Genomic DNA, 122,397 nt, shown 5'->3' on the forward strand with positions numbered 1-122,397 from the left:
CTTTGCATTGAGATTAAGCTTGGCAGGCTCTGTGTCTGCTCAACATGGCTGTATACTCTATGGCACACAGTAGCTGACATCCTCAAAGAATTTGTCCCCATTACTGATCTATAACCTTAAATCCACATTAACAGGGGAGTCCCTTGGATGTTTGCATAGGAATAGCATGTGGCAGAGTATTTGTTATACAAGGTCACCCTGTTTCTGTGACTTATGAACAATTTTTGCCCTGGAAAATTAAATTTACTGCCCAACCTTGTCATAATTAACTCAGTAACTTTGCCATGATGATCTTTGGTGAATACTGTTACCCTTATAAAAACTGAATAGATTCTATTTTGTAAAACATCTTTTTTTTTTTAATTTTACATGTTGATCCCAGTTCTCTCTCCCTCCCTCCCTCTTACCCCCTCTACCCCCTCACATGCACCCTGACCACCCTCCCCTCCCATCCCCCACCCCGATTCCACATGTAGGGCAATGCCTTCCAGGTGGGGTCATATAAATCTGTCAAGTCATTTGAAGTAGGGACTAGGACTTCTCTCCTGTCTCTAGGTTAAGGCAGTATCCCTCCATGGGGGATGTGTCTGCAAGGTCCATTTGTACACCAGGGATACATCCTGGTTCCACTGTCTGAGGTCCCTTAGACTGCTCAGTCCTTCTAGCTGAGACCCATATTCAGGGGGGCCTGAGTAAGTCCCATGCTGGATTCCCAGCTATCAGTCTGGGGGCCCATTAGCTCCTCCTTGTTCAGGTCAGCTGTCTCTATGTGTTTCTGCAACCTGCTCTTGTCCTCTCCCTCTGCATCTGGATTCCAGTTCGACTCAGTGTTTAGTTATAGGTGTTTGCTTCTGTTTCCAACAGGTACTAGATGAGGGCTCCATGATGGTGGATAAGTTAGTTGTTGATCTCACTATCAGGAAAGGGTATTTATGGTAGCCTTTCCACAGTTGCGCAAATTGTTAGTTGGCGGCAGTCTTGTAGGTCTCTAGACCTTTCTTTAGGTTCAGTTTTCTCTTCAACCAACATCTTTAAGTCTAAATCATCTTGCTGCTAACATAACAAGTGAGGTTTGGGTATTTATTTCAGAAGGCCATGTGAAACTCCCACCCCTGGTAGCCTGCCCCCCCCCACATCTTGATGATGTCATCACTATACCTTGATGATATCATCACCCTCCACTGCTTCTATTCTTCCCTTTCTCTGTGAATTCTTTTCTGTCATCACCATGGATCATCATCCATCTTCAGCACAGTCTCTATAGACCTGTCCTCCTGCAGGAGGCTGCTGTCTTAGTTAGAGTTTCTATTGCTTCAGTGAAACACCATGCCCAAAAAGCAAGCTGGGGAGAAAAGGGTTTGTTTGGCTTACACTTTCATATTGCTGTTCAGTATTGAAGGAAGTTAGGACAGAATGATGAAGGCAGGAGCTGATGCAGAAGTAATGGAGGGAAGCTGCTTACTGGCTTATTTCCCCTGGCTTTCTCAGTCTGCTTTCTTATAGAATACAGAACCACCAGCCAAGGCTGGCACCTGACTCAGCATGGGCTGGACCTTCCCCACTAATTGAAAAAATGCTTTACAGCTGGATATCATGGAGGCATTTCCTCAACTGAGGCTCCTTTCTCTCAGATGGCTCTAGCTTGCGTCACAATGACACACAAAAGCAGCCAGGACAACTGCACATGTATTTCTCACATCTTCTTAAAGGAAATGATGTAAGTTGCCATTAAGCATTTGCAATGAGCTGGGTCCTATTAACATATGGACTCATTTCACTCCATGGCCTTATGGCGTCCATGATACCATGCTAATCTCCACCCAGGGTAAGAGAGAGTAATGTACAAAGAGGGTGAAGTTGGGACTTGATCTCGGGCTTTCTCCAGAATGTTCATTCAGCCCTCACACAGTGGGTTATATATTTCCATTGTTGTTTTAATGTACATTATGACTGCATCTGATGGCTGAACTACTATTTATGGATGTGTCTAATCAGGCCTTGTCTGCATTACTTTTCATGGGAGGGACAGACACACAGCTGTCCAGGGACACATCTATCATGTGAAAGCAGAACTGTCTACAAGGCCAGTGAGTCCTGCCGCCAGGCTGCAGGGGAGACCTGCCATGTGGTCACAGCTCCGGGCTGCCATTCTACAGGTGTGAGCAATACCGCCATCAAAAGACCATTTAGTCGTTGACAATGCAGGGTATGAAGGATAACCAAAGCTCTGAGGCAGGGCTGACCGGCAAAGGTCACCTGTCCTGTCAGTTACAACAACAGCCTCAGGAGGTCAGGTCTGTCTGTCCGCTGTTGCTAGGCTCACTACCCACTAATGAGAGTTGGACAGGTGACGAACAGGTGTGAGGAAGGCAGCGGTGAACAAGCCAAGCTCAGTGGCAGGGCCAGCACATGCCTGACATGCAAGGTCTGAGGTCCCAGCTCAGCCTGGAGCCTTGACACTTGTCATGTCATTCCTGTTGGAACAGAGATTCTGATTGCTTCATTACAACCCAAATTGGCCTTATCTGTGGACTTTGTTTTGGAGTAGTAGACACCGTCTCCTGAGATACACCAACACTGTGTGTAAGACACACTGACTGGTCCTACACCAACTCTGTTCTGAGGAGCCAGCAAGCCGAACACAGGGATTCCACAAGGACCAACCTAGGGAATCTGCTTTCCACCACAATGCCCATCAGGAGCCCCACCACACCCCTACAGTCCATCCTCCCAACCCCTCACCATATCCACACATTCCATCTCACTCCCCCAAGCTGGGCATGTGGCTTTCCAGCCACCTCCCATCAATAAGAAAGAGCGCGCACACACACACATACACACACACAGAGCCCGCTTGCTCCCCAGGCCCTCACCATCCTCTACTCCCCCCACTATTCCTCAAACTGACCCCATGTCCTACAGCCACCCAGAACCTTCATACTCTGTGAGTCCAGACCGGTGGCCACAATGAGCCCCAACATTACTTGCACACCTGTCATCACACTTTCAAGGCCCACAGAACATCCCTTCCCTGTCCCCACACCTTTTTACCTCTCCTAAGAGCAGAAGTAAATAAAGTGGTCGAGAACCAGGGAACCTTATGGCCATCTTTAGGAACGCAGTTGGGTAACAAACTGAGATTAGTGGTGCAGTCCTGTCATGCCAGCTACTCAGAAAGCTGAAGGAGAAATATTGCAAGTTCCAGGCCTGCCTGGGCTACAGAGCAAATTCAAAGGCAGCATGGACAACTTAATGATGCCGTATCAAAAAGGGCTGAGGCTACAGCCCAGTAGCAGAGAAGCCCTGGGTTTGAGCCTAGCACAAATAAACAAATATCAAGCACAGAGAGAAGCCTGGAGAAGACACTGTAAGGTGGATTTGAGATGTCTCAGATGCTTCCGTCCAATAAGGCTCAGGGAGAAGATGCCCAAAGGAACAGTGCTCTTAACCCAGTGAACACAGCAGATACTTCCAACTTCACAGTGAGGTCCCTTGGGCTGAGAGACTATTTTGTTTGTTCTGGAAACCTCTCCAGAGCTTTCCAACAACAAAAATCCTCTAGAAGCTTGTAACTCTTCAAGGGAGTTTGGAGCTCTCTAGTTTAGGAGCCAGGAGCTGGGTAGCAACTCAGGTCCTATGAGCATTTCTGATGATGCAATGAGGAGCTGGAGCCTGGAGCACCAGAAGATGAGAAATGTGAGCCGGGAAACTGTGAAAATAGGGCACTGGGGGTCAAGGCCCCAGAGCACAGAACACTGAAGACTGGGCGGCAGAGCCCAGGGCAGCAGAACTCGGGGCTGGGCTGTAAGGCACAGGAGCATGCTGGGGCACAGCTGGTGTTGGTCTTATGTGGTTCAGGCCTACCCCATGCGGACACAGCTGCTTCCTATGAACTCAGTTCTAAGTAAGTCATTGAGGTAGCAACCCAAGTACTGTCTGTACCTCTAAACTGGAATGTCTGGACAGGTGATCCAATTCCAAATAAAAATGCCAGATGTGCCAGGGCTCCACAGAGAAACTCTGTCTCAAAAAAGCAAAACAACAACAACAACAACAACAACACACACACACACACACAAAGTCTGCTAGATGACTTCCAAACTGCTAATGCATTCCTAAAGCCACATAGTCTCCCTTTCCACACTGAAGTCCCAGGAAGACACCACATCCTCACCAGATACTTGCTGAACTGTATTAGGGTTCCCCAGGAGCAACAGAACCAGCAGGATGAATATTATATAATTTATTAAATCAACTTGCCTTAAGATGTCAGCAACAGCTAAATCACTGAGGTCCTGGGATTGGCTAGTCCCTGATACTTAGGCTTTGCTGCTGGAGGCTTCCCACAGTGGCTGTCTCTCACCAGGGGAGCTGACAAAGGGCTCAGCTCAGCTCTCATTCCTAAACCCTCAAGGCTGGGAGCGTCAGTAATCCCAATCTGGCACCAAAAGCCTGTAAAGTTTCTGGAGAGTCACTGATCATTAGTCAAGGATGGAATTAGCCAGTGAAGGAAGAAGCAGCAGCCATAAAGAGAAGATAGAAGATAAACCAGCTAAGCACGGGAACTCCTCCCTCCACCAAGCTCCTTTCACCTCTGGTGCTTCAAGAAGGTACCGCCCACATTTGTGGGGGGGCCTTCCTACTTCAACTAACAAATAAGGAAAAGCCTCACAGACTCACCAAAGGCCAAACTGATAGGGGCAACTCTTCAGTCAAGTCCCCTCTTCTAGGTTCCTGTCACCTTGACAGCTGAAGCTAACTATGACAGGTGGGCTAGTCTGGAGACAGGCACTCTTGGCACTCAGATTTAACCCATCTCAGAAGGCAAGATCAGGTGGACTCTGTGCTTTCCCACCTGACGGGGCACAGCACGTGGCCTAGAGCAGCTCCAGCTCAACAACCACTACAGGTTGATGGGGGTAAGGTGGGAGGAGATGACACGATGGAAGGGCACGATGGGCGGAGGGGGCAAGGTGGAAAGAGAAGGCATGATGGGAGGGCATGGTGGGAGAGGGGTCTGATGGGAGCAGCACAGAAGGAGGGGTACAGTGAGGGTCATGATGGGAGGAGGGGAACAATGGGACAGGGACCACAGTAAGAAGGGGGTCAGAACATAAAGGGGTTCACAATAGGGTGATCACAATGGAAGAGGGGGGGAGGAGCATGCAATTCTAGGACCAATGACATTCTTCCAAGAGATGCCCCCACATCCGTGTCTTAACACGACTTTCTTCCTTTCTTTTTGTTTTGGGATATTTTTGAAACAGGGTGTCTTGTAGCCCAGGCTGGCCACAAACTCACTATGTAGCTAAGGCTGGTCTTGAAGTCCAGATCTTTCCCCCTTTACCTCTTGTGTATAGGAATTACAGAGGTGTACCTGTACTTACCCAGCTAACATGCCCTGTCATTTTTAAAACCCCAAGTCTAATCATGGCCCCTAGAACTCAGGCAGCCCTGGACATCCCATGACCAAGGAACCTGCAGGGGCAGATGGTGCACAGGCAGAGGAGTGGGAAACCTGTGGTCTGCACATCTGGAAGCTGAGGATGGAGGACGCTATGCAAAGGAGATCCTGCCCTGGCATCTCCTGGGGCCTGGGAGCATTCCAGTAGCCAGAAAGAACTAAGACTCACACCCTCTGGGGATCTGCTCCTCCACACACAGACTGGGCTGACTACCATAGCTATTCACTTAGAATGGCCATGCCTCTCCACTGTGAAATCCATCAGTGACCCTGGTAGCTATGCAGTGAAATTAGACCCAGCAGGAGGGCCACGTGCTCTCTCTCCAGCACTGCCACTGGCTGTAGAACTACCTCTCTCTGACATAATCTATGTATCTTTGCCTCTTCTGAGACTACCTTAGAGAGCCCTGCAGTTCTGGAGGTCCCCAGTGATGACTCCCACGCCCCGAAGCTCCTGCTGATGGCCTGTGGCAGGAGTGAGCAGCCCAAGATCTCTACTCCCTCCTTTGAAAACACAGTGAGATGGATAGTGCCCCTGTTGAGACTGTGGGGGGAAGGAGGGGCCACATGTTAGGGTCAATGACACATCTGAATGGAGCCCTCCATGGCCCTAGAAGGTGGTCTGAACGAGGGGCCAATGCCCCTGAAGTTCGTCCCAATCCACTCTGTACCCTTGGTATTCTCCTAAATTGAGGCAAGAGGCTGACCACGGAGCCAGGGTGAAGGCTGTGGCCTTGGGGATGCTTCCAGTGGCCAAGGCATCCTGCAGAGGAGTGACAGCTCTGAACCCTCTGCTGGGTGACGAGTTCTTCACTACTGGGGTCCAAGCAGCACACCAGAGCACCCCCACTCTCCCCTGAGGGGAGACTCTCTTACTTTTGAATTCCCATGACCAGAGCACATGTCTTTAAAAGACAAATACAACAGGTGTTTCTTCTCCTGAACTAAACATCTGCAGTCAGGGATTTCTTCCCCTGGCATCTTCAGGAAGTGGAGCTTCTCTTCACTCTTTGTGCAGCCATTGTGACTACCAGGTCAGCTGTCTCTGAAAGAAAGCTGAGGATTTCCTGGGCCACCTGCAGCCTTCTCTCTGGGAGCCTGCTGGAAGGAGAGGATCCCAGTGTCTCTCAGGTCTCTGGGGACACAGCTACAGAGCTGACAGTGGCCGGCAAGAGACACACACATCTCAGAAGCCACTGCTTCTGCCTTATAGGAATCTGGGACATCAAAGTCCTGAGCACATGCACACATACACACATACATACCATACATACATATAAACTCCCACACATATCACATGCATACACACACATATAACACACTCATATACACATACCACCAACATACACAGGCATACATATATACACACACACATACCATTCACATAACATACACACACACACATACACAAAACACACACATGTACAAAGGCATGCATACATACACACAAACACATACCACACACACACACACACACACACACACACACACACAGCCATATTTCCTGACTCTAGTGCTCAGCACCCTATCCAGATTCAGACCTTTTGCTCGTTTGAGAAGGAATTCCATCAAACCTATAGCCCCCAGAGTGACATGGTAGGTGGTGTCACAGGCTGATACTTGGCCATCAGTGAACATCAGAGGAGATGTGTGCTAACCCTGGAGTTACAGAGAAATGAGCTACATCTGGGACCCGGACTGGGAAAAGGCAGTCAAGGCAGGCCACTGTATCTGTTACTCCATCTCAATGACCTATGTAAATCTTCATACAGACTGCAGGGACTATTCAGTATGGGTCATGCAGTCCTGAGAGTTGGCTGCAGCCTCAATGCCCCTGGAGTCCGCTCTCAACTAACTAACATGCACATGCATGTGTGTGTCTGACAGGGGACACACACATACCTAAGAGGTCTGTTTCTCAGCAGTTCTGATGGGTGACGGGGGGGGGGGCAGGAGGGACACTCATATTCTATATTAGAAAGGCATATTTTCACTACATATTACAGTAGAAATCTACCCATACAGTGGATTCTTTTCTGCCACCAGGTTCCTTGCCCTCTCCAGGAATGAGATGGGCAGGCAGTAAGGGAGGAGAATAACACAGGGCCAGCATGTTGGTAGTGGAGAGTACTTGTGCTATCTAGTAAGTGTGGAGCATCTAGAAGCCAGGAGTACACACTGCCGTGCAAGGGTGCTGTCAGAGATGCAGGGCAAACCGGGCTGGGGCTGGCGCTACAGTTTCTCTGCATGAAACCTTAACCTGGGGCTGGCACACTACAGTTTCTCTGGGTGAAGCCTTGTCTTGTTCGGAAGGAAGGAAAGATGGAAGGAAGGAAGGAAGGAAGGAAGGAAGGAAGGAAGGAAGGAAGGAAGAAAAGGAAAGAAAGAAGTGCATGCAAACAGCAGAGAAGTTCAGAAGCAAAATCAAAGTGCAGGCCAGACACGCGCACTGTGAGAGCAGGCTGCCTGAGCTAGAATGCTCTGGCTTTAGTCACTGCCTGGGAGGAGGGGTGTGTGTTCAGGGCAGAAGTCTGACTTTCTGCTTTGACTGGCTTGGGTTGTATAAGCCTTGTTCACTGTACAAATTCTTTCCCATGATGCATCTGACTTTAATCATATGCATGCCCAATTACAGACATAAGATAGTTAATAGGAGTTTTTCCTAAACATTGATTTTGAGGACACAGTTTACCTCACTGCTGATGTACTCCAAACCAGTCTAGGTTTGACTCACCATTCCTAAGCTCAGGGCATTTCAGGATGTGTTCGAACACACACACACACACACACACACACACACACACACACACACACACACACATAGAAAGAGAGACAGAGACAGAGAAGAGAGAGATGCTATGGAGCTGTATGTCAGAGTGACCCAATTGCCTTTGCTTGCAGAGACTGTGTTGCTGAGTCTCCGATTGCTAAGTACATTGATAGGAAGGAACTACACATGCCAGGTAGGCTCCTGGGTTCTAAACTATCCCTAGGTTTTCCTGCTTCAGAGCAACTGAACTGGAGGCCTTGCTAGCCAAGGGGAGTCTCCAGGAGTGAAAATACCAAGTCACAGCCTGTGAGCCAGCTGAGCTCAGAGACTCAGCAAGGCCAGTGGCCTGCCCTGGCTTCCCCAGCTCACTTCCTCCCCTTCTGCATTGTGTACATGAGACACAGCCCAGGGCGCCCGCCCAGGTTGAGACAGCCGGGAGCTGAATGCTAGGAGGATCCGGCATGGTGCAATGTTTTCATCCTGTGTGCTGGGGTGGGTACTGAGCAGTGGTGTAACTTTACATTAAGGCAGGGTGGGAATATAGCAGTTGCAATTAAAGTTTTCCCAAATCGCTGACTACCCTGAGGCTCCATAGTAGGTGGAGTCATGATGTCAGAAAGGCAAGGCCAAGGGTGGTCCACGCACCTGCCAGGGCACTGGGAAGCTCTGCCCAGTGGGGTGGATCCTTCATAGACATGGACGATGCTGGTATATTGGGCCACTGATAGCCACAGCAGAAGCAAGAGGCTGAAGGGGTGTTTTACCATGGAACAGTCAGCCCTGGAGACTTCCCTTAGCCATCAAGGGTCACCCTCAGATGGGTATGGTGCCACAGTGCCCAGTTTGCCCTCATTATCAGATCTTAGCTCTTGAGTTGGTGGAAGCTAGTGGTCTGCTAAGAATACCTCTCCAAAATTTACCTGATATCTGAAGGGACATAAGTCAGACAGAGATGGGCAGTCCCTGCTATTAAAGAAACTGAAGGTAGCCCGAGATAACCTAGCTCTGGTAACATCTGTAACATCCGACTATCCACAGTCACGAAGTTCTACTTAGGCAAGTAGAATCTTCTACCAGACCTTTATTCTGGGAAGGCTAGTTTACAGAGGTAGTCACAGAATAACTTCTGTCACCCAAGTCCCATTCATTAGTCACTGTTCCATACATGAGATTCTAAAATAACCTTAGGAGTCTGTGTGGGGTCTCTCCCTCCGTCTCTGTCTCCCTCCCTCCCTTCTTCTCTTCTTCCCTCCTTCCCTTCCTCCCTCCCCATTCATTCATTCATTCATTCATTCATTCATTCATTCATTCATTCATTCATCCATTCTTTAGAATTTCAGCTCAAAATTGACCTCTGGGGGCTGGACTCAGCACTTTCAAATCAAAAAACATTCTGCCCAGGAAAAATCCAGCCAGCCTGGGCAGGCTGCGGTGCCAGGCGCCCTCTGGTGTCCACATCTGGGATAGTCAGCCGGGACACTTGCCTCCTAAGTCAGAAAGGGCCGACCCTGCAAAGCTGGAAGTCACACAGCCCAGACAGATGACACCAGCAAAGTGCCAGCTTAGGACCTTCACTCCTATCCTCCTTCCCCCCCTACCAATCCTCACAGCTCAATTCACAGAGCCCTTTGGCTTTGCCATTAAACCATAAACAGATTAACATTCCTGATCAGTAGTTTACTAGACACACACAAGAATTCCCTTGGAACTACTAACAGGGTCCATCTTTTCAAATACAGTCACATATAAATAGTTGAAAATTTAGCAAGAGAAATATGAAACACCCATTGAGTTTGAATTTCAGATAAATTCTGAACACTTTTTTATAATCAGCATGTCTTGTGAAAAACTTAGACTGCATAAATACCACAGGGGAACAATTAACTAAAACACAGGTCATTGTCTACCCAAAATCCTGTTCAACTGGGTGTCCTGTATTTGACATGACAAACAAATTTACAAGCTAAGGCAACCTTCTAGCACGTGAGGTCCTGGGCACATGAGGGAGAAAGATCACGTGGGTTCTGGAAGGTGGAAGGTGCCCAGAGAGACACATGAGGTTATGTCCCAGGAGGTGCAACAGGTACCCTTGAGCGAGTCATCAGAGTGCATGTGGCAACAGGTGAAGAAGAAATGATTTATTGTTCATGAGCAGCTGTGGTTTGTTTATAGTCAGACAAAGCACTCATGAAGTGCCCTGAGCACTGTTTGGAACGGTGGGTGACTGATTTTCCCAGGAATCTAGCCCAGCATGGATGATTTCCTTGTGAGTGAGCACGGGAAAGCAGAGCAATAGTCATGTCTCCATGTAACCCACATACTATCCGAACAGTCCATGGACAGGCTAGTGTGGCTCTTGGGGAAGACAAGGCGAAGGACATGAACAAAACAGTGGACTCTGACAGACCCTCAATTCATGGTCCCCATCTGCCTCTCTTCTATCTTCATCACTCCTCTAGAAATAAGCGAAACCAAGTGTGCTGGGCACACCTGTAATTGCAGCACTTGGGCCTGAGGCAGAGAGATTGTGAGTTCTAGACCAGCCTGAGCTAGGTAGAAAAACTGGCAAAACAACTTCTCTCTTCTATTCTCCTCTCTCTGTGTCTCTCTCTGTGTCTCTCTCTGTGTCTCTCTCCCTCTCTCTCTCCCCCTCTCTCTGTCTCTCTGTCTCTCTCTGTCTCTGTCTCTCTCTGTCTCTGTCTCTCTCTGTCTCTGTCTCTCTCTGTCTCTCTCCCCCTCTCTCTGTCTCTGTCTCTCTCTCCCTCTCTCTCCCCCTCTCTGTCTCTCTCTGTCTCTGTCTCTCTCTCTCCCTCTCTCTCCTCCCTCTCTCTTCATCTCTCTCCCCCCTCTCTCTCTCTCTGTCTCTCTCTGTCTCTGTCTCTCTCTGTCTCTCTGTGTCTCTGTCTCTCTCTGTCTCTCTCCCCCTCTCTCTCTGTCTCTCTCTGTCTCTGTCTCTGTCTCTCTCTGTCTCTCTCTCTCCCCCTCCCTCCTTCTCTGACCCCTTTGGTTTTCTCACTTGCACAGAAGATTGGTTAATTATTTTGTGTCTGGATGTATGTTTGTACACCATGTGTGTGCTGGTGCCATCAGGGGCCAGAAGAGAGCACCAGATCCCCTGAGCCTAGAGTGCAGACAGTGGGGAGCAGCCATATGGGTGTAAGAATCAAATCCGTGTCCTCTGGAAGAGCAGCCAGTGTTAACCACTGAGCCATCTCTCAAACCCACAAAACCACAAAATATTAGGGATCTCTCTGCCCCCACATAATAGAGCCAGAAGCCACAATTATTTTGTTATAATAAATGAAAAAGAATCAAAACATTAGTCCTTAAGGCTTTCAGGCATAAATAAGTCAACACTGTTTATTAAGCACACAGGGCAAATACCTCCCTGTGCCTCAGTTTCTCCATGAGTAAGAAGGAATGATAACTGTCTGACAGTTTTGTTCACAAAACTGTGGCAGCTGGTACACAGGAAGCATGTTGGGGGGCTGCCTTGGCAGAGGAAATGCTTGCATAGCCAGGACCATAGTTTACAGAGATATTTTTCAGGGTCAGTGGCCCCAAAAACAGACACACAGAGCAGTCAGGCAGGACGGGGCCCAGAAAGAACCGCTTTCCTCCCACAGCCCAGTTGCAGAGGTCAACACACCACGGTCAGGTTGGTCAGCAGAAAGGGCCGCTCTTACACCAGTACATAATCACTTACGTCTCTCATTGTTCTGACCAAAATGTCTGGAAGAAACAACCTAAGGGAGAAAGGGCTTTGCTTGGGCTCCCAGTTTGAGGCTTCAGAGTATCATGGCAGCGGCTGGAAAGGCAGGGCAGCAGGGACAGGAGGCAGCTGTTGTCTGCGGTCAGGAAGCCCAGGAGACAGAGGGATGCTAATGTCCACATCTGCCTTTATTGCAGCCCGGGACCCCGGCCTACCTGGCAGGGCCTCCCACAGTTCCTGCCCACCCCAGTTAATCTGATCTAGAAACACCTCCGCGGACCTGCCCAGAGGCTTGTCTTCTAGGTGACTCTAGGTCCTGCAAACTGGCATTCTGTACTAACCTTCACATTGGCCAAAGGACAAGGAATTCCTGCAGGAAGGAGAAGTTCAAGAGGTCTGGACTTGACTGTGGCCGAAAGCAGTGGCTCCTGTGCATTTGAAAATCACTAAGTGTGGGCCTCAGAGGTTCCCACCAGGAAATTATAACTGTGTAGCCAAAGGCAGTGACAACCCAGAGGGTGGAAGGTGGGGGCAGGGATGCCGAGAGTGTGAGGCCATCCTTGGCTACCTTATGAGTTTTGGGCCAGCCTGAGCTATATGAGAGCATGTCTCATAAGTAAATACTAATCATCACTTTTAGACTGGTGCACAGGTCTTATCCTTGCCGTTCTACTCTCTCCACACCCTAGACATTGCTGCTGACTTGCCTGAAGGTGGAGAATCCCACATCCTGATATCTCAAGTTCCCAGATGCACAACAGGACTGAGAACCCCTGGAGGGAAAGTGGAAGTTCTGTTATCCTAGCCAATGAGCACCTCAGGCAGGCCACATGACTTTAATTTTAATATAAATACATGTCCAGGGCAACCAGAAGTTCAGCCCTAAGCAGCAACTACAGCAATGGATCCTGAGCCCTGGTCCATCTCTTCCAGCCAAGCACTTGTTAAACAGGCATGGAGGAACACGTGCTGGCCTCCAGCTGGGATGTCATTCACCACACACTCACACAGGACACTTGGCCTAGAGCACCGTGCTTTTACACACTCAAAGTTTGTGTGAGGAATCAGGTCACAAAATGAAACTCATTTTCTGACCTGTTCAGATCTCTGCATTCTGTATGCATTCATTGAGCCCTTGTACATGTGACTCTTTGCCTGTGCTTGAGCAGTGTGACCTTTAGAGCCAGCCTCTGTTCCTACAATCTGCACAGTTGGCCTGCCTAAGTTGCTGAGTTTTCTGTTTCAATCTCCTTATCTGTGAACACTGAGAGGGTTCCTGATTGCACCTGGCTTCTTGTAAATATTATAAATGTGTTAACTGTGATTATTACAATTGCCATTAGCTTTTTCAAACTAAAATACAAGACAAAAGCAACCATGGGGTATTTACTGTATCCAGAGAAATGGGCAATAAAATGTGAGGTGATGAGCCAGGACTAAAAGCAGATGGGAAAAGGTGCTGTAGGTTGAATAGCTACTGTCAGCACTCCAAGGCCTGATACTGAACAAGGACCTGAGGTTCAAGTGGCTTTCTGGAATTGACTGTCAGAAGGGGGTGCCCATAGGTCTTTGCCTTAGACACAAACACTTACAGAGCCAGCAGTGCAGTTCCAACAGTCCTGGTGTGCGGGGCTCAGCTCACCTCACACCTGTCCTCTCTTTCCATCTGCAGGTGAAACCCCCATTTTCCAGACCCGATGTCTTCTCCTCCCTTCCACCTTGCCAGCCGCACACTCAAGTGTCCCAATGGTCACCAGTCAGTATCCATAGGGGCAACAGGTAGACACAGACCTTGACACCCATCAGGGCATGATGAGGCTGGACTTGGACGAGTCACAAGGTCTGGTTGGGAAGCTGGCACAATAGTGACTCCTCAGCTCCATTGCCTTCCTTGACACATCCTTGGAGACATTTCAGAGATGACTACTTGGGTTCAGAAAGAGAACACGCCAATTCCCTTAATGCTTGAAGATGCATGTTTCCCAGCCCACCGATTTACATTTGTGCAGAGCTATCAAGAATTCCCTTATCTGCCTCTGGCAAGACGCCATCCCTGCAAGGTCTTCATTACTTCCCAATTGTCACAATTTATTCGCTTCATTTTTCTTGTTAGGAAACATTTAAAAAATTAATCTCCAATCCTGAGCTGCTGTTAATTTAAAAGTCTCTCCTCATTTATTAACGGCATTTTCATTTCAGTGGTACCCCACCACCACCTAGAGATGCACACACACACTGCCATGCATACATGTACAGATACTGACATGCACACACTGTCACACAAACATGCCCATACTGTCATGTACTCACTGTCATGCACACACATGAACATATCCATTTCCTTTCAAAGCAGAGAGTCGAGTGTGTTCAAGTGGAGTATTGTGCATGTACACACATGTACACATGCTGCCATGAACATGCACTTTCAATCACACACATATCCACAGGTTATCATGCACATAGCATGTGCACAGACGCCCTGATGCTATCATGCACACACATGCATACACAGCATATGCAACTGATTATAGGGCCACAGAGTCCTTTCTTTTCTCTCTTTTCCTAGATAAAACTGGATTCGTTCATTTATTCAGGTGCCACTGTCACCATAACATGCACTTGACTTCCACAAAGGGAGGTAAACTTCCAGGAAAGGTTGCAGATGAACAGGTACCTCCTTGTGAGCTCATTCAGAAGACTCAGCATGGACCTGGAGAGATGGCTCAGGGGTTAAGAGCACTTACTGCTCTTACAGAGGACCCAGGTTTGGTTCCCAGCACCCACATGACCATTCACAACTCGTAACTCCAGCTCCAGGAGATCCAGTGCCCTCTTCTGGTCTCCATGGCTCCTGTATGCATGTGGTGCACACACATACATATAAAATAATCCATACATGTAAAATAAAAATAAATCTTTAAAAAACAAAGACTCAGTGTAAGGAACTCACAGAGGTGGTGATGGAATAGCTAGGAAATGCAGAGGAAAAGACAAGTCCAGCTCTGACCACATTCCAGCAAATGGGAGGAGGGGGTGGACACTCAGCAAAGAGGAATCACGTGGCCCTAGTGCAGCGAGGCTGGCAGCCCCCCACCCAGGACGAACCACAGCGCTTGCTCACAAACCTCAAACCCAGCTGTAGGTTCTTTCCGTGAGCAGGTCAGCAATAAAGAGCTCCCTGTGACTGGGAGGACTATGGCCAGGCTCTGTCCTCAGAAGGAATCTTCCATTTGATGCAGAGCTATGCCAAGCATCTGAAACTAGGAAATAACCAAACATAAGGCAGGGAGTCTGAAGGAAACCTGCCTGCTCCAGAGAAAGAGAGAGAGAGAGAGAGAGAGAGAGAGAGAGAGAGAGAGAGAGAGAGAGAGAGAGAGATGGTCCAAGGGAGCTGCCATGGAGAGTGGAAGGGCTGGGTGCCTAGGAGCCAAAGAAGGCCCCTGGCAAGCCTCGGCTCAGGGGGTGGAATGCGTAGGAAAGGGAGCGCCATCCTCAGTGGCACAGACCTTCCCCTACTGTGCGTCCATCTCATTAGCTCCTAAGCACTCCACACTGCTCACTGGCATCAGGAGGCCCCAAGTGTTCATTGCAAAATTAATTAGATGATACTTAAGAGGCCAAAACAACGTGCTTCATTAACCGGCGTCCGCAAAGAGCCTTCCTGGAAGCTGCAGAGCAAACAGGTTTCCTCTCCAGAGCCTGCTCTAAACAATCACAGCCATGGCCTCTTTCAAGTCCTTCTGCAGCTGAGTCTGCACTCTGAAGGAAACCGAATCGGCCAGGCCTCCGTGGGGGGAGGAAGGGTGGAGGTTCAGGTTCTGCCACTCAGAGTCCTCCTTAGGACAGAGCCCGAAGGTCTATCTATGGAGAAACAGAGTCAGGGGGCTTTTAAGGAACTGGTCCATGAGGTGGCCTCAAGGATGGGCAAGCCTGAAGCTTGCAGGGAGAGTCAGTCACAGGCTGGGAACTCCCACGGGTTAGGCAGAAGCCAGGGCTCCCTCCCAGATAACAGGATTGCTGCTGCCTAGACAAGGCCCACCCATGCAGTGGGGGGTGGTCTTCTATGCTGAAGGCCTCCTGATTACATCCACAAAACACCTTCCCAGCAACAACGCGCAAAGCACCTGCATTAGTTTTCTGTTGATGTGATGAAACTCCTTGACCAAGGCAACTGAAGGAAGGGAAAGTTGATTCTGGCCGATGGTTCAGGGGGTATGAGTCCATGATGAAGAAGCAGAGTGACAAGTGGCTGAATGGCAGCAGGAACAGAAACCTAGAGCTCACATCTGAACCACAAGCATGAAGGAGAAGAGAAAACTGGAAACTCAAAGCCAGCCCCGAGTGACATACTTCCTCCAGCAAGTCCACGCTTCCTAAATCTCACTCACAGCTCTGCCAACAGGAGACCAAATACATGAGGCTTTGGGGGACATTTTCATTCAAATTACCATCATGTGACCAAGTAGTCTTCCACTCAAGTTCAGCCAAGACAGCACAAGAAGCAGCCACCACGGTGCTGTGAGTATTGCCTCCTCTCCTGAGCCATGCTCTGAGTTAACACCCACCCCAAGCCAGCCCCTCAGCAGCCAGAGGCCACAAGAGAATGCAGCATGCACAAAGCTGTGCTCTGTCACAGAGTGCAGAGGACCCAGTGTGCTCCAAGACTGAGAACCAGAGAAATGTCCATTGAGCAGCAGCTTACTATCACTCTCTGGGAGGCCTCTAATTTCCTGAGTCAGGAGTCTCCTCCCCAAGCTGAGGTGGGAGAGGATTTAGAGGGAAAAAAAGGGGTTAATACCCAATGGGCACTAAAATAAATTGATTTTCCACTAAAAGGCAGCTGCTACAGTAAATAAGCTTCCTCCTACTCGTGGCCTCTGCTCGTGGCCTCTGTCCACAGCAATGCAAAGAAGTAATTGGTTTCATTATAAGTGCACCACTAATTAGAGTTTTCCAGAGTTCCATTTTAAACACCAATCACCCTCTCCCACCATCCTTTTCTATCCTCCTTGACCAAGTGCCAGTCCCAACCCTCTGTCAGACCTAATGCATGTACCAGTCCCCCTGCAGACAGCCACAAGTCACCTGTCACTGGGAGCCTGTTAGCAACCAAGCATGTCCATTTACTTAGTTTTGTCCCTAGTAACAAATGTTGCCTTCCATCCCTCATCCTCCACAAAGCCCTGCCAGCAGACAGAGATCACATGGCTTCACCTGGCTCTTGCCTAAGGTTCCCTATTCACAGTACCATGTGATACCTGCATATTATCCACCACCTGCAACTCCAGCTCCAGGGGATCTGACACCCTCATTTAGCCCTCTTCTGTGCGCGCACACACACACACACACACACACACACACACAGCATATACAGACATACGTAAATAAAAATAAAATATAATGAGACCTTCCTATAACTTGCTAGTGAGGTATGGAAAATTTCCATTAATAAAAATAAAAAGGGCTGAAGAGATGGCCCAGCGGCTGAGTGTTGGGGGGGGGGGACCTTGACTGTGTAACCCATCACCTCCCCCACCCTGTAGGGTTGATCGTGACTAGAAGACCTCAAAGTGGGTCTCACCCATTTACTCACCTGCTAGACAGAAGTCAGCATTCACCAGGAGTCTCCAAGGAGCTGCTGTGGCAGGAATGACTTGCTGTCACCCTAGGTGTATAACATTTTCTGTTGTTTCCACAGCACAAACTTTGAGCCTGTGTCTGGTAGGTTGTGCTCAGCTCCTGTGGCTCAGTCACTGGAGGGCACTTGGACTTCTACAAGGGCTGAGTTTGGTAGCATAGAAGTATAGAAGTACAGCTTAAGGACATCTGGAGCAAGAATTTGTGTCTTCGGATATCTCCTAACAAAGAAGGTAGGCAGCTGCTGCCCTCCACAGGCCATTTTCCTTTCTCTCTATTCAGTTCTTTCTCTCCACCTGCCTCTTTCCCTCTCTCTCTCTCTTTCTCCCTCCCCCCTCTGTCTCTGTCTCTCTCTCCCTTCCTCCGTGTGTGTGTGTGTGTGTGTGTGTGTGTGTGTGTGTGTGCTTGCACAAATGCACACACATGTGTATTTGTAGGTTGGGTGAGACAGGGTCTCACATAGCCCAGGCTAATCTAAAATTATGTAGCCCAGGATAACCTGACCTCCTGATCTTCCTGCCTAGGTCTCCCTAGTACTAGGATTGTGGGCATGCACCACAGCAACAAGTGGCTGCCCTCCCCATGATGCATTATTCTGGCAGTCCCAGAGTGGCTTCTTTCCACTGCTTCCTGGGAGCAACTCATTTTACACCTAACTTCTTTAAACACTGCCCAGGTGTATGGACACTGACACAGTAGCATATCTAGGGTCAGTGGTGACAAAGGTAGGAAAGGAGCCAGGAATAATGCAACTAGCAGGAACTTAAGTATGTAAGTTAGATAACAAACTTAGAAGAGAGCCTTACTCAGGAGGACCATTTCTCACTGTCCCACCCAGGACAGCCACCTGCACAGGAAGGCACCATCTTTCCAAGAGTGTAAATGTCTCCCTGAGGTCTTCATAACCTCAGGCTGAAGCACAATCAAATACTTATTTTCTTTTTATTTTTATACAGGGTCTATTTATATAGCCCAGGCAGGCCTCATCATCCCAACCACTGGAATTACAAGCATGTGCCACCATGTTCAGCTATAATCAAACACTTTACACTGACACATGGACAAGATGTGAACTACTTTCACCAGCACTCTTGGGAGCTTCTCCCAACAAGAGTAAAACCATATAGGCATGAGGTTGTACTGCCCAGGGCTGTGGGAAATCCTGCACAGGGAGCCTCCTGTCTGAAGAGGAAGAGAATGAGCATGGCATGACCCTAATGTGGGACATGCAGATAAGGCAGCAGTCAGGTGAAGCAGGCGACAAGACAGAATCCTTATCTGTGGAACCTTCCATTCCAGGAACAGCAAGGACAGTAGAAGCTGGAGTCCCACCTCCCAGGTGGCTTTGCAGTCAGTCTTCCATATGTGACCAGGGTGTGCCAAAGCAGGAAGTAGCAGCCACACACAGGACACCAGTCAACTGTCCGGAGCCAGTGGCTAAGGGAAGAGCTGGGACAGAACATGCTTCCCCAACCCCGCTCCCTGACCCCTCACTGTTTTGCTCCTTGCTGAGTGGCACCATCCAAGCTCCTCCTGGTAGTGTGAAGCTAGCTCACATTCTTTGGTTCTGCGTGGATTCTGAGACAATCCTTACCCCACAGCAAGGCACAGCATTTAGAGTCTGTAGCTTGTAAACACAAATACACACCATTTCTCAGAGATTCTATACTGAACCTCTACAGTCATACTGTAGAGATGAAAAACACAAGCTAGTGTCCATGCAAGCGTTTGTTAAAATCCAGAGTGACCATTGGATTAACCATTGTGTTTTCAAAGTGCCAAGGAAATTTGCAAATGGACAATAAAGAGCCACCTTGGACCCTGCCAAAGCAGCATGAGAACAACATACTTTGTCATTGGCAAGCTCTGAAGAAAAATGAAAACAAGACTTGACAAAGGGTGGGTAACTGTTGCCTGATTTCTCAATAGCTCTTTGTTAATTCTAGCCTAAAATCTGTGGGCACAGTCTTGCTTTGTTCTGTTTGTTTGTTGAGACAAAGCTCTGCCCCCATGTAGTCCAAACTAACTGAACTCTGATCTTCCTTCCTCAGCCTCCCAAGTGCTCTTATAAGAAACCCTCTACCGCCCCCATTGTGGAGGCAGATGGCTCCCTGAGTGAAAGATGCCATCCTCGACACCCCTAAACTCCATGCCTGAACTTCACAGACTTAGATACTTCCTTACTTATCTGACCCAACCACAGGCTTAGGCTGGGCAGCTGATTTGTACTAGGCCAGAATGAAAATGAAGCTAAATGAGTTGCTTGGGGCCTGCTGTGGGCAGCTGAGGCCTTCAAAGACAGACATGCCATGGAGTCTGTCAGCTGTTTCGGCATTGTTAAAATAGGTGTAATTAGGAGCAAAAGGGAACTGGGAATTTCACAGTCATGTCTTCTCCCTACAGGAAGAGGGTACTGTGATGGGAGAGTAAATGTGGGGTGAGGTCTATGCAGCTCAATTCATGTAGCATCTCCCTCCATACTCACTCATCTGCATCCAAGGACGCCAAGGATATTTGGAACAATGTGTTGCTGACAGACACTGACTTTGGTGACCTCAGCTGAGTCCAGTTTCATGGGCATCCAACAAAAGATCCCAGATGAAGCTACCTGCTCTCTGAACCCTGAACTGTTCTAACAAGGGCCTTGTTTCATCCCTCACAGGGTCTACAAAGGAAGTTTCTGTTGGCCACCAGTCAACAACAGTGGCTTCAAGACCCTATCCCCGAGGAACAGGAAACTTGGGGAAGAAGAGATGGAGGTGTGAAGCATTATCTGATGGTGAGTCTGCATGCCAATAAGCACAGATGCTGTAAGGACTGGACCAGGGAGAAGCATGACATATGCATCCTGTCTCCCACAACCAAGCTTCCAAGAGGCCAGAGTGGCTGGGCCTCCCTAGAGACTCTTAGGAAGGGATCGCCTCCCATGAGGCACAACACCCAACCCCTGGCCATGCCATTTTCCACCAAGGGGTCAGAGCTTACTTTAGTAGCCAGAGGCAGAGGCAAAAACAGAGGCAGGTGAATCTCTGAGTTAGAGGCCAGCCAGGTCTACAGAGCAAGTTCCAGGACAGCCAGGGCTGTTACACAGAGAAACTCTGGCTCAAAACAAAACAAAACAAACCCACAGATGACTCAGTCACATGACTCCACAGCATGTGTGCATGTCTGTGTGGTATGTGTGGTACACAGGGTATATGCACACAAATGTGTACCAGTTCGTGCATCTGAACACACGCGAGGGGGCCAGAAGAGGGCACAAATGGCTTCGCGATCACACCCTGCCTTGTTGCTTTCAGGCAGATCCCTCCACGAATCTAGACTCATGCTTTTGATTTCAGGCTGGCAGCCAGCAAGGCCCAGCAACCCTCCTGTCTCTGTCCTGCTACTGCTGGCATTACAGACATGTGCAGTCACAGCTGGTTTGACATGTGGGTACTGGGATCCAAACTCAGGTCTTCATGTACAAACAACAAGTTCTTTTGCCCCCTGAGCCATCTGCTCAGCCCAGAAAGCAGCTTTAACTTATCCTCTTTCTTCACATTCTCCAGAGAGGAAGCCTCAGGCCACCCTAAAGTCCCGCAGCCAAGGGCAGGGACAAAGGTAGAAATGGCAGAGCCCACAAAGCTGGGAACAGACCATGGTCCAGTTTATAAGTGACACCAGAAACTTTGAACCCCAAATACAGTATCACTAATATTCCCCAAATGAATGAAAATTATTTTCCTCTTTCAAAATACTTCCTCAAGCGCACTCCTTTTAGACAGGCAGCATGAAAACAGAGCGTAGGCTCCCCAATCCCTCCAAGAGCAAGCTCCATGTGATACCATGCCCTTCTCACTCCCTCTCACTCATGACCAAAGGCTAAGGGACAGAAATCTGAAGTCACTGTGACCCTGGCCCACACTGCAATTCCCACCTGTCAGCACTGCTGAGATCCCCAGGTGTCTGATTCTCTCCCCTGGGATTTTTGTGTTTACACTGCAAGTACAATCCCAGTTAAAGAGCTCGGCTTCTTTAAACACAGCCTGAGGAGAGCTCAGCCCAGATGAGGATGAGCACAAGAATGAGAAGAAAGATACAGCAAGAGCCAAGAGCCCCATTCTGCTACTCTTGCTGCAAATTGCCCAGGAACTGAAATTCTCCTTAATTATTTATTGCCAATGGTCACCAAAAGCACATTATCTTTTCTCATCGGCTCACAATAAAAGTAATACCCTGGGAGGCTGGAAAAATGGCTCAGATGTTAAGCACACTGGCTATTCTTCCAGAGAACCCACATAGCAGCTCACACCTGTCTGTAACTCCAAGCTCACATAGACATACATGCAGGCAAAATACCAATGCAAATGAAATAAAAGAAAATTATTAAAATAAAAAAGTAATACCCTGAAGTTTAAATCTTTTCCTTTCTAGAACCCTTGGCATATTCAAATGCAGTCTTCGAGGAACAGTGGTGAAGGCGTCCTCCTGTTAGCCGACCCATCCAAGGACAGGTAGACCCATTTAGGGTAGCTGTTCTAGGGTGTCTGGCCAAGACTGTCTCCCACACCCTGACCCTTGATTTGTAGTTGGGTGTCAGATGATAGCCTAGAATCAGAAGTATATCTCTAAAGCTGTGAACATGATTAGTACAAGAGGCTTCCAGCACCCTAAAATCTCTCACAGGCCCCCAGCTAGCATTCATGTTCCACCGTAAAACCAAAGCTCCCTAAACTTTGGAACTTGCCCATGCTCCACCCTCCCGTGCTGAGAATGAAGCCCAGGTTACCTGGGAGCTGTCTCAGTTAGGGTTCTATTGCTGTGAGGAGACACCATGACCACGGCAACTCTTATAAAGGAAAGCACTTAATTGGGGCTCCTTACACTTTCAGAGCTTTAGTCAGTTATCACCACAGTGCTCCATGGTGGTGTGCAGGCAGACATGGTGCTGGAGAAAAAGCTGAGAGTCCTACATCTTGACCCACAAGCAACAGAAAGTGGTCTGAGACATTGGGTGTGGCTTGGACATATATGAGACCTCAAAGCCTGCCTCCACAGTGACACAATTCCTCCAATAAGACCACACGTACTCCAAGAAGGCCACACCTAATAGTGCCCATTCCCTTTGGGGGCCATTTTCTTTCAAACCACCACAGAAGTCAGCTGAGTCGCCTTTATTGGACCTTTCTGAAAGGCTCACTAGTGACTCCGTGTGGTCCTGTGAAGTGATACTAGCCCATGGGACACAGCTTGTCACATCACCAATTGCCTCCTTGGTACATAGGGAGGGTGGAAGAGGTGAGCTGTCCATCTCCAATAGTGGGGAATAGACATCACATCCGCTCCCTGGTCACATGGAGACGGGGACTTGGAAGGAGTAATTTCAGTATTCATGGGTGACAGCTTTGCAGACAGTCCACTGACTGTAAGAGTATATGACACTTAAGAACACCGTGTCAGTGGGTTTTCTCTGTTTGCAAAGGGGGGAGGGAGGAAGAGGAGGAGGAAGAAGAGGTGGCTCAATGTTTGCTGCAAAGCCTAATGCCCCGAGTTCTATCCCTGGGTCCCACATAGTGAAAGCATAGAACCAGCTCCCAGAAGCTGCCCTCTGACCTCCACATGCATGTTGTGACATGTGTACATGCCTTTATACAAACACAAAAACTAATAAATAAGTGCAAATTACCCAGCAGGTTGGTAATAAGAGATGGAAATGAATACCTGCAAAGCTGTCCTGGGGCATGGCTACTACACCCTATGACTATGTATGCCAGCCACTTCTGTGTGAAACCAAGTACCACGTCACTATATCGTAAACATAACAACTTCCCAGGGCACCATCATAGGAAATGAAGCGCCCTGTTGTTAGTGACTAGCTCTAAATCAGAGGACACTCCTACTGGGGTTGCTGCTGCTGGGCCTAAAGTCCCTGCTCAGAGCTACCAGCTCCGTAGAAGTCACCCATCTGTAAATCAACCTAGACCTAAACTGCACACCACTAGAAATTTTATAATGCTATTAATACTTGCCGGTAGGGGACACTGAGGTCACATAGAGTATGGCAGTAACTTGCTTAAACTCTAATTCAGAAAGCTGTAATTACATCAGGCAGCCATGTTTTGATTACCTATAAAGTTGAATTTATTGTGGACATAAGACCTAATGAATAAATATGTTAAAACATGCTAATTCAGCTCAAGAAAATGCTGCATAATCAGAATGGCAAGTTGAGTCTACTCCCCTAATGAAGATAAAAGATGTCATAGAAAGGCTTCAGTTAGTCATCTATGCCCGCACATTGCACAGGTTTACTCTGCTAGCTAGTTTATTTCTAATTATCATTGATATCAGACTCCTGGAGGCTATTGAACCTGAAGATGACAATGATCTTTTTCTTTTTCTTTACAAAATCAACAAGCACAGAGAGAGAGAGAGAGAGGGAGAGAGAGAGAGAGAGAGAGAGAGAGAGAGAGAGAGAGAGAGAGAGAGAGAGAGAGAGAGGAGAGAGAACAAGCAAATACTTCTAAATTTGGCCATAAAATGATCTTATTGGTAGCTCCAGTTTTAAAATTAAAAACCGGGGACTAGAGAGATGGTCCAGTGGCTAAGAGCACTGACTGCTCTACCAGAACCAGAAGACTGTGGTTCAATTCCCAGCACCCACATGGCAGCTCACTCTATCTATAACTTCATTTCCAGAGGATCTGATGCTCTCTTCTAGCCTTCATGGGCACCAGGCATGCATATGGTTCCCAGACATACAAGCAAGCAGAACACCCATACACAAAATTAAAATTAAAACTACCTTTTCCCACTAACCCTGTATTTTATAGTACTGAAGTGTGACTATCTATGTTACACATCTTTAGGTGACTGTGTCCAGCCATTCTGACTTCTCATTCCCTTCTCAAATCCCTTGCAGCCTTCACCCACAGCTCTCTAGCGAGGCATGCACATGTCACCATCCCTTCCCCACTTTGTCTAGCCTGGCTGCATTTACAGGGCTTCCGCATTTAACACTGGTCAGCAGAGGTCATCTGTCATATGCAGCCACTGTCTCCTCTCTTCCCCAGGTCTGCTCAGTGACTAGAAAAAAAGCCCTTGGCTAAAACTTGGGATGTCTGCTCTACCACTCCTGGGTATTTATCCAGGCCAGTGCTGGGAAACCTTCAGACTCACTCAGTAGGTGCTAATGTAGCCAAGAGAACTCTTAGCGGAATTCACTGGCCTTACTTATCTGACCCCCAAATGTTGGGATTACAGGGAAAGCCATGTCATTAAATTTATAATTATTCACTTTTAATAATTTAAAACTATATTTCATCAATTTTTTAAAAAATTCCCAGTACTTATATATTAACTGAGGAATATATATGTGATTATGCAGAAATGCACACACACACATACCCAGCAAGAGCAATGCATAGTATCCCAAAATAAAAAAGAAAGTAGAAAATACACAGCTGCTTCCTTAACTGAGAACAATATGGGGGTTTGTAAAAAGCTACTATTTTATTTTTATTTTTTGGTTTGTTTATTTATTTATTTATTTATTTATTTATTTTGAGACAGGGTCTCTCTGTATTGCCTTGGAGCCTGTCCTGGAACTAGCTCTGTAGACCAGGTCACAGAGATCAGCCTGTCTCTGTCCCCAAGTGCTGGGATTAAAGGTGTGCGCCACCAACACCCGGCAAAAGCTACTATTTTTAAACCTCAACCTTATATAATACTAAGATGAAGCTATAGCTTCTTTTTAAATAATTACTTTAAATTTTTATTTATATGTATGTGTCTGTGTACAAGTATCCAGTGTGCATGCAGTACCTGTGGAGTCCAGAAGAGGGCATCAGATCCCCTGCAGCTGGAACTACAGGCAGTTGTGAGCCGCCCTGCAGGTGGGGGGGGATGGTAGCCAAACTCAAATTCTCTAGAAAAACACCAAACACCTTAACCACAAAGCCACCTATCTCTGCAGCCCTGCTTCTCTTTTTAAAAACATTTATTTCCATGTGACCAAGTAAATTTGAAAATAAGCCAATCAGCATCCCGTGCAATTGCCTGCAATTATATTTATTTGCCAATCCATTTATATTTCTATTTAGTTCGACAGTTACTTTAAAAAGAAACATTATGAAATACTCTTTAGTTAAGTAAAGAATTATTTAACAAATAAATGTTCTAAACAGGGCATTCTTACAATTCGAAATCGGCAGTGCACTTGATTGAGCTGAGAGGGGCTGACACAAACCATAGTCTGCATATGAGATGAAAAGGGAGGTGCATAAAGAATGAACGAATCACAGAAGGTCTGCACTTGAGTCACGTGAGAGCCTACTACTCGCATTAGGAAGTGGTGGGATCAACTCTCACCACCCTGAAACAAGCAACTTCAGCCTTCAGTGGATGACTTCTCCTGCCTCTTGCTGAGGAATATTTCTCACGGCCACCCTCCAGTCATAACCAGTCTGGAGGGACACACAGGAGAGTAGAGGTCATCTACTCTCCAAGTGCATGAGCCATCTGCCAGATTGGAAATTCAACTTGGATTTTATGATACCATTAAAATAATTAAGATGGGGGGGTCATTCATATCCCAGCCCTCAAACCCAGCCTCCTCTATGGGTAGCTGCCCGATGATACACCTCAGTAGCAGAGCACACATCGCCTGGAACCCCAGCTCCGGCAACGTCTATTTCCTCCTGCATTTGTTTTTCCTTTAAACCCAGCCTGTACAGTAACAATTCATTAAAATCAAAAGTTCTCAGTCCTCATTTAGAAAATTAAACCATAAGGAGCAGCTTGCGGATGTCTGCATTTTTTAAAATGGAAAGCTTTCCCTGCGAATATACAGTAAACAACTCTGAGCTAGCCATTGCAACTTGTCTGGAAAACGAGTTCATAATCCAAGAGGAAGAGGGTAGAACAGGGATGAGCAGGAGGAATTCCAGGTCATGAGGGGTGGGGTGTATGTGGAAGGGAGGGAGCAGAGGAAGGGGGGAGAGAGGGAGGGCGGGAGGGAGGGACTGAGAGATTCCCATACCAGTTATCAGTGGGGTTTTTGTTTTGTTTTGTTTTTTGACAGATAAAGCTGTTTGCATTAATCTTATACAACATGAGGTTTTAAAGTCCATATCCATTATGGGACAGTAAAATCATATAAGTTTTTTTCTAAATTAAAGCCATACAATTTATAATACTTTTTTATTCAACATAGAGGTGAGTTCATGTCTCAACCTGTTAAACAGAGTGAAGCAACTTAATATACTATCAAAGCACTTTAACAAGCCTAAAGATTGCTGACTGATAATTTTAGGGTATTTTCTTAAAAACTATATTGATTGACATGTTAGATTACATGTCCTGGTTAGGTTTTTGTCAGCTTGACACAAACTGGAATTACCTGGGAAAAGGAACCTCAGTTGAGAGCCTCACTGCCTGTAGACAAGGACGTTTTCTTGACTCATGATTGCTGTGGGAGGGCCTTGGGATAGTGCCACCCCTGGCAGGTGGTTTAAGAAAGCAGGCTGAGCAAGCCATGGGGAGCAGGCCAGTAGCAGCATCCTCCACGGCCGCTGCTTTAGCTCCTGCCTCCAGGAATTTCATGATACTATAATCAGGACATGTAAGCCTGATAAACCCTTTCCTTCCTAGTTGCTTTTGGCCATGGTCTTGATCACAGCAATAGAAAGCAAACTGAAACACAAATAGTCTATAGGACACATCACTCAGAGACATAGATCTTTTTCTTACAGAAGCATGACTTCGCCATCAATTCTACATATCATGATCTAGGCTAAGTCAACTTAAACAAAAGGTGTGTGGGGATTTTCTTTAAATTAGCAATGTAATTCTAAATATTTTCCTTCCTTACAAAGTGACCAATGCACATTACCAAATCATATTTTGGTTTGCTATACAGTATTCAGTAACTGTAATCAATATACAAAAAAAAAAAAACTTTTAACTCAAACCTATTGACATCAACTGGGCCCTTTGGGAAACTGAGGAAGAGGGGACTAGGTATCATTCACTTAAGGAACAGCCAAAATGCATACTTACATGTCTGAGTCTCAAAAGGTCTTTTTGTCAAGATTCATAGACAGGCACCACGTAGGAGTCTGAAAATGGAACCACCCTCCTTGTTCATCCCTACCCCCAACCCCAACTTCTGACACTTCATCTACGATGTGCTTGGTCAGGATTGCAGAGTACAGCACTTTCCAGTCATGTCGGCAATGGAACAGACTGCTTGGCTCCCTCTTCCCAGATGATTCCAGCTTGTGTCAAAGTGACCAAAAACAAACTAATTAATTAATTACAAAGGGCACCCTGTGTAACAATTGGGATGAAAATGGTGAACGGTGAGAAGGAAGTACTCTTGGTCCATGCATAGGATGCTGAGAGTGTGACTGAGACAGACAGACCAGACAGGGGTTTATTGCAATGAAACAGCTGGAAGGTGACGAGAAACCCAAGAGAACACAGAGAAATGTGTGTCCGGATGAAAGCACTAAGAGCCCCAAACCCTTGAGTGGGAAAATGTGGTTGAGCATTCTTGCAACCCAGGAAACAGCTTGGGATACCATAGGCTTCTTCACCGATGGGGAATATGGTCCATGCTTCCCCTTTCCTCCAGCATATGTCTGAAATGACAAGTAGAGCCACCCCTACACTCTGTCCTATCTTACACATAAATACCTGCAGCTATGGTCTGGATTACTTTGTGTGTGTGGGGGGGACTCAGTTCTCTCCTTTCATAATGGGTGCTGGAGATCAAATTCAAGTTGTCAGGCTTGTACAACAGAGCTTTGACTCAGTGACCATCTGTCAGAGTAGAGCCCATTATGTAGAGGGCCTTTGGGTCATGTAGGAGAAACTGCCCAGGCCAGCCTGCATGAGCATGCGTGACAGGCATTACCTCCCTAAGCCAAGCTTGTCTCTATGCCCAGAGACTGCTAAGGACAAGACACCTGACCAGAGACACCGGTGACGAAAGGCCAACACAGCAGAGCCAGCCGCCTGAACTCAGTGAGCTGTCTCACAAGCCAAGTGAGGGTCTGCTATTTATGTACCCTGGCTGCCCTAAAACCCACTGTGTGGATCAGGCAGACCTCAAACTTGTAGTGACCCTCCTCCCTCTGCCTTATAAATGCTGAGACTGTAAGCCTTCAAGGACTTCCATGCTGGTGTGTGTGTGTGTGTGTGTGTGTGTGTGTGTGTGTGTGTGTAAGGAGTAGGGTTTTTCCTCCCACTGCTGGTCTTGTCCAGCTGCCACGCCAGCCCCAATTAACACACTGAGACTCTGTATTTGATATAATGCTGTTGGCCAGGTACTAGTTTCTTATCGGCTAGCTCTGTCTTAAGTATTAACCCATTTTTATTAATTTCCACGTTGTCTTATCTTACCGGAGAGAGAGCCCACCAGCGTTCTGCTCTCTCTGTCTTCCATCTTGACTCCTCCTTCTTCTTTTCTCCTTGTCTCCTAGTCCCTCCTATCTTCCTTTCCTATTGGCCAACAGTGCTTTATTCATTAGCCAGTATGAGAAACATATTTACAGAATGACATCTCCCATCGTGTGTGTGTGCACGCGTGCTGGAAAGCAAAGTGGATGAAGTGTATATTCACTTAATAAATATTCATTGAGTATTTAAAAAATAATAAAGTTCAATTTAGACTAAATATAATTACACTATAATAAAAGTTGCATGAGAGGCCAGTGAGATGGCTCTACAAGTAAAAGCACTTGCTTTGGAAACCCAGAGACCTGAGTTCAATCCCTGGACCCACGCAGGAGAGGACTGACTCCAAAAAGTTGTCCTCTGCCCTCTCCATGTGAACCTTGGCACTTGTACCCACTTGTACACACCATGCACACATACAGTAATAATAAATGTTTAACATTATTTGCAGCTACCTGAATGTAGTCTCTGCTTATCAGAATTTTCTACTGAATATTCTCAGACTTGGATGGCTGCAAAGCCCCCAATGTAAATAGTAAAACCAAATGGCTATAAAGGGAAGTCTTCTGGGAGTAAAACATATCACACAACTTGGAGGATTATAGTGACAATTTTTAAGGTAACAAGAATTACGGGAAAAGGGAGCATGCTGGATCTCCTATCCTACATCTGAGTGGGGGGCGACTCAGCAGATGCCACAGAAACCCTGAAAGCTTCCCCAGAAAGGGAGCCTGGGCAGCCCAAGGACATCCTCACCCCATCCAAAGACATCAAGCAGGTCTTCCACCCCTCTAGGAAACAGTGTCATCACTTATAAAACATTCTACACATACACACACACACACACACACACAGTCATCACTTATAAAACATTCTACACACACACACACACAAACACACACACACAGTATTGATCATCAAATCCTCTGCAGCCCAAGGATCTCTGAACAGATGGGGAAGTCAGAAGACACTACAAGGAGCAGCTGTAAAGATTCTAGCAGCTTTTATTACAACAGTGCAGATAGTATTTCATCCAATGCTCAGCAACATCAACCCGTCATCTTCTACAAAACAGCCCAGAGAGGTCAGACTTCACATCACCTCAATAACATGTGGTCATTTCCCAGCAGACGTGTGGCATAAAGCCTGCTGTTTTGTTTGCCTATACACACATCAGAACATGCCTCACAATTAAACACTTTATTACAGAATTCTGTGACATCCAGATTTATTCATGCTTAGTATCAGCCGGTTATACCAAATACCATAAAATACAAAATGATAGGAAATATAAACATCAATTTGTAGTTCAAGTTTATAACATTTTATTTACAAAAATAGGCTGGGATCCGTCCCACACTCTTTCCTGGAGAAACCACTTTGCATCATGTGTTCCTTTAGTAGTTTCTAAGGTTGCAATGAACTCCTTCAGAGCTGTCCTTGTCAACTAGAAGCTCGGATGGAGAGGAGAGAACGTGGGAGGGGGAGAAGGGAAGGACAACGGGACGAGGAGGGCCACAAACAGTCACAGGATAAATGGCTTTACTGGAAAGACTGCTCCCGGCCCCACACACTGGTGATGAAAGCAGGCTGCTCACTCACCAATACCACACCGCTATTTACAGGAGCCGGGGCTGCTCTGGGTTCTGAAGGACACTTATTCCCAATGTGACACTGTCAGACAGCTGCTCCACTAGGACATCACTCCAAAGACAGGGTTGTGGCGGCAGATGCTGGGGCCGTATTCCTCATAGTCCTTCTTGGTGTGACAGACCTGAAAGAACTCGGGCTGCAGGAAAGCAGTGGGAGGGAGATGATGAGCAGGAGGGAAGAGGAAGCCACTGAGCAAAGGGGATGGACTATCCCCATCCAGAGGCCCCCAACCCTGACCTGGGTGACATACCAGGCAGACGCTCACTTTTTTTTTTTTTTTCACTTTTTAAAATTTACTCAGCATTTCCCAGCACTGGAAAACAATAAATTTACTCAGTTCCCACTCATTAGGATCAAATATTTGTTAGCCTGGGCTAAAAATAGCTGTTAACAAAAACTCAAGGGGGAAATATTAATAAATAAATAATCACTTGGAAAGGACCCAAGGAGGTGCTGGGGAGATGGCTAAGTTGGTACAAGCTTGTCACATAAACATGAAACCCTGAGCTCATGCACTCACTCTAGAGAAAGTGAGGTGTGGCAATGTACACCTTTAGTCCTAGTGCTGGGAAACAGACAGGTGGAGCCTTGGAGGTCCCAGGTCAAGCCAGTCTAACTAATTGGTGAGCCAGATCCTAGTAAGAACCCTGTCTCAAAAAAAAAAAAAAAAAAGTGCGGTGATTGAAAAGTGGTTTCCTCACACAGTTTGCACACTCTGCCTGTACACACACATACACACAGAAGAAGGCCAGGGTGCTCTGAATTACACACCCATGTTTATCTGTAACCCACAATTAGAAGGCTGATTGGGAATGAAATGTACAATTTAAATGATAACTAAAATATTTTTACATTAGACAGAATTTATTTGGTATGTTTAAAGCCATGCAAACAGAACACATGCTATTTAATTTTCATAGACAGTATTTATCTAAACTCAACAGAGACACACAGATGACAATAGAACACTCTAGAAAGGGACTTACAGTTGAGGCCAGCATAGAGCCTCCAAACCACACGGCATAGCGTTGCATGTGGTGTGTTATCACCTGAACCTCCACGGGCTTAGGCTGCAAAAGAAAGCAATTGCATTTAGTCTGCACAGTACATCCCATCGACCCATCTGTCAGGCGATGGGCAATGGCCTCCTCCAGTGACAGCCTCAACCACACTGAAGTGCCAGCCCCAGGAGATCCAGGAAAGGAAGTGCTTATGCCTGGCCGAGATGGCTTAGCAAGGTCAATAACAAAGTGAACCCCCAAACACTACAACAAAACACAATGCAGCGGCTACCCTCACTGCAGAGGAATCTGCTCTCACTTCCCTACCAATGCTCACCTCAGGGAGATGCCCAGGCATCCCAGCGGCTAAGAGCTGTGATGATGGACACAGCCTAGCATGAAGCAGTTGTCTCACTTTAATGAGAACATTTCTTAACCATAAATCCATCTTGTCTCTGTAGCACCTGGTCTCACACACACACACATACACACACACACCCATGCCTGATCTTGCAAAGGAGGGTATTAGTAGCCTTAAGCCTTAAGCATGTCCCCCCAATGAACGCAGGCATCCAACCCTCCAACCCCAGCTGTCCCCTGTTGGAAGACAGCCGGGCTGCACACAGCCCCCTACCTTTATCCTGCCCCCACTGAGCTCTTCACTCAGCTTTAACCGGGCGTCCACCACTCTTTTCAAGTCTCTCTGTAGACGGCGTCCAAAATCTCTGAACATTGTGGAGCCTCCAGAAAGAACGACATTCTGAAAGACAAAAGCGGATGGTGAGTGGCCTTGGGTGAGACCAAGCTGCCTGTGATGGTCCAGGACTTGCTCCTCAGCAGGCCTGCTTGTGTGACTAACACACTGACACTGACCAAGGAATCAGTCCTCCTTTCTCTCAGTCTCCCAGGGCTACCATGGCAGCCTCCCCACACCCTTCCTCACTTCCCTGAAGGCTACAGTGTCAACTGGAAAGGGACAGCGTCTGCAAAGACAGAGTAGAACTGCAGGGATGTGGAGAGATGGTCCACAGAGGAGTTACCTATCCCAGGCCAGCTTAGCCCTCTGAATAGCCATTCCTTGTCCACCTCTGTGCCAAAAATAATATCCTGTGACTAACGGCTAAAAACCGTCTTTAATCTATTAACTTCAAAGACCCCCAGCTTCCACCAAACCAAAAGACAATCATCAGACAGCATCTGAGGGAGAGCCTATAGGAAAACTTCTCCCGTCTCCCTGTATCTACTTCTCTGATGTACCCACTACTGTGCATTTTAGACTTGCCTTGGTTTATTATTTTCTTTGTTCTGTAAAACTATGAAACTGCTTTCGTGTTGGAACATGGAATTTGGCATAACCTACATCTGCACCTCTGGGCCATGGTCACTCATATTGGGCTCCAGAATAAAGCCTTATTTCCTTTAAGGTGTGAGCTGTTTATTTCATCTCCGGGGGAATCTTCCTGAGATGTTTTCCTCCTTCCTCAGAGACCTATAAAAAGGGGCCTCCAGTCCTGCTGCATGGGCTGATTCTCCCCAGAGTTCTACCATGCCATCTGTCTGTGGAGCTGGGGCCTGACCTCCTGAGTCCCCAACATGCCTGACTCTCTACCATGGTCTTAGAACTATGTCCCCCTCGAATCCCTCACCTGAGATCTTTCACTAACCACAAGTCACGGGTTATATTTTTTCCTTATGAGCATTCCACCAATCACTCCCCTCGGTGGTACTTTCCTCCACTGTAAGCAACTGAAAGCACACAGCTACTCATGCCTGCACTCTCCTCCACCCCATCCCCACCCCTGCCCCAGGGAGAACTCATGTGAGCCAAGAAACCAGAAAAGCTACACTAACTGACACACAGGCTCCTGACAAATCACTAACATTGATCTTTAACTGTTTCGCCTTAATAACCAGCCGGGCCTTCCGTTCATACTGGAATCCCTTCAGAGGGACGATGTGGAAAGAAAGCATCGGGAAACATTTTCAAATGGATCCTCCCTCTGCCCACAGCCCACAAGCACTCCAGCCTCTGTCATGTGACTGCATCAGACATTTGATGGGTGAGGAAGGGCAGGCGAGAATCATTAAACCGGCTGGCTGTTAAAATGAAAAGTAACAGTTCTATTCTCTCAGGCTACAGAATAGTATTTAGGACAATAAAAGTGAAATTGCCCTCATTTAACTTTCTGACAGAAAATATCATTTGAGAAAACTGTAAAGAAAATAAAAATCATCCTTCAAGAGGCCACAAGTCCCCAACGTTGCCTTCTGGGAGCATCTATAGCCAGGCCACTTCCTCAGCCAGCAAACACCTCACAGGTTTACGGGAAAGCTTATGTCTTACAGACCCAGGCCGGAGAGCCCAAGGTATGGCGTATGGCCCGTCTGTTCTACTTACTGCTGCCCTCAGCCAGTGAGAGTCTGCCAAGCTGGGGACCACAGTGGTGGAGGCAGGATTTGAAGGGCAGGCAGTAGAGGAAGGGCAGAGCCATGTGAAGCTACCTCAGATCTAGTCTTCTGCCTTGGAACCTATTCCAGTTCCAACCTGAGTATTTGTAGAAATTTATCCTCTAGTAATCTACCCATAGACCTGGGAACACCTACAAGGATTTCTCACTGTTCCAAGAGCTAAGCTGAGACCTCCAGGAACAACACATGACAGGCCATAACAGAGCTGAGCACAAGGCCCCTGTAGTCTCCAATCAGATGTCTTTGGGAGGGTCCCTGAGGGCGTCTGCAGATCAGATATGGAGCACTTTTGAGGAGAAATTCCAGAGCTCCCCAGTAGGGGGAGGCTCTCCAAGGCCATACCCTGACCAGCCCTTCAACAGGAGACCATTAAGCAAATGCTCCCTTTCCCGTGGTACCCACTTACTAACAGGTGTGTTGGACAAAGCAAACCACAAGTGTACCATGTGTCCTCACTTGAGCTTCGGTAGTAAAAGCACCTAGTACTAGAAGCTCTGGTGAGTAGGGGAAAGCCAGCTGCAAGGCCATCTAAATCCTCACCACCCAGACTCTCAGCCCTACTAAGCACCCACCTCCCTCCTGGTGACTTCCCAGGTCAGTGTCCTGACCATGCTGTCATCTTCTGTTGCCATGTGGAGAAACCCTCCAGACAAAGTGTGACTGTCAGAGACCAGGCTCATCAGCACAGGTTATGACATGCTTGGTGTGGCTTGTCAACAGCATTCATGTGTCAAATGTCCCCCAAAGGTGAGACAACAAGTAGCAATGCTAAAGAATGAATGTGTTCTGACCCAGATCCTCTCAGGCACAGACCTTATCCCTGCATAGCTGTTTACTGTTAGGAAGACTTTAAAAGTGTTCTTGGCATTAGTGTCCTTGGGAAAGGCCTCAAGTGGCCACTGGCTCCTCTCTCTAATATACAAGCCAATTATTCCTAGAGCAACAGATGCTGGATTCTGTCCAATTAAGAATTAACTGAGGGCTGCAGATGGACAAGGATGGGATGTGAGTTAACTGCGTGTTTCTAAGGGTACTCTGGATGGTTTTCTACTTTATCTTCTTTTCTGACCACTATAAATAAGTCCTTCTTGAAACATTCCAAACTCCAATTACTACAGCCTGTCAGAATCCTGGGGCCCTGGGCATAGCTCCTGGGGAGCCTGGGCCCTACTGGGCTCTTGCTTGCTCCCCTCTGCATGGGGAGAGGACACCTCAGTGCCAGGTTCTTCTGTGGTCACAGAAAGTCATTATTCCTGCACATGACAGCCAAAGCAAGGCACCCGCATTAGATTCCAGCACTGGACACACGGGTGCACCTAACAAAGACTTCCTGCCCTAACCTCAAAACTATGGGCTTTGTCCCTCAGAGATGATGAGACCAGTACGGAGTACGCCAGCTCCTCTTCCTACTGTACCAGACACTGCAGAAGAGCTGTCATGGGCTCAGTACTCTTCTGATGCTAAGCAGTCCATTAAGAATTAGAAGCTAACTAATCTTAACTCTCAGGAGTTAAGACATGCACTAAGCCCTATCCTGCTCTCAGAAAATACTTGGCGAATGTTAAGAATATGGACAGAGGGGGGCAGTAAAAAGGAAGCTGGGACAGGAAAAAGGGAGCGGGCACAGGAGGACATCCATGCACAGACTATATCATGTGTAAATGTGTATACAGACACTATAGTGCCAGTGACACTTAGGAAAATGAAGCCCCTGGAAAAAGCAAACAGACGATGATAACAGCAGTGAGTCACCTGAGACGTCCGTCTTTTGAGATACCGCCGGTTGTCCTGACTCTGGCTAAGCTCTCTCAGTTTCCCACCCTGTGAGCAAGCCATCTGGATCTGGCAGCCCTGCAGGCTTGCTCTGAGTTGACTTTGTTGAGGCAGAAAACTGATCAAACACAGAATGGGACTTAAACCGCAAGTCAGTTCACATTAAAGATCACGGTGCACCAGCTGGTCTGAATGGCAAGTCTACCTTCTTCACAAAGGCTTATTGGAGGGGATTGTACATATGGCCTGGTGATAATCCCAATAGTTCATCTCCATCAAGCTAGTTATCCAAAGTTATCCACTGAAGCAGAAAAGACTGGTCATTAGGAAACTTCTAATAAGCAGTTTGCCTAACACAACTCTAGCTTCACAGACCACAATACAGGACATCATCACAGTGACACCTCACACCTAGAATACATTCATTTTTTTTTCAAGGAAATGTCTTTTCTGGGTTTGGGGGTGTTACTTAGGGCAGAGAACCTGCCTTAGCATGCATAAAGCCCAGGAGCTCAACCCCAACAACAGCAAACTTCCTATTTGCATAAAAAGGAAAGTCACTGTTAAGAGCTATTTTAGTGCACTTTAGTACACAGAAAAGGGCAAATAGTCTGCCCCTCCAGTGTTCCGTTGTGTGGCTGCTGTTTCAGAGACTATAGGCATATGCTGCGTGAATTTGTCACACCATTTTTATTTGAAAACATTTTCTGTTTAGAAATAACATCAAGTTAGCACAAGTGGAGTGCCCTGTAGTGCAGGAGGACCTTCCAGGGACACTGGGCCCGTCATGCTCTCTCCTACTGCCACCACCTCCTTTTGAAGCCCTGGGATCATCACGTTCCCTCCTAGACACTTTAGATGTATTCTTATTAACACATGCTACCACCATGCAGCTGCCATCCTCATAGCCACATCCATAAATATTCTTCTTTCCCGCCCTGATATGCCAGGACACCCCTCAGCAGAGGCCCTCCTGGCATTGCCTGGAGTCTGCGCCTTACGCCCTTCCCACACTGAGGACACAGAGCCTCTTGCTGGCTATATTTGTGTCACAGACTAGAATCACTGGGAGTGGGGAACCTCAACTGAAAAAATACCCTGACCAGACTGGCCTATTGCCAAACCTTGGTGCATTATCTTGATTGGTGATTGATGTGGGAGAGCCCAGCTCGCTGTGGGTGGTGTCACCCTGGGCTGGTGGTTCTGGGTGCTATATGCAGGCTGAGCAAGCTATGGGGAGCAAGTCAGTAAGCCGCCTTCCTCTCTGGCCTCAGCTTCAGTTCCTGGTGATAGAGTACGACCAGACAATTGTAAGATGAAATAATCCCTTTCTTCCCCAAGTTGTTTCTGGTCGAGGTGTTTCACCACAGCAACAGAAGTCCTCCCCTTCCTGTTTCACTCTGCTCCTAGCTATCACAGGGCACCCACTGGCCTGCTACCCCCAGTAGCATCATCCACACAGTGGCCAGGATTCGGTCCCCGGTCAAGTGGCAGGTAACCCTACTGGCAGGTAATAGGTTCTCTGATCACCAATGAGGATGGACCTCACAGAGCTGGGACAGCCCCGTGTCACCATGCACACGTACTTCGGCGCCTTCCTTACCTTCTACCTCCCCTGACCAGAGCTCAGCTTCTGCCCTGGACCCTCCTCAGTGGAAGGGGCTCCCTCTCCCTTCGTTTTCACAATACACAATCTTCATTAGAGTCTTACCATCAGACGTAAAACTCAAGACACACTCAGCTGCTTGAAATCAAAGCAAATCTGACTTATTACAGTCACAACACAGAACTCCCCCTCTCCTCCACCGGCTCCATTCAGCTAATTCAATTTATACAAGTGTCCTATCAGGTAAGACAACTGCAGTATTTTCTCTGAACTAAATCTAAGCTGATCTTACACCATGTCAAGTTCCCAGCTGTCCCGCCTGATGAGAGTCTGCCCTCACGGCCTCTGCTTTATCTGCACTGGTCTATTTTAATCACTGAGGCTCATTCCTCAGTGGTCAGCAGTGTCAACAGAAACAACAGCTCGGTGTTATGGTTTGCATGTGAAATGCCTCCCACAGGCTCCTGTGTGTAAACACTTGTCCCCAGCCAGTGGCACTGTTTTTGGAAGGTTGTAGAACTTTGGGAAATTAGGGTCTAAATGGAAAAAGTGAGTCTCTGGGGAGATGGCCTTAGGATTTATTGCCTGACCCTGCTTCTTTTTCTATGCTTGCTATCTGGCTGCTGATTTGTGACAAAGCAGCTGCCACCACACAGGCCTGCTAACACATGCCCACCACCATACCTCACCGCACAGGCCCACCGCCATATCCCACTGCACAGGCCCACCGCCATACCCCACCACACAGGCCTGCTAACACATGCCTACCACCATACCCCACCACCACACATGCGTGCTAACACATGTCCACCATCACACAGGCCCACCACCATACCCCACCACACAGGCCCATCACCCTACCACACTACCACACAGGCCCTCTAACACAGGCCTATCACCATACCTCACCACACAGGCCCACCAGCAAAGGCCTACCACCATACCCCACTGCCAGGTGCCACCACCATACAGGGCCACTTCTGTCACAAAGCCATCTGCCACCATCCCTTCCCTGACACTATGGACTGTAGGCATTGATCACTGAGATGAGAAAAGTGACTAATACACTCAATGTATGTCAGCACACTACATGCTGTGTGTCCCACACAAGCCCCTTTCCCTTTTAAAGGACCAGTAGATGGGAGTTAAATAGCTGGCTCAAAGGCACACAGCTAGGAAGCTGCAGGCCTGTATCACTCAGAGTTCAAGGTCTTGGGAGAAAGAGAACACAAATGTTTACTTACAAACTAAATTACTTAACTCTGCCCATATCTCCTGAGTGCCAGTTACTGCTGCATGCCATTACAAGTATTACCTAGTTATATCAGCCAACTGACCTTTGACATCACAACCCGCTGGCACCACAGCATCCCTGTGTGAGCCTTGCTCTAAGCAAGCAAGGCTAAGAAACTGGGGGATCAGGCATCATGATGCTCATTCATGGCTCAGCCAGTACACCGTCCAGGCTGTCTGCACTCCTGACCATAAAGACAGGGAAATGGTGGAGATGGTGAAGATGGCTGAGATGGTTGGAGATAGCAGAGATGGACCCTCTCAAGAAGCTTTCCACGGGAGCCAGAATTTAGAGTGTGTCCCTCTGAAGGGAACCTGACAGAAAACAAGTGTCCTTCATTACACAATCAGTACATTTCACGGTGCCAGTCCTAGCTACAGCAATCCTCTAAAAAGACATTTTCCTATACCCAGCCACTCCCACAAACCCACTTAACATTGTCATTGAAGATTCAGATGTACTCAAAGGCCCGCTGAAGTGGTAAGACATCTCAGTCGGCAAGTTCTCAAATGAGAACCATTCAACTCAAAAGCACTGGAAACAGAGACTCCTGCCCAGGTTAGAGATGCCCTAAAATGCAACACAGTAAAAAAAAGTTTGACCTAAGTATAGAAAAACACCAAACACCCAAACCTAGGGAAGAGTCAGTACTGAAACAGACTTCAATAAAAATGATGGTTTTAAAATGTTTTGATTTGTTAAATATTTATAACACTGTACAAAGTGAACTCATAGGATACAGAATGTAAATACTTATATTTCGGGGCAGTAAGAAAAGCTCAGCAATACTGATACTCAGGGACTACAGAGTAACTCTGCTTTATGGAAGTTCTTGGAGCATCTCAAGTTCCTAACTTAAATGAGCAGTAATGACCTTTGTCCCCACTACAGTACCTAAACTTCCTATGATGAAGTAGGTTTTGACACCTTAATGCTTTGCCCTTGCAAAGTGGCTCTGCCTCCCTCTACAGTGCCCCTTTGCTCAGTGTGAGGGGGTCAAGTGTTCATGAAACCCACTGTCTTGTCTAGAACTTTTTAAATGCTGTGCCACTACCTTCCTGCCAAAAAAAAATCTCCATTTGAAGGTTATCTTTACACATGGAAGGCCCCTTCTCTCTGCTGGTAGAGAATGCCAGGGCACAACATTAGACACACACATATGACCAGTCAGTCTCCTGAAGTTTAAGTCAAAGAGGTTTGCAATAAAATCTGTACCACATTTGCCAATGGTCTGGGGATGTAGCTTTCTGAAAGGGGACTGGTGCCAGGTGCAAGGCACTAAGTCCCACCTCCTCCCTTTCTGAAAAAGTAACACAACATCAAAAATAACCAAACTGCCCACTCATGTTACATCAATGCATCTCATGCTTGAGGCGCTCCTAACACAGTTTGATGGGTACACTGCGCCACCTATGAGCCATCATGTGTAACTACAGATAAAATGTTACCAGCTCATGCCAGATCTGGTGCTGCACTAAGGCAATCCTAGCAGCTCTGGGGGAGTTGAGGGAAGAGGACTGAAAGAAAGATCAAGGCCACCCTTAGCAGCTCAATGGGACCTTGAGTCAAAAAAAAATATTAAGGGGCTGGGGATGTAGCTCAGTGGTACAGCACTTGCCTAGCATGTACAAGGCCCTGGGTTCAGTGCCTGGCACAGGAGAAAAGGGAACACCTGCACAGCATGTAGGGTTCCATTCCCTGTAGAGCAGGAAAAAGAAACCCAGAGAGAGGCTGCCTCTCCGCTCTTGCAGTTTAGATGTTACAGCAGCTACGGGTTCAGCTGACGACTAAAGTGTACAAAGTCTGAGCAAACATCTGAGTCACACAATGGCACCAACCATGCCCCCAGTGAAATCCAAGCAAATGTTTAGGGATGACAACTGGTGCAGGGATCACCCACACCTCTTAGTTCCCTTCAACTTCATTACTTTGGCCTCTGTACAACTCCCCTCTCAAAGCTGGTTCTGTGGGGACAGTGTCGCCTGGCAGGCCTGGGGACAGTTACCTTCCAGGGTCTTCTCTGAGACTCTCTTGGCTTCTTGGGTGACTAATTTTGTGAGTTGACTTGCTATACTACCACACCTGGTGACCGCACCAAACACGAACCCAGACATTGCCATGGAAGGTGACGACCCAGTCAGCTGAAGGCCAGGAGAGCAGTCTGTGGTGTCCCCGGGATGGGATTCTATCCCAGCATGCAGTGCAGTGCCTCCCTGAGTCTCCAGCCCGCTCTACAGATTCCAGGCTCCACCGTTCACATTTGCCAATCCTTACATCTTTAACTTCACTATGGGGAGAAGGAGGAGTGGACTGGAGGAAAGGAAGGGAGGGGAAGAGCGCTGCTGCTTCTGCTTCTCCACTTAGACCATGGCAAATCCCTTCCAAAGTCCTCAGTGGCCCTCAGAACACACTCAGCCTAAACCCATGCAAAGCCAGGCCTTGCCTGAGTTCCCAGCCAGCACAGTGGCTCACCCCTCCAGGCCCACGTGATCTGGCCCTCCATATGTGCAGGTGCCTGCAGAGGCCAGCAGAGGGCACTGGAACCCCTGGAGCTGGGGTGCAAGCTGTTGTGATCACCCATGTGCTGGGTCCTGTGCAAGAGCAGTACAAGCTCTTAACCAGTAAGCCATCTCTCCAGGCTCACGTGGATTGTTTTTGTTTGGTTTTGCTTTTGCTTTTGCTTTTTTCAAGACAGGTTCTCTGTGTAAGCTCTGACTGTTCTGGAACTCGCAATGAAGACCAGGCTAGCTTTGAACTCAAAGTTCCACCTGCCTCTGTCACCCAAATGCTGGGATTAAAGGCATGTGCCACCACTGTTCTGCCAAATGGACTGTTTTTATTTCCCATCTGTGCTGAGCAGGTCACACCAGCCTGCAGGACTCTGATCTGAGCTGTCCCACAGCATAGCCCTTAGTTCAATATTGCTATTTACATCTGTATCCATTAAAATTAAACAAAAATTTAATGCTTTATTGTTGCAGCAACATGTTTGAAGGATGCAGCAGCCACATGTGGCAGTGCCCTGGATGCCACAGCTGCAAACATCAACGGTGGAGCAACAGCTGGTGAATGCTAGCTACAGGAATCCCCTGCTGTACCAAGTCAACCTGGGCTCCCACACATTGCCATGCTCAACCCATGCAGTTGCATGTCTGCATCCTGGGTTCCTGTGGCGGGCCTGGCAAGTTGCCAACAGACACCCCTCAGTGGGGCATTATGAGACATCTTCATCTTATCACTGCAATAAAAATCCCTGAACTCAGTAAGCCATGACCAGTTGTTCACATGAGGCTTCCCCTCCCTAAGACAAAGAGAAATCTCATACCGTTCTGGAGTGCATTAACAGGAACCACAGTTCAAAAGTTATGGGCAAATAGTGTAGAAGTGGGTTTGAAAGTTCTGGAACTACCCAAATCTAAGCGGCTGCCATCCCATCTGCTCACATCTGAGACTTCCCCTTGGATTTCAGCTAGAAAAGGATTGAGATGTAGCTCACCAGTGGAGTGCCTGCCTCGAATGACCTGCATTTGACCCCCAGTCTTGAAGGGGGGGGAGAAAAAGGACAACAATGGCATGGTCGATAGGGTTTCTAATTTTCTGTTTCAACTGTTGAAGATATCAGAACTATTCAACATTAACAAATCATGTACACAGCTCATTTGCTTTGCCCCATGCTGTTATGATTTAAAAGGCACTGAGATAATTACTATAATAGGCCTGTGACTCAAGCCACCAGTTACAGAAAGACCAAACGTGAGCATATCAAGATGCAGTCACATCTTCTTAACAATAGAGCAAACAGTCTATCCCAACTTCCAACCCAGGGCCAAAGCAGTTTAACAGACACCCTCTTACTGCCACCCCCCACGCCCCTGCTGCACCCCAGGCTTCAGGAAGAGTGAATTCCTTACACACCCTTAGACCCTCACTTTATGCTCAGGCTCCTACACCAGGCCAGCGTCTCCCGCACCAGCACCGCAGGCCAGGTCTGACTGGTTCAGAAGACACCTTCTCAAAGCCTGTCTTGATCCCCTCCAATTAAATGCAATCTGCTCATCCCTCAATTATCATAATTGCATGATTCACTTTAATGACATTTAGCTTGTAGTGGTTCCCGCTCATTATTTCAGTATTTTCGGCTTTTTGATCAATTGCTGGAGACAAGAACACCACTACATACATATTAAACCTCCTTAAATAAGCCTAGTACCAGCAGGCACCCAGACACTTCACAAACGGAGGAAAAGACACCCTGTTACTTGAGAGAGCAATTATAACTGCTCCACCTACAGGCAGAACAGCAAGACTACTAAATACCAGAAAATCCAAGAAAGGACTAGCTGCTTTGAGTATGCAGGTGCCCACCTCCACCCTAGCCCAGGCTCTGTTACATGAGGATCTGTGGGGCAGGACACAGGATGCTGTCTAATGGTGAGTTAGACTGTACACAGGAATTTGCTGAGAGTAGATCTTAAGCGTCCCAATCCATGTGCACACCAGGAGCTACTCGAGGTGGGGAGTAAATCAGTCAGCTTACCTTGGCAGGTTTCTACAATGGACACATACATCAAATCAACCTGGCCACACCTTAAACATACACTTTTTTATGTCAATCAGACCTCAATAGAGATGAGTGAACTTTGTGGGCCCATAGAAATGGCTCCTTTTCATCTTGACATAAGGTCAGAGAGCTCAAATCTACTCTTGCTCCTTGAAGGCTAAATCCACAGCATGTGGCTATTGTGTGCCTTGCCTTGACAACAGAATTTTTGGCCTAAGGTGTAACTAATGGATGTCTTACCTTAGCAGCAGGGTGTGGTTACTTGATGTTTTGGGTATTGAGAAGGTAATTATGCCTGCTGGCTCCTTCTATCATGGTAAGGAAGTCTTTGCCTTCCCCCTTTTGATTGGGGTATATAAGAACTTTGACTAATAAACTTGGGGCTGATCCTGGTATTCACCAGGTGCCCTCCTGACTATCTCTGTCTCTAGCCTGTTTCTCCCTCAATCCACACTCCTCCTTCCATGCATGAACAGGATAATTGGCTGGATCAGACAGTGAACAGTCCACATTTTCATAGCCATCTTTTATTCTTACCATTTTTTCTTCTTGCCTGATGTTGACTCAAAGGCCAGAAGAATCAGATCTTCCAGCAGTCTAAAGGGAGCCACCTCTTACTCACTAGGACATAATAAAGTCCCTGCAGGTCACCAAGATTGTGAAGGAGGAAAATGTAATAGCCTTGGCCCTACAGGTCTAGATTACTCAAGGAAGAAGGCTCCACACAAGAAGAAAGATGATGCCCTCTGGTGCTAAACAGGGTACCATGGAGCTTGCTCCAAACTCCTTCCCACGAGTGGTCCCCCTTCTTGTTATTATGTCCACCATCACTGTCTAGGTCAGTGGTTCCTAACCTTCCTGATGCTGCAACCCTTTAATACAGTTCTTCATGTTGTGGTGACCCCCAATCATACAATTATTTGTTGCTACTTCATAACTATAATTTTTCTGTTGTTATGAACCTTAATGTAAATATCTGTGTTTTCCAATGGTCTTAGGCAACCCCTGTGAAAGGATCATTCAACCCCCAAAGGGGTCTGGACCCACAGGTTGGGAACAGCTAGTCTAGATAAAGCCATAAGACTGGAGGGAAGACACACAGGAGGATGAGTCCTGGGAGAGGACATCTTACCATCCAGATAATCCATCAGGGTCCAGCAGATGTGTTATTTTCCTTTTTCTAATCTGAGTTTCCCTGGACCTAAACCACGTATTCCTATCATTCTGACACTCTCTGCCCCACTGATCGCCACCTCATTGTGAAAGGGGACTGGGTCACTGACAAGAATGGGTCCAACATTGGTCACGGAGAAGGGAAGCACCTTGGAACAAAAATCAAAAGGAGGCATCCGCTACAGACACCTGTAGGTGTTTGGCTATGCACAGAAAGACATCCATGTTTGGTACAGATGACTCAGTGTGTCTCCTTATCTATTTCGTTCAGACACTCACATACTTATTATCTGTATGTTTGGCCACTGTGAAACAGAGGTGGAAGAGTATTGTTCATGGCAAGCTTCTGTCCACACTCAGGAGAAGGAGCTAGAAAATGGCCCCAGAACAGAGCATGCCCTGCACAGGGTAAAGCATGAGAGTGAAACATCATTGCTCCAAGACGCTGGTTCTAAAGAATGCTTCTTCCATCCCATACAGTGTCAGTCCATCTGGGCAAAGGACCCCGTGGGCAGCAGTGCTGCCTCAGCAACCTGCAGCTCTCCCTGGGCAGTGCCAGCTGAAGCCACAAACCCTAGGGTGCCAGAAGCCCAGCAACTATAATCCCATGGAGGCTGATGAATTAACCACACACCTGTACACACAGCCAGCTGGAATGGACTCTCAAAGACACAGAAAGCATGACAATTAGAAAGCAGTGACTCAACTCTATAGCAAGCTGCCTGCCTGGTTTTTTGTAAATAGTGTTTTATGAAATCCAGCCTCTTCTAGTAGTGCCCATATTGTCTACAGCAGCACTGACAGAATAGAGTAAATACAACAGAGACTATGTGGCCTCTGCAAAGCCAGAAAGATTTACCATCTGGCCCTTTACACAAAAAGTTGGCCAACTCTTGGTTGACATTGCCATGGAGAAAGAGTCCACTCTAATAGCTGCATCTGGTGGGTTAACGCATAGAAAGTAAGCATTTGTAAGTCTCAATATTAAACTTCAATTTGGAAAGCAGTCCTTTTCTTAGTGGTTGTAGTAGAAGCTGTGGTGCCCACCAATCACTGCCAGAGAGAGAAAAGTGACCCAAGGGCTGCCTATCCTGCATCTGCAACCAAGGAGTGACAGCTTCCTGAAGGAGCCACAAGATGATGTCAAACCCACTGAGGATCAGCCCACAATGGGTACTGCCATGAGAAAGACAAAAATCTCCACAGCTGAGCCCTGAGGTTCATTTCTGACATCAGAATCTAGTCTACACCAACGAGTATCTCAGGAGACAGAGCAGAAGGCAGCCTCATTTGCTCCCCCTCCTGCAGAGAGTTCAACTCTATGGTAAATGACAAAGAGTGGCCAACTCCACTGTACTCAGCCTTCCAAACTCTCAGTTTGGAAGGCCACAATTAACAACTGGCAGCTCCATACCTACCTTCCTACCCACTATGACTGTGATAACTAGTTTTTCTGTCCACTAACCCAAGCTAAAGTTATTTGGGAAGAGATAACCTTGGTTGAGAAAATGTTCCCCACCAGATTGCCCTGTGCATAAGCCTGTGGTACATTTCCTTGACTGGTTGATATGAGAAGTGGTGCCACCCCTAGGCTGGTATGGTGTTCCTGGATGCTATAAGAAAGCAGGCTGAGAAAACCATGGTGGGGACAAGCCAGTAAACAGCACCCCCTCATGGCCTCTGCATCAGCTCCTGCCTCCAGGTTCCTGCCTTGAGCATCTGCCCTGGCTTCCCTTCATGACAGACTGGGCTTGGGACACATAAGCCAAATAAACTCTTCACTCTTCAGGTTGTTTCTGGTCATGGTGTTTATCACAGCAATAGAAACCATGAGTAATACACCTGCAGATCTACTACCTTCTTACACACACAAATGCAGCTGATAGTGCTACTGATACACTGATAGTGATACTGGTACAAACTGCATTGTCAGTCAAGGAGCAATTATCCCAGGGAGAAGCAGACAGGGTTTCCGTCACATCACCTCTTCTGTGATGTGCAATGTGACAAAGTGGGATAGGCCTAAGTTTTTCAAGATACAGGGAACTGGCTCACAATCCAACCTTGCTATTTAGCAGTTAACGTGGCTCTCCCAAATGCACACGAGTTCAAAGACATAGTGTACTGTCAACTCTCTGCACGTAGAAGCCTCTCTAACAGAACTGCATGGATGGAACTTGAGCCAGGGGCTGTTAATCTAAGGGCTTGTCTCCATTTGTCTGTGATGCGGAGACAGAAACAGCAGCCCCCACAGGGAGTGGCCATATGCAACGGCTTAGTCCAGTTCTTAAATATATACACACTTGATGGGCAATGAGATTCTGTAAATATGTTCCTCATACTGGTTTAATGAATAAAGCACTGTTGGCCAATAGGAAAGCAAGACAGGCGGGACTAGGAGACAAGGAGGAAAGAGGAAGGAGTGGGGAGGAGTCAAGATGGAGAGTCTGGAGAGAACAGAACCGCCATTCCTCCGCTTTCGGTAAGACCACGTGGAAATACATAGAAATGGGTTAATATAAGACAGAGCTAGCTGATAAGAAACAAGTAACTGGCCAACAGAATTATATCTAATACAGAGTCTCGGTGTGTTATTTGGGGCTGGCGTGGCGGCGGTACAAGACCAAGCGGCGGGAAGAAAAACCTTACTTGTTACACATACTTGATGGATCACAGCTATTTACTAAACGATTTAAAGCCCGTGTTAACAATGTAAGTTCGAGAACAACCTGCTCAGGTGGAAGAAGCTGGAGGTTACTTCTGAATAGTCACAGGACCTAGAAAGCAGCAAGACACAAAACTCAATCTGTACACTTATAATCATGTGGTTATCTCAGCACAGGACTAATGAAAACCAACACTTTTAAAACTAGCATACAGTCCAGCAACCTGGGGCTAAGGCAAAGGACTACAAGTTCAGGACTACACAGCAACATCCTACAAATAAAAAAAAATAAGGGAATGCAAGTAACTGTATTAAAACCCCACATAGTTACACAGTGGGCTACCTGTTCGGGTCCTTACTCGGAGTCTTTTCTGCTTCCATTGCAGTCCTCCTCCATCAATCCTGACCCCAACCACAATGAACTCTGCTCTCACCTCCTGTAAGTAAATGACCCATAGAAAATGGCTGGCTTGTGCCGCTGCCACTACCCAAGATAATTACAGTCGATGACCAACACTCTATTTCTACTCTTTATTATCCAATCACTGCAGGAACAGCTCTAGAACATGGTGGTGTGTTTCTGTACTCGCAATACTCAGGAACCTGAGATAGGAGAACTGCAAGTCTCCAGCATATTGAAAAAGCAAAGGCTGGGGGTGTAGTTCACCATACATGTGATCCAGAGAGCAAGGGAGAGATAGAAACTCTACAGAGACATACACATATAGCTAGCCAGCAGCTCATACCCTATCTCCTGTTATGAGGGTACCGCCATTAGTGTCATGCTTTGACATCCTTGCTGTACCCCAACACTCACAGTTAAGGCAACCTGGAGAAGAATACCAGAATTACAGACAAATCTATAAACAGGGATCATCTCTATACAGTAAAGGGTAGTTAACCAGCAGAGTCAAGAAAGCAGATGCAAGCTGGGTTTAGGGGCTCTCTCCTGTCATGCCAGCACTTGAGGGCTGAGACAGGGTATTCCTCGTGAATTGAAGCCTAACTGGACTACACGGTGAGTTCCAGGTCAGCCTGACCTATAGTATGAGATCCTATCAATAAATAAATAAAGCAGATAGAAATTTAAAGTAGACTCTCCATAGAACAGTGGTGGGGAGGAGGGAGGTTCAGGTCAAAGCAGAGTTACTGTAACACCCCTGCAAAAGACATCCCCACTCCTAGCCCAACACTCACTTCCTCCTCTCTTCACGGCCCACTTTCCTTCCCACATGTAATCCATCACTCCCCGATTCCAACATCAAGCCTGACACAGGCCCTCATCTGCTGGGCCAACCCCACCTTCTCACAATGAACTGTGTGCACATGACCTAGCCTGCCTACAAAGACCATGTCCTTCCTTATCTTGCTAGTTTACAAAGCTTTCTTGAGGCCAGGGTTAGCACACTCTACAGTGTTACTTAATAACTGAGTACTTCCAAAACGGAAAGGGCATCCCAGAAGAAAAGGAGGTTCATACAGGTGAGTGCTACCTTATTCAAACTACCTTGAGTTTGAATCAATAAAATTAAGAAACTGAAAAATTCCTTAATAAAATAAACACAAAACCTACGTGCAAGATTGATGGGAGATGTCATTCTGTAAATATGTTTCTATTTTTGATTAATGAATAAAGCACTGTTGGCCAATAGGAAAGCAAGATAGGCGGGACTAGGAGACAAGAGGATTCGGGAAGTAGGAGGCAGGAGATTCAAGATATAGGACCAACAGGGTAGAATTCTGGCCCCTCTCTCTGGTAAGATAAGACCACGTGGAAATACTTAGATTAATGGAAAGGGGTTGATATTTAAGACAGAGCTAGCCAATAAGAAATGCTAGTAACAGGCCAAGAGCTTTATATCTAATACAGCATCTCAGTGTGTTATTTGGGACTGGAGTGGCTGTGGGACCAGGCCGGCGGGAAAACATGCTTGTAACACAAGATCCATGAGCCCTCCCTGCCTTTCACTTTTCCTTAAAGTACAGGATCACCATGTTTTAAGGGCTGGTCCCCATGACCTCCAAAGCCACCTCTGCCTCAAGGTCTGTCAAATCCATTGATATTGGCTGGCTGCATTAGTACAGTTCTCATTCTGCAGAGCTGACTCCTTTGCCTACAATTATGCAGTGTATGTTCCTAGCCTTCACCAACAAGACCACATAGCCATACAAGTGAGACTAAAGAGTGGCACAATGAACATGCACATCTTACTAAATACCAGTCTATTTAGTGTCTTTCCTGCTACTTCTTATTTGGGGGGGGGGTAGTTAATTTGGGGGCATGAAACAAATAAAAATAGGATGTTAATTTGTTTTTACTCATAAAAAGTTAACCTATGGGAAAAAATTTTCATGTAAAAATAATATTAACTATAAAATCTCCAACAATTTTAAAACACAAAGAGGAAAAAGCAGAAGTTGACCATAAGCCTACCCCAGAGATAGTTTAACGGTTTGGCATACAGCACTCAGAACTGTGGAGGACATTCATATGTCAGTAGTTGCTTTCCTACCAGAGACCCCCCCGCGGTGGGGGGGATTCACCCCCCCCCCGGGGGGGGGGGGGGGGTGCCCGGGGGGGAGGGGGGGGGGGGGCCCCGCGGGGAGGGGCAAGAACCTCTGTTTACAATGAGGAATCCAAGCATGTAAGTGTAAGTTGCCCCTTTCAACTACCCAGACTGGGAAAAAATCCGAGGCATATTTGTCTGAACAGCACCAGAACTGGGGGGGGAATTTATATGGGGGTAGTTGCTTTCCTACCAGAGACTTTCCGGCAGTGTGGCTGATTTACCTCATTCTTTGGGAAGGATGTAGTGTCTACTGTGGAATGGAGCAGTAGTTGCTGCACTGTGATGACTAAGAACCTTTCTCTGTTTACAATGAGGATATCCAAGCATGTAGAGTGTAAGTTCCCTCATTTCAAGTTTTACAATTCCAGACAATTAAAGAGTTTTGAAAAAAAAAAATATATTCCAAGTGCATATTTGATCTGATTGTCCCACTGTAACAAAGCTAGCTCAGCTCTGACTCTAAATGAATAAGAGCAGTTCCCAGATAGCCTGAAGGGGGCGCACCCTCCTCTTTCAATCAGTACATATGGCTCATGTGGTCTAACTTCAAACCCAGTTGGCCAGATAAGAAAACTAGCTCAAGCCAGGCATGGAGAAACCCCAGTGCTAGGGAGAAGGAGGCAGCAGAGTCACAAGTTCTAAGCCTAGGCCAGCCGGGGCTCAAGAAGAAGGGGAAGAAGGAGGGTAAGGAAAGGGGATGAGAGTTTTGGAAATTCCTTGGTTGGTGGTGTCGTATTCCCAAACATTCCCCTGCTCTCCTCTCTGAGTAAAACAGTCCCGGGAACAGAGGAAGAACAGGGATGAAGGCACGCTTTGTGGGTAGCTAACAACTATGGGCCTTTAGTGTGGGAACGAAGTCAAGGCATCTTACCCAAGCAGCTCATACCTTATACAGCGGCCGTCGCACATCTATGGGACAGTTCTGTATGACTTCATCAACAACATCCGAGATGGACTCCATAAAGTCTGGGTTGGCAAACTAAATGTTATATAAATATAAAAGAAACATTATACACTTTCCTCAAATAACAACATTTTAAGACTTTGTTTTCATGTTTAATTGTGTGTGTAGGTGTGTGTCTGAGTGTGGGTTTTGAGCACACGAGTGTAGTGTGCCCAGAGGCCAGAAGAGAGCATCATATCGCCCGGAATGGGTGGGTTGTGAGCCGCCACACATGGGCCCTTGGACTGAACTGGGATCCTCTGCAGGAGCAGTCCATGCTATTAACACTGGGCCATGTCTCAGGACCCCTCAAACGCATTTGAAGGTAACTTACAAATATACGATTCACTAGAACTGAGACCCCATTACACGAAAATAAAAGGGTATCAAAGAAATGCCCCAAGACTGAGCACATGTGCACGGGCTGATGTGAACATGAAATTTGTGACTTTAGAGAAGGGAAAATATCCACCAGTCACAAGGACAGGCGGCCCCACCGAGGAGAACACAGCACCTCATGCCAGTCAGAGAAGGCAAAGGGCACACACAACAGCTATATGGCAAGCAGTAAGTATTAATACCACAGAAAAGTTAGCCAGGCTCCGAGGGAAAAGCATGCTGTAGTGAGGGTGGTGGCTTTAAAACAAAGCAGTCTGTGAAGCAGTCACAGTGAATAAACAAACACCTTTGGACTCAACAGCATGAGTTAAATGAACTAAAGTAAGAAATGTCAACTCCAAATTTAACAATCTCAGAGGACGGAGACAACATGCAGTCATCCACCAGCTGGGCACGCACTGGTTTTAGATGGACGGACACAAAGCTCGATGGACTGTCTTAACCCACTTCCATGCAGCAGCCAGTGTGTAACAAACAGTCCTCAGGACCAATGACTTATATTACCACCACCACCCCCATTTTCTTCTATTGCTCTTCCAAGTTCTTCCTCGTCTCAAGGGGGATAACCCAACCTTAACTATTAAAGCAGGTAAGTCTACAGCAAGGCAACCCAGGCAGCCACACAGCAGGGGGATGCACCATGTGAAACAGCCAGCTTGCTCCCTGGACCCATTCACTGAGAACAGCTCTTGGTGCACACTGGGGGGCAGCATCGTTCTACATGCACTGTGCTCTGTACCAAGAGGCAGCTCTTACCTCAGGGTGGAAGAATATTTCCGGTCCCAGGAACCTTTCATAACCAACATCTATAATGAACTTTTTCTGGTTGATGGCATTGATCCCCGTGTACTGTTTGATCCACTTCCGGGGATCCACATCATACTTAGCAAATTCTTTGACAATATCAGGGCAAATGTAACAGTACTTCTCCTGTGTACACACAAAAAGATATCACCAAGCATTAATAACCGCCAGTGCCTCTGCCCTCTGACAATACACAGGAACCCACACATTACAGTTACCTACGGATATAACTCTGTCTACACATGGATACCCCAGTATGGCTGAACTATCAAGCTCCTATCTGGCTATCTTTCAAGTCAGACACAATTACACTTGAACAGGTAAGTCTGCTTTCTCTGCAACTTGATTATCCATCACTACCATGTTTTCCCTAATTTTGTTGCCATATTGTCTGAAATAATATCTATCTGTAAGCATCAACACCTTGTCCCCATCCAGGCTTTGCATGCTCCTTCAGGCTCCCTCTCAGGTGCCTGCCTCAATACTGCCCACATCTGGATCATTGAACTAAGCTTGGCATACTGTAAAGTACAGTAACCAACCACATCCTAGTGCCTGAGTGTGTGTGCGTGTGTGTGTGCATGTGTGCGTGTGTGCATGTGTGTGTGTGTGATACAAAGGGAGTGCTCTCCAGCCTCTTGCTAGTTGTCTGCTTGCAGAGGGATCCCCTGATCCGTGTGTGTGTGTATGTGTGTGTGTTTACATGTGTGTGTGTTTACTGTGTGTGTTTACATGTGTGTGTGCGTGTGTGTGCATGTGTGTGTGTGCATGTGTGCATGTGTGTGTGTGTGTGATACAAAGGGAGTGCTCTCCAGCCTCTTGCTAGATGTCTGCTTGCAGAGGGATCCCCTGATCCGTGTGTGTGTGTGTGTGTGTGTGTGTGTGTGTGTGTGTTTACATGTGTGTGTGTGCGTGTGTGCATGTGTGTGTGTGATACAAATGGAGTGCTCTCCAGCCTCTTGCTAGATGTCTGCTTGCAGAGGGATCCCCTGATCCGTGTGTGTGTGTGTGTTTACGTGTGTGTGTGTTTACATGTGTGTGTGTGCGTGTGTGCATGTGTGTGTGTGTGATACAAATGGAGTGCTCTCCAGCCTCTTGCTAGATGTCTGCTTGCAGAGGGATCCCCTGATCCATGTGTGTGTGTGTGTGTGTGTTTACATGTGTGTGTGTGCGTGTGTGCATGTGTGTGTGTGTGATACAAATGGAGTGCTCTCCAGCCTCTTGCTAGATGTCTGCTTGCAGAGGGATCCCCTGATCCACAATATGCCTGAGAATGTAATTTGCTGGCCAGGTATTCTAAGACATTTGATCAACATTGAAGATACAATGAAATACTTAGATCCCTGTCAGAAACAGTCTAGCTGAGAGTCAACCATGAGGCAATTGAAATAAAGTAAGTAAATGACATGATATAAGATGGCGGATACTATAGAATAAAAGCAGAATCAGGTGGGAACACTGGGGTTGCTAATAGATGGCTGCCACTGAAGAAAGGAAAACAAAGGCTGAGGGGAAAACTTTGGGAATATGTTTGCCTACAGAGAAAGTCTTGGGCACCTTTGCAAACCTCACCCCAGTGGAGAAGGGACCAGCTCTTCTCATTTGCTTTAGCACTGAGTGGCTCCCTAATCCTGGAAAATCCAGGCCCAGCAGGCAGGGGTTGGTGGCATCTTTTTGTAGGGACCTGTCCAATACCTGCCCCATCCCAAAGGGATTGTTTTCAACAAGTATCAGGCAAATCTGGAAATCTTGTCTCATACTTCCTTGCATTCAATGAGCCTCAGGAGATGCTCAGCTGAGAGGAAAACAGCAGGGGGTTAACCCCCCCTTCCCCAACTGCCCTGCACCTCAAAACCACACATCACACCCCACCTCAGATTCTTCTGCAGATCCAAACAGAATCCTTCCTCCTTCTCTCTATACAATAATCAGTCTTGGGCTCTTTAAGAATCCTTGCACTTTGATTTTTTTTTTTAATGTGTTTTGGTTTTGATGGCTGAAAAGCAAAGTTCCTTTAAAAGGGTCTGTAACTGCTGTACCTACAGCAATACGAAGATGGGTCAGGGCAAGTAGAAACTCTAAATAATGACCAAAGAGCCGCTTTGGTTCTTTTGTTACTAAATTCTAAAATGTCCTGTCACTGTTCTAGTGTGGGACTGAAGTCTGGAGACATGCAGGTGGATTGTGTTGAAGGGTTCTGAGACTTAGACTGGCCTGGTTCTGAGGTGTATGCTCAAGGCAGGGGGGCAGGTAGACAGTACAGGATTCCTGACAGCTACCGCTGCTGCTGTGACTTGCCCCCTGATTCTAATGGGAAGCATGGAGGGAGATGTGGAAGCAGCGTGCAGCTAATTGAAGGTTTTGTTTAATTAGGCTCCAATTAAACGATGCTCTACTGCACACGCTGGTGGCTCAACACCAGTTATCAAGCTGCTCTCTGTGTAGAAGAGCGTGTGGGGCCTCAAGTCCCCAGCACTCTGAACTCAACGGTAAAACAATCAAGCCCACACTCTCAGGGGACAGGAAGGGGGCAGGAGGGGGATGGTGGCATCGAGGGGAATGTCCAAGCACCATTTCGCTCTCACCCCCAAACCAGCCAGGTCCCCTTCTGTTTTTACCTTAATGGCTTTTGCGGTCTCCAGTGACTGCTCAGGAGGGATTCCCACCTCCCTCTCCCTTAGCAGCTGTTGAATGAAATACGTAATATCTCTACCTGCAATTGGGATGTGTTTGATGCAGCTTCCAATTACATAACCTTCTGCCTGGAGAGGAAGAGGAGGCAGGACAGCCATGTCAGTAACCACAGCCCAGAGTCAGCTGGACCCAGGCGGTTCCCATCCACACACCCCTCCCCCAGCAAGGAACTAGCTTACAATGGCTCCCACTCATGAGGTTCAGTACCTAAGGTCCTTTTAAATGACTGCATCTACAGTTCCATTAATATTTAAAATTCTAAACGACTCCAATAACCTGAATCTCCGTAAGCAACCAAAATATTGTTTTCATTAGGAACGTGGGAGAACTTGCACAGGTTAGTTCGGTTGAAAAAGGTGATGCTGTCTGGGAGAACAGTAAACTCAACAGGAATGCTTTCTTCTAACTAAACAGAAAAGACTTTGTCTATGCGCTGTTAAACCAACTATAAATCTCCACCTAATTCAAAGTTAACAACAAGGTAAAGTACAGAGACCTGTGATCCCAAAACAACTGATCCCAAAACCCTGAACCACGGACTTCCAACCTTCATCCGTAGTGTGGAAAAAACACCCTGAGGGTATTTATAGTAAAGAAGAAATAAAACCCAGATATGTGCTTTATGGCAGATACTACATATTCAAGAAATGGTTACAGCACAGTGAAAAATGACTCAAAGCCGCTAACCAGCCAGTGCCATACACAGACCAGTATGGCTCAGGATCTGGGTTCTTCCTGATGCATTCCTTAGCATGTCTGTGAGGGGCCCACAGAGAGTCCACAATGACTCTGCACAATCAACAAGCAGGCTAAAGCCAAGAGTCCACATGCCCACAGCAGTCAGATGGGCCCAAAAGTCCCCTCATTGACCTTTTGTGGCCACAGACTTGCCACAGAAGCCACAAGCTTGGCCACCCATCCAGCTTGTCTGCAAAGATACAGCTGTGGGGACACTGGTGTTCAGGTTTCACACTCTAGCACGTCATGGCTTTTGTGCCACAAGGCCCAGGGGAAAGAGAGGACATGGAGGTGAGCCACAGCTCCACACTGCAGGGGTGCGCTCTCCACACAGGCACAGATGGAGGGACCACCTTCCCAAGTCTTCCTGGGCTTTTTGCTCACGCTCCTAACCTCTAGACAAAAGAATAGGCCTTTCTGAAAAGTACAAGTATTTGTAACATATTTTAAGAAGGAGATAAAGGCCATGTACAAGTGGTTAAATATTACCCTCCTAACACACTGACTCTTCACCACCACATTGCTCTCAGACAGCATTTTCTGGATTAATAAGTAAATGATGCAGCATGCCACACACCTAGTGGCAGGAAAGTCAGCACTGTGTCACTTTAGGACCAGACACCACATCTTTAGGTAGTTATTTTTCATAGAAAATCTGACCATAACAGAAAGAAGTTATCATTAATATGCAAAATATAACTTTAGTGTTATTTATATGGCTAGAACACAAACTAGACATAGGATATCCCAATTTAAAATGTGGACATGTGTATACATATATTTGAGACTTAACCAAAGTTTGAAAGGCTGTGCAGTTTATAATGTGGTTATCTAGATGGGTTCTTATATATACTATTAATTTTTGTAAGTGGAGGGAGGGACTAACCTAATACATGGTGAACAGTTACAAATCACCTCTCTCCCTGAACCTGGGTTCTACATGTAATGTTTTCTTTTCCTACCACACTGGACATGATTAAAGAACAGGCTTCAGCATCCCCCTCACCCACAGTGTGCAGACGATGGAGATGATGCAGGCACATCTGGGGCCACACACCTGGAGCTGAGTCCTGCTGCTCCTTAAGGTACCACATCAGAGAGAAAGCCGGAAACAGAATGGCAACAACTCTCCCAGCAATTCCTGTAAGAGCCAGAGTCTGGCTCACACGTGGAAGGGAGAGGGGTCCACTCCTCCAATGGAGAGGACACGTGGGCAGGGGTAAGAGGGTGAGAGAGACCTGGATTGTCCTTCCTGACCATTAGGCCTCTCACAACTGTAGCCTTTTGGCAGACACAAAAGCAGAAGGGCATCGTCCCCTCAGTTACTGAAATGAAATTCTGACTATCATTTCTCAGTGAAAGGAAATGTACTTGTTTGCCTGGTTTTGGCTTAGCTGGGATTTTATTCACTTGTTTTAATCATTTTGGTGTGTGTGTGTGTGTGTGTGTGTGTGTGTGTGTGTGTGTGTGTGTGTACAGGTGCACATGTACATGCAGGTACCTGTGGAGGCGGAAGGTGTTGAGTCAGGGCTTCATGTATCCCAGACTGGCCTTAAACTCAGTCCCAGTCAAGAATGAGCTTTAGCTTATGAACTTCCTGTGTTCACCTCCCAAATGCTGGGATTACAGGCATGTGCCACCCCACTCAGCTTTAGACTTTCTTATGCCCAATCTGTATGTTTAAAACAGATTAAGGGGCTGGAGAAATGGCACACTGGTTAAGGTCATGGACTGCTCTTGCAGTGTCCTGAAGTTCTGTTCCCAGCACTGACATCCGATGCTTACCACCACTCATAACTCCAGTTCCAGGGTTTCCAATTCCTCTGGCTCTGGGGGTACCTGCATTTATATGCACAAACCCACACAGAGACATAACGTACACTTAAATGAACGTTTAAACTTAAGGACTGGTAAAATAGCTTAGAAGATAAAGGTGCTTGACCTGAGTTGATCCCTGGAACTCATATGACAGAAGGAATGAACAGAAACCCACAAGTTGTCCTGTGACTACTATATATGATCATGGCACATAACCCCATGCAAACACACACACACACATATAATTTTTCAAAAGCAAAAAACTTCAAATCTAAAAAGAACTCCATATACTTATATGTGTATGTTTATAACATTATATATGTGTGTGTATATATATATATATATATATATATAATTTATATATGGTAATATTGTAACTATGAGTGATCAGGAATGACTGACTTTCCATTGATACTAGTTGACTTTCAGAAGAATAATTTTTAAATAATTCCTTGAACCAAAAGAAAGACACAAAAGCCTCTTGCAGTTAAAGTTTGGAGTCACTTCCTTAATGTCTTAACCCCCAAAGGTATTACATGGACTTCTGCAATATGGAACGTGAGCTCTCTCCTTCTTAGCTCTTAAATACATTTAGAGGCAAGAGCAAGTTCTTGAAAGCCCCAGCTGATCAAAGCCTTTCGCTGGGCATGCCCTGATCCTCACTCTGGCATCCAGAACCATGTCTAGCTGCAGCAGCTCAGAATGATGAGTCAGGACACTGAAGTGACCCTGTGGGAATACAGCAGAAGCCATGCCAAAAAAAGAGAAAAAAAAATGACTATAGAATCTGCTCCATGACTTTAAAACTGCCAAAGGCACAAACATGGCCACTTTCAAACTCTTTTTCACCTTCCCAGGCTTTCTAAATCCCTATTGCCAAGACCAGCATGGTGGCACACACTTTTATAATCCCAGCACTTGAGAGTAAAAGGCACATGAATCTCTGATCTACACAGGGAGTTCCAAGACAGCCTGGGAGACTCTGTCTCAGAGTAAAACAGAAAGGGAGAAAAGAAGAGAGGGAGAGATGGAGGGAAGAAAGGGAGGGAGGGAGGGAGGGAGGAAGGGAGGAAGGAAGAGATGGAGGGAGGGAGGGAGAAGGGACAGAGGACAGGAAGGGGAGGGAGGCAGAAGGAAAGAAGGAAGGAAGGCAGGCAGGCAGGCTTCCACTGCCATTTCTAAGTACATCACATAAAAGGTGGTATTTTAGGACCCCCATCGCAAGGCCTAAGCTAAAGTGGCCTCAGCTGGAAAGTGCCAGGTCCCAGCTAGATCCGCCTATTGGTGCAGAAACATCCTGAGTATCAGCCCACCTTTGTCCCCCATCGCCAGGCCTTGGCTAGAGGAGTGACGCTGAATACACGAGACCTGCCTATCCACGTGGGACCACCTGCACTAGGAACATCCTGAGTCCCAGCCTTCAGGATCATTGACCCCATCGCCAGTCTTCTACTGGAGCCTGATCACTGTCCCCCATCCCCAGGCCCCTGCCTGTGGAGAGACCTCCTAGAGAGCTTGGACTACCCAGAGCTATAGTCATCAAACCTCTGACCCACCTCTAAGCCCACCAGGGAAGTACCATATAGAGAGGGAGAGACCTCACCAACACCTACTGGAAGAAGCTATGGGAAGACGGCAATACAGGAAAACACCTAACAACAGAAAAGACAAGCATGACACCACCAGAATCTAGGAAATCTACACCAACTAGACAGGAACACAACAAAGCAGATGAAGCAGAAGGGAACGACTTAAAATTTATCATCATAAAAATGATAGAGGCCCTCAAAGAAGATGTGAGAAAATCCCTAAAAGAAATGGAAGAAAAAACAAACAAAAAATTGGAAAAAATGAACAAATTTCTTAAGGAAAGTAAAGAAAGTACAGAAAGCCAAGAAAAAACAATTAAGCAGGTGAAGGAAACGGTTCAAGACTTGAAAACTGAAATAGAGAAAATAAAGACAACACAAACCGAAGGAATGCTGGAAATTGAAAAACTGGGCAAATGATCAGCAACTACGGACACAAGCATAACCAACAGAATTCAAGAGAAGGAAGAGAGAATCTCAGGCACTGAAGATAAATTAGAGGAAATACATTCATTGACCAAAGAAAATAGTAAATCCAACAAATCCTTAACACAAAACATCCAGGAAATGTGGGACACAGAAAAAAAGGCCAAACCTAAGAATAATAGGCATAAAGGAAGGTGAGGAAGCCCAGCTCAAAGGTGCCAAAAACATATTCAACAAAATCATTGAGGAAAACTTTCCCAAGCTGAAGAAGGACATGCCCATGAAAGTACAAGAAGCATACCGAACACCAAATATGCTAGACCAAAGAATTAGTAATCAAAACACCTAACATACAGAATAAAGAAAAAATATTAAGAGCAGCAAAGGAAAATGAACAGGTAACATAAAGGCAGACCTATCAAAATTAAACCTGACTTCTCCATGGAAACTCTCAAGGCCAGAAAGTCCTGGATAGATGTTCTGCAAGTACTAAGAGTCCACGGAAGCCAGCCCAGGCTACTATACCCAGCAAAACTCTCAATCACTATAGATGGAGAAAACAAGGTATTTAATGACAAACCCAGGTTTTCACAACGTGTATCTACAAATCCAGCCCTACAGAAAGTATTGGAAGAAAACTCCAACCCAAAAAAGTTAACTATGCCTACAAAGACATAGGCAACAGATAATCTCACTACACCAGAAACCAAGGGTAAAGCGGGATAAATATATTCACAATACCACTGCCAACAACAAATCTAAAACAAACAAGCAATAACAATCAATGTTCCTTACTCACCCTCAACATTAGTGGTCTTAACTCACCTATAAAAAGACACAGGCTAACAGAATGGATACGAAGACAGAATCCATCTTTCTGCTGCATACATGAAACACATCTAAGCTTCAAAGATAGACATTACCTCAGGGTAAAGGGTTGGGACAAGATCATCCAATCAAATGGACCCAAGAAGCAAGCAGATGTGCCTATCCTAATATCTAACAATTTAGATTTCAAACCAAAATTAATCAAAAGAGATGAAGACGGTCATTTCATATTCATCGCAGGAGAAATCCATCAACACAAAGTCTCAGTTCTGAACATCTATGCTCCAAATATAAAGACACCCACATTTGTAAAAGAAACACTACTAAAACTCAAACATCACATAAAACCTCCCACACTTATAATGGGAGACTTAAACACACCATTCTCACCACTAGACAGGACCACAAATCAGAAACTCAACAAAGAAACAAAAGAACTAACAGAAGTTATGTCTCAACTAGGTTTAATAGACATCTATAGACCATTCCATCCATACACAAAAGAATATACCTTCTTCTCTGTTCCACATGGAACCTTCTCTAAAATCAACCACATACTACGTGGCATAACAAACCTCAACAGATACAAGAGAATTGGAATCGTCCCCTGTATCTTATCAGACCACCATGCTTTAAAATTGGAATTCAACAACAACACAAATAGCAGAAAACCTGCAAACTCATGGAAACTGAACACTGTGCAATTGCACCACACCTGGGTCAAAGAAGAAATAAAGAAAGAAATTAAGGACTTTCTAAAATTCAATGAGAATGAGGACACAACATACCCAAACTTATGGGACACCTTGAAAGCAGTGTTACGAGGGAAGTTCATTGCACTAAGTGCCCATATGAAGAAAACAGAGGATAGTTGCATTAGAGAATTAATAGCACAACTGAAAGCCTTAGAACAAAAAGAAGCAAACTCACCCCGGAGGAGTAGACGCCAGGAAATAAACAATTTGAGGGCTGAAATCAACAAAATAGAAACCAGGAAAACAATACAAAAAAATCAATGCAACAAAGAGTTGGTTTTTTGAGAAAATCAACAAGACAGACAAACCTTTATCCAAACTAATGAAAAAGCAGAGAGAAAACATGCAAATTAACAAAATCAGAAACAAAAAGGGGAACATAACAATGGATACAGAGGAAATCCAGACAATTTTCAGGTCATATTTTAAAAACCTGTACTCCACAAAAATTTAAAATTCAAAGGAAATGGACAAAATCAAGAACAGACAAACAACTTAAATAGACCTATAACCCGCAATGAAATAGAAGCAGTAATCGAAAGCTTCCAACAAAAACAAGCCCAGGGCCAGATGGCTTCAGTGCAGAATTCTACCAGATATTCAAGGAAGAACTAATACCAATACTCCTCAAATTGTTCCACACAATAGAAAGAAAAGGTTCATTGCCAAACTCTTTCTATGAGGCCACAATCACCTTGGTACCCAAGCCTCAGAAAGATACTACTAAGAAAGAAAACTACAGACCAATATCCCTGATGAACATCAACGCAAAAATACTCAATAAAATACTGGCAAACCGGATCCAAGAATACATCAGAGAAATCAGTAGGCTTCATCCCTGGTTTGCAAGGATGGTTTAACATATGAAAATCTATCAACGTGATCCACCATATAAACAAGCTGAAAAAGAAAAACCATATGATCATCTCCCTAGATACTGAAAAAGCCTTCACCAAAATTCAACACCCTTTCATGATAAAGGTCTTGGAGAGATCAGGGACATACCTAAACATAATAAGACAATATACAGTAAACCAACAGCCAATCTCAAACTGAATGGAGAGAAGCTTAAGGCAATTCCTCTAAAATCAGAAACAAGACAAGGCTGCCCTCTCTCTCCATATCTCTTCAATATTGTACTTGAAGTTCTAGCTAAAGCTATAAGACAACAAAAGGAGATCAAGGGGATCCAAATTGGAAAGGAAAAACTCAAACTGTCTCTATTTGCAGATGATATGATAGTTTACATAGCGACCCAATAAACTCTACCAGGGAACTCCTACAGCTGATAAACACCTTCAGCAAACTAGCAGGATACAAGATAAACTCAAAAAAAAATCAGTAGCCCTACTTTATTCAGACAACAAAGAGGCTAAGAAAGAAATCAGAGAAACATCACCCTTTACAATAGCTACAAACAACATAAAGTATCTTGGGGTAACACTTACCAAACAAGTGAAAGACCTATATAATAAGAACTATTTGGCTCTAAAGAAAGAAATTAAAGAAGATACCAGAAAATGGAAAGATCTCCTATGGAGGATAAATATGGTAAAAATGGAAATCTTGCCAAAAGCAATCTACAAATTCAATGCAATCCCCATTAAAATCCCACCATAATTCTTCACTGACCTTGAAAGGATAAACAAAAGACCCAGGATAGCCAAAACAACCCTGTTCGATAAAAGAACTTCAGGAAGCATCACCATCCCTGACTTTAAGCTCTACTACAGAGATATAGTTCTGAAAACAGCCTGGTATTGGCACAAAAACAGACAGGTAGGCCAATGGAATCGAATAGAAAATCCTGATATAAACCCACACACCTATGAACACCTGATTTTAGACAAAACAGCTAAAAGAATACAAATGGGGTGAGGAAAGCATCTTCAACAAATGGTGCTGGCACAATTGGATGAGGGTGTGTAGAAGACTGCAGATAGACCCATGTCTATCACCACGCACAAAACTCAAGTCCAAATGGGTCAAACACCTCAACATAAATCCACCCACACTGAACTTCTTAGAAAAGAAAGTGGGAGGTACCCTTGAAAAAATTGGTATAGTAGACGGCTTCCTGAACATAACTCCAGGGGCACAGACACTGAGAGCAACAATTAATAAATGGGACCTCCTCAAACTTAAAAACCTCTGTAAGGCAAAGGACACAGTGGACAAGACCAAACGGCAGCCCACAGACTGGGAAAAGATTTTCACCAATCCTAAATCTGGCAAAGGGCTGATCTCCAAAATATACAAAGAACTCAAGAAACTAGTCAACAAAACACCAAATAACCCTATTAAAAATGGGGTACAGAACTGAAGAAAGAATTCTCAATAGAGGAAACCAAAAAGGCTGAAAGACACTTAAGAAAGTGCTCAACATCCTTAGCTATCAGGGAAATGCAAATCAAAACAACTTTAAGATACCATTTTACTCCTGTCAAAATGGCTAAAATTAGAAGCACCAATGACAACTTAGCTGGAGATGATGTGGAGAAAGGAGAACACTCCCGCTGCTGGTGGGAGTGCAAACTTCATACAGACATTTTGGAGATCAGTATGGTGGTTTCTCAGGAACACGGGAATTAGTTTACCACAGGACCCGGCAATCCTCCTCCTACGCATATACCCAAATGATCCACATCCATGCAACAAAGACAACTGTTCAACTATGTTCATAGCAGCACTATTTGTAATAGCAAGAACCTGGAAGCAACCTAGATGTCCCTCAACTGAAGAATGGATAAAGAAGATGTGGAATACTACTCTGCAGAAAAAAATAAAAATAATGCAATCTTCAAATTCGCAGGCAAGTGGATGGCACTTGAAGAAACCATCCTGAATGATGAGGAACATGGTATGTACTCATATATGGATTTTAGACCTAGAGCAAAGGATCACCAGCCTATAATTCACACCACCAGAGGAACTAGGATACAAGGTGTATTCTAAGAGATTCATATAAAGTCCCTCACAGAAGCAGGAAGGGACAAGTCCCCCAGAGCACAGGGGAAGTAGGGGAGGGCAGTGAATAGAGAGAGAAGTAGGAGAAAGAGAAGGGGAGGAGAGGAAAGCACATGTGACTAGGAAGATTGAGCCCAATTAGGAATAGAAGACAGAAAAGAGAGAGAGAGAGAGAGAACAAACATAAAAGAGGAAGCCATTATTGGTTTGAAGAGAAAACTGAACCTAAAGAAAGGTCTAGAGACCTACAAAACTGCTGCCAACTAACAATTTGAGCAACCGTGGAAAGGCTACCATAAATGCCCTTCCCAGATAGTGAGATCAACAACTAACTTATCCACCATCATGGAGCCCTCATCTAGTACCTGTTGGAAACAGTAGCAAACACCCATAACTAAACACTGAGTCGAACTAGAATCCAGATGCAGAGGGAGAGGACAAGACCAGGTTGCAGAAACACATAGAGACAGCTGACCTGAACAAGGAGGAGCTAACGGGCCCCCAGACTGATAGCTGGGGATCCAGCATGGGACTGACTCAGACCCCCCCCCCGAATATAGGTCTCAGCTAGAAGGACTGAGTAGTCTAAGGGACCTCAGACAGTGGAACCAGGATGTATTCCTGGTGCACAAAAGGACCTTGAGGACACATCCCCCATGGAGGGATACTGCCTTAACCTAGAGACAGGAGAGAAGTCCTAGTCCCTACTTCAAATGACTTGACAAATTTATATGACTCCACCTGGATGGCATTGCCCTACATGTGGAATTGGGGTGGGGGGATGGGAGGGGAGGGTGGTCAGGGTGCATGTGTGGAGGCAGAGAGGGTAAGAGGGAGGAAACGAGGGAGGGAGGGGAGGAGGGAGAGGGAACTGGGGATCGACATGTAAAATAATAAATAAAATTTTTTAAAAAGAATAATTCAGTTATACTTAGGTGGATCTGGGTGATGAAAACAAATCTTTTACAACAACAAGCCTGAACGAAATGGTATATAATATTTTTAATAAAATTTTAAATGAAAATAAAAAGGTGGTATTTTAGTTAGAGGTTGCCTTTTGTTTTGCCTGTTTCAATTCGTCTCTTACCTCAGGATAGGTGTTAAGCCTCAGGTAGTAAGATAGGAACCCTGTGCTTACCACTGGGATAACATGGGTGACTCCATCTCCACTGTCTATGACTATCCCCGTCAGTGTGCGTTCACCAACTTGCCGGGATGTCCACGAAGCCGCCAAAGCCAGCACCGCCTAGAGAGAGACATTGAACATCTGAAGAGAGACAGCACCCAGAAGATGAGCAGCCACCACTCTTGGGTTCTGTGGTGAACACTTTCTTACTTAGTGAGTCTAAGAAACTTCGCTTCCCTACACACATCTCCCAAATTACCATTCTCACTCAGCCAACTGGCATGCCAATTTTCATTTCAGATGAAGGAGTCAAGTTTTAAACAAAAAAGTATAAAGTTACAAACAAAAACCAGCAAAATGGAATTCCACTACTGATGGAGGGTTGGTTTGCTTGTTTGCTTGTTTGCTTGCTTGCTTGCTTGCTTGCTTGCTTGCTTGCTTGCTTGCTTGCTTGCTTGCTTGCTTGCTTGCAAGTTTGTGTTTTGAGGCAGGGTCTCATGTAACCCAGGCTGACTTCAGACTTATCATGTAGTCAAGGATGGCCTTGAACTTGTGATCTTCCTGCCTCCAACTCCAGAGTACTAGGAATTCAGATGTGCACCACTATACACAGCTTCTGCCATGCTTGGTATCAAACCCAGGGTTTTGTGCTATGTAAGCACAAAAGCTAACCTACCAACCAAGTTACATCCCCAGCTCTTCTCTGACAGATTATGGGACCTCCAGTCCAGAAACTTTAATCTGGTAGGAAATAAGACAGTGGTTCTCACCCAGAGGCAACTCTGCTCTTTCCAGAACATTTGGCCACTTCTGCCATTGCTCACTGTCACAACTATCATTGGAGAGGAGGTTGGGACTGGCTGCTGTTCCCTACTCTACAATGCACAGGACACCCTACAGCAAGGAACTGTCCAGCCCAAAGCCAGGCCAAGATGGAACGCAGGAATTTAAATGTTTAAAAGAGCATATTCTGAGTGAAGTTGACACATAGGCCATCTTAAGAACCATTAGTCCTTGTGGGACATGGTGGCACACACCTTTCATCACAAGAGGCTGAGATAAGGAGGATCACCCTGAATTTGAGGGCTGAGTAGGTTATAGAGTAAGGTCTTGTATTATTATTATTATTATTATTATTAGTAGTAGTAGTAGTAGTAGTAGTAGTAGTAGTAGTAGTAATAATAATAAATCCAGTGTTTCTTAATACCTCCGTGTTCTATACACTATATGTGTCTTGGAAGATAATAGAATTAGTAGATTTCTTCTATGGGAATGGATAGAGCCTTTACTGTGTTAACAGGTACTATGATTCACCATGGGGAGACAACAGTTCCTCCAAAATACATTTCTCCATGGAACTCTTCTTTCTTGGAAGAAAGTAGTATTATGCAGGAAATTTTGGAGCAAGACTCATGTTAACTACTCCTCAAAACTCTAACCAACTCCCTTGTATATAACTACCAAAGCAACAATAAAACTGTAAGCCAAGTGAAGGAATCTTCAAGAGTTCAGGAAGCTTTTGGGAGCTCTGGGCCTCTTGAAGCAAAACTTCATGGAATTAATGCAGCCTAATCACAGGGCTCTCCAAAGGCAGTTACTTCACTTCGGCTTTTGTTTGCTTTGTCTTTGATCCAGGTTCTCACTTTGTAACCCAGACTTTCCTCAGAACACATGCGATAGCCCAGGCTGACCTATATCCTCCTGCCTCACCCTCCCAGGTGGTAGGATCATGGCTTGAGCCACCCTCCCAGATTATTATCTTCCCAATGGATGTTATGCTATCTGTTCATTTCATTTTGGTTGTTTTTTGTTTGTTTGTTGTTTCTTATACTTACAGTGGCCCAAAGTGAGTGTAAGAAGCTAAAAAAATGAAACACATCTACACCTTTAACTTGACACCCAAATAAAAACACATGAGACTCTGCATAGGAAAACTGTAGAGCCATTTGAATTTTCTATCAGTGGTAGTTATATAAAAATAAATTATAGACAAAATTCCTTGTGGTGCTTTGATTCAAACATGAATAGTTTGGTGATGGGGTAAACACCAAGAGAGAGAAAAGAGGAATGTCTGGCCCAGTCTGAGCACAAGGGCCCTGGATTACTGCTTCTTGGACTGTCAGAACCACAAAAACAATACTGTTTTTACCTGTACTGCAATATAAAGTCCTGGTACATTAAATGATTCAAACATGATTTCCGCAAGGTACTCTCTGTTTTCTGGTGTGTTCAGTGGAGGTTCTGTCTGTAAGGAAACATTAGATTATGTTCACTCAAATTTCATGGAACTACTATAAAAAGGCTAACCGAAGGCATGCTGGCCAGGGTATTACAGAACTCCCTAGTTGCAAAAGCAGGGTTCACCAAAGGTGACTAGTTAGAGGTATCTTCCTGTGGGTCTTAAAAGCTTTGACAAGGCAGAGTGAAAACTCTGTGGGGCCTCTGCTCTCAGGACTCACCAAAAGTTCAAAGTTCAACAAGTCTCAGACAAGGAGGAGTACATTCATTACCTACGTTACACTTAACATCCCTGAAACTAAGAGCCATTGATGCAGGACACCAAAGGCAGCGGAAGGAGTGAAGACTTCTGGTGCTATTCCCAGTACCTAGACCAGAGAGAGAGGAGTTCTCCAAAGAACAGACAAAGGGTGAGCCGCTGCTTGAAGAAACACATGCTTCCTGGCACTCACAGTGGCAGTGGCAGGCTCAGCCCATCACACTCCAGGATAGCTGCCCTATCCCCTGGTCACCGACCTCCTGAACCTACCAAGCCCACACTCACACATGCAATGAGAAGAAATGATAACAACCAATATTACATAAAAATGCTAAAATAAAGAAAAAGATAAAAGTAATCAAAACAAAAATGGAGACAAAGTAAAAGAAGAAAGCACACAGGGGAGCATCCTAAGATGCCCCAAACCTGAAACTCTGAGCACCAACCTGACATCGAAGTGATCTTATAGGACAGGTGTCAGTCAACACACAGCGACACTAAAAACACTGCAAAAATGGTTCTCTGGTTATGTGTACAGATCTTTATGAAACACAGATACATTTAGTACGTAGACCTCAGTCCTAACCCTGATATCTCATTATATATGTTCAAGTACTCCAAACACCAGAATCTGAAAGCTTCTGGTTGTAACATTTGAGTAAGGGATACTGGGTGTATGCCTGGAATGATATAAAAAACAAAGCAGATGAAAATCTTGAAAGTCAAACCCTTTTTAAAACAGTAAATACTATCAAATAGGATAAAAATTGTCAGACAACAGACAAATTAAAACAAGGAGCTGCATTTTTCCAAAACAATAAAGATCTACATCTTATATTTACATAAGCTACAAAACTAAGTGAAAATGTTTTGGACCTTTTGGCAAAACATCCACATTACCTTTTATTATGGATGGAATTGTGATTTCCCCCCAAAATTTATACATTAAAATCTCCCCTCCCTCCCTCCCCCCCTTCTCTCCCCTGTTGTGGAATATTCCTTTACACTGTGTAAATATATGTCACGGTAATTGATTTAATAAAGCTAAACAGCCAATGCCAATAGGATTTTTGGGGCAGAGAGAATGCTGGGAGGAAGAAGGGCAGAGACTCCAGGAGTCACTAGTTAGATGCAGAATGAGTTGAACACACAAAATGTGATTGAGGTAAAAGCCACGTAGTAGGATGTGCATTAAAAGATATGAGTTAATTTAAGTTATAAGAGTTAGTTAGAAACAAGCCTAAGCTATCATCTGAGCTTTTGTAATTAATAATAATACTCCATGTTATTACTGGGGGGGCCAGCAGGCTGATGAAAATGTCTGACCACACTTCCTTTCTCCCTTATATGCATTAGCACAGAGAAGAGGTCAAGTAATAACATAACAAGAAGGTAGCCATTGAAGGCCAGGAAGAGGGCCCTGACCAGGAACCATCTCCTGCTGTACCTCCCTAATCTTGAACTTACAGCCTCCAGAACTATGAAAAAATAAGCTTTCTTGTTTAAGCCACTTTGTCTGCGGAATTCTGTCAAGACAGCAGAGCATGCAACTAACACTTCAAACAGGGAATAAAGCCTCTGGCTTCAGAATGGCTACTTTAACTCTATGACACACAAGGCCATCCTTAAGAGTCTCCATGGCAGGAAGGACAACCTAATAATTTGGTATCTGATGAAAATGTCAATCTATCATTTTGCAAAACTAAAATATCTTTAACTGTGTATAAACTCAGAAAATGAATATTAATGCTGAGAAGGCCTTTTATATACTGCTCATGGTGAAGTGAGTGTTACACTATACATAATCACAACACTTCTCCAGACCCCAAAATTATCTAGATCCTAATTATCTCTAAATAAAGAATACTCAGACAAAGCCTCCTCGATGAAGATTGGCTTTCATAGTATCAGAAGGTACAATGCAAGCTGCCAAAGGAGGTTAGTGATTAATAGCCCTACCCAGCTGTGATGCCTAGGAACCACAACAATGATAAGCCCTGCAAGACAGGGGCACTAAAGAGTGGCACTCAGACTTCTTGGTAACCAACTGCTCTCTAATTGGACCTAAGGCATCTCAACAGCCTGGCATGAGAAACCTAGCCAACTACCTGGGCCTACTGAGGTCATGGATCTTAGAGGAAAACCTACTAACACCACTCTACTAGAACCGCATAACTCTCAACCGCTTTCTAAATACTTGTCCTTATACCCACAGGTGAGTGTCACTCTGGTCCCTCATCAGAAGCTTGTCTTTGCAGAAGATGGAAACCATCACAGAAAAGCACAGATGGTCAAAATACAAAGACTAACAGATCATGAAGTACCCAGCCATGACAAATACATCTACAACACAACTCCTGCTCCAAAGGCTCAGGGAACATCAAAAAAGAAGGGATAGAAAAATTGTAAAAGCCAGGGGACCAGGAAGTCTGCTTTGAGATTGTGTCTCCTAGAAACAAGAAAGCTTCACCCATGATATTGAAACAATATGGCTGCCTAAACAAGACCCAAACAACAACACCAATACACATGCTGATGTGGAAGGGAAAACCTCATGAGGCTCTACCCCTAGACAAACAACTAACCACTGCTGAGAGAGAAAGAACTGGATTTTTCCAGGGATGGGTCCCCTAACTGGCTATACAATAGCAAGTGGTCATCCTGAAATCGCATACATACAAGCTACTCCAAACGGACTCAGCAAGTTATATTTATGTGTTTATATATGCAATAATAATAACAATAATATAAGAAGCAATGAATTTGAGAGCAACAGTGAGGGGGTACGTTGGTTCATTGAAGGGGTCGGAGCAACAGAACACAGTTTTAACTTGGGCACAGGGCTCTCTCAGCCAGCAGCTGCAACTCCATAGTTACCAGCCTGCTTCTCTAGCAGCAACCTGGCTTCTCAGGCCTTGGCCTGGCAAGAATTGTGCTCCCACTGGCACTAAAGTTAGCTCTAACTAAATCTCTAGTGTTCTAATTATGAGTAAAACTTAAGATTAAAGGCTGGGGTGAAAACCTGTGAGCTCAACTACCCAACCCTTTCTCCTTACTGGTGTCTAAGAAGACCAGAAAAAGCTGTGCCACCCCAAGCCCCGCTACTTCTTCCTGTGATTCTCTTCCTGGTGCCCTCTGAGGATCTATGATCACTTTCTGTCAACCAGTTTGACTCCGCCTCCTGACCCAAGGGTAATTTTATTTAATTAATATAAATGCAAACTGAGTCCACACTGTGATCAAATATCCCCCAACAGGTCACAAGAGGGGTTGGAGGGAGGGGAAGGGAGAAGGGGGAAGTAATATGTTTTAATTAAAAATGTAAAAAAAAAAAAAGAATGCTCTATACAATATATATATATATATATATATAATACAGAGCTGGGCGTGGTGGCACACACCTTTTATCCCAGCACTCAGGAGGCAGAGACAGACAGAGCTATGAGTTTGAGGCCAGCCTGGTCAACATAGCAAGTTCCAGGCCAGCCAATGCTAAATAGCGAGACATAAATAAATAAATAAAAAGACCTGTATACCTTTATCCACAAAGATCATATTCTTCTTAGAAATCAGAAGCAGAAGTCAATGTCTGGAAATAGAACAAGCACAAAACAGACAGGAGCCAGCTGCTGGCCATATAACCATACAACCGCTACAACAGTGACTATGGAACCTGGGGGTCTGGATGAGAAACGTCTCCCCTAGGCTCCTGAATGTGAACACTTAGCCCCTGCCGGTGATGCTTCTGGAGGGTTTAGGAGACGCGATGTTGCTGAAGAGGTATGTGACTGGGAGTGGGCCTTGAGATTTTCTAGCCTCGCTCACCACTTCCTATTCACTCTCTCTGCTTCCTGTCTGTAGACTTAAGATGTGACCTCTATGCTTGCTGCACCTGTCACCATGCCTGGCGCTTGCTGCCATGCCTCCCAGTCATGTGACAGACTCTTCTCTCTCTCTGGAGCCATAAGCCAAGAATACATTCTCTTCCTTGAGTTGCCTTTGGTCACAGTGTTTTGTCACAGCAACCAAAAGTAACTAACATAGAAACTGCAAATAAAAATGGAGCAAGGGACTTCTCTAGAGGCCCCACGGGTGGGTGGTTACTCCAAGCACTGCTCCTCCAAGCCTCATGAGCGTGTGGACGGGACACCCAGTTCTGGGTCACACAATATCCCTATCATGTAACCCACGAAGAGGCCAGGTGAGCCTGGCAGTTTCTGAGGTGGCTGGAAGAACAGGTGCAGCCCAGACCTGTGAAGTCAGGGTCGTGTCCTTGGAAATATAGTGTGGCCGTGGCTGCAGGGCAGGCTGTTCCTGCCTGTCCCCCTCAAGGCCTCTCATCCTTAGTGGTCCTCCCAGAACCTGTGTGCCAGCAGGTTCTGCTCTGGTCTGAGAATCTGCCTAGTCACTCCCAGTATATTTACCTTAAAACTGGAGAGAATCTAGTGTTTGCATTTAGCAAAAGATTTCAAAGTTAAAAGTGCATGATCTCACTTTGTACAAAAGAGAAAAAGAAAAACAATGAAGTAGATGGTTAAGTGTTTTTCTTTACCTTTTGGTAGTAAAAACAGAGAAGTCAAGTCTGCATAAACTACTAGGTAAAATGACTGTATCATATGTAACTTGAATTCCATGTAAATAAATGTTTGCGGATGCTAAAAAAGAAGAAAAAAAATGGAGCAAAGGCCACCAAATGGCTCAGCTCATGAAGGTATTTGCCACCAAGCCTGATGACCTGAGTTCAATCCCCAGGGCCCACATGGGAGAGAGAGAGAGAGAGAGAGAGAGAGAGAGAGAGAGAGAGAGAGAGAGAGAGAGAGAGAGAGAGAGAGAGAAATGACTCCTGCAAGTTGTCTTCTGACCTACACATAAGCACATATACAGTGCTCACACATAAACACAAAAATAAATACATAAAGAAGAAAATGGAGTATAATACTGTGTATAAAATATAAAAGCATGGGTTAAAAGACTAAGTGAAAATCTACTAAATGTTAACAATCTCTATGTTAATGTGATGGGCCAAGAAAGGCACAGACAATACTTCCAAACATTCTGATTCTTCCCTTCATCTCTACTGTAACAGGGAAGAAGTTTACACACCTGGGTGAGACTATGGACCAGGACTTACACAGCCCTCACATAGCAATGCAACCCCCTTAGCCACAGAACAAGCACTGAACAGAAGTACACCCATCTTGGAGCTGGAGCAGATACAGCATGACCATGGCACTCCTGGCCCACCGGATCCCTGACGTATGACACTCAAGGTGGAGAGAATACAGCAGAAGTCATGAAGGCAGCTGAGCTCTATTTGAGCCTTCTTCAAACCTGTGGCTTGCCTTGCTCTTCCAGGTACTATGAGTTGTGCTTTATTAGCAATGTGTGGTCATTACTGATTACTCATTGACTGATACTGGAAACAGGAGCAGGCCCAGACAAAAATCATATCCCAGACTTCTTTGTGGACAAGGATGACTAAGTAAGTAAGCTCTGGTCAATGAGATACAAAAGCTAATGCCAAATAGTAGACCCTCTTTGCCCTTACCCCTCTCTCTTCCTTTAGAATAAGGGAATGATGGAAGCTACAGTGACCAACACTGGAAGAGCCATCATCCTTAGCAGTGAAGCCACACATCAAGTACACTAGGGAAGAGAAATCCCCCGTGACACCAGAACACCAGACAGCTGCCATGCCCGGCACTGATGCCTATGACTATTTTTAGACTCCTATCACTGGATACCACAATTCACGATCTTTGAAGAATTACACTCTCTACTTCTACCTCAGGAAACATTTGTTATGCAGTCCTGTTCTCTGGTTCTGGAATCAAAGTATTCTTTTGTTTTGTTTTGCTTTGCTTTGCTTTGCTTTTCAAGACAGAGTTTCTCTGTGTGGCCCTGGCTGTCCTGGAACTCACTCTGTAGACCAGGCTGGCCTCAAACTCAGAGACCCACTGCCTCCTGAGTGCTAGGATTAAAGGTGTGCGCCACCACCACCCGGTTCAAAGTCAGTATTCCTAAAGACCATGTCCTCAACCCGTTCCCTCCTTGCTCTTCCAGTACTTCTGTGTCCATCACCAAAGACACAGGAAGAATTCCTTTGGAATACACTTAAATGAATCATTCCCAGATCATAGCACAAGATCAAAGTTTTCTTATTGTCTTAATATTGAAGCATATTATTAGAATACCACATAAAAGCAAACTACATAAGCACCTTAATCAGTAGCAATAGTGAAATGATCAGCTGGTACTTACTCGAAAGGAATAATTAATGAGTATTGTGAAAAATAACCTATATCTCTCCACAAAAGAAAAGGTTGAATGCACAGCTTTAGAATTAGTTCCACCTTTAAACCCTCCATAACTTCAGTAGAGGAATGTTTATTATTATTATTGGTATATGTGTGCACATGAGCACAGGTACACCGGCGCCACACAGAGCAGAGGAGGTCAGAGGATAACTCTGGGCACCATCTTTCTCCTTTCATTGTGGGTTCGGGTGATCAAACTCAGGCCACCAAGCTTGCACAGAATGCACTTTCACCTACTAAGCCACCTCAATTGCCCAAGAAACAATTTTTAAAATACAGACACGCAATGAAAGAACAGGAGAGGATATGACAACATGCGAGAAGATCTAAGGCAGGTGAGTCAGCAGACTGAGCAAGCCATGTAGCCCATTTCTGTGCTGGCTAGTGGCCCCTGAATTGGGGAGACCATGTCTGAGCCACCACCACTAATATGCTAGTAGTGTTATGTCAACGTAACACAAGCTAGGGTTATCTGAAAGCAGAGAAACTCAATTGAAAAAATTGTCTCTATAAGATCCAGCTATAGGGTATTTTCTTAATTAGTAACTGACTGGGGATGGCCCAGACCATTGTGGCTCTGAGTTCTATTTAAAAAAAAAAAAAAAAAAAAAAAACAGGCTGAGCAAGCCATGATGAGCAGCAAGCCAGTAAGCAACAAACCTCCACGGCCTCTGCGTCAGCTACTGCCTCCAGGTTCCTACCCTGTTTGAGTTCCCATCCTGACTTCTACTGTGGAACAATCTTTGTACACTGTAAGTATGTATTACTTTCATTGGTTAATAAAGAGCTGACTGGCCTAAAGCTAGGCAGGAAGAGACTGGATGGGAGAGCCAGGCTGGGAGGGTGCTGGAAAGAAGGGTGGAGTCTCCATAGTTGCCAGCCAGACACAGAGGAAGCAAGACACGCTGGAGAAGTAAATGCCAAGAGCCCCAGGGCAATGCATAGATTAATAGAAATGGGTTAATTTAAGTTGTAACAGCTAGTTAGTCATAAGCCTGAACTATCTGTCAATCATTTATAATAATTTTAAGTGTCCATATCTGTTATTTGGGAACTGGCAGGCAAGAAAGAAAAGTCTGCCTACGGAGACTTCCTCCAATGATGAACAGTAATACATTAAGTGTAAGCCAAATAAACCCTTTCCTCCCCAACTTGCTTTCTGCATGGTTTTTATTACAGTAGTAGACAAGACAAATAATAACTAAGACAAGTAATAATCCAGGAACTTACAGAGCATGACATAGATGTATGAAACTGTCATAGTGAAATCCATTTCTTTGTTTGCTAACCAAAAACATAACTTAAGAAAGAAAAGAAAAAGTTGGGTATAGTGGCACTAGCCTGTAATTACAGAACTGGTAGCATGGAGATAGGTGGATCCCTAGAGCTTGAGATTTACAGCCAAGCCTGGGCTACCTGGTAAGTTTCAGAACAGTAAGAACATGTCACCCACGCACGCACGCACGCAGAGACAATGCCTGGCCTCTCCAGTCTCAAAATCACCCAGCCCATTCACAGCGCCACCTCTTACTATTACACCATGGCCCCACACCACCCCTTCGCCCCTCACCTTGCTGGCCTTCTAGTTACACTATAGTCAGATCTTCAGGATCATCATGGTGTCTCACTGCTGGTGGTCTGAAATGGGTTTTTCTAGGTCCACCAGTTTATAGATACACCAGGGAAGGGTGTGTGTGTAAGTGGGGGAGGGAAAGAGGGAGAGGGAGGAGGAGAAGGAGAAGGAAAAGACAGAAAGGAAATCTGTGTAGCGTTGTTTTCTTTTCTTTTCTTTTTTTTTTTTTTTCCAGTAAGAATGTTCGGTGACATGTATCTGCACTCACTCCATAGACCTTAGATTAGAAGCCTTTAAGTAGAAGCAGAAGAGAGGTCCTGCCTCAGTAAGCTGGAAGGCAGAAGAAAGCAGCTGGGCATCGTGCCTGGCCCTAAAACCCTATTCAACAGGTAGTTAGCGATGAGCTAGAACAAGAAAAGTGCCAACCCTGGCAGGTGGAATCTGCTTTGGCCACACAGACAAAGTAACTCACACCTGTCAGTTACCTGGTTCCATTTATTTAATACAACCACTGTGTGTGTTCAGGAGACGAACTACAGAGGCCTATAAAACACAGGAGCCACACTTGACGTTCTGCCCCAAAAGCTGACATGTGAGGGAGAGGTCAGAACACCTGTAAAGGTCTGCCCTGGTTAAGATAATTAAGATAATAATATAATCATAACCAATAATTATTATATATGATTAACATGATGTGTTAATTGTAATATAACAATTAATACACATTAAATATATAAGCTCCATAACTATTAGCCTTGTAGTTCCCTTCTTGTTTTTTAATCATTTGTTTATTTTTATTTTATTTGCATTGGTGTTTTGCCTGCATGTATGCCTGTGTGAGAGTGTCAGATCTTAGAGTTACAGCCAGTTGTTAGATGCCATATGGGTGCTGGGAATTGAACCCGGGTCCTCTGGAAGAGCAGTCATTGCTCTTAACCACTGAGCCATCTCTCCAGCCCCACTACTTTCTAATATAATATCACATATTATATATTATAAAATAAAATAATAATAATCAATACACTTTAAATATATAACTACTAGCCTTGTAGTTTCTTCTTTTGATTTTCGGAGACAGGGTTTCTCTGTGTAACAGTTCTGGCTGTTCTGAAACTCATTCTATAAATCAGGCTGGCCTTGAACTCTCAGAGATCTGCCTGCCTCTGCCTCCCAAGTTCTGGGATTAAAGGCATATGCCACCACCAGAAAATTCTAAAGAGTATGGGTAATCAGAAAGAATTAACCTGAATATTGAACCATTTGACAATGTACTTGCATAGAAAAATCCAAAGCTAACTCATGTAAGTTTAATATGCAGTTTATATTGTATAGCATTGCTATTTATGAAGCAAGCATTTTATGCATGAGACTATGCATGTAAAAAGAATATTCCATGGGAGGAAACATTATGTTGAACAGAACAATTAAATCCCATAGATCCCAAGAGGTATTTCTTCTCATTTCTCTACCCTGTTTTGTTTGACACAATACTTAAGTACCATAATCAGGGCTCAGAGCTCAGCTCAGTGCCCTTTTACAATAAGATCTAAACACTGGAAAAATAACATCTTGGCTGAGGTTTCTCTGCATCCACTTACTTCTCAAGGACACTGGAGGACAAAACAGCTTCCCACACAAACCATGCCTCCTCTAGACCCTGTACTGGAAGTCTGTTACAGTACTTACCCTCCTCCTGGTCTAAGAAACCCACAGACAGCTCAGGCACAGGGGCAAACACACTGGGAAGTTTCCTAAGAATGGCTTCAAGACTGCAGGAAAAGCCTTCTCTTCTACTCCTGAGCAGAAATCAGTGAAGATTCTGAAGAGGCAGCACAGAAAGTTGGACAGCCATCCTGGGGCACCAGAGAGCCAACAGGAGAGCCCGCCCACTAAAGGATGAGTCCATCGCCAAGCTGCTGAACCAAGCGGCCTAGGGCAGCCAGACTGGTCTTCTGCTCCGCAGGGTGATAAGCCGTTTAGGTTCTGGATATTTTTATTATAGATATATAGCTTTCTGGTATTTTCCCCTAAAGCAGCCTGATTCATGCAAAAGCCTTTAGAAGGACTTGTGTTTAAAAATCCGAGTCTTTAGAAGGACTTTAGTGTTTAACAATCTAAGTAATTTGGAATTCATAGGGGTATATATTCCTCTTAGCTCCAATTACTCACCATTAAAAAATAATGGTCCTCGGGTTCAGCACGAAGGTACTTAAAGACCACTTGTTCCATGAACCTCTCCATAAGATCCCAGTCTTCAATGATGCCATGTCGTATAGGCCACTGGAGCAAAGGGGAACAAGATGTGTCAGCCAGTAAGAACCAGACACGAGCAGCAGCTTCCCAGCACAAGGGCAGAGGAGGCTGTGTCCTGACAGAACAAAGGCCTCCTGGTGGGAAGTGCACGGTGATTCACGTATAAACAACACACTTTAACAAGAGATCAAGTTATAGCCTGTACTTTACTGCATCACCTCTCAGCACACAGAACTACCTGGAGAGCAGCCGACCGAGCTCATGTACCCGGCAGCTCCCCCTGGTCCTTTTGTTTTTACAGAAGAAACGCCTGCTTTGCTGGTGAACAAGTGGAGAAATGGGAGCTACTACCCAGTGCTGGCAGGACTGTAAACTGAGGTAGCTACTATAGAAGTCAGTGTGGACACTCCTAAAAAGAATAAAACAGCTACCACACAGCCCAGGGAGACCACACGTGGGCATATGCCTGAAGGACTCCACGCATGGCCATGGTCACTGCTGTGTATTCACCACTAAGAAATGGAACCAGGCTAGACAGATGTCTATCAACAGACACATCTTCTCCGTCCCCTCCACCCTCCACCCCCGCAGACAGGGTTTCTCTGTGTAGTCCTGGCTGTTCTGGAACTCAATCTGTAGACCAGACTGGCCTCAAACACAGAAATCCACCTGCCTCTGCTTCCCAAGTGCTGAGATTAAAGGTGTGTGCCATACTGCCCAGCATAAATGGATTCTTTTAAAATGTGGTACATATAGGCAATAGAATTTTATTTAGCCATAAAAAAATGAAATCATGACAACAGCAGGGAAATGAATGCCAGTGGAGATTATTAAAGTAAGTGAAATAAGCCACACTCAGAAAGACAAACATTGCATGTTTTCTCTCATATATAGATCCTAGATTTAAATCAATCTCTCTCTCTCTCTCTCTCTCTCTCTCTCTCTCTCTCTCTCTCTCTCTCTCCTTTCTGTCTTTCTATGAACATGTATGTTGGGAGGGGATGCATGGTGGTGCCATGAATGGGAAAAAAGTGATCTTAAGGGAAGAACGAGAAAAAGTGAGTAATATAATTCCCTGCATCATGAGAACGAAGAAAATCTGGAGGAAGAGAGGGAACCAGCAAGAGTGGGCAGGTAGATGAGAGAGAGAGGTTATGAGGTCATCAGAGGAAGTGGGGGGTGAATAAAACCAGAGTAAATGACATGTATGCATGAAAATGTTATAATGTACTCCATCACTTTGTATGCAAAGTGTAAAAGGTAATTCATTTTGTAAAAGTATACCTGCTTTAATATGTGTGCTTCTTCTTAATTACTCCGGCTCAGCTTCCAAGGGCAGATCTTGCTCACACAGTTGACTACTGTGAGACTCAGGCCTTTGTTAACTCACATGGTTCTCCACTCAGAAAGCCACCTCTTCAGAAACAACCCCCTCTGTTCAACCAGCCTCATCACCCTGCATAAGAGTGAAGCCACATTCCACCACTCACAGGTACAATTGCCAGGCAGCCTATCATTTCCCACAGGCATTCTATGCTCTGCTCTTGGCTCTGCACTTACACAGACTGCTGGCACAACTTTACCTTGGTAGCGTAGGTAGGTTTATCAATGGCTTCATCCCCTATGAAAAAGTCAAGGTCATCAACTCCTCTCAACACCCTCCTTTGAGCTTGATCAACTACCTTTGCAGACTCTCTGATGGCGATACCTGAAGGGAAAAAAAAAAAAAAAAATGTTCTTTCTTTCACAAAGATGCCATCACTATCCAGGTGTTATCTGAATTATCAGGAACAGCTAACATAATCAATATGTTTGTACAGTAAACAGTGACTGCTAAGATTTTATCTGGGGTTGGGGTGCTCACGGGAGACATGATGAACACATGAAATAACAGAGAAACAAACAATTCTTCTCCAGTGTCATCAGCACAGAAGCAATCTTGTTCATCAGCCTCATCTGGAGAAACCCCTTAAGAAAAGCAGGTGATGATGTAGGCCATACACCCATGACATGGTGAATGTAAAACACAGCTTGTAGGGAACAGAATTCTATACAACAGACTGAAAAATAATGCTTATATGCTCTTAAGTCATTTTAATAAAATGACATCAAATAGTTTTTTAATATATAGTCTAATTATGGAGAGGGGGGAGCTGTGGCTTCCAATTAAAATGAAAAACTATGAGGATGTGGACCAGCATCTATTGCAAAAAGAGAAATGCAATATTCAAACAACCATAACACAGACCATCTTAACAGTACATATTTGCAACTATACTTAGTAATAAATAACCATATAAACCTTGCTCCAGAATTTAACATCTAATAAAACTATGAAATGCTTTACAAAGATTCAATTTCCATTGCCACTCCTAAGCCCTGGTCACAATGAGAGCTCCTTCCAACTCCTCCTCCTCATCAGGTCTCTGTGAAATTCCACGGGCTCCCTGAAAACTTTCCCTGACTATCTGGTAACCGGAGGCATGTTCTCAATGGCCACTGGCCATTCATACTTTCATTAATGCATTTTTCAAAAAGAATGCTAACCAGTTCACCAACAAGACTACAGATACTTCAAGTCAGAAGGTGTAAGTCTGCTTCTTCTCCAGGGGCAGGCCCGTGCAAATCACTGAATTAGAGGCACTTAGGCTTACCGAACACTCTGCTGTTCTTTTTGTGCTCGATGTCACTGCATCTGTATGGGAGCCTATGGGGAACATATTACCACCTCAGCAGCCAAGGCCTTGCACCTAAGCAGCTGCCGCCAGTGGGTCCTGTTAACATTCTACTCTACTGAAAGGCTGACTATGAATTTGGAAAATGTTCAAACTATGTCAAATGATTCTAACATAAGTCTAATTCTGTAGCTATGCCAACAGAGCCTCCCAAGGGTTTTGATGTATGTTTGGTGAAGTCGCAGGAGTGCCAACTGAAATTCCTCAGAATTCCTGTGTGTACCTCTGCGGCCTCCGGGGCCTCCGGGGCCTCCGGGGCAGGGGGGGGGGGGAGGGCACCTAATCTTTCTGGTATGACCTAACCATTCCAGTAGTGTAACAGTTTCATAAAGCAAAGTCCCCTTTGCATGTGGAGCTCAGCGCTTTCCAGCTAGCACACTGCGGGATGTACCCCTTCCATGAAGGGGAGGGACATGGCCACCACATCCTATGCATGGCTGCAGCACTGCAGAGTGTGCACAGACACTCAGTGGGGACAGCAGCACCCAGTGATAATGTGAACCACACTGAAAATGTGCCTGAACACTTAAGGGGGCGCCAGGAAACACTGACGTCACTCTAAAGAAGTGTCTGAGTGAGTAAAGGTACCAATTGTAAAACTAATAATAGCACGAGGTGCAGGTAGGGGTCCTAACCCATCTGAAGTCAGAGTTGTTCAAACTATATCAAGGCCTTAGACGGAGCTACTAAGTGGCCTTTCAGAGCCCCATGCGGCCGCTCCATTTCAATAAGTCACAGGCCACCGCAGGTGCAGACCTGAGATTGCCAGCCAAAGCAGGACACAGCTGGCCCTGGGCAGCAGGACCACAGTGATGTTCTTTCTAAATACTACACATATTGACTTTTCACTCAAAGGGATGGGAAGGAAGAAAACAGAACAAAATCCAAATGTTTGTGCAAGCTAAAGCATTCTAGCCTGTTACTCTGAATTCATTCATCCTTACCTGGCTTTTGTCATCCTCAAAGCTCAGTTAAGAACAGCACAACTGAGTTAAAGGAGTTTGTAATTTTGTGTCAGCCTCATCATCCTAAACTGCAGGCTGGACACCCATCACTTCCACAGTTGGACACTTAAAACAAGTCCAACAACAGATCTGTAAGATACTAGCTTTGCTGTAGATATCTTATCTTAAAAATCACTCCAGAGCCGACAAGATGGCTCAGTAGTAAAGAAACGTGCCAACAAGCCTGATGACCTGAGCTCAGTCTCCAGGACCAAGATGGTAGAAGGAGAAAACAGATTCCAGCAGGTTGTCCTCTGATCAATCTCTGTGCACACTGTGGCACAAGTACACACACACACACACACACACACACACAGACACACACACACACAGGAATAATAATAATAATTAATAACAGTAAATAAGTAAAAGTAAAACATTATTCCAAACAAGTAAATATAGATGTATAATTATTACTAGAAAATTTTTTCTGACACCCTCAAATTATTACAGAAATAGAATTAAGTTTTGATGGGGGAGGGTGTGGGAGACAAAGAGGTAGGAGGAAGGAAGTAGGAGAATTAGATAGCAGCAAGGGAATCCAAGCAAGCAATAAAGATACACAGAGCTTGGGCTACATGAGAGGCTCAGTAGCAGAGCTCTTGTCTAAATAATGACCTCCGTCACTCAGCTACCCCAGAGGCCACAGCAAGCTGCAGAGCCCTGACATCTCCCCACCCAGCAGTATCACAGAGACCCTAACAACCAGGAGCCAAAAAGGCCAAGAGGGAGACTTGCTCTTTTACCCCAAAATGGCAGAAACAAAGAGTCACCCCCCTTAAAATAAGATCAAGAATCCCATAGCATAATAAACAAATTCCTGGAATTTAATTTTTAAAAATGAAATTCTCATCCTAGCAAGAATCAGAAATATCAATTTAAATAAGACAACTGCTAGATAAGATGGGACATGAATATTAAATTACCAAGCAAGGGCGCTAGAATCATAACAATTTTAGATGTAGCTGTACACATTGTATCAAAGTCATGTCCCTGGAATAGAATAGTATTTTATTGTTTGGTTGGCTGGGCTTTGGCTTTTGAGACAAGCTCTTCTTGCTATGTGGTCCAGGCAGGTTCCCATCCTTCTGCCTCAACCTCCTGAATGCTAAGAGTCATCCTAGGCTTGGACCATCCCACCCAGCTCCCAGATAGTTTCTTTTTTCTAGTTTACTGTTTCTCTTTTTAGTTTTTGTTTAAGACAGTCAGTCTGATATCCCCCAGGCTGGTTTCGAATTCAATACATAACTAAAAATAAACTTAAACTCAATAACTTCCTATTTATAAAGAACATTTTTCATCCTATTGAGCCCATCCATTTGCCTAATAATGATATATACATGGTCTAAACTGCAACATATCTGTAAATGTGTACATGCTATAAATACATAGCACACGTATTTTTTTTCTGGGCCAAACTGCATTATCCTTCTCTCTCTCCTTTCTCTCTCTCTCCCCACTTCCTTTCTCTCTGGCCTCATGCATCACCATGCACAACCCTAAGAACATTGCTAAAACTTGAAATAGCATGGTCATAAAAATCTATATAGAACCATTAATGAAACACTAAAAGTCTTTAAAGTTAGTAAAACAAAAGCACCTGGTAACCCCAGATCTGGTCACTATTTTAATAGAGGTTCAGTCAACACAATAGCCACCAAAGACCAGCCAGATGGCTTAAGGAGTAAGGGTGCTTGCTACCAAGCCTGACTACCTGAGTATGACCCCTGGGACCCATATGGTAGAAGAAAACAGACTCTTGAATATTGTCTTCAGCTCCACATGTATACTGTGGCATGTGCACCCCACCTACAATAAATAAATAAATGTTCACAAAACAAAAACAGCCACAATAAGGAAACACAGCAGGACTAGAATTAGAAGCCAGAAGCCAGGCATAACCATTACTTGCAGACAATACAACGGTCTGCATTGGGACTCAAAGTAAAAATGCTTGCTGTGCAACCAAGAGAACCTGAGTTTGGATCCCCAAGTAAAGGCCAAGCACAGAGACTAACGCATCTAGAATCCCAGTGAGGGGAAGGTAGAAATAGGAGTTGACTGGCTGGCCAGCCTAGCAGAGTTCATGAGCTCTAAGTTAAGCGAGAGGTCCCATGTCAAAAATTGCATGAAGAGCAATGAACAAAGACAACACCAAGCTCTGGCCTCCACACACAGGCAGGCACATATATACACATCTATGAACATGTACATATTCCACAAACACAAGGGGGGTTTGGGGGGGATGAAGGCTCTGTTCGCAGACTATCAAACAAATGTTGCTGAACGCAAAAACAAAGTACAAATCTCAAGAACATTATTATGATTTATTTTATCTTAACTTTTGCACATATGTCTGCACTGATATGTGAGTATGTGCATGTGTTTGTGCAAATGACCACATAGTCCAGAAGAGGGCATAGGACAGATTTCCTGGAGCTAGAGCTGCAGGCAGTCGTGAGCTGCCTAATATGAGGCTGGAACCAAAGCCAGATCCTCTGAAAGAGCAACCACATTCTCAGTAGCTCCAACACCTGGGCGTTCTTACGTGCTAGCAATAACTAATCAGAAAACTCAACTTTAGAAATAAATTCACTCACAATAAAACATACAAGTCCCTAAAAATAAATCTAGCAAAAAGCATGTAGAAGGATTTAAATAACATCATAAAACATTACTGAAAGCCCCACAAGATATGAATGAACAATGAAACACCTACACTGCATTCATGAACAGGAACTGAATATTCCATTCTTTTCCCCGAATATCACATTAAATGCTAAAATTTGCAATTGGCTATAAAAGAGAATCTCTAATCAAGGCCTCATTATGGTTTGTTATAATTAACTTAAACTGATTCTAAAACATATAGCATAAAGGAAGAGCTAAATCAGTTTTAAAAGATGAAAAAATCAAAGTCACTGAAGAAAACTGCGACAGTGGCTCTCAAACCGCACACTTGGAGCAGAGATGGGCAAACACAACAATGAAGCGAATAAAGAGCAAACCGTTTGCAAGCACAGGGCCGGCAGTGTATCACACATCTGCAATCCTAGCGCTCCGGAGGCTGAGGCAGGGGAATTAAAAGTTCTGAGATATGTGGTGAAATTCTGCCAAGAAAAAAAAAAAAAAATACGCCCAAGCATAAACGTTACTTCGATGTGACAAGAAAGGGGGTTTCAAATTGGAATGTACTTTTCAGTCGCTGGTGTTGGGGCAACTGGCTTGTACTTGAAAATAGGATTAGCTAGCTATCATTCATACATATTCAAAACTTAACTTTAAAATGCAAAATTCCTTTTGAGGTCTTTGGAATGGGAATGCACTTTTAAAAATAGAAACATTACAAGCTGAAAAACATTGAGATTTTTGACTCTATCAAAATTTAAAATTTCTAGATGGCAAAAAATAATTATTTAAAAATGTGACAGTGTGCTAGGAATGTAACTCAGTGTTTCATACACACAAGGTTTGATCCCAGTGCCACAAAAAAAAAAAAAAAAAAAAAAAAGCAAAAACTCACAAAATAAGAGACAATATCTGTAACAAGTCAGAACGTGATACCTAGTGACCCTATGACACTAAAAATTGTCCAAAAATTAAATTTTAAAACAGGACAAAAACATGGAGTAGTGCTGAATGATGCTCAGCTCTACTGCAACATTCACTGAACCTGAGGTTAATGGTGAAAAAGTAGAACCTCACTCATGTAGCCAGAGGGCTGAGGTCAAAACAGAACTCATGAGACAGCAAGTGTGTAGCTACTGTGAAACCAGAGCTCTCAGATCCCTTCTTAGGAAAAGCGCATGTGCTAAGATATTCACTACACTGGCTTGTATAATAATAAGGCTGGAAAACACGCGTGTTTTAGATATTTTGGCTGGACATACAGCCCATGTCTGTAATCCCAGCACAGGGAAGCTGAGGCGAGAGGGTTGTGAGTTTAAGATCTGGTCTACAAAAGGAGACTCAGTTGTGTGTCCTCACTAGACTCCAGCTTTAGCCCTGCACACATTAGCAGTGACAGATACTAAAACAACCCTGAAGAGGTTTTAAAAATAATGCTGACACTTTGCAGGAAATCATTCTAAAATTCACAGAGCGGTGAGCCGTGTACATATGATGTAAAGCTGAAACACAAGACTAGGCCTAGACTGCAAATATAACCAGAGGGAGGGAAGCAAGGGAAGACAGGGAAAGGACAGGGAAGAAAGACGGGGGCTAAGACTCAGCCTGAAAGGTGTCAATCACAGACATCTGTCATCTGAGAAACTCACCTTGAGTGCTCTCATAGCACGTGTACTTACGCTAACCAAAACATCTCCCAAGGCCTCTGTCACATGCAGGCCAGCTCTGCCTTATGCAGCACACGACTGTATGTGTTTACTCTGACATGAAGTTGGAATATTGGTATATGTGTTTACTCTGACATGAAGTTGGAATATTGGTGTATGTGTTTACTCTGACATGAAGTTGGAATATTGGTGTATGTGTTTACTCTGACATGAAGATGGGATGTTAGTGTATGTGTTTTCTCTGACATGAAGTTGGAATGTTATGCATGTGCTTACTCTGACATGAAGTTAGAATGTTGGTGTATATGTTTACTCTGACATGAAGATGGGATGTTAGTGCGCTTATTGTGGGTAGTGGGTCCAAGGGTCTTTACTATATTCTCTTTTGCATTTTACTACCCAAACCAATTTTTTTAAAGCTATATTTAATTAAAGAAAAAATACAAGGAGTGGTGGCATACATTTCATTTCAGCACTCAGGGAGGCAATGACAAGTAGATCTGGGTGAGGCCAGCCTGGTCTACACAGAGAGTTCTAGGCCAGCCAGGGGTACATAGTAAGACCTGCCTCGAGAAAGAACAATAAAAAAAAAAACACCACGTCCCGCTCTACAGTCAAGCTCTCATCCCAGAGCTTTCAGCAATGGCCACAAATAACCCCCTTCCTCCCACCTTCCCTGTTCCACTGTCCCCTTTCTATTGCTGTGGTCCTCCTCAGACGGAATCTTCCAGAGGCTCCCAATAGTCCCTACCAACCCCAAAACAAGAATAAGAAGAAATAAACCTCCTCCAAACAATGAGGCCAAGTCTACACAGAAGCTTCCACAAACAGACACAAACAGAGCCTGAACAGATGGAATGCCAGTCTAGCCCCAGTGCCCAGGCCAGGAGGGAAGTCCTTGGGAATGCAGTTGCCTAGAAAGATAACCCAGTCTTGATCACATGGCTCTCCTCCAAACTTCAATCCCATCTCCTGCCAGGCTGCAAGGAGCTTCCGTTAGCTTCCACTTCTACACACCCAAATCTGACTTTGAGCCCCTGGAGATCACAGTCTTGCTTCAGCCCCTGGCACACATCCTCCCTCCCTCTCTCTGCCCATCTTCCTGTCCATCTTCCCTTCTCTCTCCTTCTCTCTCCTGCACTATGGGATGCAGGTCTGTTGCATCCCAGGCAAGTTCTAGGGCTTTAGCTCCAGGTCCAGCTCTCCTGAAGCTACTTTAGCACGCACATCCTCCAACTTGTCCTGGAAACAAGACCTCTGCAAGCAGAAAAACAGTTCCACTCTCAGCACCAAGACAAGCAGGGAATCAATCCTCTGGGTAACTGAAGCCCTGAATCTATCTAAACACCCTCCCATGTGCCCAACAACTTCAACTGTGATTCCTGCAATTCTCCTTTGAGAATTTCAGCCAACAGTGTCACCATTCCTGGGGCTGGAGAGAAGGCTCAGTGGTTAAGAGCTCATCCTCCTGTTGCAGAGGACTTGAATTTGTCTCCTATCGCCCATCTCAGGTGGTTCAGGATTCCTATAACTCTAGCTCCAAGGGACTTCTGACCTCTACACACACACACACACACATACACACACACACACACACACACACACACACACACATTACAAAGTAACTGATGAGAATAAGGAGATGGCTCAGCAATTAAGAGCATGTCCCCTCTTCCAGAGAACCTGGGTTCAATTCCCAGCACCCACACTGTGGCTCAAAACCATCTGTAACCCCAGTCCCAGATAATCCAACACCTTCTAGCCTCCGCAGACACTACACACATGGTACAAGATATACATGCAGACAAAATACCTATATACATAAAAATAAATAAGTAGAGTTTTAAACAGATAAGACAAATCTTTTTTATTGCCATCCTCTTACTCCCTGCCCTTTGGCACTGCATTGTTTTCTAGCTTTTGCCACTGCTAAGGTTCTGACAACAGCCCCAGTCTGAGAGCTCTCCCCTACCTCCTGACTGTGAGTCCCGCTGATGGCAGCCTTCAATCCCCTCTATGAATGGACAGGTTAAGTGGTGCAGCCAACTGAGTACTGTTGAGTCTTAGATGGCATCAGAGCAAAGCAAAGGGGACATGGTCAGTTCTTTTTAGCTGACGCACTTAACAAGGTTAAAAATCTCATTTCTGCTTTCAAAACCCAGAAAGTCCAATTTGTCAACCCAGCATGGAATGATCATTCATCCTAATAAAATTCACAGTGCCTGATCACTGTACAGATGTCAAATGTCATGGACCTAACTATGCCTCCACAAAAAGAAGCCCCAACTTCCAGCATGACTGAATTTGGAGACAGGACTTTTATGAACATCAGTGAATGTTAAAAGGTCATGAAGGCAGGGTCCTAATACAGTGGTGGCCTTACAAAAGGGGACACCAGTTTTCTCACACACACATTTTCACACAGAGAAAAGACAACATGGAGACCCAATGGGAAGGAAGACAGCTCCTCTGTAAGCCCAACCAAAAAAACAAAAAAAAAAGTTTCACCAGACACCAACAGCAGCAGCACCTTGAACTTGGACTCTGGGCTTCCAGAACTGGATTAGGGCTCTGTTGAGTAAGCCCCCTTGTCTGCTATTTATAAGGCAGCCTTTCCAGACAAACACTCCACTTCATGAATTTAAAATGAAGACACAGCAGACCAGTAACACCATCACCAGGAAAAGCCCATATGAGACATCTTTACTCCCCAAGCTGTGTAGGCCACTGTAGCTTGTGGCTTAAATCCCCTCAAGGAATCTGGAGTGCATTATCTAGTGAGCTGATGCTCACACCAACCACAAAAAGGCTTCGGCTTGAGCTGAATATAATCTACACAAGCTCTCCTCCATTAATGTGCAAGCTGGGTCCTAGGATCTCAGCAAGAGCACATGGGAAGTCAAGTTTCCCCTTAGGTTTGGGTTCATTCAGCTTTCCCTTGGGTAAACTATCCTGGGATTCAAACTAGAGGATTCTATCTCTAAAGCCTAACTAGCCCTTGGGGAGACTCCCGTTGACAATAAGGAACAGGTAAGAAGAACAACATATGACACCTAAGTGCATCGCCCTTTGCTGATGAAAGTTAAACAAAGCAGAACACTTCTGAACAGTAAGAACAATCAGTAGACCTCTACTTCCACTGAAAAAATAAAGTCTTTCAACAGTGATTGGTGCCATGCTACCAGTGACACTGTGTATCCTTACAACCACAGATCAACCTTGAAGAACCAAAGCGACTGTTCCAGGCAGTAGGGACACTCCTGTCACAATGAAATGCCCCTGCAGCCTCCCAAGGTAAAACCAGAAAGCCGATGACAGAGAAAGGAATCAAGAACAAGAGGGCTGCTAAGGAGGTTTGGGCCATGGCCTCCTCCTGTAGCAACATTCAAAATAGACAGCCCTTCCCGGGAATTGGAATGACGGTCTAAAAGAAGACTAAAAACATTCAAACACCTTGATACACAGAACTGGAATGCTTTAAAATGCTGAGAAACACAAGCCTTTAGAACCCAAGGAAGAGCTTTACTTACATGACGGAATAATGAACTGTGGCTCAGTGTTGCCTGCGTAGCCAAGCTTGGTATACCTAAAAGCACAAAGTCATCAACACAGGTTTAGATGGCAATGCTCCCAACCACATCCCACTCATGTCTTTCATTAAAAGCACACCAAGCCTAGACTATGCCCTTGAAATAAAAAAAAAAAAAACCAGGGAAACAAACTGTGCTCACTGAGCATCATATCAAAGTCGAGTTGTCAAGCTTTCAGTATCAGCTTATTTGTGACAGAGCACAAACGTGACTGATACTCACGCCCGTCTCTCTGTCCCTCCTGACTCTCACACTCTACTGGCCATCACAAGAACACAAGAAAATACAATTATCCCACTTTCGTAGAAAGGAAAACCAGGGCCCTGAAAAGCTAAGCTACCCAGACTAAAGAGCTAGTGAAACGGAGAAAAGGAGCCCGTCTAACTATTTGGCTAACTCCAACACACGCTCTTCCTAACTTCCTGAACTTTTGGAGTGTTAGAGATTGATTATATAATTTTCTTAAAATGCCATGGCATATGTCTAGACACAGCTCTTCTGGGGTTCATCTGACAGGAGCATCTCTCTACCATCTCGCTTCAGAAGAAGCCCACTTTCTGTCAAGATACTGGTAGATTCCAAAAGTCTTTACGAAAACAAATGCCAAAATACTACTTTCTGTTCCAAAAGCATTCGATAATCTCCTAAATATAAAGGGGGGAGGGGAGTGGAACGTCACCCAGACCATCTGCTGGAAGAGTACCCAGAAAAACATACCAGGAGCTAAGGACCAGCGCCCCTCCTCAGCAGAGCTCTTCACAGTGGTCAACACAACCAGCCTGTGCTTACAGGGCTAAAACACTTCCCAGGACTGGAAAGGGACTTTTCTTCTCATTTACAAATTATTTCAAGATGTTTGATGTTAAATGTTTCCATTTGATATTCTAAATTCTTGTAATTTTGTGAGTTTGTTTTGTTTTGTTTTTTGAGACAGGGTTTCTCTGTATTCTTTTGGAACCTGTCCTGGAACTAGCTCTGTAGACCATGCTGGCCTGGAACTCAGAGATCCACCTGCCTCTGCCTCCCAACACCCAGCCAATTTTATGATTTCTTAAAACTATACTTTACCATATGCCGGATTTGGGATTTTTGAAAGCACAGTGAGTAAAACAAGCAAGGGGCTGTGTTTGTACCCATTGCCCACCTTCCCAAGTTTAAATTCTTCACACCACAGGACAGGGCGAGGCCAGACTCCGAGACTCCTCAGCCCTATGAGACAAGACCCATCTGAAGCCCCTACCAGAGATCTAGGAACAGAAATTAATAACCAAGTGGATGCACAGTCTCCCACATCGGGGATCACAGACCCATGGGAGAGGAAGTTTCTAGGCCAACCCAGAGTCTGCAGGTTTTAGTGAATGAAGCCAACACAGACTGAATTTGAGAATCCAAAACCAGACCAGCATGGTGTCACAGCTATAATCCCAGCCCAATGGAGGCTGAGGCAGGAAATAGCCAGATCAAGGCCAGCTACATAGTGACAGACTCAAAAACAAAGACAGCCAGCTCATCCCTAACATGACAATCATTCTGGAGATATGCTCCAATGGACTGAGTTACTGACCCAAGGCTATAAAGCTTAAAGAACTAATAATCAGACCAGAAATCACTAAATCATGCCTAATTATGTTTTTTTTTTTTTAACAAGCCATGCCATCCATTTGCCACCTACCCTCCAAAACTGTAACACTGCATACAAGTCACTTAAATAAATCCATGCTTTCTCACTGTTAGCTTATGAGTTCCTGGTGTTTATGGCCCAATCTCTGCTCCTGGGATAGTATCTGGGCATGTAGAAGAATTTCCTAAGTACCTACAGCATTCTTGCCAGATGCTGACTACTCGGAGCAGGACTGACCTTTAACAGGGAGATGCTGAAGGTCAGAGGAAGAAAAAGTGATGAAACCAGAAAAAAAAACAGACTCTAACATGAACTACTCTTCAGATGAGAAAAGATCTACTACATGTAATGGGTTCAAAATGTAGGCATTTATTAATATTAGATGTTAAGTGTCATTCATGTTTGACATGTTTTAATCAAGGGTTTTTGTTGTTGTTGTTATTTAAGACTATGCCCTTTCATAATGGCACATGCCTTAATCCCAGCACTTGGGAGACAGAGGCAGGCAGATCTCTGTGAGTTCTAGGCCAGCCTGGTCTACAGAGCAAGTTCCAGGACAATCAGAGCTACATAGTGAGACTCCATCTCAAAAACAAAAACAAACAAACAAACAAAACAGACCATGTCCTTTGGCACTGGATAGCCTGGATTCCTACCTCTGCTATTTGCCAAATCTGAGGAAACTACTTCACCTCTCTGTATGTTGATTTCCATACCCCCTTCAGTATAGTTGGGGCAATAATACTATGGAGATAACATACATAAAAATGATACAATGTTATGCTTGTAAGTTTCACTTATTATTTTACTATCATTTTTCTAGATGTTTGAAATATATCTTTACTTATAATTTTGAAAGATAGTTAGGTATGGTAGCACAGACTTATAAGCCTGGCACATGGGGGGGGGGGCAAAGGCAGAAAGAGTGACAGCTCAAGGTTATCCTCAGCTTCTGTAACACAGCAAGTTTGGGACCAGCCTGGGATACATGAGACCCTTCAGGAAAAAAAAATCATGCTTTATTTTTTAAAAAGTACTAATTTTATGGGTTTTTATGTACTTTGTCAACATAAGATGCTTCAGCAAAAAATATTTTTTTATGTTTCATTTTTAAAAATGTACTTTGCCCTAAGCCACAAGCATGGCTCTTTGTACCAGAGTCAGTCTGACTTGAGGGCTGGTGCGGATGAAATGACCCTCATGGTGACTCTAGTAGACACCAGATATCCTTCAACAGCTCCATCCCATCTTCCTGACACAGTGTTCCTCCCTGAACCCCGACCGATGCCACTGCAATGAGATGAGACTTGAGAAGTGGACGGGAACTCTTTGACCTACGGCTCCAAACTTCCAACAAAACTGTCACTGCCATCCAGAACATCTGGAGTGACACTCTGACCCCACACATCCATCAGCACCTGTCTCCCACGGTGCTGTGAAGGCACCTTAAGCATCTGTAGCATTATGCAGTGATTTTCACACCTGAGGCAAACTACTAAAGATATATTACGTCTTTACATGCCAAACTGTGAGACTCTTTCCTACCCTCCATGGGACATGGGGGGGGGGCAGCACTGGCAAAGACACAGACTATAATCACATCATAAGAATTAAATGTCTTTCAGACTGCCTTACTACATTAAATATCTTTGAATTTCATTACTTCAAATCATAATATAAGGAATATCTAACACAAATTTTCAAATTCAAAATTTTAATAAATTCTCTATCAATATGGGCTCCCACCACTTCTCTGAGTACCTATGAATTATAGCTGCAAAAGGAACCCCATAAGGTGCCTATATCCAAACACTTTCCTGAACCTACCCCCTCCAAATAGTCAACAAATAAAACCCAATCAATAAGTCTGGAACATTCCCATTCACAAGCCAAGCTTCCCATGGGTATCGGTTTACTGACTATAATCTATGTAGCTCACACTGTTGAGTCACCTAGAACACTAAGAGAGAAGGGAAACAACCCAAAGATCTTGGTCTTCCCAATGTCTATCAAAACATGACTTCCAGTTGAATCTCATAAGCAAGTTTAAGACCATCTAAGCAGGTGCATGGAAAGTTCCAGTTGCCCATGACAAAAACCTACCATACAACTAACTCCCTGGGCCCAGAGCAAGAATCTCCAGAAAGAATCTGGTACCTGCATTTTAACATCCTATTCCCTTTGTTCCCAAGGGTTCTGTCAGCCAGACTAGAACTAATTCCCAGATCTAACTCCCAGATCTAACCTACATCACATGCACTCACCTTTCCATTTATGAAACACAAGCTCCCTGACCTCATGGTCACATTCTAGTGAAGTAACTAACTACTCACCACAATCATGATATAAAAAGACATCTACACATCAAGTTTAACAATGACCAGAAGTCCAGATGAAGGACCCAGGTATAACAATTAGAGCACTCTGCTTAGGCATTCCATGAAGAAACTGCATTTCTATTTAAAATATTACACAACTTACAAGTAGAAAAACAAACTAGACCAAACTAACAATGAAGAAAGCATACACCCATGACAGACACATTTAATCCTTACAAGGTGACAAGGGCTTGGGATCTCTCAAACCATGACAGATGAAGTCTAGATACTTCTCTACTGAAGCCAAGAATCAGCCAAGGAAACTACAGCTGCTTCTCTGGTTTAACTTGTCCAGGGGAAATTAGATACTACAAATCATATGAAAAATCTTTTTAAAAAACGAGGAAGAGGAAACAAACAATTTTTAAGATTTATTTTTATGATTATTCATGTTTATTAAATATGTACAGGTGTTTTGCCTGCATGTATGTCTGTGTACTACATGTGTACAATGCCTGCAGAGGTCAGAAGAGGCATCGAATGCCATGGAACTGGAGTTATAGATGGTTGTGAGCAGCCATGTAGGCACTGGAAACTGAACCTGAATCCTCTAGGAGAGTGCCCTGAACCTCTCAGGCATTCCTCCAAGACCTACAAATACAATATGCGAATGGTTGTTATATAATATTCTATAACTATATTTTATAATGTTATTGTAGTCTATGTTATAAAATTAAAGAATGCCAGAGGAAAGTTAAGTAACAAACAAAAAGCAATAAGGAACTCAGAGATGATAGCTACTAAATATGAAAACTGACAGGAGCACCTGCTGAATAAAAAGATCTCACTGAGAATGCCTCAACCACAGAGCAGCCTCAATATTGAACTGCATGTGCGAAGGCCTCTCCATACACACAAGCAGACACACTGAGCCATCTTAATACGGGAAGACTCAGTATTTCAAAAGAGACAGCAAATGTCACTAAATCCATCTGTAAATGTATTACAAACCATTCAAGTGTGACTGATATTGATGGTGGGGGTAGGTTCTGCACTGCTGGCAATGGGAAGCTGAAGAACAATTGTAAAGGGCAGCCTCAGATTATCTATCAAAATGTTCAATGTGTAGAACCTATTATACAACCAGCAACTGTTTAGGAATTCACCATCATAACAGCATTTTGCATACATGCAAAAACATGCATCAAAAAAAAATGTTCCCTGCAGTACGCAGTATTATAACAGTAAGAAAAAAAGAAATTGGCAAAAACAAAGGGTATACTAAAAAAGCATTATGTTCATTTAATAAAATGGTAAACTATAATCCAAAAGGAATATTGGTCATTACTATCATAAACATATACATAATATAATTGATCAGATGAGATCAGGCGTGTTCAGGGTAGTATGACCATAGACCATAATATAATTGATATAACAGCAAACAGTACATGGTTCTAACATGAGGCAGTTTCATGGCACCACAAGACTGAGTTCAAGTCCCAGACACAGTCATGTGATTTCAGGTAAATAATTTAAACCCCCTATATTCATCCTTCATCTGAATGTCTATCTCAACCCCCCAATGTTTAGATTTACTATTTTTGGAAATATTTCCTAAGTCTAACAGCAAACCCGATCTCATCTTCAATGTTGTTTCACTACTGAATAGTATCTCATATGTACTTTCTCCCATGAGTTAGATGCAGTCTCCAAAAGAATTTAGTGTCTACCAACCAATTTTTTTTTTTTTGTAAACTCTTTCCACGAGGATGTTACCATCTGCATGTATAAACTGATGATTTCCTTACTGCTGCTTATCTTGAGTTAAACAGCCATGGGTCACTTCGCAGGAGTGCCCTATCAGGTGACTTTGCCATGACTGTGTGAAATCCATGGGCCATACTTACACACTCTTCACCACGGTAGCTATTGCCTCGCACACTGACATAAGCCTTGGAACCACCAACATGCATGCAATGCACTGAAATGGACATTTCCTAAACTGTAATTAGTTTAAAAGGTTAAGTGATCATCTCTAACACATCTTTTCCTTAAGGCTGCCTTCATTATGTTTCTACTCTGAAAGTCGCCCCCCCCCATACTGAATTCTATATTTTTCCTCTGGTGTCACATGTGTTTTGAATCCCATGGGAAGAACTATGCTAACCAGGTTTTCCCAAACATGTTGTAAGCATGTAAGACCATCAACTTTCACTGAAAAAAAAGGGGGGGCCAAGCCTAATATCAGCACTTAGGTGGCCAAGGCAGGAATATTGACTTGAGTTTGAGGCTAGCCTGAACTACACATTAAGCTCCAGACCAGACTTAAAGTGAGATCCTCAAAAAAAAAAGAAGAAGGAAGGAAAAGTTATTAATTTTTGTATTAACAGCCCTTGGTTCTGTGTTTTAATACTTCCTTTCAAAAGCCAGCCAGAATGGCAGAGACAGGCACCATCCACTCCCTGACCTGAGACCACCCACGTGCAAGTCTGGAAAGACAGAAAAGACAGAAGCTAAGGGTAGCACACAGTGGTGTACAGCAACGCCAGTGTCACATGTGGACCCCAGGTTCAAAATCAAAGGTATTCACTTAGGAACCGGGCATGGTGGCACATGCCTTTAGTCCCAGCATGCAGATGGCACAGGCAGACAGATGTTGGGAGTTCTAGGCCAGACTGGTGTACACAGTGAGTTCCAAGCCAGCAAGGTCTACATGATGAGGCCCTGTCTCAGAGAGAAAGAGAAACATATCCACCAGGGCCTCACTCCCTCTCCTACTCCCGACCCTGCCTTCTATTCTAGTCCTTTCTGTATCTCCTCCCTAACTGCATTGTGTCCTTATCTGCCCCACACATTTTAAACAGTCCTAGAACAGACTCCCTCTTCCTCTGAAATGCCACTATCTCTCAACAGCACATGGAGACTTAAATCTGCTAAGTCAGGAGAATTAGCTGACTGAACATGCTTCTATATAATCCAAATTCCTCCTACAACCATGTGTCTTGAACAGAAGGTGACAATGTAAGCTCATAATTTTATGTTCCAAAGTGGAAATGTTACATCTTTAGAACTATTTCCATCTTTATTGGTACTCTGAAACTGTACCCTGGAGAAGGTCCTTTTGAGTGAGACCCTTGTGAAGTCTTGTCTTAGTCCTTGTATCTCAACCAGAACTGCCCTAATGCCCCTGTGATTTCACAGTAAACTGTTAGCTGATCTGAATGGGAGAGTTTTTAAATGACACCTAAGTCTCTCACTGTACACACTATTTTTAACTGTTCCTTAGATTACTTTATAGAAAAATGGAAGTCTCTCACTGTACACAACATTTAACTGTACCTTGGGTTACTTTATAGAAAAATGCAGTATCGGTTTATGGAATAAAGAGTTGTTACATGTTCAAATTTATTAATTTTACATAAATGTATTTGTTTTGTTTTTCAAGATAGGGTCTTATGTAGCTGTGGCTGTCCTACAACTCACTATGTAGACAAAGCTGGCCTTGAACTCACAAAGATTGACCAGCCTCAACCTCTCAAATGCTGAGATTAAAGGTGTGCCCCACCAAACCTAGTTTAATCTTTTAATCTACTCACTCTGCCTTTACACTTTAAATTACTTAGTATACTTGTATATTTTTCCTCCAAAATGCTTATTTTCTCTTTTTATGGTATTTTGGTAAACACAATGAAGAACTACTCACTTGTGTATTCTTGATATTATAAAACAATATTTTAATCTTTAAAACAGTATTATAACTCTTCGAATGGTGACATAAACATGAGCTAACTTCATTCTTCCTGAAAGTTCCCTAGAACCAAAGGAAAATGACTTTTTAAGTCTGTACGAAGGGGTTGGAGAGATGGCTCAGCAAGTAAGTACACTTGCTGCCCAGCACCCAAAGATGGTTCACTGTGGTGGCTTGAATGGAAATGGCTCCCATTGGCTTCTAGGGAGTGGTACTATTAGGGAGTGTGGCTTCGTTGGAGTAGGTGTGGCATGGTTGAAGGAATTGTCACTAGGGATGGGCTTTCAGGTTTCAAATGATCAACTCAGGCCCAGTGTGGCTCTCTCTTCCTGCTGCCTGGAGTTCAGGGTGTAGAGCTCTCAGCTCCTTCTCCAACACCAACCATGTCTGCCTGTCTGCCACCATGCTTCCTGCCATGATGATAATGAACTAAACCTCCGAACCTGTAAGCTAGCCTCAATTAAATGCTTTCCTCATTAAATGTTGCCATGGCCGTGGTGTCCCTTCACAGTAATAGAAACCCTAACTAAGACAACAACCACCTGTAACTCTACTTAGAGGAGATCCTATGCCTTCATCTGACTTTCCTGGACACCAAGCGTGCATGTCGTGCACAGACTTATATGTAGGCAAAATACTTACACATAAAATAAAATGAGTAAGTCTAATTTTAAATTTTGTTTTAATCTGTATGACGCCACAAAGAGAGAAAAAAATATTAGCAAAATCTTGCCCTACAGAGCTGGTGATCAACTTTGGTCATTAAGAAAGTTTTGGATAAGAACAGCCCCCATAGGTTCATAGATTTGAATGCTTAGTCATTAAGAAGTGTCACTACTTGAGAAGAATTAGGCAGTGTGGCCTTGTTGGAAAAAAGTGTGTCATTAAGGCTCACTGTGGAATAATCCTTCTGCACACTGTGAATATATATTACTCTCATTGACTTAATAAAGAGCTGATTGGCTAATAGAGAGACAGAAAGAGGTTAGACAGGACAGTCAAACTGAGAGGATGCTGAGAAGAAGGGCGGGGTCTTGAGGAGTCACCAGTCAGACACAGAGGAAGCAGATGAACATGCCATGTTGAAAAAAGGTACCAACATGTAGAGCGCAGATAAGAAATATGGATTAATTTAAGATGTAAGAGATAGTTAGCAACAAGTCTAAGCTGTTGGATGAGCATTTATAATTAATAATAAATCTCTATGTGAGTATTTGGAAGCCAGTTGGTGGGACAAAGCTCCACCTACAGGGGCTTTGAGATTTCAAAAACTCAAGCCAGACCTAGTGGCTCTCTCTTCCTGCTGCCTGTGCATGAGGATGTAGAAGGCTCAGCTACCTGTCCAGCACCATGTCTAGTGGCAAGACCCCAAGCTTTCCACAATGATGACAATGGACTAAACCTCTGAAACTATAAGCAAGCCCTATTAAAGGGTTTCTTTTATAAAATTTGCCTTGATCATGGTGTGTCTTGACAGCAACAGACTACCAACTAAGACAGAGCTAGCAGCAGCACAAGCTGCAGAGCAGACCCACATATACCTCAGGTGCTCAACACCTCTGACCTCAGCAAATACCCAAACACCTGTGGGGCTGGAACAGAGCACTTCCCCTTGCCAATGCTTGCTACTCTCTGAATGCAGTTCTGTCTGCAACATGATTCTCTGCAGTGTAGCATTCTCTCAAAGCTTTAGCTTTTGTATTTAAATAGTATCCCTGCTCTCTTCTAGTCTGAACATGTCTATTTTTTTAATTTTCTTATTTAATGTATATGAGTATTGTGTCTGCATACATGTGTGTGCTTCACACATGTGCCTAGTGTTTGTGAGAGCCAGAAGAGGGCATCAGAGGCCTTGGAACTGGAGTTGCGGACAGTTGTTAGCCGCCATGTGGGTGCTGGGAATCAAACCCTAGTCCTTTAGAAGAGCAGCCAGTACTCTTAACCTTTGACCTACTACTCTCACAGTGTTTTTTTGGGGGGAGGTGTGGGGGGGCAGGATTTTTTGAGACAGTTTCTCCGTGTAACAACCCCATCTTTCCTGGAACTAGCTTTGTAGACCAAGCTGGCTTTAAACTCACAGATATCCACCTACCTCTGTCTCCCAAGTGCTGGGGTTAAAAATGTGCGCCACCACCACCCAGCTGTTTTTGTATTTTTAACTACCCTTTGCCTTTTTGAATGGTTTTGACATACAAGCAACCAGCACAATTTTAGTTTAGAAAAGAATTGAAACTTGGAGATAGTGAAGTTGCTCAGTAAGAGTACATACTTGCTGCCCAGTCTGATGACCTGAATTTGATCCCCAGGACACACACAGCAGAGGGAAAAAGAGTTACCACAGTTTGTCCTCTGACCTCCTCTCAGGTACCATGGTAACCAAACACACACACCCTACATACACACAGTAAGTAAAATGCAATTAATGTCTATGTATATGGATATGCATATGCCTGTGTGGATTTATGTGCACCGTGTGTGTGCAGGTGTCCTCATAAGCCAGAAGAGGGCGCCAGACCCCTAGAGCTGAAGTTAGACAGTTGTGAGCCACCTGACGTGGGTGCTAGGATCCAAACCTAGTCCCCTGGGAGGAGAGTAAGCTCTCTAGCCTATAAGCCATCTCCAAGCCCACATGTAATTACATTCTAATAAAAGACTGCTAATTAAATTGTTCAGCCAATGTCAGGTGAGTTCACCTTGGGCACTGACTTAAGTCTTACCTTTGATTCAGTCACTATGCTATTCATCGTCATTGCCTCTGTTTTCTATTTATCTCAATGTTTGTGTGTGCACAGGTGTGTGAGAACACTGCAGTTCCAAACCAGGGACTCACATATACTAGAACAGGCTCCATAGCAGTTAGACGTCTAGTCTCTGAAATGATCTATTCTTACTTGGCTATTTTTCTTCCTCCCAATTTGCCAATTTCAAAGGTATATACACAAAGTCAGTGATAGGTGTAATAAGAGCCTTCTCAACTGACAAAAGCCAAACTCAGTCTTCCTTGACACATTATAACGGATGAAGCGCGTAGCTGCCCCGTCCACACTTCTTAATCTAGTTCTTCGGGGGGGGGGGGTTGCAGTCCTGTTATCTTACTTTTTTAATGCTCTCCGTTAGCGTGGATTATACATAATGAGTTTCATTACGGCATTTTCATACTTGTACATAATGTATTTAGATATCCATCGCCTCGTTACCCTCCCATCCCCCTTCCGCCCTCTCTGACCCTCTTCCTCTTCCCACATGCTGACCCTGTCAGTGTTTATAGTTTTAAAGGTGGCGTTTTTCTCTCTCAGTGCCCCCATTTGTGGAGCCCTCATGGGTTCTTCCTCCACTGCCAGGGTTAGACCCCCATACGGGCTTTCCAGTGAGGTTTGTGAGTGTTACAATCCCTGAGCCTTTGCACATTTGAGGGTGTCATTATGCTGCACTTTGATGGCATTTCAATCAGATCACATTGCCACACTGCTCAGAAGCTCACACTAAACAGATTTTACAGTTCCCATTGTAGGTGGCCATCTGCATGCAAGCAAGGCTATGTTAGGCACTCCTTTTGCTGCTGCAAGAAAATAACTAACAAAGGCAACTTAAGGAAGGTGCACAGTTCAAGAGACCAGCATGGCAGAGAAAGCGTGGTGGCATGAACACGAGACAGCTGATCACAGGGCACCCACAGTCAGGGCACAGAGATGTGGGTCTGGGTGATGCTTGGCTCACCCTCTCCTTTTTATGCAGCTCAAGGCCCCAGCCCATGGGATAGTGCTACACACAGTTAGGGTGAGATGCCCCACCTCAATTAGCCCTATCTAGCAACCCAAGGAGAATCTCTTCTCTCTTCAACGATTCTGGATCCTGTCAAGTTAATCATCAGTATTAAGCATCACAAAGAATGTTTCGTTTAAATGCTTATATGATTCCTTCTTCATCTTTCAGGATAATTCAGCACGGCATGTCTCCATTTTAATGAGTGGTCATTGAACTCATTCCAGTTCATCGTGAGCCCTTCTATATATTTAATTCCAATCTCTTGAGAACACCAGCTATGACTGTGGTAAAGTTTTTTGGCTCTGTGATGTACGTTATGCTGGTAAATGTCCGTGTGCTGTTTGAGCTCACTCAGAGGCTGGCTCTGGAAGCAGTCACTGCCTCCCATTTCAGAGCCAAGCATGTTTGTCTACAATATCCTCGAAGGCCTCTTGTCTGGGGATAGGCAGGCCTTCCTAACTACACACAAGGACAGCAGAGAACACTAAGGCTGTCCAAGAATAAAAACATTATCTCCTTGACAAGAGCTTAAAAGTAAACCATTTCCAACAGATGTTACTGTTGTTTATAAAAGGCCAAGAATGGGAAAGAGAAGCAGGAAGTTGAGCCATGGGAAGTTCACCCATGGAGAGAACTCTCACGGGGAACTCTAGCAGACTGCCTCAACTTCCCCAGTTGGTTTCTTCTGCTGTTGTGAGCACCTGACTTGATGATGCCATCTCTATCCTCTGTCTGGAATCATCACATGAGGGGACTCTGGTCTTCCCAGACTGAGTCAGAAACTCCAGAGGTCTTCCTTTTGGGGCTTTCTGGGTCCATTTCTGTGAATGTTTTGAGCATCTGATTGGATTTCATTCTGCTACCTATCTATCTGTCTATCATCTATGGATCACTTGCTATTCATCGTTTTTCTCTGGCTTGTTACACACTTAATAAACGCATTCATTCAAAACACAAAGCATGGCCATAGCAGCTCACTCTCTGGACCCCACAGAAACTCACAGCCTCTACCTTCTTCCCTTTTTTCTGATGCTGTCCTCGAGGAACTGAGACTTCACAGGCACTGGAGCTATTTCCTGACATTTCCAACATGGTCTCCCTTCCTGAAATTCTTACGTGGCAGTAAAGGCCCATTAGGGAAGCTACTTCAAGTCTCCTGGTCAAGAGAAGGGATCTCCAGCCTAAATGAAGACCTAATACCCCAGCTGGTGGGGTGGATTCACAGCCATGATAAAGAAATAGAGGGATTCGTATCCTTTAAAGGAATAATGTTCTTTCCTTTCCACACATTTATGGAAGTGCAGTCATGCAGTTGGGTTAAGCCTGCCCACTTTTCTGAATTACTCAGAAAACCTTAACTTTTTATTTCTCTTCTTTCTTTTCTGTGTCTTCTGGGTGCTGGGCAGAATCTAAACAGGCTTCCTCTGGGCTGGGAGTGGTGATGCACACCTTCGGTCCCAGCACTTGAGGGCCAGAGGCAGGTGGGGCTCTGTCTATAGCAGTCTGGTCTACACAGCAAGTTCCAGGCTAGTTAGAGCTACATAATGAGACTCTGTCCCAGAAAAACAAACAAACCCTGCTTTCTCTAGTCTCTGGGCTTTTTCATTCTTTCTGTGAAATTCTCTTCCTCCTCCCTGCAATATGGCTGCCTGTCCCCCATGAGGCTGATTTCCATGGCTGTTTAACTGTCCAATGGCAAGGTTTCCTCCCTTCCTGCTCTCCATCTTCCTCCTCTAGGCAGAGGCTAAGCTTGCCTCCCCTGGGGTTTTTCTTTTAAATGTAGATAAAATTGTTCTCAAACTCAGAGTCTATTTTTAAATTCATTCATTCACTCACTCATTTTGAGACAGGTCCTCTCTGTGTAGTCCTGGCTGTCCTGAAGCTCAAGACCAGGATGGCCTTGAATGTTGCCTCTGCCTCCTGAGTGCTGGGATTACTGGCATGTGCCACTACCCGTGGCTTCTTAAATTCTTTTACTAATGACACTAAAAACCTCAGGAATGACTCCAATCTCTGCAGTAATAAAATGATTTTAAAATTATTATTGATTTACTATAGGGGTGTGTGTGTGTGTGTGTGTGTGTGTGTGTGTGTGTGTGTGTGTGTGTGTACAAACAGGCTATGCTTCCCAAGGGGCTCATTTGTTGCAATTTCCTCTAAGTGAAACATTAGGATGCAGAATTTTCTCGAGAGGTAAAAGATTTTTATCCTGCAAGGAAGCTTGGTAAGCTAAGGAAATAAACAACTCAATAGTTTAAGGAAGTCCCTGAAACTGACCAGAGTCCCCAAGCCTCTTCCTCCCTATCTTATTATATAAGCAGTAAGAACCAGCCACCACGCTGGCTGGGAAAAACATTATTCAACCTGCTGCACTACTGGCGGGGTGTACAGTGTGCTCTGGGTTTCCAGGTTTCTTGGGTGGGCACCCATTCCGGGGTAGGCTTTGGTGGTGTAGCTGTCTCTGAGTCACGTGTGCTACAACAAGCAACTCCTCACCTATATTCCCATTGGATCACCAGAGTTGGATTTCAGTGGTATCCATACTTTGATCTGTTACCAGTACCTTTCTAGAGTGAGTGTTCTCATCTTCCCAAGAGAACAGCATCTCTCAACAGGACATCAGAAAACAGTCTGAAAGCATCAGCTCCTCCCTTCCACCATGCTGGTCCCAGGGACTGAACTCAAGTCATCAGGTTTGGCCACAGTGTCTTTACCTATTGAGCCATTTTACTGGTCCATGAAATCACTTGTATTCCCACTTTATGGGAGTCTTTTATATCTTCCTTTTATCTTCATTTAATCTTGCTTCTTTGATCTTTCATTTTATTGCACCTATGCTGTCTAAACTTTTTAAGAACAAGATGGTTATCTCTAAAATTATTCTGATTCCCAAAACACTCTTCTTCCACAGAATATTTGCCATTTTGCTTTTAGGCCACCCCTGCTCGTCTGAGTGTGGGATGGGGTGGGGGTGCATAGTGTTGCCGGGAGAGAGACTTATTTTTATGCCAGGCTTCCACGTTGGGTCCTTTTCACTTAATGCTCGGCTTTGAACGGGAACAGTTTGGACCTGCTTCTTATTTAACAAAACAATGTCCTCCCCACTTGTAGAGATGCTAAATACAGTGCTCCACAACCTCTGAGCAATCCTTTAGAGAAAGAAGGTAAAAATCCACTGGAACTGCAGGTACATTATACCATACCCTGAACACATCAGATTCCAAGATTCACGGTAAGGTATAAAAAGTCTAAGGGAAACAACTGTCCAGCCATCAGTCATTGCTGCTAAGAAAGAAGCTCGCAGGAGGTTAGTCTCAAGGAGCATACAGTCAGTCCAGGGCATGATCCTGCCATCAGTCCAGCATGCTTTGCCCACAGCACTGCGGAAATGAATTTGGGCCAGCACACAGTTTCTTTGGCAAAGCAATGACGTCTTCATGATTCACATCCCAGCTTTTCAGCAGGGACTGGGTGATGTCTTTGGAGACTTGTCACTAATGCAAAAAAGCTGTAGCCAGCCAGAGGTGGGCAGAAATGTCACATGTCAGTACCCCCCCAACAATGGGTGCACGTCTACTGTAAACATCATGAAATATATATGAATTTCAGATGTTTCATCTCCATTTTTTATTTGGTTTGTTCATTTTGGGAAAAAAACTGTTGTATGAATGTATATCTGTAACACCATATGGATAACTGAGTATTTAAAACCTTTGATCTAGAAAGCATATATGGTACATTCTTTAAAAAAAAAAAAAAAAAAACAAGCTATGGCCAGACAGTGGAGGTGCAGGTCTTTAATCCCAATACTCGGGAGGCAGCGGCAGGTTGACCTCTGAGTTTGAGGCCAGCCTGGTCTACAGAAGTGAGTTCCAGGACAGCCAGAGATAACACTGTGATACCCTGCCAATGGATGGATGGATGGATGGATAGACAGATAGACAGACAGACAGATAGATAGGCAGATAAAAAGCTACTAGTGATTCAGATAACTTTTCATGATGGAGATTTTTAAGGTGGTTGTTTGGGAGGAGGAGAATGAATGGCTTCATCCTCTGACAACAAAGATTCAAAGCTACTCAAAGGAACACAGTTTAATTTTTTTTATTTTGTTTGTTTCAAAACAAGGTTTCTCTGTGTAGCCCTGGCTGTCCTGGAACACGCTTTGTAGACCAGGCTGGCCTCAAACTCACAGAGATCCACTTGCTTCTGTCTCCCTGAGCACTGGAATTAAAGTTATGCACCACCACTGCCCAGCTTTTATTGTTGTTGTTGTTGTTATTATTTTAACTGCAAGTGTGTGCAAGAAAGACAGAGACAATGTACACATGAGTGCAGGTGACTGCAAAAGCCAGAAGAGGGCAGCAGATGCCCCAGAGCTAGAGTTACAGGCAGTTGTGAGTGAGCTGCCTCATGTGGGTGACTGGGAACAGAACTCTGGTCTTTTGGATGAGAAATAAGTGCACTTAATCTCTGAGACATCGCTCTAGCCTCCCACATGACACACTTGTTGATGGCTGTGTGGTTATTAATTATAAGTAAAAGGATTTTTTTCCCTCCAATCAAATGCCAGGAAGAGAGAGAACATATTATAAGCCATTCCATCATTGCTCACTGCTGAGGCTCTCCTAAAAACAGTGTGCCCATTACAATGCATGGTGTGGATGCCTGAACCCCAGCACTATGGACAAAAGTAGAAGGACCTTCTCTCAACTACACAGTCAGTGTAAGGCCCATTGAGCTGTACCCTGTCTCAAAACTAAACTCTAAAAGTGATTGAGAATATAACTCAATGGTGGAATCCCTTAAATTAATTCCCCAGTACCAAAAAAAATCCCAAATTCCCAAATTTCATATATATATATATATATATATATATATATATATATATATATTAAATATTGCTGGCCCCAATAGGAAAACAAGATTCTGGGAGATGTAGTAAGGAGATTCAAGATGTAGAGACTTGAGAGAAGAGGTCTGGACCTCTCTCCAGTAAGATAAGACCACGTGGAAATACTTAGATTGATAGAAATGGGTTAATATTTAAGACAGAGCTAGTCAACTAGAAACACTAGTAACTGGCCAACAGCTTTATATCTAATACGGCGTCTCCATGTGTTATTTAGGGCTGACAGGACTCTGGGACCAGGATGGTGGAAAAACTGCTCACAACACAAAAATATTATGTGTCTCTAATTATATGTGTGTATAATTATTCAAAATAAAAATATGTGGCTATACATACAATAATTTTATATTTTATATGAAGAAATATATATTAGGACAAATATATTGATCATATCAATAAATGCAAATGTGTTTAATTCGGCTGTCAACAAGTGTAAATGAGCTTAAGTAACCCATTATATAAAATATTTCCATGCTAGCTAACATAGTGAAATCTAACGGTACTGTTGGGTATAAAGGACAGAACTAAAACAATTCAGAAATAATAATGAATGGACAAAAATATGTGTAGCAAGCAAACACAATGAGAAGAAAGTAGGAATGATGTGTCTTTATATACAATGAAGCAGAATTCAGACTGGAAAAACGGGAGGGAGGAGGCTGCTTTTCCATAGTAAGGCACTTCTGGAAAACACAAGTGACCCGTTAGCACCCAGTAAGGCAGCAACAACTTCCATTTAGCAGAAACTACAGGAGCCACAAGGAGGAAAAGAGATAATATCACCAGGACACCTTGCCACACCATTCTTAACCCAAGACCATTTATCATCAAAAATCATTAAAAAGCTGAAATACCAAGATAACATCATGAATAAGGCAGCTGATACAGGCACATGCCAAACTCCGAACACATACAGGTAATACTTGCTTTTCAAAAACACTGACAAAACAATTCTGGAGGAAACATAAAGTCTTAAAAACAGAAATAACATGAACAGCATTCTTTACACAAAATGAAACAAAAAATACAATTTAAAAAATAAAAGATCAAAAAGGCTTCCTACCTTTCTTATGCACATAATAGTATACAATATTGTGTTAAGTGGGAAAGTAAAAAGCAAAAATGAGAGAAATTTCTTGAAAGTGATAATCAAAATATCCATATCTAAGAACACAGATAGCTAAAGGTATATCTAAGATACATCTCTGTCAAAACTGTGTACCATTAAATAGCTTCTCAATATAAGGGGAACTAAACAACACTGCAAAACAACAGAATCAAGAAAAGCAGCAGAGCAGGCGTGCTGCGCACACCCGTGGGCTCCAGCGCTGGAGCCTAAAGCAGGAGGGTGGAAAGTTCCAGGCCTGTCCCAAATGAGAAAGAGAGCATGCCGAGAAGGGTGTCCGCCTCCCGCCACCAAAGACAGAGTATAACAGAGTAAACCCCAAAGTATGTCTTTAAGAAAGACAGAAAATCTGAAGTACTGATAATAATCCTTATGACTAGTTAATTACCAACAAAAAAGAGATAAAGACAGAATGCCTAAATATAACTCACAAACAGGAAAAAAATCAGAGTTTTAAAATTCAAGTAGCTACAATACACATACAATGGGAAAATCTATCCAAGATGGACAATTTAAACAAATGAAATAGAGAAACTGATTCTACTAGAGAAAACAATAATTAGACTTCAAGAAATGGAGAAGTAGATCTCCTCGTGCTGCCACGCCCAGGCAAACCAAAGCTGCCACTCAGGTAGTCCTGGCACTAGTAAAATGATATCAGAGCACACAAAAAGAACAAGAACAGCCCCGTGTGTTTTATGAAGACCATGTAACATACCAACTCTGAAAGACTGCACACCCAAAAAAATAAATAAGTATCTACAAAACCAATTACAATTAGACTTCTGTAACGATCTAAAACAAATGCTAACAACAGGACATAGCTTACATCAAAACATACTGCACCACATGGTAAAAACGTAGCTTGGTCGTGAGAACGCTTGTCTAGCACGTATGAGGCCCTGGGTTTGATCCCCAGCACTGCACACACTGGCTGAATCCATAATCTTAGCACTTGACAGGTAGAAGCACCAGGATAAGAAGTTCAAGGTCATCTTCAGCAAGTACAAGAGTTCAAGGACAACCCAGGTTACCTGAGACTGCCCCATATGTCTGTATATATAATACATCATGATCAAGTGGGAATTATTCTCAAATGCAACTGTCTCCATTTAGGACAAAGATACCTAACATCTAATGCACATTCAGGACATAAAAAAATATAACTTGACAGATACTTTCCCAATGTGGCACATACATACATACATACATACATACATACATACATACATACATACATATATGTGTGTGTATGATATGGGTATTTATAGACATGTGTGTATATGTATGTACACAAGCAAACAGAGTAGCCCAAAAGCACCCTATTTATTTTAGAAACACCAGCTGCTAATGAGCATAGCAGTGCACGTCTTCGATCTCAGTATGCAGGAAGCAAAGGCAGGTGGATCTCTGTGATTCAAAGCAAGTCCAATCTACATAGTTACAAGACAGCCTGACTATATGGTGAGACCTGTCTTAGAAAAAAAAGAAACACCAGTTGCCAGTCAGGCATGGTATCATAAACCCCAAAATTTAAGAGATTGAGGCAGGAAAATCAGGAGTTCAAAACTGACCTTGATATATTCAAGAAAAGAAGGGACCAAAAGCCCAATTCAGCGCACAGAATATACTTAACATGAGCAGGCCCTGGGGAAAAGATAAAACTGAAATTGAAGATACTATTCATGAAAGACAAAAAAGAAAATCAAAGGGATCGGGAGTAGCTAAGTGGCATAGTGCTGGCCTACCACATATAAAGCCCTGGGTTCAATTCCCAGCAAGGCAGAGAGCGGGAAGGATCAAATACCCAAGTGTAAATTTAAGAATCCCAGCACTTGGTTCTTTTATTTTTTTATTTTCTCTGAAATAAGTGCATGCCATGTAGTCCAGACTAGCTTCAAACTCATGCTAGGCTATAATCCCAGCATTTAGGAGGCTAAAAAACAACTTGAGTTAGAAGCCAGGCTTGTTTACACAGTTTGGAAGAGTGGGAATCCATCTGGGAGGTAAAAAAAAAATAACACCCAAGATTCCTGAAAGACAAAACAGAGTTGGAATAGAAAGACAAACTATGTCCTTGATAAGAAGGCATTATCAGATGAAGGTTATTAAAGAAAAGCTAATATCTCAAAAAAATTCCATAAGCATGTTATCCTGGACCTGGAGAAGTTGAATGTAAGATTCATTTGGAGTAACAAACAAGAATAAAAGGGAAACCCCCAAAAGACTTGGTAGGGCAGAGAAGCTGTGTCAGCAGCTGTCAAACCTTCACCAGCCTCAAAGGCTCTTGGTCCTATTAGCAGACCAACAGATCAATACAATGAAGATGAAGTGCGGAATAAACAACAGAAAACATGAGGTAAAGGTAACATGTCCAGCCATGGGTTTTGTTTTGTTTCATTAGTCATGTTGAGATACAAAGGACAGACAAAAGGAAAGAAAGGATCTAACCCAAATGGGTCTACTTCTTATACCGACCTCCAGAATTAACTCCATGTGAACTAGAGGTTTAAATGAAACTTAAATTTATACAGGGTCTGGTGTAGCTCAGGCCAGCTTTGAACCCTCTACATGGCTGTGGATGGCCTTATACTCTCCTCCTCCTGTCTCTACATTCTGTGTGCTGGGGTTGTTACCATGCCTAATATGCAGTGCTGGAGATCAAACCCAAGGCCTCACACATGCTAGGCAAGCACTCTAACAACTAATCTGATCCAAATAATATTTTTAAAAATAAGATCTGGAAGCCGAGTGTGGTGGTATACATCTTTTAACCCCAGCACTTGGGAGACAGAGGCATATGGATCTCTGAGTTCCAGGCAAGCCTGATCTACAGAGTGGGTTCTGGAACAGCCAGAGCTACACACAGAAACCTTATCTCAAAAAAAAAAAAAAAAATCTGCTAATAAAAAATAAAACCTTTCTTATTTGGCTCAAAAATCAAGAAGGAAAAGACAGATCAATGTAACTGCTTAAAATTTTGCATAGTAAAATAAAATAAACAAGAAAAATAAATACATATATCACAAATGTGCAAAAAGGGGGTGGGTGAACAGGTCTGAGCTCACTCCTTAGATAGGCCTGCTTGCCTGACAACTCAGGAAGATTCCTAACATTCCCCCTAAACCTTAGTAATGGTGGTTCATTGGCTACATAGTACAAACAACTCCATTTATAAGAAGCCCTTTGGTGACTTGGAATTTGTTGCTGTTAAGTTTTTACTTAAATATATCTTACATGCACAGGTGTTTTGCTTGCATATGCCTGTGCACCACTTTGGGCCAGGTGCCCCTGAAGGCCAGGAGAGGGAGCTGGATCCCCTGAACTGGAGTCAGTTGTGACACACCATGTGAATGCTGGGAATCCAACACAGGTTCCCTGGAAAAGGACTACACGAGCAGCTCCAGTGACAGCCATGGGCACTTGATGCCCAGCTGGTTCTCCCAAGAACAGCCTGCAGTGTGTTGTCACAATTCACCAGGAAGAACTAGGTGCACCCCATCGCCGGCGCACACCATCGCTGGCACACCCATCACTGGCGCACACCATCACCGGCGAACACCATCACAGGCGCCACCATCACAGGCGCACACCATCGCTGGCATGCTCCGTCACTGACACATCCCATCACTGACACACCCCACTACTGACACACCCCATCACTGGCATACCTAACACTGGCGCACCTGTCACTGGCGCACCCAATCACTTGCACCCAATCACTGGCACAGCTGGCGTACCTAACACTGGTACACCCCGTCACTGGCACCCTCCGTCACTGACACATCCCATCACTGACACACCCCACTACTGACACACCCCATCACTGGTACACCTAACACTGGCACACCCCGTCACTGGCGCACCCCATCACTGGCGCACCCCGTCACTAGCGCACTCTATCACTGGAACACCCCGTCAATGCCATACCCCATCACTGGCGCACCCCATGGCTGGCACAGCCTGACACTGGCACACCCTGTCACTGGTATACCCTGTCACTGCACAGAAAGAGAAGAGAGTCCTCAGAAGTTTGCACCACATTTCCTGCAGATTCCTTCCCACGCTCCCTTCAGACTGTTTCTGTTCTGTGACGAATCTTCCTAGCAAATCACTAACAGTGTCTATGGAACCCCACCCCCACACACATCCTAATATATGAAGAACTTCTAAAAATAAGACAGAAAACCAAAAGCCAGAGGAAAACAGTTACCGAAATGGAGGTAAAAAGAAACGCAAAAGGCTTTTAAGCGTATGAAAGATATCTAACTCCCCCACCTAACAAATTCAAGTTAAAACTATACTGAGATAGCACTGCTTATCTTCCAGGTTGGTTTAAAAAAAAAAAATGTGTCCACATGCTGTGACAGTGAGTCTGCAGGCACCAGCAACTGCTCCTACATGATTGCAGAGAGCACCCTGCTTGCCCTTCCTCACAGAGATCCCACTCTTAGGAATTTATTCTAGAAACCCAAAGGTACACACACGCGCGCGCACACACACACACACACACACACACACACACACACACACACACACACACAGCCAGTCTCTTCTTGCTCTAGATTGCTGGTTCCCTTCCTCATTTTCCTGTCTGCCCTTTCCACTCCTGAGGAATACAGTCTGGCCTGGTTTGTGGAGCCCCTGTGCCACAATACCCTGAGACAGGAAATGATTGTTATCTGACAGTGAGTCTTTGCATCCTCACTCCATCTTTAGCCATAATTCCTTCATCCCCTACCCTACTTGTTTTTGCCTCCCTGTGTGCATGTGTAGGCACACACGTGCACATGCAAGTGCATGTTTGTAGGTGTGGGCATACTTGTGTAAGCAGGTGCGCAGGCCAGTGTGCATGTAGGAACATGTGCATATGAAGGCTCAAAGTGAACACTGGGTGTCTTCTTCAGTCAATCTCCACATTATTTAATGAGGCTAGGTCTCTTGCTGAACCCAGAGCTTGTCACGTCTAACTAGTGTAGATGACCAGCTCGCCTGGGGACCCCTTGTCTAAGCCTCTGAGTGCTGAGATTATAGGCGGCTGTCACGCCTAACATCTTCTGGATTCTGGGATACAAACTCTGTTCCTCATGCTTTCCAGGCACACATTCTCTCACAGAGCCACCTCCCCAGCCTCCAGCCCACTTTTTCTTTTTGCCCCTTAAGTTCTACCTTCTATTTACCTTTCTCTTTTATATGAGTCATTGTTATGGAGTCTTTTCTTCTTTTTCTTTCCATTTATTCCTGCAGTAACCAATATGTTAATATATACACTACAATCCATGTCTCTTTACTGCCTAAAATTAAAATGACTGTCATTGAAGGGGTAAATGTTCCATAACTAACTAAATCTCTATTTTCAGAGCATTCTTCCCCTGGATAGTGAATGGTGCCCTGAACACTAATCTAATAAAAATAGCAGCAGCTCAACGCTACTTAGCACTTGGTCCCTCCAAAGAATTGCATACACATCCACTGAAGGGCAACTAAACAAACTTTTAAAAACAAACCAAGAAAATTTTTCCTCTAAAATCTACCAATCCCAAAGTAATGTTCACCCAATAAAGTGAGTTATGTGACATTCTAGACAGAGAAGTCAAAATAATAATGACAAATGTGTTCAAAGAAATTAAGACATGGGGGCTATCAAGAGCAGGCTTGGTGGTTAGTGGTACCAATTGCTCTACCAGCGGATCTGGAAGGTTGGATCCCCAGCTCCCACACAGCAGCTCACAACAAGTGGATCCAATGCTCTCTTCTAGCACCAAACACACAAGTGGTCTATATACATGTGGGTAAAACACCTATACACATAAAATATTTTTAATTATTAAAGAAAAAGGAAAGGATAGCCAGGCAGGAGAAAGGCTGGGGGGCTGGCAAGTAGGGAGAATAAATATAAGGGAAAGAGGGAGGAGCAAAAAAAGAGAAGGAGAGAGGGCTGCCACGGGCCAGTCACACAGCCACACAGCCAGCCAGAGAAAGGCAAAAGTCCAGAGGCAAAACACAGAAGACAAATGGGTTCATTCAAATTAGAAAAGCTGGCTAGATGAGTTCGAGGCCAGCCTGCTCTACAGAGTGAGTTCCAGGACAGCCAGGGCTACACAGAGAAACCCTGTCATGAAAGGAAGGAAGGGAGGGAGGGAAGGAGGGAGGGAAGGAGGGAGGGAAGGAGGGACGGAGGGAAGGAGGTAGGGAAAGAGGGAAGGAGGGAGGGAAGGAGGGAAGGAGGGAGGGAGGGAGAACTGGTTAGAAATAAGCCAAAATAAGGCCAGGCATTCATAAGTAAGAATAAGCCTTGGTATATTTATTTGGAACCTGGGTGGCAGACCCCCAAAGAGCAAAGGAAAAAAAAAAAAAACCAAGTCCAAGCATTCATCCTAACTAATGGAACAATTTATCAAGAGCACATTACAATTCTAAACAAATTCACTAAACATGGGAGCACCCAATTCCACAGAACAAATACCATTAGATATAAAGCCAGAAGTTAACCCTACACAGTAATAACACCTTCAATATTCCATTCCCATCAACAGACATGTCATCCTAATAAAAAATAATAAACACCAGAGCTAAATGACATCAAAAATCAAAGGGATCTAACAGACGGCTACAGAACAGTTCATCCGAACACTGCAGAATACACATCCTCCTGCAGCCCACAGAATGTCATAAAACAGATTATATACTACGACATAAAATGAGTCTCAACACAATAAAGAAAATTAACTTTTTGTATCCTATCTGACCACAATGGTATAAAGCTAGAAATCAGCAGCCAGAGAAACTAAAGAAAATTCAAACTCACAGAAACTAAACAATACAATACTTAATAATAAACAGTTTGCTGAAGAAACCTCTACAATACAATGAAACCAGTCTTCAAAAGGAAACACATACATTAATTATGTACTTTATAGCCTTGGAAAACGAGAATAAGTCAAACTCAGACTTAATGTCAGAGCAGAAAGGACTAGAGAGTTAGCTCAGCAGGTAAAGGTGTTTGCCACCAAGACTGAACTGAGTGTGAGCCCCAGAAACCACACAACAGAAGAGAGGACAGACCCCCACAAGCTGCCTGCTCTCCACATGCGAGCTGTGATGTGTGTGCCAGGGCACATGTGCACAACTGTGTGAACACAAGTTCACCCCCACAACTCACAGCTCCCAAGCAAACAAATGTGATTTTTTTTTAATCTATTAAGATATTTAAAATTATCAGGGCAAGAATTCGTGACATAGAAACAAACAAATGCAAAGAACTGATGAAACCATGTTCTTTAAAGAGGGAACTTGGATCAATATGTAAAATAAGAAAAAATAATAATAAAATGGAAAAAACAGAGGAATATATATAGACATATATATGTGTGTGTGTGTGTGTGTGTATATATATATATATACCAACAATTCCTTCACCAGACAAATCCAAAAGAGAAAAGATCCAAATTAAAAGAATTAGAGATGAAATGGAAAATATTGTAACAGATACCAATGAAATTAAGAAAATCACTAAAGTGGAACATCTAAAAGAAATAGATGAACTTCTAGATGCAGATAACCTATCAAAGTTAAACCAAGATGTGACAATCTAAACAGATCCGTGATAAGCAGTAAGATAAAGGCAGTAATTACAAATCTCCCAGTAAGAGGGAGAGGAGGAATTGTGGGAACTAGAGGGATTGAAGACACTGGGAAATCAATGAAGCAGGGCTCATAGGGGCTCACAGAGACTGGCGTGGCAGCCTCGAGGTCTGCACAGGTCTGCGCTAGGTCCTCTGCATATGTTATGGTGTTGGCTTGGTGTTTTGAAGGGGACTCCTGACAATGGGAGATGGGGTTTCTCTGACTCTTTTGCCTGCTTTGGGGACCCTTTTCCTCCTAGTGGGTCACCTCATCCAGCCTCGATGTGAGGGTTTGTGCCTGGTCTTATTGTATCATATTTTGCCACGTTGAGTTGATTTACCGGGGAGGCCTGCTCTTTTCTAGGGGGATATGGGTGCATGAATCTGGGGAGAGAGGGGACATGGGGAGGGGGACGAGGAGAAATGGATGGAAAGCTGCAGTTAGAATATAATGTGTGAGAGAAGAATACATTTTTTAAAAATTTAATTTCTAAGTTGAAAAAAATAGGCTAGGCCTAAAGGAATACACTAACTCCACCATATCTTTAAAGAAAAAGTCATACACACAGAGAGAGAGGAGAGAGAGAGAGAGAGAGAGAGAGAGATTACAAACTAACCTTCTTGATTAACTTAGACAAAAAAATTATCAATAAAATACTTGCAAACAGAATTCAAGATCACATTTAAAAAAAAAATCATTCACCACAATGAAGTTGGCTCCATTCTGGAGACAAAATGGATGATTCAATATCTGTAAATCAAGAAATACATCACACAAATGTACTCAAAGACAGAAATCAAATTATCACCTCAACAGGGCAAGGAAAGGCTTTGGACAAAATATATTATCCTATCATAACTAAAACCAAAGACACTAAAGATGGAAAGACCAGCTACCAACATAATAAAGGCTATCCATGACCAACTTAGAGCCAACTCTTACTTCATGAAATTATTTCCTCTAAGATAAGGAACAAGTCAAGGTGTCCACACTCCTCACTGCACATCTATTACTTGATGTCTTAGCAAGAGTAGTAAGAGAAGAAAATACAAGGGATACAAATAGGAAAAGATGTCAAGGGATCCATATTGAAGATGATATGGATCTATAAATGAGACCCTAGACGCCATCAGATAGATAAACCCATAGAGCTGATAAACACTTTCAACAAAGTGGCAGAATGTAAATTAACATACAAAATTCAGTAGCTTTCCTACATACCAATGACAAACATACTGAGAATGAAATCAGGAAAATAATTCCATTTCCCACGGTCACCGAAAAATAATAAAGACCTGTACAATGAAAACGCTGAAGAAGTGAAGAAAATGGAGGAAGACAATAGAAGATGGAAAGACCTCCTATGCTCATGTAAGAACACCAAGAGCAATCTAGGAATTCAATGCAATCGCTAACAAAATCCCAATACCATATTAAAATCCATATGGAACAAGCAGGAAAGATGGCTCTACAGTTAAGAGCAGCTGCTTATTTTGCAGAAGACCTGGGTTTGGTTCCCAGAAACCACATGCTGCCCACACACATCCATACCTCCAGTTTCATGGGATCCAATGCCCCCACCTGACTTCCACAGGCACTTCAAACATATGGTACACATACATACATGCAGGCAAAACATGCATATTCGTAAATTTTAAAGGTCTAAAAACTTCTTAAACTTCTTTGAGATTTCATCTCACTCCCAATTAGGATGATTATTAAGGAGAAAACATGGTAACAAATGCCAGTAAGGCTGTGAGTAAAGAAGAGCCCTAGATATTATAGTGGGGATGCAAAATGCAGCCACTATAAAATCAGTGTGGAGGTATTATAAAACTAAACACAGAAATTCCATGACCCACCTATGCCACCCCTTCATTTATATCCAAAGAACTCTGAATCCTTCCACATAGATTCTCACACATCTGTGTATTGCTGCCATGTTCATACCAGCCCAGATGACCATTAGTTAATGAATAGACAAGGAAACGGTGGTGCCTAAAACAATGGCATTGCATTCAATCATAAAGAAGAATGAAATTCTCATTAAAATGTATGGGACTAAAAAACAGTATATCAAATGAGATAATCCAGGTTCAGAATAACAAATGCCACAGGATCTCTAAAATGCTAGTCCTAGCTTCTATTTTTATATATGCATATGTGTGGAAGCATGTATAGAGCCCAGGAAACTAGAAAGGGACCCATGAGAAGGGAGAAAAGATTGTTTGGTGAGGTGGGCAGTAGAACTCACATGACATACAAGCAGAAGGAGACCTCTATGGTTGGTTAGTGGCTAGCTCCGCCCTCTGATCTTCAAGCAAGCTTTATTTAGCATACAAACAAGATGTCACCACACACACTACCTCCCTATGAGCTGCTGGTCAGGAAGGCCCCCTAAACAATGTAAACGATTGCCACCTCTGTGGCTACCGGCCAGAGCTAAGGCCCTATTGCTAAAGGCATCACATGCTCTGTCCCATGTCCACACGTCAGTCTGTTTTGCTCAGAGAAGATTCCCTGCACCTCACCCCCACCACATTGGTCAGCAGTGGCTACAGAGACTTAGAATGAATGACTGCTGAGTGACAACCACAAGTGGGAAATCTATATTTCCCCCTCCAAGGCTCAGGGAACATTTCAGAAAAGGTGGTAGAAATAACACTAAGAACTGGAGGAGGTGGTGGTGGGTGCAATGCTGTTTCAGGCATGGCACAGCTGTGGCACCCTTGAACGCACAGTACCTATGATTACCTGCACCAGAGCTACACAAAAGTGGACTAGTAACCTTGTCATGGAAGGGAGGGGGCCCATGAGCCCCACTCCTCTCTCGGGATTTCTACAGAATTAATGGGGGGGGCTCTTTCTTTAGTAGTGTAGCCACTAGTAAGGTGCCATGCTTCTATAAATAGCCATCATGATACTCACTGGCCCCCATTCAAAAAGCATGACAGTGGGGTTGGGGCTAATTAGAAAGAGGAAGGGGATTAGAGGAAGGAGTATGAAGGGGGCAAGGGAGGGGGCAAGGGGGAGGTGAATATGATTCAAACACATTCTAGAAGCTGAACTCTTTGTTTTTCTGATTGTGAGCCTTTAATGGCTAAGCCAACTCCTCAGCCCTGAAATACATTTTGTACATATATATCATAATAAAAACAAATCATGCATAATTAATATATACTAATGAAAACACTTTGTAAAGAATGAGGTAGAAGGCTGCTAGGTCTTTTGATGGAATGTATTAGCCAACATTCTACAGCAGCCCTTACAAAACTACACAACCTCTATCTACCAGAAACACCAGACAGACAAAACTGAGGGATATTATAAATGACTGACTATCTACAGCCAGGATTTCTGAATCTTCTTCGAATCCCCCATGACAGCACCCCTTACCAGCAGGATGTAGTTTGGAAAGAACAATGCCCAAATTCCCAAATATTGTCTCTAAATGTTTGTTTTCATTTAAATGGACTTTGTTATATAAAATAAATTAAATAAATAATAAATAAATAAATAAATGACTATCAAAATGACAATATCTTGAAAGACAAAAAAAAAAAAAAAAAAAAAAGACTAAGGAACTATTCAAAACAACATGAGACATAAGTGACCAGGTGTGGCAGTACATGCCTATAATCCCAGCCTGGGCTACGTAACAGGACTTTCACCCCATCACCTTAAAAGGTTGGGGAGGGGTTGGAGAAATGGCTTAGCGGTTGAGAGCACTGGCTGCTCTTCAACAGGACCAGGGTTCAATTCCCAGCACCCACATGGCAGCTCAAGGCTGTCTGTAATCCAGTTCCAGGGGTCCGGACACCTATACACAGGCAAAACATCAATGCATACAAAATAATAAAATAAAAAGATGACCACCAAATGCAAAGTATGGCACAATGGTAGGCAGGGTTAACCTCCAAGATAGACACAAGTCCAGCTGCAGAGAAGAAAAATAATTTTTCTGACTTCAGTAACTGGTCCATGATTACATAAGTCCTTGCTCTCAGAAAGCAGACACTGAAACATGTAAGAAGATGGTGCCTACAACCTTCTTTTAAACATCTCAGTAAAGTAACAACACACACAGGAATATAAAATGATACGACAAATGTTAAAAGCTGCTGGAGCCAGAAGAGTACACACCGGATTTTGCTCAAAGTTGGTTTAACTCTGTCAAACTATTTTAAACATTTGGTTGAGATGCGTGACTGGAGTTTTCTCTGCAATCTAGTCATCCCTTAAACAGCTGAAACTTCAGTTTTGGATCTCACAGACTTGTGTACACTCAGTGGGGCTCAGGGTTTATCAGATTTGAGGTCACCAGAAGAAACATATTTACCATAAAACATAAACCAGATGAGCATGGTGGCTCACACCTGTAATCCTAACACTTAGGAGGCTGAGGCAGGAGGATTTCTCTAAGTACAGTCAAGGCTAGGGAGTTCCAGGCAAGCCTGGATTGTACAATGAGAAGACTAAGAGAGAGAGAGAGCGAAAGGGGGAGAGACAGAGAGAAAAAGACAAAAACAGAGAAATAGACAAAGGACACACAGACAGACAAGACCGGGACATAGGGTGCCATTCAGTGGTAGAAACATCACTAACCAAAGTCCCTGGGCTCAAAATGCACCACCACCAAAGCACAAAACCAAAAACCCTGTTCATTTCATCAGTAGCACCCACTGCGATTTCCCAAGTCTATTCTATTCCTCAATCCCTGTTATCTTTAGCTGCATTTTACATTTTGTTCTATTCTCAGACAAAACTCAGTCCAAAATGATTGAGCTCTCTAAGAAATACAAGAATTACTAATACATGGAAGCTGGTAAATTTAGGCTATGCAATCTTCCTTCTGCTCACACACTGGGCACTAAGGACTCACAATAACCACAGGGACTTCTACAGCAGAAAACACCCATAGGAAAGGCCCAGGTTTCCTTGTCACCGTGTCCAAAGCCTGTGACAGCCTGCAGCACAGCTTTGGGCCATGATGATCTACTGAAGGTGAAAGAAACATCAATCACTCACTTCAAAAGGTCAACACTGAGCACATCTTAGATATTTATAGCAAGATCAATAAATGAGATCTCAGCTTACTATATGAAACAAAGCACTAAAAAAAAACTTGGGAAGTGTCTACCCAGTGCTTTCTATTTCAGCAGTTTGGGCAACACAAAAACAAAAATCTCACATGCAGACATTAAAAGGGGAAACTTTTACATATTTGTCTTCATTCTTGACACTACCAGGCTGAAGAAGAGTGTCAGATACAGGATGAGACTGTGCCCCAGGGGTAGGTGTGGGGGTCAGCAAATGGAGTAGGGCTGTAATGGCAACACTGATTTGAGCTTGTGTTTGGGAATGCAACTTTTCAAATACATAGCCACAAAACTTCTCTATAAAGTGTATTTCCAAAAGAAAAATTGGCACAAATAAAAACGTGTGTTCAGCCTGTGACCACTGCTGGCCCCTGAGCAACAAAAGAAAAAGACATCAGTGGGAGATGGACTGGAGCAAATTAGAAGGCACCCCCACAGGGTTGTCAAGGAAACCAAACCAAGTATATTTTTCTACAAAAAAGAAGGTGAACATGCCAAAGCATATTTGGTGACAAAGGACTACCATCCGTCAGAAAACGTTTTAAGAGGCCAAATTTATTTGCAAGATATTTATGAAGTACTTTGTCAGCAAAGCCAGAAGGTATTCCCAAAGAGCGGCCTTCCTAAAAGCAGCTAAACCTGGGCCACTGACAGCCCCAAAACATTTCCTAAGGTCTTTTCTGAAAAATTAACATTATCAAAGAGGAAAAGAACTATCTCCCTCCCCAAAAAACGGGAGAAGAAAATCCCCAGATTTAGACTGATTTTTTTCCAAAATGGAAGTCTTTCTTAAATGCATCGTGTGTGTGTGTGTGTGTGTGTGTGTGTGTGTGTGTGTTTTAAGAGCAAAGACTGATGCAGGAGCTGAGCTTGGCTGTGCCATTTCAGAATGGAAAAGAGCAGAGTGGGAAGGAGGACAGGGTGTCAAGTTGGCAGGGCACGTGTAAACATCTCCACGAGTAGGTGGTTGGTTCATCAGCAGGGAAAGGTGACACGCTCTCAGCGCAGGATGAGGACGGGTGACAAGCACCAAGAGGGGGTGGGGGCCACACGGACACACCGTGAGCTCTCAGGTGTAAGGCCTGCAGCGAAAGCGTCTGCAGCAGCATCCCCCCCCCCCCCGAGGTGCAGCCTGCCCAGGAACTCCACAGCCCCAACCCCTCAGTCCCCCCATCTTCTCAGAACCCCATTCCTCAGCTCTCTATGCCCTCGAATTGAGCCCCGTACCCTCAGTTCCCCATCCCCCAGATTAAGCCCTATCCTTCAAACTCCCCTTGCCCTCTGACTAAGCTCCATCCCTGAGCGCACCATCCCTCCACGCTCCTCTTGCCGTCTGACTCCGCTGGGGGAAATGGCTTCGGTATGCCTAGCGAAGCGTGACTGGGAGCGATGGGGCGCGGCTCTTACCCGGTGCCGCAGTCAACCACGCAGGGAGGCAGCGAGCCCGCCATGCTCGGCCACAAGGGGCTGGGTCCCCGCCTGCCCCAGTCTGCACCTGGCAGCCTAGTGCCCAGAAGCCGGTTCGCCGCCGGCGCCGCTCCTCCCTAGGAGCCGCCGGGAGCCCAGAGGAGCCACCATCGTATGACGTCACTCTATAGTTAGCCAATCGAAGATGTGCACGCTCCGCCCTCTTGTCAGCCATCCTTATTGCTGGCAGCGAGGCGTTTTAGCCTACGCACCATCCAGTTGAAGCATTTGGAGTTTATTTTTAGCTGGCACAAGGTGAATATGACCCTATTTACGAGGCTTGAATTCTTTCTGTTCTTTTTCTTCAAGTTGCAATTTTTTTAAAGATTTAATTTTAGGGTTTGTCTGTCTGTCTGTCTGTATGTATGTATGCACGTTGGTATGTGTATGTGAGTACAGCTGTTTTTGGAAGCCAGAGGCTTAGGATCGCCTGGAGCTGGAGTTCGAGATAGCTGTGAGCTTCCTGATGTGGGTACTAGGAATCAGACCTGGGTCCCCTGAAAGAGCAACAAGTGCTCTTGATCGCTGAGCCATCTCTCGAGTCATTCTTTCTCTACTCTAAATTCTCACTTCAAATATTCACTTCATTCTCTACCCCAACAATCTCTCGATTTTATTCCTGACACTTACTGGGCTATAGGTTCTCATAGGATGGGGCCTCATGCTTAGCATATTTGGTGCTCAGATAGAAGCCAACTTGAATATTGAATGAATAAACCTTCACTATAGGAAAAAAATACTTTTAACTGTCTATCTGATAAAGCATTGCATAATTTGTCCTGGAAGCAAATCAACAGATTGCAGCTAATCTTAAGGAGTAAATGGCCTTAGTCAATACTATACCAACATTATTACAAAGAAATACTTTCTAATATCAAAGATAGGGTGATTATCCAACATCACTGTGGAAACAGAGACTAAAGAAGAAAAACACCTACCTACAGTGTTCTAGAGGCACCGGAAGTCCCATTGCACCCAACTCCTTACCCTCTAAACTTCTTGACTGTGATGTCTGAAGAACTTTCTAGAGACATACTAATTCACTTGGTCTTTACTGGGATTTAAATCGCTGTGTTTTTTCCCACAGGAGAATTGGATTAGGTAACTCATTATCTTTTTCTTTCCTACATGCAAGGGAGCAAATAAATCCTAGACCTAGAAATTATTCAGAAGAAATAAAGAGAGATGCAGAACAAAGGTTAAAAGTATGGACGATCCCAAATGGAACCCAGAACCAGAGACAAGACTGTCTTCCCTTCTGTGTGTGTTACCAATGCCCTTCCCAACTCTGACTGTTTGTTTTTGAAACCTGGGCCAAAGCAACAAAGTCCCTATTATAGGTTAGTGGCATTGACATGTATTTTAGTGTCATTTACTTGATGTAGATTTATTATATTGATCTTGCTTTAACAGTTGATTGATAGTTAATATTGATTGACAACTTGACAGGACCTAGAACACCTAGGAACAAACCTCTGGGTGTGTCTGTGAGGGAGCTTCTATACTGTGTTATGTGAGGTGAGAAGACTCGTCTTAAATATGGTTGGGATCCCAGGATGAATAAAAAGAAG

General features: G+C 44.4%; 1 protein-coding gene across 2 annotated transcripts; it reads right to left on the reverse strand.

Annotated features, from left to right (window-relative positions):
• Nucleotides 1–30,718: 30,718 nt before the first annotated feature.
• On the reverse strand, nucleotides 30,719–120,896 carry Actr3b (actin related protein 3B). Of its 2 annotated transcripts, none has more exons than XM_051202964.1 (12): nucleotides 120,767–120,896; nucleotides 89,082–89,137; nucleotides 79,101–79,225; nucleotides 77,434–77,544; nucleotides 67,027–67,122; nucleotides 64,890–64,997; nucleotides 54,555–54,698; nucleotides 51,889–52,062; nucleotides 50,677–50,769; nucleotides 32,314–32,439; nucleotides 31,665–31,748; nucleotides 30,719–30,814 (listed from the first exon to the last, which is right to left on the reverse strand). In XM_051202964.1, the coding sequence occupies exons 1-12, from the start codon at nucleotides 120,808–120,810 to the stop codon at nucleotides 30,719–30,721; spliced, it is 1,257 nt and encodes a 418-aa protein (XP_051058921.1). In that variant the 5' UTR covers nucleotides 120,811–120,896. The 2 variants fall into 2 exon arrangements, with proteins under 2 accessions (XP_051058921.1, XP_051058920.1); XM_051202963.1 differs by having other exon boundaries at nucleotides 64,839–64,997.
• Nucleotides 120,897–122,397: the final 1,501 nt, after the last annotated feature.

Source organism: Phodopus roborovskii, unplaced genomic scaffold, assembly GCF_943737965.1.
Source record: "Phodopus roborovskii unplaced genomic scaffold, PHOROB, whole genome shotgun sequence".
Lineage (NCBI taxonomy): Eukaryota > Metazoa > Chordata > Mammalia > Rodentia > Cricetidae > Phodopus > Phodopus roborovskii.

What these genes read in the sequence shown, in the direction of transcription:
- Actr3b (XM_051202963.1), bottom strand. Translation starts at nt 120,810, where the DNA reads ATGGCGGGCTCGCTGCCTCCCTGCGTGGTTGACTGCGGCACCGG. An exon ending in AGGACCATTATTTTTTAATG is followed by an intron (nt 67,123 to 77,433) that starts GTGAGTAATTGG and finishes GTTTCCTTACAG; the next exon opens with ACAGAACCTCCACTGAACAC. An exon ending in AGACCGCAAAAGCCATTAAG is followed by an intron (nt 52,063 to 54,554) that starts GTAAAAACAGAA and finishes GTGTGTACACAG; the next exon opens with GAGAAGTACTGTTACATTTG.